General features: G+C 42.6%; 7 protein-coding genes across 13 annotated transcripts in view; 3 read left to right on the top strand and 4 right to left on the bottom strand.

Moving 5' to 3' along the window:
- The window catches only part of LOC121294836 (potassium voltage-gated channel subfamily C member 1-like), a 33,403-nt gene extending 22,280 nt beyond the window's left edge, over positions 1-11,123 (top strand). Inside the window, exons 2-4 of one of the 4 annotated variants that reach the window (XM_041218959.1) lie at positions 1,692-2,625; positions 6,948-7,130; positions 10,673-11,123. In XM_041218959.1, the coding sequence (XP_041074893.1) occupies positions 1,692-2,625; positions 6,948-7,130; positions 10,673-10,722 (1,167 nt within the window). In that variant the 3' untranslated portion in view covers positions 10,723-11,123. The other 3 variants (XM_041218957.1, XM_041218958.1, XM_041218960.1) reach the window with 3 other exon arrangements.
- A 35,463-nt stretch (positions 11,124-46,586) lies between these two features.
- LOC121294421 (tryptophan 5-hydroxylase 1-like) lies at positions 46,587-57,951 on the bottom strand. Of its 2 annotated transcripts, none has more exons than XM_041218094.1 (11): positions 57,662-57,951; positions 53,857-53,994; positions 53,365-53,548; positions 53,111-53,211; positions 52,803-52,870; positions 52,413-52,609; positions 51,236-51,371; positions 50,658-50,784; positions 48,201-48,296; positions 47,450-47,583; positions 46,587-47,007 (listed from the first exon to the last, which is right to left on the bottom strand). In XM_041218094.1, exons 1-11 carry the CDS (start codon positions 57,746-57,748, stop codon positions 46,833-46,835), a joined length of 1,443 nt encoding a protein of 480 aa, XP_041074028.1. In that variant the 5' UTR covers positions 57,749-57,951; the 3' UTR covers positions 46,587-46,832. The 2 variants fall into 2 exon arrangements, with proteins under 2 accessions (XP_041074028.1, XP_041074029.1); XM_041218095.1 differs by lacking the exon at positions 46,587-47,007 and adding an exon at positions 47,015-47,104.
- Positions 57,952-73,800: 15,849 nt separating this feature from the next.
- On the top strand, positions 73,801-76,586 carry saa (serum amyloid A). 2 transcript variants are annotated; one of them, XM_041218117.1, is made up of 5 exons: positions 73,801-73,896; positions 75,440-75,535; positions 75,777-75,915; positions 76,053-76,255; positions 76,346-76,586. In XM_041218117.1, exons 2-4 carry the CDS (start codon positions 75,448-75,450, stop codon positions 76,189-76,191), a joined length of 366 nt encoding a protein of 121 aa, XP_041074051.1. In that variant the 5' UTR covers positions 73,801-73,896; positions 75,440-75,447; the 3' UTR covers positions 76,192-76,255; positions 76,346-76,586. The 2 variants fall into 2 exon arrangements, with proteins under 2 accessions (XP_041074051.1, XP_041074052.1); XM_041218118.1 differs by lacking the exon at positions 75,440-75,535 and having other exon boundaries at positions 73,830-73,896.
- Positions 76,587-80,908: 4,322 nt separating this feature from the next.
- gtf2h1 (general transcription factor IIH, polypeptide 1) lies at positions 80,909-91,279 on the bottom strand. Of its 2 annotated transcripts, none has more exons than XM_041218980.1 (15): positions 90,680-91,279; positions 89,629-89,804; positions 89,248-89,440; positions 88,019-88,181; positions 87,583-87,676; positions 87,224-87,373; positions 86,681-86,760; positions 86,092-86,222; positions 85,184-85,271; positions 84,778-84,866; positions 84,573-84,690; positions 83,963-84,053; positions 83,718-83,833; positions 83,420-83,512; positions 80,909-82,875 (listed from the first exon to the last, which is right to left on the bottom strand). In XM_041218980.1, exons 2-15 carry the CDS (start codon positions 89,780-89,782, stop codon positions 82,789-82,791), a joined length of 1,647 nt encoding a protein of 548 aa, XP_041074914.1. In that variant the 5' UTR covers positions 89,783-89,804; positions 90,680-91,279; the 3' UTR covers positions 80,909-82,788. The 2 variants fall into 2 exon arrangements, with proteins under 2 accessions (XP_041074914.1, XP_041074915.1); XM_041218981.1 differs by having other exon boundaries at positions 90,990-91,279.
- Positions 91,280-91,525: 246 nt separating this feature from the next.
- LOC121294599 (toll-interacting protein-like) lies at positions 91,526-100,507 on the top strand. The gene is made up of 6 exons (XM_041218469.1): positions 91,526-91,858; positions 95,601-95,750; positions 95,924-96,106; positions 96,789-96,941; positions 97,147-97,237; positions 98,358-100,507. Exons 1-6 carry the CDS (start codon positions 91,826-91,828, stop codon positions 98,570-98,572), a joined length of 825 nt encoding a protein of 274 aa, XP_041074403.1. The 5' UTR covers positions 91,526-91,825; the 3' UTR covers positions 98,573-100,507.
- Positions 100,508-100,948: 441 nt separating this feature from the next.
- Positions 100,949-133,947, bottom strand: LOC121294982 (mucin-2-like). Its single transcript, XM_041219245.1, has 49 exons — positions 133,838-133,947; positions 133,398-133,475; positions 132,899-133,160; positions 132,433-132,547; positions 132,127-132,217; positions 131,651-131,757; positions 131,056-131,272; positions 130,707-130,832; positions 130,401-130,518; positions 129,901-130,039; positions 129,663-129,773; positions 129,466-129,535; positions 128,979-129,116; positions 128,597-128,761; positions 128,309-128,403; positions 127,969-128,095; positions 127,456-127,711; positions 127,043-127,092; positions 126,744-126,844; positions 125,351-125,502; positions 125,031-125,169; positions 124,727-124,837; positions 124,366-124,545; positions 123,363-123,602; positions 123,015-123,171; positions 122,583-122,711; positions 122,016-122,166; positions 120,872-120,915; positions 120,283-120,528; positions 118,354-119,847; positions 111,748-115,683; positions 111,131-111,363; positions 110,818-110,992; positions 110,485-110,735; positions 108,719-108,902; positions 108,186-108,498; positions 107,754-107,932; positions 107,113-107,182; positions 106,716-106,837; positions 106,433-106,464; positions 105,890-106,061; positions 105,266-105,370; positions 104,915-104,955; positions 104,610-104,732; positions 103,406-103,504; positions 103,047-103,175; positions 102,580-102,619; positions 102,154-102,280; positions 100,949-101,796 (listed from the first exon to the last, which is right to left on the bottom strand). The coding sequence occupies exons 1-49, from the start codon at positions 133,911-133,913 to the stop codon at positions 101,553-101,555; spliced, it is 12,060 nt and encodes a 4,019-aa protein (XP_041075179.1). The 5' UTR covers positions 133,914-133,947; the 3' UTR covers positions 100,949-101,552.
- Positions 133,948-143,045: 9,098 nt separating this feature from the next.
- The window catches only part of LOC121294981 (mucin-2-like), a 32,313-nt gene continuing 31,726 nt past the window's right edge, over positions 143,046-143,632 (bottom strand). Inside the window, exon 45 of the mRNA XM_041219244.1 lies at positions 143,046-143,564. Within this exon, the coding sequence (XP_041075178.1) occupies positions 143,336-143,564 (229 nt within the window). The 3' untranslated portion in view covers positions 143,046-143,335. The remainder of the gene's footprint in view (positions 143,565-143,632) is intronic.

The raw sequence follows: 143,632 nt of genomic DNA, 5'->3' as shown, positions 1-143,632 counted from the left end.
CCCCCGCTGGTCTTATCCGCTCAAAGCTACAGCGCAGTAGACAAATGCAGAGATTAACTGCAGATGGATAGATGGCAATAATGTATCTGCACTAATGGCGCTGCTTCGGGTGGTTTAAAGATGTCCTGTTCCTGCCTCGTTTTGTGCAGATGGATTGCTGTCATTTATTTCAGAATCCCAGGACATAGTAGAGTCTGTATGTGCCAGGTGTGTTTGAGGAGGTGACGTCAACCCCACCAACACTGAGCATGACCTGCAGACTTGCATGACTGAGGTCATGGATAGCGCTTGTCACAGTGCACAAGATCCACTGGAAGTGTGTTGGCAGTGTACTGTATATTCCAGATTCCTGTGTGGCCTGACATGATTTACGTCAGTCCAGGGAATCCAGAGTTCAATCTGGAGACAGTAATCCAGCCTTGACAGGTCAAGCGCACACTGCTGATCCAGGACTAGACATTGACAGGCACATACTGTGTTTGACAGGACAGGAGTCTTGTGAAGAAAAGCAATGAGACCAGAGTCTGCATTCTGAGTAACAGCCACCAACAAAGATAGCATGTATACATAGTGTAACAGATAAGGCACGTATGCAAATAATTTACACCAAAAAAAGCTTGTTTTGAGTATGGTTTGTTTTCTGCAGGGAGTATGCTGTACATCTGCAAAGCCATGTAAATCCATGTGCATTTAAGTGTATGCTACCCTCACTCCATTACTTGATGTGGACTGTAGAGTACAGTATTTGGTTGAACATTTCGACATCTCTGTTGGCTGAGTTTCAACCCTTTGACTTGTATGTGGATCTGGCACAATATAATGTTCATTGACTGTTTTATTTTTCAGTTGGAAGCTGTGTTTACCGGACATTAGAAAGTGAGCTACAGTAGGAAAAAATCACTTTCAATAGTAACCTGTCATCAACTAGAATTAAAAACATACTGCATATGTGTACAATGTGAATATTGCATACGTATTGGGTATACTAATAAACAGTTCTAACTGATTAAAGTTAGGCGTGTGTACAAGGCCAAAGCTTGAATCCTTGAACCTACCGAATTTGGGGTTGTATATCACAGATGCCTTAGTTAATAAAGCATTAACACATAGCCCCGTGCATGAACCTGCATGTTATTGCTTGATGTATGTATGACCCTAAATCTTAAAAACAGCTACTGGCTTAGAAGACATCTACCATGGGTTCCACATTTGTCATTGTTACTCTGCAAGCTCCTGATCTGCAGACCTGAACAGAAATAGACACAGAGTCTGCCCATCAGAAAAGCATATGAATTGCAGAAACTGTCGAATCACATTAACGTGTCGACCAGCATGGCCTGACTTTCACAGCATTCTCACTACAGGCTTATGAAATTGCTCTGATACAGGGTTTGAATTCACATGTCATGTTTTGCATGACTACAATGGAAAAAAATTGTTCTTTAAGGAGTCTGGGAATTACTATTCCTTCAGATGAGTATTTGTTGAAGATTTGCATGTATTTGCTATAAATACAGTGCTATATAAAGGAAGGAGCATTTTGGTTCCTGCATGAGCTAGTCTTGGGTAGAGGTGACAAATGATGTAATAATGTAGCTTGTTGTTTTCTCACAACATCTGATTTCTCTTTTCTCTTTCCCTACCCCATTCTCTCTCTTTCTCTATCTCTAACACACACACCCCCCATGCAGTGGGTGGCTTTTGCTTCCCTGTTCTTCATCCTGGTGTCCATCTCGACGTTCTGTCTGGAAACTCACGAGGCCTTCAACCCCATCATCAACCGGACAGAGGAGGTGTTCATGAACAACGTGACCAAGGAGAACATCTACCAGGAGACCGAGACGGTGGCCTTCCTGACCTACATCGAGGGCGTCTGCGTGGTCTGGTTCACCTTCGAGTTCCTCATGCGCATCACCTTCTGCCCGGACAAAGTGGAGTTCATTCGCAACTCGCTCAACATCATTGACTTTGTGGCCATCCTGCCTTTCTACCTGGAGGTGGGGTTGAGCGGCCTGTCTTCCAAAGCAGCCAAGGACGTGCTGGGCTTCCTGAGGGTGGTCCGTTTCGTGAGGATCCTGAGGATCTTCAAGCTGACCCGCCACTTTGTGGGGCTACGTGTCCTGGGCCACACGCTGAGGGCCAGCACCAACGAGTTCCTGCTCCTGATCATCTTCCTGGCGCTGGGGGTCCTCATCTTTGCCACCATGATCTACTACGCCGAGCGCATCGGTGCTAATCCCAACGACCCAAGAGCCAGTCAACACACACACTTCAAAAACATCCCCATCGGGTTCTGGTGGGCCGTGGTGACCATGACCACCCTGGGCTACGGAGACATGTACCCTCAGACCTGGTCTGGCATGCTGGTGGGTGCGCTCTGCGCTCTCTCTGGGGTGCTGACCATCGCCATGCCTGTGCCGGTCATAGTCAACAATTTCGGAATGTACTACTCCTTGGCAATGGCTAAGCAGAAGCTACCAAAGAAAAAAAACAGACATATCCCCCGGCCCCCACAGCTGGGCTCTCCCAATTACTGTAAGTTGGGCGTTAACTCGCCTCACCACAGCACACAGAGCGACACCTGCCCCCTGGCCCAGGAAGAAATTTTAGAAATAAACAGAGCAGGTAGGAAACCTCTGAGAGGAATGTCAATCTGACCTTTTGAAAACTAAATAATAATAATACTCAATTCAAATAAAATAATAACTAACACCCCGCACCTAACTCCCTATCTCTCACTCACCCTGCCCTATCCACCACAATCACCCATTACGCACAAATCTCTCTCCCCCCACCACCAACACCACTACCACCGTTCACGTCCACAACCCCCCTTTCTCTCACCACCGTCACTTTCACTGTCACCACCACGCTCACTCTCCAACCACCCGTCACCCCTTCCTTTCCCTTCTCCCCAGCCCGCCATCCACCTTCCCTGGTGGGGCCTGCATACTCCAGCCAGATCTCAGCTGCAAGGAACAAAGTAGCACATTCATCCAAAAGGAGACGGCTTTTCCCTCCTGTAAAGTACGCACTGTTTCCTTTTTAGATGGTGTTTTGAACAATCGTGCCACGCTGTTTACCTCTGCGCAGCAGCGCTGTGACGTCAACGATTTCCTCCCCCCGGTAACTTGGAAACCAGTTCAGCTCCCTTGCTTTCATTCAGGTGCAATTCAAATGAATGGTGCTGCATGGCATACCCTAGGATTCATTTCTAATTTAGGACGCCACTGCTTTTTTAAAATATAACATTCTAAGTAACAAAAGTGATCAGCGACTGTGATAAATGCAACGGATGGATTTGACATTTTATGCAGGATTAGCATAACATAAAAAAAAAAATCGCAATAAGGATGAATACGTAGTCCTGCCCATGGCATCTAAAAACGTATCTGCAGTGCTGTGACGAATCATTACCAGGGCACGTGTTAGAACAGAAATCCTCAAAAAGAAACAGCTTGCCTTTTTTTCCCATCTCATTAGGAACAACTTATGCCCTTGTCTTAAGGTTAATTACCTATTTTTAACACATAGCTCAATATTTCAATAGGGATAATTATTCTGCATTTTTTAAGTATAAGAGTTACCCTGACACTGTATAATAGAGCCCCTGGCCGTGGACGCAGACTTTTCTTGGCACAATGTTGTTTTCTTTTTTTAACCCAGCTGGAAATTCCTGTGATTTTTCTGGGAACCAGTAATGGTAAACCCAGTTACTGACTGCCGTTTTCAGCTGGTTTGCAGAGATAACCAGTGCATTTTCTAAGAGGGCAAGCTTTGACAAATGGTACCAGAACTGGACAAACATTGAGAAACATAGTGACTAATAATGTACAGACAGTACACTTTCATTTTTAATAGGCTCTACCAGAGCAGAGCCTCGAATCTAAGATAAAGCAGATTGCATGCTCAGATTGCATTTAGCAATTTTGTATGGTTTTGGTTTTTTGAACTTAAAAAAAAAACCTGCTTTGGGTGATTACAGGATCTCTCTTACCAAGAACATTCCAGATCTCTCTCTCTCTCTCTCTCTCTCTCTCTCTCTCGCTCTCTAGCTCTCGCTCTCGCTCTCGCTCTCTCTCGCTCTCGCTTTCTCTCGCTCTCTCGCTCTCTCTTTGACAAACATGAAATATGAATTTATTTATTTAGGGCTTCGATTCATCACTGTGAAACCGCTCCATTGTATCTTTCAAAGTGTTTATTATTGTCTAGCCGAGTCTGGGCTTGTTTCCATGGAAACTATGTTAGAGTTAAGGTGAGAACAGAATCCGTTACAGGCAAGGTCCCTGTGGTTTTCATGGGGTTAATTAACATGATATTTAAAAGGATTCGCAGCAATGTGATAGCCCAGGCTCTGTTAACAAAGGGAGAGTGACCTTGGCTCAATACATCTGAGAGGGATTTGATACATAAATTACAAGCAGCACTGGAATTAAAAAAGGAAAGATACAGGTACTTCAAATAACAATGGTATTTCAAAATCATCCAATCAAATTAGCTATCTCAATTAGCAGGTAAATGGTCTTACTTATTTGCATACCTAACCCATTGGCTTCAATGGAAATTCTCCTTAATTACCCAGTCTCGGGCGCTCCGGCTCTTGTTCTATTCATCAGTTATAATTAGAGTTATTTGCTCCGTCTTTGAAGATCGTTAAACATTATACTTGTATCTGTGTTAATGCTCCGTTCCACAGGCGTAGAGAACAACATCGCTGACCTCTTGTAAAGGAATGAGAAGCGACACGGGCACATTGGAGTTCAGCATAGAGTACTTTCTATCGCTGTTCTGCAGGGGGCCAGTTGTATGTTTATATTTATACGCTGTAATAAGTGGATGGGGGTAATTGACCCCCCCCTCCCAAATCCTCTCCCCCCTAATACTGGATAAGTAAAAAAAAACATCTCGCTTGTTGTAGCATTTGCTCAGCAGTGTTGAGCCCCATTAAACTGCCCAAGGCTTGTTTGTGAAAGGCATTATATAGAGATATATGGTATGACAGGGTAGGCTGTGGTACGGTTATTTGTCTTGAGCATGCAGTGTTGTTGAAGCACGGCCTCGGAAGCCATTCTAAGTTACATAATGCTAAACATTGTTCTTCAGCGAGGGCACGCCGCAGGAGATCTTCTGTTTAAGAGACCGGAGTGGTGGGTTGTTGTGTTTGTACAGAGGCTTTGTTCAGCCTAAAAATAACCAAACCTAAGTAGGCCAGCGCCATTAAGACTCTCTTAAATGTCTCCTCGTTTTGCTGGTGTCTCATTAGATCTGTCTTTCCTCTGAAGCGCACGAGTGAGAATCCTGTCTCTTGCATCTCACCCAAAACACAGTCTGTGAATTCTAACACTGTATGTGTTATACAGGCAGCAACAGGTGGCTGGGTAGGGCACTGTAACACTACAAAGCAGTCAAAGGGATTCGTACAGAAAACGGTATTGTTATTTCAATGAGACCTTTAACTATGGATATCAAACTATTGTTTATTTTATATTTCATTTGAAAGTCATTATTAATTCAGGCACTTTCATATCTTGAATCTACACATTAATAGCCACCAGTACTTATCTTATCTATCTGACTACGATATTCATTTTTCCAATTGTATCTGATTGCAGTAATTAGGCAGTCTATATCAGCAAAGAATAACGCATTGGCATGCAAGACAGTAAACTAATCAATGTTAGCCAGTCTATAAAAACTTAGCATAGCTACAAGTCGTATCTGCAACGAGCATTAACAGGGAAACAAGTGCAGTCATCTATATTGCACCTAAATCTAAACGCATGTGTGCAATAGGAGCCTGCCTCCACACAGGTGTCTTTTCTGTCAGACCTCATCTGCTACATACTACACATGGCCCGGGGCATTGATTCCCTGAGCACTGCTTTATCTGGAGGCAGTCTTACTGAGTTCCTGAAGGAGCACCAGAGCTGAGGGAATAGTGATGCTGTTATGATGGGGCAGATCTCCAAAACCTAGCCTGCCGTTTGAGAGATAAGCTGCAACAGCGTGGCTGTCAAACCCCCCAGTGCTTTCTTAATGCCCTGTTTGAAGGACGCACAGTGCTGGGATCGTGATGGTGAATTGGGATCAAACCTGTTTAACCTTACTTATATATCCATACATTCAGAGAGAGAGAGAGAGAGAGAGAGAGAGAGAGAGAAAGATATTAAGTGCAGCATTTATTCCTTTTTCCAAAGTGACTCAATCATTGCAGAATCATGTGATTCAATATGCTATTTGTGGCCCACATATGTTCACCTACTGAAAAACATTTACATTACAGTGTAATAGGCTATACCCTACAGAGAATGGTGAGGGCATGGAATGGGTTACCAAGCCCTAATCAGCTACTATGCACCGGACGAGCATTGATGGGCCGGATGGCCTCATCTTATTCAGAAATGTTTGTTGTTATGGTCTTTTTATGTATAGGTTGCCATTGTCGTGTTTATAACAGTTTTGACACAGAAAGCCTATTGCATTGATTTGCATAGACCTTACAAAGTCACATTTGCTCTGGTAAGACCTATGTCCTGTGAGGAGCTTTTTGGGTCAGTATGCATAAAGCTTCTCACTGCCATGGTGTCAATACCCTGTGTGCCCTACAGTGCATTTTCTGGTCCCTCGGAACTTAGCTGTTCAAGTGGCATCCATAGCGGTAATGCCAGTGTCTCATTTACACAGTGTCAGCATAATGAACAAAGTATGTGCCCCCTTTCATTTTCGCGTGCCGTCGAACGAACGAACAAACGAATGAATGTGCTTCCGGTTCCTTGCTCAAATTCTCACAACCTCTACCTGCAGCAACTTCAGCCATCTTCTCTGCTTCCACTCTTCTGTAGCTTAAAACGCAAGTGAAAAAAAACAACAAAAAAAACAATTATTAAAACAAAATAAGAAGGTTGATGCCGGTGCTTAGTGTTTCACTTGTGCTTATATGTTTGAAGATTCCAAAGGGAATGGCGAGGCAGCTAAGGCGGCGTTGGCTAACGAAGATTGTCCCCATATAGACCAGGCCATATCCCCTGAGGAAGGCCAGCTCTTTAGCCCAGACGAGAGACAGGAACGCCCCTGCCTGCTCTTAACAACCGGGGAGCTGAAATGCCCGTCTGAGGAAAGAGTAAGGAAGGGTATGTAAAAGACAAGGCCACTGCCAAAGCAACTACTGTACCGCCATTGCAAACAAGCTCTCTGACCTCCAGGTGGTACCACAGCGACGAGCAATCAAATGTAGACCATGATCAACCGGCCCGCCGCCCAAAAGCACCACAACAACCTCCCTCAATCCCACTCTCCTCCACCCCAAATCCCCTTCCACCGTTCCCATGCTGGATATCGAAACACTAGGCACTTCCACGCACAGGTATATTTACTGTAGAGATCTGCATTCTGGTTTGATGTTTGACACGGCATGGCACTCTCTTGTAGGTAACAGACTACCCAGTCTTGTTTGCTTGTTTAATGCTTCGAGTCTCTTGCATGCACAGAACTCTTCACCTGTCCATGTTCCCAACACAAAAAAAATAAATAAATATATATATATATATAATTTGAAAAAATCAGTAGTGTTATTTTTGTTCACGTGGACTCTTTAACCTTAAAAATAAATAAATAAATAAACTGAAATTTCGTCTTTAGGGTGATTTTTTTTCCCCCATCTCTCTCCCTCTCCAAAAATATATTTTACAAAATCCTTGGCATACATTTCTTATATTAGTACACGTGTTAACTATGCATGTATTTATTTATTTAACTGCTCTATTTATTTAATTTCATCTATTTATGTTACAATGAAAAATTAAAGAAAGAAAACAAGGTCTGGCCACTGACTGTGGTGCAGGCTCACCCCTAACCTCCCCTTTCTTTCCTTTGTTGTCGTGTGTTTTGTTCTCCTTTGTTTTTTGAAGCCGCTCGTGGCCCTGGAAGCCCCAGCCGAGATGTTGCCTCCTCCCAGGAGCTGGGCTCCAGTTTGTACCCGCTCCTGCAGCTAAGCTGGATTGAGGCACAAGGAGGACACGCGAGGGGCACACAGTAAGCCAACGGCTGGGATTCCGAAACAGGACGTCCTGTAGCTGTTTTCCCTTTTTTTCAAGGGAAATAAAATGTCTTAAAAACTAAAAAAACAATGAGAGTGCCTGAAAAAAAAAAGCTTTAAAAGCAACACAAAACCAGTAATGCAGATTTAAAAAAAAATAAAAAATAAAAAAATCCATTATCTACAGCATATCTATTCACTGCAACACTGAATACACAGCAGACAGTATTAGCATAACATACTTTAACACAATCCTAAGCAAGACATTTACACACCAGACAGATGTAGTCAGAACCAGTTACTGGTGTACTGTATGTAATATATATTTAACAAACTAAACTAACCGGAACATGCAAAGAGCATAGAATACAAATACAAAGGCTATGCCCCACCAGATGTGGTTTATAAGATTTAGGTGCAACACTTGTGATGGCCAGTGTTCTATACAGCAGGGATAATTTCTGTGTAAATATCAGCTGTCAGATTAACATGAAAGAAGAGAGACTCTATTTGGACAATGCTATCTTTTGGAAGTATCCTCACAAACCTTTTTAACTTTGGAGCAAAAGAGTGGAAAGTGATCCAATAGTTCGATGAGCGTGGGCATTTACATTCTGAGCATGCTGTGAACCTGGTCTCACCACCCCTACCCGAACCCGAACCCCGAACCCCGAACCCTGAATCCCAAAACCCAGCTCTGTACCACACCCCCTCCCAGTGCATCATGGGGCCCTTTACGTCAATAGGGTACAAGGCCTTGCCGAGTCTCCCATGATGCATTGTTCCTACTGAGAATGCTCTGCTCCCCAAAGGAAAGATCAAGTTCGGGTAAGCTACAAAGAGTTTGTTTAAATAAATGAGAAACAAATCAAGAAAAATTATCATTTAACTGAAAATAAAGTGTCAGCATATTGCTGGCTCATTGCTGTGTGAAGGTAACACGCTTCTCAAAGTGTTGTCTTGGTTGAAAAACCCATGCTGTTTTTCTGCATCTGTGTCTGTGTGTGTTGATTGATTTAATTCTGTATAGCTGCCTTTATGTTCACTGTTGTGTGCATGTGTTGAAGCAGGTTTAAGAACTGCATGGATCCTACTACAGAGACAATGCGGGGTAGTATCACCAAGCTAACGTAGCTGCAGCTAAACTCGAGCACAAGACCTGCAGCCAAGGACAATCAAATAGAGAAACTGTTATGCATTTTAAATATGTTTGAATTTTCTTCTGTAATCTCCAAATTTAAAGTAATGCAGTGGATTGCATTTTTTTCTTCTTCCTGAACTCTGTGCCTACTGCAAAATAATGGGTTTTGCACATCGGATCTGTAAATAAAGCCACGTTTTATTCAACCAGTGCTAAAACAGAAACCAGCTTGTGCTACTACCCCGTCCGCATGCAAACTAACCAAACCTGCACGGACAAGGCTGTTAAAGGGGCTTAAATGTTGTCAACCCCACTGAAAGCCCATTCTGTTGATCCAAGCCTGTACTCAAATGCATTTCTCTTCAAATGAAGGTTACGAAAAGTCAACATAGCTGGCATGAGTGGAAATGCACCAGGGCCACCTTCAGTGTCTGCTGCTCCCTACAGCCCTCCTTGTGCGTCTCCTTTCCCATCTCTTCTGTAGCACTGAGAATGGTCTGTGTACATCTTCACTGTCTCATAACCAGTATGCTCTGTTGCACTGTCCTCTCTCTCGTTTGTTTGTTTGTTTGGGTTTTTTTGTTTTGTTTCGTGCCTTTCCCAAAATTAAACCTGGCAACTAAGTCTGAAGGGCACATGTCTCACTGCAGCACAAAAAAAAAGGGTGCCGCTGATTTGGCAAGATCCGAAACAAAATCCAAAACCCAATGAGTATCTGCCAAGCCGATCACTACTCTGCAGGAGATACGGCCGTGCACCAACTCGTTTCCCTTGCAGCCTGCTTAGCTATCAGCGCTTACTTACTTAAAAACAAAACAAAAAAAAGTAATTGAATTTGTTCCCCCTTAGCTATTAATTGTGGATACACTGGCTCTTACACAATGGGCTTAGCACCGAGTCTGGAGGCTGCAACAACTGGCCAGCATTTGTTTTTTTTTCCTCGAAGATCTTTTTTTTTTCTTCTCAGGATCTTCTTTTTGAGTCATAGGATGCCCCCCCCCCTCCCCATACCCTTAGATCTCCCTCATATCCCCCAATCCTATTCTACTCTCCATCTTAAAGGACTGTCAAAGTGTGCCGGGTAAGAGTGATTTTGCATGGAGCACCTCTTCCATGGGTTGAATCATCAAAAAAAAAAAAAAAAAAAAAAAAAAAGTTGTTTCTTTCTGCTTTGGCTTTTTCTGTTGCCTCTTTTTCTATCTACCTTACCCATCTTTATACACAAGACCGCGTCCGACACAGATAGACAGCCTGGCTGACTGACTGCATGGATACCACCCTGCTCAGAAGATTCTGGCTGCCTCTCTGCATGAAACATCTCTCTGTATCACTTTGTCCTACTTAATGTTTCTTTATCTCGTGCTGTTTTTTTTTTTATTTTTCTTTTCTTTTTTTGGATTATAGACACATTAAAATGAAATACATTTTTTAAAATTTTATTTTCTAAACAATGGGGCACTGATTGATGCTCAGGTAGTCTGTATTGTTTACTGCAGATCACGTCCTTGCTCAGTGTATGCACGCAGAGGTAGTCAAAGTGACCTGACCCAGGTGGAGTACATCCTTAAGCTGGACAATGCTAATGTATCCTTTTGATCGCCTGTGTGTGGTTGGGAGAAGGACGATAGCGGGGGGAGGGGGGGAAATCAGCAGAAGGACGAGATTCATGTAAATGAGACAAAGAAATCCTACTGTTCTTTTAAATGGATTTTGGACGAGGCTCCATGCAAGATTAAGAACACGATTGTGCTTTGTTTCATCGAAAGGGAACACAGCCAGGAAGATGAGGACTTGGAACTATTTCCATGGCTAAAAAAATAAATACAAAATGATCTCTATATATATACATGTATGTATATGTATATTTTCATCTGACTGTAGAAGACTCCTAGCTGTTCACTTAGCATGAGTTGCATGATGTATTATTTGAAAAAGCTGTACTTGTAATGAATATCTTTTGCGTATCTTATAAATTGAATATCTATTTAAGAACATATAAATATATATGTATATAATATATATATAACTCTAAACTGCGTTTGTGCTATTATATATATATCTATATATATATATATATATATATATATATATTCTTTCTAAAAAAAGCTCGTTACTTTTACATACATTTGATGTAGCCAAAATTTACATTATACGGCATATATATATATATATATATATATATATATATATATATATATATATATATATATAATATATAACTATAATACTGTACATTTTTTTTCTTTTGCAACCAGTTGCTTTGTCTATCTCTTTCTCTTTTTTTATTTCCAAGATAGGAAGTAACAAGTTTAAGGACAAATGTGCAATCAGGCACTGGTCATATTGACCACAGCCTTCATAACGCTTACTACTTATGTGAAGAAAAAAAAATCTTTAGCAAGTTATTATATCAGTGTAGTTGTAAACGGTCGATTTAGATCTGTTTCTGTTGGCATGCTTGTGACAATTTGGAAAATACCAGCTGGGCCAACCTTTAATATTTTGGCTCTGGTAATGTTGTAACTTATCGGTGTATAGATCCAATGTGGAGACCCTACTACCACAAGACGTAGTTCAGATCGTCTATTAAGTATGGACTTTTAACAGTGTTATTTTTAATCAAAATCTACAAAGAAAATGAAGAACAAAGCCCAATTTGGACTCAGTGCAAAACCCTGGAGAGACTCTGAGATTTAACTGTACATGTCTGTCTCTCTCTCTCTCTCTCTCTCTCTCTCTCTCTCTCTCTCTCTCTCTCTCTCTCTCTCTCAAACCTGCAATCAAGACTTAAGAGCATTGTATGCAATTTAGTACTTCGGATAAGCAAACGCATGAACAATGTTATGCAAAATAATAATAAAGAAAGAAAGAAATAAACACAATTCTAGCATGAAATACATTTTGTATGAAACCTGTGTTGGGGGTCAGTTTTTTTTTCCTCAGGGTCTTGTCTGGGGTCTTCCATGGTAAGTATGAAAAGCCACTCCACGTTGCCTGTGATATTTTGGGTCATCACAGCCAGTGGCCAGTTCTACGTTGCCTTAAATGGCAGGGTGATTAAGCACCCTATATGAATTAGCTCCAGGTACTGAATGTGTGCAACTGAGAGTCCCACCCCCTTCCCTACAAGCATTTTGCTTTCAAATTATTATTATTACACCATTTTTAAACAGACTTTCAACTGCATACTACTGCTGTAAGTTGCCATGGAAACCAGCCTTACAGTTGAGGACACTGAAATAAAAAACTATTAAAAAAACATCACTCCATGAGCAGCTCGTTAACCGTTTCAATACCAGAAACATCACTCCATGAGCAGCTCGTTAACCGTTTCAATACCAGAAACATCACTCCATGCGCAGCTCGTTAACCGTTTCAATACCAGAAACATCACTCCATGCGCAGCTCGTTAACCGTTTCAATACCAGAAACATCACTCCATGCGCAGCTCGTTAACCGTTTCAATACCAGAAACATCACTCCATGCGCAGCTCGTTAACCGTTTCAATACCAGAAACATCACTCCATGAGCAGCTCGTTAACCGTTTCAATACCAGAAACATCACTCCATGAGCAGCTCGTTAACCGTTTCAATACCAGAAACATCACTCCATGCGCAGCTCGTTAACCGTTTCAATACCAGAAACATCACTCCATGAGCAGCTCGTTAACCGTTTCAATACCAGAAACATCACTCCATGCGCAGCTCGTTAACCGTTTCAATACCAGAAACATCACTCCATGGGCAGCTCGTTAACCGTTTCAATACCAGAAACATCACTCCATGAGCAGCTCGTTAACCGTTTCAATACCAGAAACATCACTCCATGAGCAGCTCGTTAACCGTTTCAATACCAGAAACATCACTCCATGAGCAGCTCGTTAACCGTTTCAATACCAGAAACATCACTCCATGAGCAGCTCGTTAACCGTTTCAATACCAGAAACATCACTCCATGCGCAGCTCGTTAACCGTTTCAATACCAGAAACATCACTCCATGCGCAGCTCGTTAACCGTTTCAATACCAGAAACATCACTCCATGCGCAGCTCGTTAACCGTTTCAATACCAGAAACATCACTCCATGCGCAGCTCGTTAACCGTTTCAATACCAGAAACATCACTCCATGCGCAGCTCGTTAACCGTTTCAATACCAGAAACATCACTCCATGAGCAGCTCGTTAACCGTTTCAATACCAGAAACATCACTCCATGAGCAGCTCGTTAACCGTTTCAATACCAGAAACATCACTCCATGCGCAGCTCGTTAACCGTTTCAATACCAGAAACATCACTCCATGAGCAGCTCGTTAACCGTTTCAATACCAGAAACATCACTCCATGAGCAGCTCGTTAACCGTTTCAATACCAGAAACATCACTCCATGAGCAGCTCGTTAACCGTTTCAATACCAGAAACATCACTCCATGGGCAGCTCGTTAACCGTTTCAATACCAGAAACATCACTCCATGCGCAGCTCGTTAACCGTTTCAATACCAGAAACATCACTCCATGCGCAGCTCGTTAACCGTTTCAATACCAGAAACATCACTCCATGCGCAGCTCGTTAACCGTTTCAATACCAGAAACATCACTCCATGCGCAGCTCGTTAACCGTTTCAATACCAGAAACATCACTCCATGAGCAGCTCGTTAACCGTTTCAATACCAGAAACATCACTCCATGAGCAGCTCGTTAACCGTTTCAATACCAGAAACATCACTCCATGCGCAGCTCGTTAACCGTTTCAATACCAGAAACATCACTCCATGAGCAGCTCGTTAACCGTTTCAATACCAGAAACATCACTCCATGCGCAGCTCGTTAACCGTTTCAATACCAGAAACATCACTCCATGAGCAGCTCGTTAACCGTTTCAATACCAGAAACATCACTCCATGCGCAGCTCGTTAACCGTTTCAATACCAGAAACATCACTCCATGCGCAGCTCGTTAACCGTTTCAATACCAGAAACATCACTCCATGAGCAGCTCGTTAACCGTTTCAATACCAGAAACATCACTCCATGAGCAGCTCGTTAACCGTTTCAATACCAGAAACATCACTCCATGCGCAGCTCGTTAACCGTTTCAATACCAGAAACATCACTCCATGAGCAGCTCGTTAACCGTTTCAATACCAGAAACATCACTCCATGAGCAGCTCGTTAACCGTTTCAATACCAGAAATTTCACTCCATGCGCAGCTCGTTAACCGTTTCAATACCAGAAACATCACTCCATGGGCAGCTCGTTAACCGTTTCAATACCAGAAACATCACTCCATGGGCAGCTCGTTAACCGTTTCAATACCAGAAACATCACTCCATGAGCAGCTCGTTAACCGTTTCAATACCAGAAACATCACTCCATGGGCAGCTCGTTAACCGTTTCAATACCAGAAACATCACTCCATGGGCAGCTCGTTAACCGTTTCAATACCAGAAACATCACTCCATGAGCAGCTCGTTAACCGTTTCAATACCAGAAACATCACTCCATGAGCAGCTCGTTAACCGTTTCAATACCAGAAACATCACTCCATGAGCAGCTCGTTAACCGTTTCAATACCAGAAACATCACTCCATGAGCAGCTCGTTAACCGTTTCAATACCAGAAACATCACTCCATGAGCAGCTCGTTAACCGTTTCAATACCAGAAACATCACTCCATGAGCAGCTCGTTAACCGTTTCAATACCAGAAACATCACTCCATGAGCAGCTCGTTAACCGTTTCAATACCAGAAACATCACTCCATGCGCAGCTCGTTAACCGTTTCAATACCAGAAACATCACTCCATGAGCAGCTCGTTAACCGTTTCAATACCAGAAACATCACTCCATGAGCAGCTCGTTAACCGTTTCAATACCAGAAACATCACTCCATGAGCAGCTCGTTAACCGTTTCAATACCAGAAACATCACTCCATGCGCAGCTCGTTAACCGTTTCAATACCAGAAACATCACTCCATGCGCAGCTCGTTAACCGTTTCAATACCAGAAACATCACTCCATGAGCAGCTCGTTAACCGTTTCAATACCAGAAACATCACTCCATGCGCAGCTCGTTAACCGTTTCAATACCAGAAACATCACTCCATGAGCAGCTCGTTAACCGTTTCAATACCAGAAACATCACTCCATGAGCAGCTCGTTAACCGTTTCAATACCAGAAACATCACTCCATGAGCAGCTCGTTAACCGTTTCAATACCAGAAACATCACTCCATGCGCAGCTCGTTAACCGTTTCAATACCAGAAACATCACTCCATGAGCAGCTCGTTAACCGTTTCAATACCAGAAACATCACTCCATGGGCAGCTCGTTAACCGTTTCAATACCAGAAACATCACTCCATGCGCAGCTCGTTAACCGTTTCAATACCAGAAACATCACTCCATGAGCAGCTCGTTAACCGTTTCAATACCAGAAACATCACTCCATGAGCAGCTCGTTAACCGTTTCAATACCAGAAACATCACTCCATGGGCAGCTCGTTAACCGTTTCAATACCAGAAACATCACTCCATGGGCAGCTCGTTAACCGTTTCAATACCAGAAACATCACTCCATGCGCAGCTCGTTAACCGTTTCAATACCAGAAACATCACTCCATGAGCAGCTCGTTAACCGTTTCAATACCAGAAACATCACTCCATGAGCAGCTCGTTAACCGTTTCAATACCAGAAACATCACTCCATGCGCAGCTCGTTAACCGTTTCAATACCAGAAACATCACTCCATGAGCAGCTCGTTAACCGTTTCAATACCAGAAACATCACTCCATGAGCAGCTCGTTAACCGTTTCAATACCAGAAACATCACTCCATGAGCAGCTCGTTAACCGTTTCAATACCAGAAACATCACTCCATGAGCAGCTCGTTAACCGTTTCAATACCAGAAACATCACTCCATGAGCAGCTCGTTAACCGTTTCAATACCAGAAACATCACTCCATGAGCAGCTCGTTAACCGTTTCAATACCAGAAACATCACTCCATGAGCAGCTCGTTAACCGTTTCAATACCAGAAACATCACTCCATGAGCAGCTCGTTAACCGTTTCAATACCAGAAACATCACTCCATGAGCAGCTCGTTAACCGTTTCAATACCAGAAACATCACTCCATGCGCAGCTCGTTAACCGTTTCAATACCAGAAACATCACTCCATGCGCAGCTCGTTAACCGTTTCAATACCAGAAACATCACTCCATGAGCAGCTCGTTAACCGTTTCAATACCAGAAACATCACTCCATGCGCAGCTCGTTAACCGTTTCAATACCAGAAACATCACTCCATGAGCAGCTCGTTAACCGTTTCAATACCAGAAACATCACTCCATGAGCAGCTCGTTAACCGTTTCAATACCAGAAACATCACTCCATGCGCAGCTCGTTAACCGTTTCAATACCAGAAACATCACTCCATGAGCAGCTCGTTAACCGTTTCAATACCAGAAACATCACTCCATGCGCAGCTCGTTAACCGTTTCAATACCAGAAACATCACTCCATGCGCAGCTCGTTAACCGTTTCAATACCAGAAACATCACTCCATGAGCAGCTCGTTAACCGTTTCAATACCAGAAACATCACTCCATGCGCAGCTCGTTAACCGTTTCAATACCAGAAACATCACTCCATGCGCAGCTCGTTAACCGTTTCAATACCAGAAACATCACTCCATGAGCAGCTCGTTAACCGTTTCAATACCAGAAACATCACTCCATGCGCAGCTCGTTAACCGTTTCAATACCAGAAACATCACTCCATGAGCAGCTCGTTAACCGTTTCAATACCAGAAATTTCACTCCATGCGCAGCTCGTTAACCGTTTCAATACCAGAAATTTTTGTGACATAACCGATTTTTTCAGTGAATGCACTTTTAAAAATCTGGTTCAAACAACATATCCAACAGCATAAAGCTGAAGGAACACCGAACCCCTTTGCAGCTTGGAACTGCGCGGCACACCAGGGGAGGTTTGATACAGCAAAATTGCCTCAAACTAGGTCTCCTGGAACCAGGTTTCAAACCACTGTTCCTGAAAAAGTGGCTTTGTGTTCCTTCAACCTAAGCCCTCCCCTACTCACATTTTGCCTTGAATATTTCCTCTGCCCTCACCATAACCATGAAACCAAAGGATGTAACACGAGATCAGAGGGTCACGCCACTAGCCCAACGTCAGCGTACATACTAAAGCACCCAATATATCAAACTATTTATTTAACAAGGAAGAAGCAGCAGATAACAGGTGCTCTAAAACCTAGGGAGCCGGAGAGGGGAAACAAACACTTCGTCTGAGCCCAAGATTCAGCTCTGCTGAGTGAACGCTCTCACCCCTGTGCTGTAGTATTGCCACATGTCCTGCACAGCCCCTCTGTGGGACACCCCGGAAAACGAGATCCCGAGGTCTAATCGCCGGCAAGTGGGGGACACAGGATGAAATATAACTAAGCAGGAGATGGAGTGGGGGGGAGGGGTGGGGGCGACAGCTGCAATGTTACAAAAAAATTGTCGCTGTGTAAGCTGTGATTTAGGAGGCTCTGGAGTATTCAATCTTCCAGAGGTTCCCATTTATATCCCTTCGTGTTGCCTGCTGAATTATGACTTAATTATCATGAAAATGTAATTGGAAGTGTTATACATATAGGGATTTCACAACAGCAGGGTTCCCTAAAGAGGTGTCAGGATATTCCTGCACTCAGGAGATAGGAGAAGCAGAAATCCATTGGCTAGCAGAGGTCTAACACAGCATACAGTTACTGTATTCTAAATGTCTTTCGTTTCAGTGGGCTTTTAAGCTAGACATTATCAATAAATGTCACTCGTTTCCAATATTTTTAAATGCATTATTTAATTGGAAATCGTTAAGAGCTCACGTCAAGGTAGATAAATGGCATGGTGTTGGTATTCCGGAATGCATACATGTTATTTCTATGAGCCAATCAGAACAGAGCTGGTGTTTTGGAGGGTGGAGAGAGGCTGAGGCACTGAGAGGTTAGTCTCATTTCCATCCCCACAGCGTCCACCTGGAGAAACAAGGAGAGACACCTTTCTGAGTAGAGGCAGGGCACCACCCTGCTGATCTAAAATCCAGGTAATCTTTGGAAATGTGCATGTCCAGCGAGGTTATTCTGGACAATCCCTGCTAGTTCTGCACTGCCAGTAAAGCTCTCAGTGACCATCCCCAGGGTAGCCACTGCACTGATATCCAAATGAAAAGAGGGATATTTTTATCTTTGCTTTCTTCCGTCTCCGAAGGGAAAAATCAATTCATGAAACTCAAACCGTACATAGCAGAGTGACAGATTCCGATCTGGGAGTCCCTGGCCACAGTGTACCGTGGAACCGGATTGTTATTCACACAGATCCCCTTAGAAACATTCCTCAAGTAAAAGCACAGCAAAGTGTAATAAAGTACACTTATTACAGCACATTTAACAGATTTTGCACCATCTTTTTTCGCAGTAACAGGCCTGCAGCAAACCTACAAAGTCGTTTAATTTATTTATTTGTTTTTAAAGCTGTAAAGTTTGTTTTCAGTTAAAAGGGCAAGCATTTCCATCGGCAGCCTCTGGGAGTTGAATGCTATGGCGACGTTTCAACGTTCTGTCAGAGCTGAATCTGAAGGACAAACCTTCCTGCTAGCACTCTGCCAGGGAGGAATACTGAGGACTGTGAGTGGTGAGTCAGAGCAGGTCTACAGAGCTGAACAGCAGGTATGCACACTGACGGTCAATGTGGAAGCTGTGCATGTGTGTGCTAGTGTCACTGCCAGCTTTGGAACTCTTAGTATCGGATTGGAATATTGAAATGCAATGTTGTACCTTAAATGGTTTTGAAAGCCACTCATTCTTAAGGTACAGTTTAGTATATCCAAGGACAATAAAAATGAATGGATTGCTGATCTCCTCCAAGGTTTGAGCATTTCCACAGCCTATGAGTGTGTGCGTGAGAGGGAGTGTGGCATTATAACCCCCCACCCCCCACCTAATCCCCTCTGATTTTACTGTATGACAGCCGCCACGGCAACTGGAAGCGCCACTCAGGCCCCCAGGCAAACAATTAATTCCAATCAATAGCACAGCAATTATCCAGCCTGCCTGCCAATTAGTGGAAGGATTAGTGCAGGGCTAGTGATATTAATTGGTACCCTGTAGTCGTTCTCCAACAATGGAATGGAGACCTTGTGCCGGGCTTGGAACTGAACTGGGTCTATCCAGGTGATCAAACAAGCCTAACCCGAACCTACTGAGGCAAACAGGCAGAGAATTCAATACAGAGGGAGCCCAGGACTCCACTGTCCCAGTACAGGGGAGGATCTTACAGCTAGCTCAATAACAGGGTCTATTGGGAAACGTCCATAAAGACAACCTGGACAAAGCAAGACTCAATGCTGTGAAATGTGCAGCACCTTGAGGGTGTGTGGTTATCAGATATTACAGCAGGATGGGAGCAATGAAGAATTCACACATGAAGCTACTGTAAGCTCACCTCTCAGTAGGTGTCGCACTGCTGGATAATGAGTAGCAGGGATTGGATTATAAAAATAAAAAGGCTATTCACTCTGTAGCTTTGAAAACAAAAAAGTTATTTCACTGTAGATCTTTCAACACCTGTTGTGTAAATGTGCAGATGTATGTGTATAATATATATATATATATATATATATATATATATATATATATATAGTATATATATATATATATTCTCCCTATCTCTCTCTCTATATATACTCCCCCCTATCTCTCTCTCTATATATACTCCCCCCTATCTCTCTCTGAGTAGGACGATCATCTTTTTCTATTAGAAGAGCTGCTCAGGGTTTGAACAGGCCTGCTCACTTGGGGAAACGTGCACCATAGAAACCTGCTTACCTCAGAGTGCGATCGCCATGGCAACATTACAGCTCCTCGCTGCAGCTGTGCTGGAAAGCGTGAGAGACTGAAGTGAAACCAATTTGAGCTGCCCTATTTTGATTTTTTTTCCTCTTCCTCTCCCATCATCCTAATTTTTCGCTCCCACGATAAAATAAGCCGCAGTGCCACTGTAGCTCTCCCACTCTAGCTAATCTAAACAGCAGACAGACCTGGATAACTGTAGTCATTACAGGAACAGAGACTGGTATAAATTCAGTGGTTTCTGGTGCTAATCTCTTAAATCCAGTGGTTTTACAGCTGGTCCTTTAGCCTATAGGGGTCCAAAGAGATATATATTGTGTTTCAAAACACTAAACTCTATTTCAATATTTAGTTTGCATTGAATAAAAAAAGATCTTCCTAATCTTTGTATCCAGATAAAGGCACAAATCTGATACTTAAAACTGGAACTCAGTGACACAATAAAGCACCCCTGCAGTCCGGTTCTGTGTTTGTTCTCCTCGGTTTTCAAAAACAGGAAAGTGCCTGCCATTGTTTCCTTCCTACTGCAAAATCATCATGACACAGCATCTCTGCATGTTCACGCAACTGCACACACACACACACACACACACACACACACACACGAGAACTGTCTCTCTCATACATATGTGTAAAGCTGGGGGTGTGCTAGCTCTTAAACAGGCAGGCATGCTGCACAGCCTCGTGTGGTTTCACAGCTCAGCTCTCAACTGTGGCACAACACAATCCCCGCCTATCCCTCCTCTGCTCTCGACCAAAAACGTCAAGATTTAAGAGGCAAGCTTCTTGTGGAAAGCAAGCAAAAAAAAAATGTCAAGAATCACCACCCTGTTCTGAGCTTCACATCAGGGGGCCTGGGGTTCTGAATGAGGCTTGTGCCAATCGTGGAATGAGTTTAGTGGTCTAGTTGCCCCCCAGCAGTCTCTCATAAACACCTGTCCCTTTCAGGGGCACTACACTCACACAAGCACGTTAATTCAAAGTCAGAAGAAGGACATGCAGCTCCACACACACACAGATCGAGAGAGAGAGAGAGAGACAGGAAGAGGGAGAGAGGAGAGAGAGAGGAGAGAGATGGAAAGAGTAGAGAGAGTGAGAGGGGGCTTAGTAGTAAGAGAGGCAGAAGGCTAATTATATGTAAGTTGGTTTCTATGGTTTCCGTCCCGTCCCCAAACTCCCCCCCCCTCCGCCCACAACCACCACCCCCATCCCCTGGAGCTTGGTCAGACTGCCCCCCCTCTAAAGATTTGAGGATGCAATTAATACATCTAAAAGAATGGTAAAGGAGAGGTTTGAGTGCTATGTGAGAAACACCACCCGTTTCATCAGTGATAAGAAATCTCTTTCATGTGGAAGGCTTTTCATATCACCTCGTCTCCCAAGGGCACTGGAGAGATATTTAGGGCTTCGACGCTCATGTGATAAATATGAGATCTCTCCCAGTGCCAGCTCATGAGGCAGTGATACAGATAATGAACGGAATGGGGGGGGGCCACATCTCAGAACCACCATTCACAAAAATCATTCAAAAAAGAAAGCTAGGGCCCTATGAAATCCGGTTTATTATTTTGCATTTTCTGATTTATTACAAATTGGCAAAATGTAATAGAACCAAACTAGGAACATTGTACATTTAAAAAAAAAAAATCAAAATGTAGGCGCTTTTTTAGTATTTCTTTTGAACACAAGCTGAGCTATAACATTTCAAAATAGATTTTTATAGAGTTTTTTCATTAATAATGAATGACAAACAATGTAAATAAAAGCCTAACTATATTTTTTTTATTTATTCTAATTTAATAAAACGTCACTTATTAATGTCTCCCTGAGAACTTTGGAGAAAAAATGCAGCAACTAATCCCTACATTCTGCAGCAGTCATTACAGTAGTGTCTGCTCAGAATAACGTGCAGGTAGTCGCTTCCACACAAGCGATTACGGTAAGTGAAGCGGCGAGAGAGAGCGTTTTTTTACAGTTAAAATCCCGGTTTGTATGGTGGCTGAGGGGTGCAAAAATATTTTTCATGTGTTCCCATGACGTGTGTTTTTTGAAGCCTTTTGTCATACAAACACTGTGCTATTTCAATGTCATTTTTTTAAAATATATGCATGTATATTTTGTCTGTTTAAACTGATTTTGTGGTAATGTCCTCGGGTGCCTAATTCTGTTTTTGTTTTTTTCCTCTTAATTCCATGATTCAGTCCCTGTTATCCGCAATGCTGATTTCATAGGGCCATAGAAAGCCAAAAAACAAAAGCACAAGCAAGCTAATTTGCTTTCTTTCTTTCTATTGCAACATTTTTAAAAATCACTTTTCGTTGATTTGAATCACGCTCATGTTAGGATATGCGCCAGTTTAGTTCAATTTAATGGACTCGACTATCTTAAACCACTGGATTCGTGTTGCATAAAAGAAAGCTTCCCATTTACATCCATGTGGTTAATACTGGGAGATTATGTACGGACCAGTTCCTTAAGCATGCATAAATTTAAAATTTCTATGTATACAAGTCATTATCAGGAAAAGTAAACCTCACGTTGGCCCAGCTATCAAAGGGCGCATCACATTATTATCCGCTGCGATACACCATTACAGACGCTCACACGAAGCATTATGTAAAGGGACAGCTGTGAGTAGTTCCTGATAACACGTTACTTTTTAAGTCCTCCTGTTTTTGACAGCCTCATCTCGCCTGCTTCTCTGCCTGACGCTCGCTTTTGCCATGCGATAATTCTCACACGGTTTGCATGGAATGGAATGAGACAGGATGGAATGAAACGGTGCACAGTTGAAAGGAATAGAATTGACGGTTCACTAGTAAATACGGGGTTGCCCTATGTTTTAGGGTCCCTGGGAGGGTGTGTTCTGGGGCGGCTGGTGCTGGCTCTTCCCCCTGACCTATTTCAGGACTATATATAGCAGCACTCAGGCCCCGCCTACAAATTGAATTCTGCTGCTTCATCGCCCCCTGCCACCTCGTTGCGACTGCACAGATGGAAATGCCCCCTGAGGGTGGATCTTAACTCCTGGAGGGACCAGGACAAGGGGGGAAAAACAAAACCTCTGCACTGCTCAAAACAAAGGGGATCTCTATTGAGCAAATGGGTTATAAAACTGATATACTGTATGTGCATATGTGTGCATGTATGTGCATGAGTGTATATGTATGTATGGATGTAGGTATGTATGTAAGAATTAGACCACACTCCTTCTATTCATTCAAGTATAGAGTGTTCAGGTACTGAGCAGATGAAACTGACCTTTTGGGAAGAATGCCAAAAACTGTCCCCCAGGCTTGTGCAAAGAGCTTGTGCATCTCCTTACAGTAAGTTGGGATCCACCCACAGGATACACACTGCATATTCAGACAGTGAAATGACTGATTGAATTTATAACAGGCTTGCTTACAAATCTAAACTCCTGTATCAAATCTATCTACTAACAGTTGGTTTCAAAGACCCAGTATAGCACTAATCTTAAAATGAGTTTATAAAAACAAATCAGTCCACTTTGGATTCTCCAAACAGCAATGTGTCAATGAACAGGCTGTGTAACACAGCAGTGCTGGTGAGATGGCATTTACCCAAGCAGTACAAAGCTGGGCTTGGGATACCCTGAGTCTGTTCATGATGGTGGAAACACACACACCCACGCATGCACACACACACTCGTCACACTCACACACACACACTCGCCCGCAATCACACACACACTCACACACACATGCACTCACATATAGACACACACACACCCACACGCACTCGCGCACTCACACACATATGCACTCACACACACACATCCACACGCACGCACACAAGCGCACGCACACATACACACTCGCACACTCACACACACCCACTCGCGCACACACACACACATGCTCTCACTGGACTGTGGAGATGGCAACGACAACAAAGAGCAGCTGAGACAAGAGGAATTCCCCTTCCTAGCAGGAGGGAGCTGAGCCAAGCACGTCCGCAAGCACGTCCACAAGCACATCCACACTCAGCAGCTAGCAGCCAGCCAGCACAACTCCCCACCTGCCTGCCTGCGCCACACTGCACAGACTCATCCTGCCTGCCTGCGCCACACTGCACAGACCCAGCCTGCCTGCCTGCGCCACACTGCACAGACCCAGCCTGCCTGCCTGCGCCACACTGCACAGACCCAGCCTGCCTGCCTGCGCCACACTGCACAGACCCAGCCTGCCTGCCTGCGCCACACTGCACAGACCCAGCCTGCCTGCCTGCGCCACACTGCACAGACCCAGCCTGCCTGCCTGCGCCACACTGCACAGACCCAGCCTGCCTGCCTGCGCCACACTGCACAGACCCAGCCTGCCTGCCTGCGCCACACTGCACAGACCCAGCCTGCCTGCCTGCGCCACACTGCACAGACCCAGCCTGCCTGCCTGCGCCACACTGCACAGACCCAGCCTGCCTGCCTGCGCCACACTGCACAGACCCAGCCTGCCTGCCTGCGCCACACTGCACAGACCCAGCCTGCCTGCCTGCGCCACACTGCACAGACCCAGCCTGCCTGCCTGCGCCACACTGCACAGACCCAGCCTGCCTGCCTGCGCCACACTGCACAGACCCAGCCTGCCTGCCTGCGCCACACTGCACAGACCCAGCCTGCCTGCCTGCGCCACACTGCACAGACCCAGCCTGCCTGCCTGCGCCACACTGCACAGACCCAGCCTGCCAGCCTGCGCCACACTGCACAGACCCAGCCTGCCTGCCTGCGCCACACTGCACAGACCCAGCCTGCCTGCCTGCGCCACACTGCACAGACCCAGCCTGCCTGCCTGCGCCACACTGCACAGACCCAGCCTGCCTGCCTGCGCCACACTGCACAGACCCAGCCTGCCTGCCTGCGCCACACTGCACAGACCCAGCCTGCCTGCCTGTGCCACACTGCACAGACCCAGCCTGCCTGCCTGCGCCACACTGCACAGACCCAGCCTGCCTGCCTGCGCCACACTGCACAGACCCAGCCTGCCTGCCTGCGCCACACTGCACAGACCCAGCCTGCCTGCCTGCGCCACACTGCACAGACCCAGCCTGCCTGCCTGCGCCACACTGCACAGACCCAGCCTGCCTGCCTGCGCCACACTGCACAGACCCAGCCTGCCTGCCTGCGCCACACTGCACAGACCCAGCCTGCCTGCCTGCGCCACACTGCACAGACCCAGCCTGCCTTCCTGCGCCACACTGCACAGACCCAGCCTGCCTGCCTGCGCCACACTGCACAGACCCAGCCTGCCTGCCTGCGCCACACTGCACAGACCCAGCCTGCCTGCCTGCGCCACACTGCACAGACCCAGCCTGTCTGCCTGCGCCACACTGCACAGACCCAGCCTGTCTGCCTGCGCCACACTGCACAGACCCAGCCTGCCTCACCTTTAGTAAAGTTTACCACGGTGACCATCATTACTGGTGAATGAACACAAAGCCTGTAGAAAGAGACAAACGTAAATCTTGTTGCAGAAACTGTTTCCCTGTTAAAGTGTTATTGTTTACCTTTAATTTCACACAGCGCATGACAGATGAACACTGTAACATTGTAATTGCATTATTATTATTATCATTATTATTATCTACTGTAGCAACTAAGACCTCATGCATGAATAATAACAACGACAACAATAATAATACAAAACAATGAAGTCCAATGAAACAGGAGTGCATTAGTGGAGCTCCTTGAAGTGTGTGATCCGATCTGCAGGGATTCAGCATGACACTGGGCACTGAAGCAGAATGAAACTGCTCTCCCAGGCAGAAATGATCCTGAGAAGAGCTGAAGGGCTTCTGAACAATGGGAAGCAACGTCCACAACCAGCGCCTCTTGTATGCACAGCAAAGCGGAATGCATGCACCGTGCGCTCTGTGCAGGTGGCTCTAAACTCAATGGACGTTTCTTCCCTGGGCCGTATTCAAAGCAACCTTTCATTAACGTCAACATTACAGAACGGGGGAGAGCGGCTTGTTTATAAAAAGCCCTCGGACTACATTGCTTACGCTTGATTTCCAGTTAATATACAGGAGGAGTAAGCGATCTGACAATGCCCCTTCGTCTTCATCATCTCCTGTTTATTTACACTTGTCCAGATTGAATGGCACGTGCATCATGTCTAATGAAGACATGTGACCCCCCCAACCCGCCCATTCTAAATGCCAAAGCTTTCGTGTCAATTAATTTTACTTAAGTGACCTTTTAACAAATAAAAAGAAATGCCACTCAATTAGAGGTATTAATGCAAGTCGCTTTAGACGCTACAACCTTAAACTGTCATTCTGATTTGACTCTCTGTCGCGCCAAGGGCTGGAATGTGAAAGGAGCCATGCCTTTGCAGGGCTCTCTTCCTGGGGTGTGCATGAGGACTCCCGGCAAAATGGCATTAAAAGACAACTGAAGCCATCAGTGCCTTCATGTAAGCGGCAGAGCACAGAACCTTCACGTGTCAAGCATCATCTGAGCTGTACAGTATTTACAGGACCTATGCAGAGAAAGGAACCAGTTAGCTTTTACTGAACGAAGGTGGGGGGTGGCTTCTTACCACTTCTTGTGTTGAGTGCCACGACGGCACACAGTGGTGATATGATCTGCCCCACAGATGGGTTACAGAACAATCACAACTGAGCACTGACCAGCTAATTCACTTCGGCATCTTCCCATGTGGGGTAGGATACATTCGTCTCATTCTCAATACAAAATGCTGTCTTGCCAGATGAGCAAAAGATTAGAAACAATTAAACTCTCACTGAAACATCTGTATAATACACATACAAAAAAATACATAAATAACAACCCAACAGAGTGATCGAGCAGGAAGCAGGAACAGCAAATTATATTTATAATGACACTTCTAAAGTTTACTCTTTTGAGTTGAGTTCTGTGTGATCTTACTTAACATGTGATTCTAATATTAGAGCAACCGGTCGTTCCAAGTCCTGGAGGCTGCTTTTGGGTGAGAAGAAAAAAGACAACCTCAAGCAAACGGAATGGAAAATGGAAGGAGTGGCACGTTAACTGAACAAGTAAATTGTGAGTCTGGGCCGAGCGAGCGAAGCTGCCATGCTGTCTTTTGTTTGGATGCCACTGTCAGATAAATAATGTTTATTTTTTACGAGCTCCCGAAGTGAAGGAAACGCAATGAATGGGAAAGAAAGTGCGTTTGAAACTGAAACAGGACTATATCGGGGAAAGGCGCTGTCACTTGAAAACAGGTCAATTAATAATGATCTGGGGCTTCCATGCTGTATCTATCGTCTGACTTGTATCCTGTATAGAACCAAGGGGATTAAACCCATGGCAATGGCAGGATGTGCAAGATACATGTCCTAAGTGTTAATGTACTATTACTAGCGCTACAGCCATATGTGTTGTGACACCCAGGAGGCACCGCATCCTTCCACAGCCCAACTGCGCAGCAACAAGTTCATCTGAATTATGAGGAAGTTGATAAACGGTGCATCCTTTCAGGACCTTGGACAAGGGCAAGTCGTTGTGAGACTGGTAATGAAATACCATAAATAGCCGTTTATATATTTCTCCCAGTGGAGCTCTGCACTCATCAGAAGGGACATCAGACAAGGGCTCATATTTCAGCAGGCTGGCGACACAGCCCATTAACCCTGTGGATCACATTCACACACTCACACTGTCCTCCAAAATGAGTCACTCTGCAGGCCAGCCTTGTGGCCAACCCAGAGCTACAGCATCGGAGGACAATGCAGCTCTGGGCAGCTTACAGGCAAGCCCGCAGGTGACTGGCCAGTCTACAGGGGTCGCTGGTAGACCCACAGTGAGCTGAGGACACCCTGGCTGACCTAGGCCCTCCCCCTCTGGGTGGGGCTCCGCCAATTGTGCACCGCTCCCTGCGAGCTCCCGTCCATGGCCGGCAGTGGAATAGCCTGGACTTGAACCGGCGAGCAGGCTATAGGGCGCATCCTGTATTCCACGCGGAGCGCCTTTACCGGATGCGCCACTCGGGAGCCCACTTATAGTCAACCTTTAGGAATTTCTAGTGGCATATGTGCGCCTAAATTAAAATTTACGTTCCCACAAGCAGATGTCGAATATGTGACCAAATCAGTGGCACTGTAGAGCCCTGCTGTTATGGTGATTTAGTTCCTGAGTAGAATACTCCCCGCAGTATCTAACCCTGCTGTAACTATCAACACTGTTCACTGCTCTTGAACTGCCCAGATATCAGATTGTAATGTGTTCTGTATTTACTCTTGTTAGGACTGAAGTCACTGTATTTTGTATCTTGCTCTTAATTGTACTGTAATTCTTGATATGGATTTTTTATTTATTTTTGTATACAACTGTAACTCGCCCTGGGTATAATAATAATAATAATAATAATAATAATAATAATAATAATAATAATAATAATAATAATAATAATAAAATCACTGCAAACAGATGTCGATTATCCATTTCATTAAGCGGACCGCGGCCTCAAGCCTGGGCTTTCTGAATCCCCAGTAGAATGATAACTTGCTTGCCTGCAGTGCTCTCTCCCTCTTCCCCGTACACGATTAGCACCGCACTGGGAATAGAGCAGGCAGAGCCATTCATCTGATCATACAGCCTGGGAAAAGACAGATTTGAAAAGGAAAACCTCAATTAGCTATTTATATTTCCACATCCAAATGCATTAAGTGAATGAAGAATTAAGAAAAATGGACACTGTACACTTTGAGACTGCTAGTGGCTACATCAGGGGGATTGGCCAATCAATGGGATTTTAAAAATATGATTTATTTTTATTGCATCCATCTGCAATAGCGAAGGCTGTGTGAAATGTGTGCAACTCCTTAACTTGTGCACCAGTAATTATCCTCCTTGTAGTCAACAGCTATCCATCAATGGGACCGCATCTACCTGTAGATTAGCTGCACTGTAACCTCAATTATAATCTAGTCTTTTTTTTATTACATCAACAACTAAATGTTTCTGAGATTATAAATAAATGCTTTGCTCTCTGTTTAGCCTATAAAAACACCTTGTGTTAATTCACTCACACTCTGCGACGTTTCGATTCCAATTGTCTCATCGAAGCAGGTGAAACTCTTTGACTGCCTTCCGAACGGTTTACGGAAACGAAATTAGCTTGCATCGGAAACAAAGATCCGAATCCACAGGGGAAGCATCACTGCTTCACCCAGTCACAGATCAGCTCCCATGGAATAAATGCAGGCAGTGTTTACAACTCTCCTGATTAAGATAAAGCAGGGATGGCAATAATAATCCCATTGCATAGCAGTTTGATCCATGCCTAGTTTTACTATGAGTTTAATACGGTGCACCGGACATTGTCACCTATACACTGTGGCTAAATCAAGCTTGTGTTAACACCTGGAATGGGTGAAAGTGCTATGCAATGGGAGTCTGATTCCCACCCCTGTAAATGAATGCAGCGCACTTCCCCGGCCCAGAGAACTATAATAATAATAATAATAATAATAATAATACATGGATGAAGGCCATATTTGCATCCTGAGCCATTAGAAAAAAAAAGCATAATATCACAGTAGTGATGTCAAAAAGTGATAATTCCTTTAGAGGAAAATATACTTGAACTCTGACCCATTCGACTCTTCCAGAGCATTGCTTTCAATTCAAACACATAATGTCTCGTTTTCAGTCACTCAACAACACCCACAGTACAGAAATGTTCATTAATGAGTAACAAAATGAGAATATGTTAAAAAATGTTAATCTGGTTCATTCTTATCTGAGGGAAGGGGAATTTAAAACAAGGTAAAAGCAATCTTCCAAATAATTATTCCAAATAACGGATAACGACACAAACGAACGTCTGTACAGCACTGAAACACTACATTTAAAAATAAAAACAAGCGTGCTGCTGAACCTCGACTTCTTTAATATCAGCATCACAAAGGTATCCATGTATTATAAAAAATAATAGATGGGCCTCTTCAGTGATTTACAGGAAAACAATTCCATCTTGGGCTTCTGTGACAGTTTAGAAACTCCACCTTCAGTCTCATAATTTATGACGTCACAGAAACCCTAGATGAAATTATTTTCCTGTAAATCACTGAAGCCCATCTATTATATATATATATATATATATATATATATATATATATATATATATATATATATATATATAAACACACACACACACAAGGGGGACAACAAGTCATATATACAGCAGCAGTATAGTGGTAAGTAGTAAGGTGAAATAGGGAAGAAGTTTTTTTTTTTTTTTTTGTTTTGTTTTTTTATTACCTTGCTCTACAGAGAATATTCTGCCTCTAATTCCCCATCTGGCACCAGAACCAGCAATGCCTAGGGAAGAGTTGCCTGATGGAGCGCAACGTGGGGATCCGTCCTATTGCACATCACTTCCAATTCAGAGAGACAATGCTAACCGCTCAAATCGCTCTACATGTCCTGACATTGAAAGAGAGACAGAGAGGGGGCTAGTGTAGTCCCCAGTGCTTCCACCCATCTCCCTACAACCACCACAAGCCCCCCCCCAGGTAAGCTGTCACGCTGGGAGGCCGGCAGTAAGGAAGTAGGGAAGTCAGTGCTGCACCGCTGCCTCCGTCCCTCTGCTAGCGTGCACGTCTCTGCTCTTTATCTGTGTTTTGTTTCCTCAGGCCTTGTGGTCGTTTGCAAATCGCCACCTCCCTAGCGCGCCCCCCTGTTAGACTGAGAAGACCAAGGGCGAGAGGCAAGTGCCATGGCAACAGCAGCTGTGTTAGCAGCTGCACCTCCTTCTGATGCCTGCCTGCACGAGACCGGAGAAGACAATCCACTATAATCATTATAATTAACATCTGCAGTTTGGGGCATCCAATCCACTAGTGACTGTTAGCAAAGGCATACAGGCACTGTTTATGATATAATGTAATTTATAATATTTATAATGATAAATGTCAGTTTCTTATAAATAATCTAGTATATGACAGTCATTTTTAGATGCATTTATAAGTAATTATTTATAAAAAATATATTGTTTATTTAAAAGACAGCACTGGCATGAATAATTCAGAATATCACACTCTATTGAAAAAAAAAAAAAACACATGCAAACTCTCAAACTAAATCCGCCTAGGAAGATGGGCATTTTTTTTTTTTTTTTTTTTTTTTCAATTGTAAAGTGAGGCTATCAGAGGCAAGCCGTTGAAGGAGTTGGAAGTAATTAGAAATGAGGAACAGCTAATCCCTCTGCTCTCCCGACACGGATCTCCTGAGGAAGGCAAAGCAGCCAAAGTGTCATTTAGAATCTACTTTGAATTCTTTTGTACTGCAGTGCAGGCTGAAGCCTGGGTCAATGCGGGGGGGCTGTGATCAGAAATCCTAGTGCAATTATTACTAATAACATCCCATATTATTATTATTTAGTATTATTATTATTATTATTATTATTATTAGAAAGTAATATCCGTGCAAGCTTTTACTCTTAAAATTTAAAACAGAACAACCCCAGTTAAAAAAACAGTTTGTAGCAGTATTGTTTTTTTCAGCCCCGTATTTCCATCTCAAATTAACTTTAAAAGCCTGGCCGAAGCCTGGGGATGGATATTCTAGATGGCTGAGTGGATTTTTGCTTGTTTCGTTTTTCTGCTACCATGAAAGTGACATCAGCGTGCCCTTCAGTCTCACTCCTGACTGCACAGCGTCACTCCTCTTTACTATATACAGGAAGCCAGTATCCCCGAGAGTACACGAGGGAACAGCACGGTCGCAATGGGGTTCCTGAGAATCCCTACCTATCGTGGATCACATCATCCATCACAAAACGCCTCATTGGATCCATGAAATAAAAACCACAGTATGTATTTATTTCAATACTTGGGGGATACACAAATAAACATATGAAGGGTTTAAAGGGGTGTGATTGTATCATCACACAGCACCACTCAGTGGCCAATAAGAATAATTACATTTTACTACACTCAGATTTGGGGCGCTGCCATCTTTAACAGCAGCTTTGGAAAAATGTCAATAAGGAAGTAAACACAGAACACCAGTGATATTACTTGCAGGTCAAATTTAACAATATCAATTTTAGAATACAAATCCCACTGCTCTAAATCAATTCTGCTTGTGTTCTCTCCTCTCTCTTAATCCTGGGTAATTGATTAAGACCCTTATCAAAAACACTGAAGACATGGAAAAATGCAAGAGGTGCGCGACATGGTTTCAAGTTTTAGCACGGTGGTATTAAGATCGCTAAAACAGGCTCTTTGCTTTTCTTCTCCTGGGGATGTGATCCAAAGCTGTCATCGCTCTAGTCACTCCACAATGCACCGTCTCCCCAATCTGAATCCCTCCCTCCTTGCTCTGCTTGTGACCCAGTTTCTCGTCTCCAATCCCTTCCTCAGCCAAGCAGCAGAGATGCTCCTGGCATAACAATGAGGTACTGCAGCAGCACCAGCTCACTCACTCACTCACTCACTCACTCACTCACTCACTCACTCACATTCACACAGGGACTAAGGCTTTACCCCAAAATGGGTACCCCAGGCCACCAGATACTGAGCCCAGGAGAGGGTAGTGGAAACGGGGGCAAAAGCAAGACAAACCTCAGCTCTGGAGCACTCAGATCTACAATCAGCCACAGTCTGGGTGTTTGAGACCTGCCTCCAGGCAGCAGGCAGACAGCACAGACGCAAAAACAAACACAGCGCAGTGTTCACATGGTCTCCCAATGGGATGCAGGATCATTGTGACCTTGTCGGTAAATAAACGTATTCATGTGATCTGATCACACACATTGTTTTGCTGCTGTATTTTATCATATTTCTTAGCACGCCTTCTATGTACACAGAGATGTCGTGTTTGTTTTGGCAACACACTGATCACAAAGCAGAATGCAGAGGCAGAACTTTTTAATAACGCGCATCCCTCTCCGAGACTGTCGTCCGGACACCAATGCTGGATCTGGTGATTCATTGCAGTGTGAATCACCGTGCCTTCCTGGAGCCTGTGGGCTTGCTGAACTTATAAATCTACCGCTTGCTGGAACTGGAAAAAGCTAATTACAAGCCATAAATTGCCTCAAACTAATCATAAGCGCGCAATATTTACAGGAACTAATTAGAGTCTGATGCTTGCAATGCTGTGCGGGGAGAAGTTCAGAGGCCAGCGCTCAGACAACCCAACTGGATGGGCAGGAATGGGTCTTCTCGGCCAGGCTGCAGAGGAACGAGGTCCAGTTTTACCTAAATGGAGCATCTTGTTGTTTTGCTGTTGGCTCCATTCTATTAATAGAAAAAACTGACCCATGACTAGCCAAGGTCGAGCCTGTCTTTGACCTGTGCAGGGCCTGGGGTAACGAACACTGTCCTGCACACAATCCAGGCACAATGAAACTGCACAGTCGGGCAGTAAGCAAGGGTACAGACCGCCACGGGGTCAGAATTAAGCAGGCACACTACGAAGCCCTATAATGCAAGGTGCTGACCTACTGGGGTACTGTGAGATCCAATGTGCTGAATTGAAGATCCGGTGCAGTTTTGTTCCTTATAGTTACTATGCCGTTTTGGAGCATGTAGCAGAGCTTTACCAGCGAATAGGGGAGCTTGTTAAAGAATTAGATGCACACAATCAAGGTCCCACAAGTTTAGTAGGTTATTAAATTCTGTCTCTGAATACAGATGGTCTCAATTAAGTTACAAAGTGATATGGACATGGGTATTGCTCAAGCGACTGGGCAGCACATGCCACAACTAGTGCTTCATTTCCTTATGTCAAAGTGGTGCCTGCCACGAAACAGGCGATGACATCAGAGCCACGCCAACAGCGACAGGATTCCCAGCATTCCAAACGCGTCCTGGGGATTGAAATGATTCCAAATGTGAAGAAGCGTGAAACGCCTGCATCTGTGTAACTCTCAGTTACAAGAACGCTGCAAACGGCTGTACCAGCGAAGGGTGTCTCATTGCATTGCTGCAGCCAAGACAAAGTGAGGGTGAACATGAACGGCAGTGCTCTCTTTCTTGAATAAACACGCCACACAACGTGCTCCGTCTACAGCATCTTCAGCCTCAGACTGCTGGCGCCCTCTAGTGTGCAGCATTGGTAGTGCCTCCACCCACTTGCTTTGGGCTTCATTAGCAAACTTTGTACAGGTCTTGGTGTTCAGTGTGCCTGGATAGAATTTAATTTTCACTGTGGGATACATGCCAGGCGCCCAGAGAACTGAAATGCCCTTGGGGCCGCTGCTCTGTGCGTGGGAGAGGAGAGGCTTTCAATATTAGCGCTGGACACACAGAGCTCCTGCCGCACTGATCCATAGGAAAGTCTCTTCTGGTGGGAATGGGTTGACCTTTCCAGCATGGGAACGCTTCTCCTTCAAGTATAGCTTCCCATTTTCACCTCTGTATCTGGGCAATCCATTAATAGACAAAGGAAAATATTTGTCTCTTGCCACTATTAGTTTTTGCTCTATCAAATTATTTCTAGTAACTAAATAACTGAGGGAAAGGCATTCACAGCCCCCTCTCTCTCTCCCTCTCAATGAAACGGACAGTCCTGGCTGTGACAGCGTTTCACGGTGCGTTATCGTTGGCCCTGGGAAGGGCTTCGGTGTGCGAGAGTGAGCCTCCTGAGCGAGACGCACTCACTTCGAGTCCCCTTCCACTCTAGGCTGCCCCGGAACGCACAGTGGGTCCCGACAGACAGACTGCCCTCGCTGCTGCTGACACGACCAGGCAGGAGAGAGCACAGCTAGGGAGCCACAGCAGGCCCTGGGCCATACCGCTTCAGTTATTAAACACCTGCTTTTGATTCATTAATTACAGAAGAACAGATTCATGCAGACAATGTTTTATTAAATCCTTAATAACAGGTTTAAATACCGACTTGACATGATGAATAAGATAAAGCTTTGTGAAATCGCTAGAAAGTCTGCAGTAAACGTATTACATGGGCAAGAGAGTGACAGTAAGAGAGCAACACACATCTTTCAGAACGAGTCTGCTTTGTAGGTGAAGGGGATTCTCATAATGGATGGGTAGACTGTTGATATATGTTCATTCATATATTATTCATCATAACTAAGGGATTCATATGCATCAGTGTATCTGATGCAGATTAGAGAAATGTACAGTAAAATAAATCATGGACGCTGTCGATTAGTTAGACAGCTATGTTATAGATCTCAGTGTCAGCTGATCTGTCTCAGCAGATCGGTTTCGCATCGTGCTCCTCATAGAAGCCAGCCTGTGATGCTTCTAAGAGATCCCCATACAGCTTGTTTTTCTAATTACAGGTGAATAACTACCTGCAAACAATTTCTCTCTTTATTTGTCTTGTTTCTGAGCTGTGTAAAATGAATTCTCTGTACTGATCATGCGTCTCAATAAGCGATCCAGTCTCCTGAGTCTACGATTCTTGTAGTGGGTGCATGGTCTTTTAAGCCTGTAATACTGTGCATTGTTGAAAAATACAATTCATTCATTATTTTCCACCTTGCTCGGATTTTGTGTGCACTGTCTGTCTGTTCTCCGCTCCCTGCACACGTTCACAAGCATGTCTCAGCTTTCCTCAGGATCAGCTCCCTGAAAGCAGGCTATTAAAAATGCATTGCTCAGCCACTTCATCAGACCTGAATTATTCATTCTAAAAATTTTGGAGAACCTTCCAAAACTACTCTTTTAAAGAAGAAAAATACCCCCCCCCCCCACTTCACACAGAGAAGCGCCGTCCATAACTCACTGTGCTGAAGATGAGGAATGGGAAAGAGGGAGAGGGAGAGGGAGAGGGAGAGGGAGAGGGAGAGGGAGAGGGAGAGGGAGAGGGAGAGGGAGAGGGAGAGGGAGGGAGACGGAGACGGAGAGGGAGAGGAGACGGAGGGAGAGGGAGAGGGAGAGGGAGAGGGAGAGGGAGAGGGAGAGGGAGAGGGAGAGGGAGGGAGAGGAGACGGAGAGGGAGAGGAAGACGGAGGGAGAGGAAGACGGAGGGAGAGGGAGACAGAGACGGAGAGGGGAGAGAGGGAGAGGGAGAGGGAGAGGGAGAGGGGAGGGAGAGGGAGGGAGGGAGGGAGAGGGAGAGGGAGGGAGACGAAGACGGAGAGGGAGAGGGAGAGGGAGAGAGGAGAGGGAGAGGGAGAGGGAGAGGGAGAGGGAGATTGAGAGGGAGAGGGAGAGGGAGACGGAGACGGAGAGGGAGAGAGAGACGGAGAGGGAGAGGGAGATGGAGACAGAGAGGGAGCACACAGGAAAATCCACACAGAGTCAACAGTCTGACCTCCGTCAGCTTGCAGTAGGCAGACGGTCTCCACAGGACACAGGTGAACAACATGTTACCGTCCATGTGTCACCACACAGCAGAGGTTTTATACAGTAAAGCTTCCTTCCCTACTCAACAGGCCTCAGAGGAAATGCAAAGGTTTCTCTCTCTCTGTCTGTCTGCAAAATCGTCTCTCCTCGACAAGCTGATTTCACACATCATTCCAAACACCTTCCCTGCGAAGGTAATTAGCACGCAGTGCGGGGTCTGAAGGCTTTCAAAGCACAGCAGGAACAGCTCCGGCAGCCACACACCTTCGTGAGATAGCGAGAAGCACTCAGCTGTTTTAATCTTTTTTTTTTGCTTTTCTGTAACTTTGCCTAACCTCTCGATGCAACAGCCCCCCCCCCCCCCCAATGCACTCATTCCTTTCTTCATGTCCTTTTTCAATATTACCCTCTAGGTCTAGTTACAGCACACCGGTATGTTATCTAGAGAAGGGCACAAATCATTTTGCAATGTGACTCTTAAGACCAAGGGCGCAAATCAATTCAGCTTTTTTTCAGGGGGAAACAAATTTTGGGAAAACAAATCAGGCAGGGATATTTACCTGGATCTAAGCAACATGCCGATTATTAACGATAGAAGTGAACAACCGATACAACTGTCTGAGCTGATCTTTTCACTCTTCCCCAGAAAAATAACTCATTCATTTATTCATGAAACTCCAGCAGCCCTCTGTCTTATCGCAACGAATATAGAAATCCAGATGCTATCCTACTGAGCCCAGACTACCGATTACAAGGTAAAGAGCTTTTCAATACACTGAATACTGAATTCTGTACGACGCGAGGAGCTGCATGTCCACAAGGCGGCAGCCTAGAGCTGGCAACAGTTCTCCGAGCAAGAATGGATCTGGCTGCCTGTGCTCATCAGTTAATGCTGTACCACCGTTCAAAGGTGCTGAACTTTAGCAATGGCTATAAATTCCTAAAGAAGTTTAAAAACCTTCACACTTAAGGTGTTATAAAAGAAACTGGGGAATGACTATTTTTTTCAACTCTGGAATGTTCGCCACGAGAAAGTGATTTTTATCTGCTAAACATCGCAGTGCATCCAGTTCATGGTCCCTGCTGCAACAATGCTGCTGCTGTGATTCAAATGAGTGGCATGTTGTAGAAACAGAAAAGCAGCATGTCGCAGGAGGGGGGAGAGTGATCTGGATACACTGCGATCCTTAGAAGACATCATAGTGTGCCAGTTATTTTCCAGAAAATACTGGATCAATTTTAAGCCCCGCTATACTTGGGAGGCTAACCACAAAATTAAAAAGTGGGAAGACAGTGCTTCTGGAGACACTTCCTCCTCTCTTCCCCTTGCCTGCGTGCTAGCCACCCTCATTAGGCATGTACAATTAAGATGTGGGAGCTCATCAGGCCAGCGATGGCACGGCATCAGATCTGTAGATCAGATTTTTAATGCTGACCCACAGTGCCCCCTGTATCAAATGCCCTTCCTCCCTTTTTGGGGCTGTAAATTGATAGCATTTCTTCCGCATCTGCTTATTGATTTCCCTTCCTCTCTCTTTCTGCCCCTATTAACGGAACAGTCCTCTCCCTCTCCCTCTCTCCCTCTCTCTCTCTCTCTCTCTCTCTCTGCAGTGACCGGCAGGTTCAGTCCTCAGCTAATGCATTAAGGATTTCAGAAGCTTCCTTCTTTTAAAGGAGACTGTTACTGAGCAATACTTTGATCTGGCTACAAGAGTAAATAACTTCAACCGTTTTAAATGTTGTTGTTGCAGTGTGGATTTCCTCTTTAGCAGAAAACAAAAACCTCTCTTTTAGTCTTTAAATGGAAGATTCAAATGCATGATAGCCTCATGTCAGAGTCCAGGTTTATCCCCATATAAAGCAGTGGATAAATGAGCTGCCCCAGCTCCTGAAGCGCTACGTTATTTAGTTATCTTAAACCTGGAATGGAATGGAATAGCACTCTAGGAATGGAGTTTCAACCCCCTGTATTATACTACAGTAGCAGTTTGATCCATTCCTGGTTTTATTAGGAGTCTAATAAAACACACCTGACCTTGTTAACTATACACTGTGACTAAACAAGCTTCTATTCAAATCTGAAATGGAAGGAAACTGCTATGCAATATGAGTCTTTTTTTCCATCCCTGCACTACACAATACTGAAATAGAAATTATAAGCTGTCATGCAAATGAATGACATTGCAGTTCCGGTATCAGTCAGTTATATGCACGCTGCAAATGCAATCACAGTTCCCATTCTACAGCTCATGGTGCACATTATTATAAATACAAATCAAAAAACCAGCAAGCATATTTGTGAGGAGTTGTCAGTGCAGCCGAGCGTGCTGTGAGGAGCCACGCAGCCTCCAGCCAGCGCCGGTCGAGAGCTCCACTGCTCCAACGCTGTGGAGCTGCAAATCATTTTTCACCTGGCTGCTCTAATTTGCCTTTTCATTAGCTGGTCACTGGGAGACTGTGGAGCAGAGAGCCTGGAACAGCCGCAATCTCACAGAGTCATTGTTAACGAGATTAGAAGCGTGATGGAAGGGCTGCTCCAGCGATATGAGAGGCGCGTTTCATATGAACCAGTAACTAGAGCAAAGGAAGAGGCTACCATTACACTTTAACTGAGTTTCCAAAACACTGAAAATATGAAGTCTGTATCTCACATGGTTCATGTGTAAAAAGTGACCTGATTCTTACAACTACTGCAACACTCAGACTTGTCTTCCTTACCTGGGCAGCTCCTGCTAGATCCAGCACTGTCAGAGGGACGCGAGCTGCCGATTGGGTCGAACTTCCATCAGTCAAGTCACGTGCCTCTGTGCTCCCACTCCCATTGGCTGTGGCTTTCCTCCCTAGCTGCCCATAGTCGGCTCTTCCCCAAGTGAACATGTCCCCGCTCTCTGAAATACAAGAGGAATTGCCCTCTTTTCATTTGGAATGGAAGGTGTTTTCACACTTAGTCACTCCACCTCCAAACCCTTCAGCTCTGATGACTATGAAGCACTTTCTCCCTGGCCCTTCAGTTCTATACTGAATCCCAGCCCCTCAGCTCTAATGACTAAGCCCCACTGCCTCCCAGTCCATGCTATTTTTTATATTATCCAGAGGCTGCTGTCTGGACAATTCCAGCAGCCCATAGCCCCGTTCTATTTAGGAGCCAGGAGTAAGGGCGCTAAAGGGAATACACAGGAGCCCTTGTTATCCTGGAAATCGCAGTCATTAGAACATTGCGAGTTTCTTTTATTATGTTTCAGACAGCTCCTGTTCCCAACTTGTTCTCGGGGATGATGGCAGCTTCACACATCCTGAAATAAAGCTATGTGTTTACACAGGTGCGAAAGCGTCATCCCATCATGTGAGGAATAGGTGGGAATTGCGACTGTGCTATAACTGGAGCAAGAACAGATAGCCCACTAGAGATACAAGGGGTACAAACTGGAACCAGCTGTCTATATTCTCTTCCTAACAAACAGACAAAAGACAATAAATTCCAGCTGGAGTGACTCTTCTTAAGGGCAGTGCTTAGTTCAAGCAAGCGGATAGTTTTTCTTTCTGCTAATAACTTCTTCAAATCCTGCAGCTACTCAGGTGGCACCTCTCCTGTCCTGCTCTCTTCTGTCTTGTCCTGTCCTGTCCTGGCCACATGTTACCAAACTGTCCCCAGTAGAGAAGCAAGCCCTAGAAGCTCTGTGTAAAGCTTGGCTCTCCTAGCTGTGAAATGCCCCAGATCAGGACTCTGCATACCACACTGAGTTTGCCGCTCAGCACTGCTTCTGCAGCTGCTGTGGATAAAACCATTGACTGCAGAGATGCAGTAGAGAGAAGACGATGTACAAAAAAAAAGGAAGAAACATTATCCTTACTGAGGTGAAGTTTTCTGAATTGAACGAAGCCCCACCACAGCCCAGGCTTTGCCAATGCCCTTTTTCAAACAGCATACAAGCCTAGCAGCAGCTAAAGTCAGACCCTGTTTGCAATACAAAACAAATGAACTGCGTGCTACGCCTTTTAAACAGAGGCTTACTTGCTGATGGTGGGCTTTATTTCTGCCTGCATGCTCCATTTTTACCATGAGCAAGACATGAAAGGTGACTTTGGGCTGTGGGTTTGTCCATGCACACACACACGATGTGGGGAAGGAAAGGGCCAGCTCAGCACAAGCTGGTGTGCGGAGGGGAGCAGGCTTGCTGTCTCTAGGCAGTGTGATCCTGTTAGGCTCCCCGCTCTGTTCACTGCCAGAGAGATACGCTGCCAGCACACTGTGGGTCATCTTTCAAATGCCCTTCACTGATACCACCATCAGCACAGCGCAGGGCACAGCAGCTAAAAAAAAAAATACAAAATGTGCAACCGCTTCTCTTTTTCTTTTTTCATCTTGTTCTTTTTATTAATGATGCACAAACTGGTGAATTAGATATTAGCATAAAAGGTGTCAGATTCATATCTTTATAGCTGGGGAGTGCTGTGGAACATGGGGGGAGTCTCCCAAGGTCACAAAGCACCTTTTCCAGATATCATTATCTTCATCATCATAATAATAATAATAATAATAATAATAATAATAACAAAAGAATAAGTGAAGGTATTGTATTGTCCTCATGCATACAACGCTACACAGATAAATACCTTGTGTCATACTGATCCGAGTCATTATATTTGTACACAAGTTCAGTTCTAAAAAACTGCAGAGTACGCATGAGCCTGGATTTATCGTAATGGGACTTTTCAATTTCCAAAGTATAGATGCTTCTGAATGTAAAGTGTACAGTATATACTGCAGCTGGAGTATTTCAGGGACCCAGGGGGGTGGAAGGGAAACATAAATATTTAATTAAAACACAGAAGGCGCAAAATACAAAGAAGTCAGAAATCAGCAACTCTCGTTCCCGAAAACAACTGGCACTCTGGAAATATCAGTGCAGGAGAAAGACTAAACGCCTGGGGAGTCAGGCTTTCAAACGCTCAGTAAAACCACATGAAAGTCAGCTAGACGGATGCTTTAAAATGTTTCTAAACGCTTTCAACACAGAAATCATTATCCAATACACGCCTAATCAAATCACTTTCTATCGCTGGTTGTTATCGTTTGTGCCTCTCCAAAGCAAGGGTGTGCTTCTAAACTATGGACCTGTTATGGTACACATCACACTATGATGGCTGTAACCACACCTTGCTCTGTGCATCCCAGTACACATGATGGTCCTCACTGTGTGTTATCTGGAACAAGACAAAACAATCATTAGTGACTGATTACTTAGTTAAAATGACCAACCTTAAAGGGCATGCCTTCATCATTGAAAAGCATGTGATAGATTGCAAGCAGCCATGCACTGCTTTCTCTGTGCACAATACACACCCCTATTTCTAAACTGCGGTGGGGGCACAATTCCAGTCTTCAAACTCCAGAACCTTCCTGGTTCTTATTCCGCTTGTACCCAAAATTACTGACTGATTTGACCTCCTTAATCACTTCATTATTTATTGATTCCTATAAAACCTGGAGGATTGCAGACCTCAAGGAGCGGATTCTTGCACCTCTGATATGCGATATAGATCATGTAAAGAAAGTATTAAGAATCACCAATACGCACGACCACGTGCATCCACCCACTCCAGACCTCGCTGAGCGCCTCCCCTTTGAAGAGACACAGGTGGTTGCAGAGAGCTTGGCACAGGAAGGCTCGGAGCTAGCTGTGCTTGTTACAGCTCCACATGAACACCGCTCCATCCTCTGCAAGTCAGGGCTAGAATGCATCCGTGAAACATCTGGGCACCCCAAAGCATCTCACTTCAGACCAGTCAAAAAGTGGTACTGGGACAGATCTGCAGGAATGTCACTTTTCATTGGAGTTGGGGAAAGCACTGGGGATGCATTACCTGTAATGAAGTCTGTAAAAGGTTTACCGTGTAAAAAACAATATCTAATTAGAATATTGAAAAGCTGAACTCAACAATGACAGGACAGTGAAAAGGGTATTGATAATTTAGGGTAGGGTATTAGATTAAAAACCTGGAGGTACTACACCTGAATGATAATAGTTATAATCATTTTTTTAAAAGGCAGCAAGAATCTGCTAATGAAATGCGTTACTCCCGGTCACAGGCAGGTGGCAGCAGAGACCTGAGAAAGTCATTAGATTTTTCCTCCAAGATGAAGCTACACGAGAGCAAAAGCATTTGAAAATGCAGCAGTGTGTCTCTCGACCCAATGATCCGTGAGGCAGACAGAACGGCAAGCACCTGCAGTGACCTTCACATTCTCCATCCCTGCAAAGCAAACAACAGCACACGGGACAATGGAAATAAAACGTGTTATTATTAAATGCACTGTCACCGTTCACAATGCGGTAACAAAGAACAAGACCAGTAGGTTTGAAAGGAAATCTGAGCTCTGAAGATGCAACTGAAAGCAAGTGAAGTGCCTTTACTGCCACTCTTATCGTGAAAACGGGCACGTGGACTTACATTGTTAAAAGCTGTTTTCTCTCAAAATGCACTTTAAAAAAACAGCAACAAGAAAACGTTCATGCGATTAATTATCTACCTGGAACAACTGCCCATCTGATATTGAAAACACTGAACACCTCTGTAACTTCAAACAAGTCTTTCTAAATGATTTCTAGCATTATTTGCCCTTGTAACAAAGCGTATCTCACGCTGCACATTCCCAGCAAGAAAGGAGGGTCACTATACACCCTGGTCATTGCTTACCTTTGAAGCAAGGAATGCTGGGACAGGGCTAGGCAGCAAGCTCCATTTAGCCTGAGAGGTCATGCCTGTGCCCCACTGATACACCCGGCCAGCTCCTGCAGCCACAAGCTGTCAGCCTCGTGAAAACCGCCAGAGGGCGCCAGAGGAGCAGAGAGACAGAACCCACCTGTGTAACAGCCAGTAGCGTGCCTGAGTCCAGCAGCTACCCCCACTACCTTCTCACTGAAGGACTGGGGGAAACAAAAGCATGCTATAAGTAAAGCTGGTTTTGAAACCATCCTTTCACACCTACCCACCATGGCCCTGTAGCCCCGCGATGCCCAAGCGTTTCTGAAACGAGAAGGCTATCTCATTTATGTAACTAGATACTGTTTCCTGTAAAGAACACACTATCCTTTTTCCTGTCTGGCCTGTGAGGCTGGGTTTAAAAAATACTAATACTAATCACAGGTGATATAGAGATGGGCATTGCAGGGTTAAATCAGGGTGTCTCACACCTTGATGGGCAGTAGGATCGAGCTGCCAGCTGGGTGATGAGGAACTCCAAGCTGCCTGAATGCATCGGTACCCCAGTCACACCAATCACAATGCAGGCTTGTTGTAGGAGGCAGTTCATTGGCCAAGGGGAGGAAATTAAGGTTCTAATTCAGTCAGGACACTGGGGTGTGCCGCATGGACATGTGCAGCTTGGCAGTACCAGATGTCCACGATTGAAAACGAGCATATCCACAGCAGCAATTCAAAACAAGGCTTTCTTTTGCCAGCTGCTTCATCATGATGGCCAGGCACCACAAAGGCTTCTGCAATGCATGATGTATGGAAGCTGGAGTGCTTACTTACTGTACTCTGGAACACCTGAACGGGACCGATCCTCAGCCCCAGCACTCAGAGGCATTTAGGTTAATCTTTTAATCTGGCTGCCTCTCAGTGAAAGGATCCTCAGCATGAACTGTGTTATTAATTCCCAGGCTGTCCCCAGAGCTCGGAGCTTTTGTGTTTACTAGTGCTGGTTTTCATAATCAACGTGTGCACTAGGGTTGTTATTTTCTGTTTAATTTCCTAATCATTTAAACACATCTAAACCTCAGTGACTGGTTTTGCAAACTCCCTGCCCCCCACCCCCTCCGACTACCTTATCTAAGGTAACATAGGCAGTCCAAGATAAGTGCTAATCGGGGTCTGTAAAACCAGCCCTTAAATTTTGACACATCCGGAATGCTTGTAACCAGAAAAGCCATCTTGCATCACTGTTTTATAAATGTTTTAGAACTGAACTGTGTATGGAAGACTGTGAAACTGTCTTGAACTCCACACCTCGTATGTAAACTATGTTTGCATACTCATATACGCATGGGCTCTAATTTAACCTGCAAATAAAAAGCGCCTCCAAAGCAAGGGCTCAGTGATTATTCCCTGGGATTCTGGCTTGTCTCCGAGTCAACTAGAGGTCTCTTTAGAGCGTCCCTCCAGTCCAGACACAGCAATAGATCCCGGGACAGGTCCACAGGACAGGTCCAGGTGGATTCGTCAAGGTAAGACTCGAACAACTGAATGTTTAACGCTGGGCTTGTTTAAATTCCAAACCCTACGTTTTCAGTACAATAAATCTTCTAACTGAATGCATTGTATCCATCAGCGCCAGTACTTGCCAAGTGCAACTTTCTGAAACTCAGAAAAGCGCACGTCACGATCCAGACCTTCTATGTTTGTACTATGAGTTCACAGGTTCCTGCTTTTACGTACAGTAGGTACTGGAAGAATATAAGCCACATATTTTGCAGAAAATTCAAAATGACTGTGGGATGATGCAGCTTTAAATTACTGGCTGTTATAAAGAAAATGCTGCAGCACTGGACCTGTCGGTGAGTTTGCATTGGGTGGTGATGAGTAATCTGTTTGTTGTTTTGAAGGACCTATAGAGGACAGTAATTATCAAAGCAAGACGGTTCCTGGACAGTGATAATGGGGTTGGGAACCTTAATAAACTGTCTGTGTGTATGTGTACGTGCATGGCTGTGTGTGTTTGTACATGCATGTGTGTGTGTGTGTGTGTGTGTGTACATGCATGTGTGTGTGTGTACATGCATGGCTGTGTGTATGCGTACATGCATGTCTGTGTGTGTGTCTGCATGACCATGTTTTTCTATGCTTGTCTTTGCCTTTTCCGTGTCAAAGTAAACAAGAGTAAAGCTTAAGGTTAAGCTCAAGGCCATTTATAAATCCCTTTCTTATAAGATTTAACTTAGTGAGACAAAGCTCCCTAAACATGTCCTCAGACAAACTGGCTTAGCAGCACCTTGCAATGTGCAGTCTGAGCGTGAGGCTCTGTATCTGCCCTCTGCATCATGACAGAGGTGTGTACATGGTACACCACTAAGCACCAAGCAGCCACTTTTAATAAAAACGTTATTTAATAGTGAGGCTGATTGAGTGTTGATTCCAATGCGTGCTGCCCCTATGTCAGTCTGTCATTAATGATCCTTTTGTTTTTTCACACTTATTACAAAGTGCCTGGTCTGCTTTCCATACCCTCTGCTGGATGTGTGATATGTGTTATACATTCATAGTATCATTTTTCAGCATGTTGACCAACTGTGACCAATGAAAAACAGTTTCCAGTGTTTTCTTTATTTGTATTTTTGTATTTATTTCTAAGTCATCATGAAAGAGCAGAAAAAGCAGAACATTGTCAATCTATACAGTACTTGCTGAAGCTCTTATTTACATAGAAAAATACAATATATTATTCTGTTAAACTTAAACAAACCACTACTGTCATGTCACTTGTATGTAATAGAAGACAGCCCCCCGTCTTTACCCATATGGAAAGAAAATGCACTTTCCATATATTGCTTAAAATATACCAAAAATAGTGGTCACAGTTTGCCTAAAGCGAGTTACTGAGACGCCTGCAATGAGCACAGCGCTATCGTCTCTGACAACTGTTTGATTTTCTGTCACAAGACAGGCATGCTAAATGATGATTTATTATCTAACCCTAAACATTAGGCAGCTCTCTGACACACAGGGTTCCAAGGGGTGGCAGTGATTGATAGTCACTCACACCTGCATCATTACTGAACCTGCAAACAGTTGTTATTGGGTCTTCCCAATTCAAAAGGTGCAACATGCAAGCCAATTCAAAAGGTGCAACATGCAAGCCAATTCAAAAGGTGCAACATGCAAGCCAATTCAAAAGGTGCAACATGCAAGCTGTTGGTTATCCTTGCTACATCAATGCATACTTGGGGAAACTATCGTCAATAATCATTGACCACAGATGATCATTACTGGCTAAGCGTATCCTTCACCCTTGACGTATACAAGCTTTTCTTATTAAATACTTATAGATGGTATTATCAAAGTGAGAACGATCGTCAGTTCCCATTTGTCCACATCATTTATTATACATATTCATGGCTTTTAAGGAGTTGAATATCTACACTCACACACACACACACACACACACACACACACACACACACACACACACACACACACGTATATATACAGTTTATAAATTATATTAAATATGTATATCTGCATGCTAATATACTGGCCTATAAAAACTTTACGGGTATTCAAAAAATAAAGATTGGGGCTGAACTGCACCCCCTTTTTAAGGTGCCCATCAGCAACAGCTGTGTATGCTATGAAGATAGAGGAAGGGAAAAGAAGAGATTCCGATTACAGTGCCAGAGCCGGAAGAGGGGCAGGGATGTTACAGGAGGAGGGGCAGGGAGGAGGGAGGAGAGAGAGGGATGGGGTCAGACCCCCAGCTGCTTGTTCATCCTGATGAGGGCATCGTTGACGATGTCCAGTTCGTGCCGCAGATCCTTCACCACGGCGGTGATGCTCTCGGTGTCCTTCAGGATCTCCACGCTCTGTGTGTAGGGGTTGTAGCGCACACTGAACGGCCGCTTGATGGTCTTTGCAAACTCTCTGCATGCACAGAACAAAACACGTTTGCACGTTTGGCACGGCTGGCACGGCTGAGTTTCATGTTGTTTGCGGTGGTGTTGTGAGTTGTTTGCTGTCACTGTTGTAAATGAGAATTTGTTCTCAATTGACTCATCTGAATAAATAAAGGTTGATTTACACTGACAGATCCACGCAAAGGCCACATACGATTAACAGATGAGTGAATGGACCGAGAGGTGGATAAATAGATTTCTGTATACAAAACAAATCAGTTGGTTTACTATACTTTTTATAAATAAATACAATTCTGTCATTCGTAGCATGTATGTGGGTAGGAGCTTATGCAGAAGGAGTTCCCCTAGATGCCTATTCTGTATGGTGGGGATGGGGAGTAAATAAGTGCTGTAGACCCGTTCATTATAGTCAGACCTCCCCTTCAGCGTAGGTGCAAAGCCGTCCTCACCTCATTTTCTCCTTGGCTTCCTCAAAGCTTTCTGACACAAAGTAGACATCCTGGAAGGTGGTGATGATGCACTCTTGTTTGCAGGTGACCCTGGGGTCGAACAGCTTCACTTTGGACTTCCCGGAGAGAGCGTGCTGCACAGCAACAAGGGCAAAGGAATATTAATGGCACGTCAGTGTGTGGGTTCATTGGACTCTCTAGCGAAGCATGGTCAACGTGCAGGAATACATTGGCAAGCAAAGTAAAAGTACTGAAATCGAAGGTATATGCATGTGAACTGCATGTCTAATTACTGTGATATTTGTTACTTTAACAGTATTATTTTGCATCGTTGCACATATTTCCAGCTTCATATTACTCCCTGACTCCTGACTAAGTGTAATCCGCATTCCTCCTCACCAAGTTCATGCTACACTGGGACTCAAAAGCAAGGCTAATAAGACAGTCCTTATATCCCTCTGAGTTCAGTATGTGATTCCAAAGGAGAGGATAATGCTCTGTTAGTGCAGTCGTTCACAGCGCACTGAGCTGTATTTATAAGACCCACTAATAATTTATCAATACGTCCACTGAACCTGCTTTTTAAATCTGTTTTTTGCTCCAGACGTTCTCTCCAAAAACAAATATTTAGAAAAACAAGCATTGCGAGGAGTCCTTCAAAAGAACCTTTTTGTAATATACAGCTAGGGGGTTACTAAGTAATAACATTGTTATAAACTAACTAAGGTGTTTGCAATCCTGCTGTACTCACTTTGAGTTCACTGATTGAGGACAGCAGCCCGGCCCCATAGGCTCTGAGCTGCCCCTCCTGCTTGCACAGGCCGAACTCCACTGTGAAGAAGTAGCACTGAAGACAAAAAACACATTGAAGAGTCAGGTATATAGAGAGAGCGTCACTGAAAACAACAAACACACACAGCATTGAAGAGTCAGGTATATAGAGAGAGCGTCACTGAAAACAACAAACACACACAGCATTGAAGAGTCAGGTATATAGAGAGAGCGTCACTGAAAACAACAAACACACACAGCATTGAAGAGTCAGGTATATAGAGAGCAATCTGAAAACAACAAACACACACAGCATTGAAGAGTCAGGTATATAGAGAGAGCGTCACTGAAAACAACAAACACACACAGCATTGAAGAGTCAGGTATATAGAGAGCAATCTGAAAACAACAAACACACACAGCATTGAAGAGTCAGGTATATAGAGAGAGCATCACTGAAAACAACAAACACACACAGCATTGAAGAGTCAGGTATATAGAGAGAGCGTCACTGAAAACAACAAACACACACAGCATTGAAGAGTCAGGTATATAGAGAGAGCATCACTGAAAACAACAAACACACACAGCATTGAAGAGTCAGGTATATAGAGAGAGCGTCACTGAAAACAACAAACACACACAGCATTGAAGAGTCAGGTATATAGAGAGAGCATCACTGAAAACAACAAACACACACAGCATTGAAGAGTCAGGTATATAGAGAGAGCACACTGAAAACAACAAACACACACAGCATTGAAGAGTCAGGTATATAGAGAGAGCAGTCACTGAAAACAACAAACACACACAGCATTGAAGAGTCAGGTATATAGAGAGAGCAGTCACTGAAAACAACAAACACACACAGCATTGAAGAGTCAGGTATATAGAGAGAGCATCACTGAAAACAACAAACACACACAGCATTGAAGAGTCAGGTATATAGAGAGAGCGTCACTGAAAACAACAAACACACACAGCATTGAAGAGTCAGGTATATAGAGAGCAATCACTGAAAACAACAAACACACACAGCATTGAAGAGTCAGGTATATAGAGAGAGCATCACTGAAAACAACAAACACACACAGCATTGAAGAGTCAGGTATATAGAGAGAGCGTCACTGAAAACAACAAACACACACAGCATTGAAGAGTCAGGTATATAGAGAGAGCATCACTGAAAACAACAAACACACACAGCATTGAAGAGTCAGGTATATAGAGAGCAGTCACTGAAAACAACAAACACACACAGCATTGAAGAGTCAGGTATATAGAGAGAGCGTCACTGAAAACAACAAACACACACAGCATTGAAGAGTCAGGTATATAGAGAGAGCAGTCACTGAAAACAACAAACACACACAGCATTGAAGAATTGAAGAGTCAGGTATATAGAGAGAGCAGTCACTGAAAACAACAAACACACACAGCATTGAAGAGTCAGGTATATAGAGAGAGCATCACTGAAAACAACAAACACACACAGCATTGAAGAGTCAGGTATATATATGAAAACAACAAACACACACAGCATTGAAGAGTCAGGTATATAGAGAGAGCGTCACTGAAAACAACAAACACACACAGCATTGAAGAGTCAGGTATATAGAGAGAGCGTCACTGAAAACAACAAACACACACAGAATTGAAGAGTCAGGTATATAGAGAGAGCGTCACTGAAAACAACAAACACACACAGCATTGAAGAGTCAGGTATATAGAGAGAGCGTCACTGAAAACAACAAACACACACAGCATTGAAGAGTCAGGTATATAGAGAGAGCGTCACTGAAAACAACAAACACACACAGCATTGAAGAGTCAGGTATATAGAGAGAGAGTCACTGAAAACAACAAACACACACAGCATTGAAGAGTCAGGTATATAGAGAGAGCGTCACTGAAAACAACAAACACACACAGCATTGAAGAGTCAGGTATATAGAGAGAGCATCACTGAAAACAACAAACACACACAGCATTGAAGAGTCAGGTATATAGAGAGAGCGTCACTGAAAACAACAAACACACACAGCATTGAAGAGTCAGGTATATAGAGAGAGCAATCTGAAAACAACAAACACACACAGCATTGAAGAGTCAGGTATATAGAGAGAGCATCACTGAAAACAACAAACACACACAGCATTGAAGAGTCAGGTATATAGAGAGAGCGTCACTGAAAACAACAAACACACACAGCATTGAAGAGTCAGGTATATAGAGAGCAATCTGAAAACAACAAACACACACAGCATTGAAGAGTCAGGTATATAGAGAGAGCGTCAATCTGAAAACAACAAACACACACAGCATTGAAGAGTCAGGTATATAGAGAGAGCGTCACTGAAAACAACACACACACACATAATAATAATAGCAACAACAAGGAAAGTAGTGTGTTTGCAGTGTTTTGAAACTAACTCACCGTTGCCAGTTTCTGCACAGCCTCATCCGAGGCCCCGAGAGAAGCCAGTCCAATCTCCTGGGAGAACTGGGCGAAGCTCGGCTCGGCCAGCAGGGGAACGTGACCCAGCAGTTCGTGACAGGTGTCCCTGAAACAGCAAGACAACACTTCAGCACACGCGCCCCAACAAGGGCCTGATCTAAACACTGACCGACCTGAATACCACTGTCGTTTACATCACGGTGTCACAAGAACATGAGAAACCGAGAGGAGGCCATTCTGCCATCAGTGATCGTCCTGTACTTAGTAGGTGGCTGCTCTCAAAACTTTGTCAAGTAAGGTCTTAAAAGATCCCTATGATTCAGCCTCGGTTAGGTAACCCATGTTACACCAAAGGGCAATAGCCTCCACTTCTCTGCCTGTACTTGTTTTACGATGCATTGCTATTGTTTTGCTACATCTGCAGTAGCAAGGAATAGACATGCAATACAAGTCTGAGAGCAATAACATGCTGGATTATAATCCCACTCTTGTAATCCTAAATAAGAAGGAATGCAACCCTCTTAAAGCTGTATAGCAATGCAGAAAGAAGCACTCACGGCTCGGGTGTGTAGAGCGGGTCGGAGCTGTGCCGCACGTACTGAGTGCAGTGGAAAACTCGGAACGCCAACCCTGCCAGGAAATCTCGAGGAGACAGGTACCCCGCCACGGGCCGGATAGTAAAACCAGTGTGTTCTGCAACACACAAAGCAACTGCCCTCACACACTGCGTCTGAACTCATATGAATGCTGTTTTGTTCATTAATTAGTGCATTACTATAGTTAAGTATTAAACAGGAGAAATACATTTTATTTAAAAATGGTTTATTTGGGAAAGCCATATGAGCCACATTTATATCTTTTACAACAGCGTCCTGATGAGAACAGCACCAGGTTACAGTTTTCAAGAAAGAAAAAAAAAAGAAAATATATAAACACACAATACACTGTGTATATTAAAATGATGCAATACATACACAAGGCTTTGTCAAGTACTAAAACACGCGTTTCATTGTGAGGTCTCTGAGTTAAGTGCAGCAAGTAAACAGATCCAGACTGAAACAGCAGCAAAAGCAAAAACCTGCAACTCTTTTTGCAGTAGGTGTTATAAAATATTTTGTGTCACAGACATCGCGCAAGCTGTAGTCACAAGTGAACTCCTGAAACAGCCTGTTTAAGTAAACAGGTCATGTGTTTATATGCCCCTTTAAAAAGAATCAGGTTCCAATGATAGTTCCTTCTATTAGCAGGTGATAAATTTAATCTAAGGTACAATGATGTGCACTGATGAACAAATCTACAGATCCTATTGTACATTGTACCAATCTTCTTCAGTGACTCCTTACTAGCATTTCTATAAATCACACCATTGTCGTCTAGAATAGGGAATAAAAGTTGTTGAGCTCATTTAAACCATGCTATAAAGTTTAAACAATGTCGCTGACATCTTTAATATGTTTTTCAAATTTAAGAGATGTGTTTAGAGAGGTCAATTAACATTTCAATCCAATTAACAAGAAAAAAAGACAAGAACAAAGACAAGAAAAAACAACCAAACAGGAACTCCACTTCCACTCTGTCCTCATAGGGAATCGGGGTGATGCTGTGCTCTCCACATTCAAAAGACAATAGATAAATAGACATCATACTGATAGACAGTGAGGGAAGACTGGCAGTTGGAAACATGACATCGGGACGATTGAAGAATCGTGAGATGTCCTCTCAACAGCTCCTTACCCTTGAGGAAGCGCGAGACGTCCTCAAGCTGCGGGATGTTGTCCTCGCGGAAGCCGCAGTGCTTGGAGAGCAGCGGCAGGTTCTTCAGGTACTCCTGGCAGGCGTGGTTGGGGTAGAGCTTGTGGAGCTCCTGAAAGACCGTCCTCCACGTCTGCACCTCCTCCTCTGTGAACTCAATCCGAGGAATGGGATCGCCGCTGGGCAAGTAGGTAGAGAGAGGAGAGGTTTAACATCTGCGACCGATCTCTCTACTCAACAGGGGCCGCACAATATTCAATGATTCAGTGTTTCTGGATCTCTGCATTTCATTATAGCTGCTTTTAAGATTCTAGATTCTAGACGTTTGAAACATTGTTCTGTGTGTATAACACGTGTTAAAAAACAACTTACCATTTGTAGCTCATTGCCAGGTCTGCAAAATACTTCCTCCTCTTTCGGTAGACATTATCTTTAAAACCCTAAATATCAAAAGCAATTATTAGATCAGCTGTCATTCATATTTACAACAATAGTAAATGCCACTAATTACTTAATCTAACCCTTCATTGAATCATTAACCAATTGAATTGGGAAATGGCTCTGGGCTGCACAATTCAGTAATGAAAGGGACTGGACTGCAAATATTGAACGAGCCATAAGTGAGTTCCTCTGTAGGAGATACAGAACTTCATAGAGCCAGAGGAAGAAGATATACTTACAGGGTGATCTGCATCCAGATCAGATCCATACATCAGCACCCGATTCGCAGATTTATCTAAATCAGAGATCCTCTTGGGAAACCACGGCACACCCTCCATAACTATAGAAACACATAAATGAACATCATCACGTCTCAAAGATTCAGCTCCATGGTGACTCTCTTCAGTGTGAGTTGAATGTTCAGCCTCTCTAAGATTCGGGATGCATGGTATGACTTTGTGTCATGGGAAGCAGCAGAGACAGGATCTCTCACCATCGTCAGGGAAGCTGGAGTTGTCCGGCGGGTCCATGGACACGATGTTGACGTGAGAGCAGAGGAGCTGGATGATCTCGTTCAGCTGCTCCCGGTTGCTGTCGCAGTCCACGAAGATCTCAAACTCTGAGCTCCGTCGTTTGGACTTACGGGACTCAATGTGCACCAGGTTTACATGTTTCTCCTGCAGAAAAAGCAAAAAGCAGCAAACCTCTCAGAACAGGACTGGGTGGGATGACCTAAAATCTAATCCAGACACTACATCTGTGGACCAATGCTCTTTTAGAGAGCTCTGCAGAACACCCGGCTATTAAGAGCTTAGCACCTAAAGGTGTTAAAGTATCATACCACTACTCATCTATCCAACAAGAAAGAGGATAGTGGACATAGGTATAGGACAGCTTGTAGGAGGTGTGAGGTGGGGGGGGCAGTCTAATATTTTGTAAATGTGGGTGAACTTGAAATATCAAACACCTTTTGAACACTGATTACCTGAAAGAGCTTTAAAGCCTTCACCAGTCTGCCAACCTCATTCTTCAGTGAGAAAACTACCGCTGCCCTCCCCCGGTCCAAGGAGGTGATCTTATTCTCTTTATTCTCTTCGATTTTGCAGAAGTTGGACTTGTTTATCTACACCAAAGGGGCACAAACAAAAACAAGACAGTGAGTGGCTTGTGGTCAGAGCAGCTCGTGAGCCCTGTATGCTCCAGCAGGTGAAACGAGGAGCAGAGACGATCTCTTTCAAGAAACCTTCACTTCCAGCACAAGATTCTTTTTCAACCAGATCCTGCTGGGTTTCAATTGAACTATTGGCTGTGGCATCATCACCCTAATTTTGGTTTAATCAAGGACCTGGTTAGTTGGTTGGTTGGTTGGATCTAGGTGCTGTAGTGGAGGTGTTGGTGGGGGGGGGATAATTGTTATTAAAGAATAAACAGAGATCAAATAGTCACCATAGAGTATTGTGCTATAGGGTTCAAGTCTAAATAAAAGGTGGCAACAGACAGGAATAACCACAAGCAGTCTTTAGTGGAAAAGCATGTTTATGTTTGGGAGGGGGGTATTTACATGGAACACAGATCAAAGAATCACTGTTAGATGCTTGGTTATATGCTTCAAGCTTTTTGGTCTTAAAAAAAGCAAAAGAATTAAGAACCAGAGTTAGCTGGAAGAAGAATGGCAACGAAGATTGAGCTGGAAGAGAACGTGATCCCACCACTGCCTGATCAATAACCCAATCAGCTGTAATCAGATCAATGCTCTTACAATTGAATACAAGGGTGGGCTTGTATTCGAACGTGGTGTTCATGGCACTGTTGACTCCACGTGAGGTAAGACAGCATGTTCACTTCATGGCTGCACGTAGAAACTTTCCATTTCCTTCAAGTGCAGGGCGGATTTAAGACTCACATGGCCATACTCACAAAGCACTTCAGTTTTAACTAGCTTGTAAAACGAAAAAAAAGCGAATTGATGTAAAGCCCTTTAACATTAACATTGTGTTTTCATTTTAAAAAAGAAAGTGGTGGTAACTGAATATGCCACAGAGCCTAGAAATGCGCATTCTACCCGTATAACCACACGCAGCTGAGAGGCGTGGATACAAGACACTCGTAACATTTTCGCTCTATTCTATTTATTATGGCTGCGTTCAAATGGGCAGGCTGTTATGTCTAAATCATTTGCACAGGGGCAATAAACTGGTAAATTCAATTTTAAAAAAGTGCCTACTTTAAACAAACCCAAGCAGTTATTGTGGCAATAGGTTGATGTTTTAATTAGTGGCTTGCCAGTTGAAGAAGGCTTGGTTGTGTAAATTAAAATCGCTCTGTTTGCGTGCATCGTGATATGCTGTGTGTTTTATTACGATATACAGCGCTATAACAGTGCATACGGTTCGTGTTAGCCTTTCCACGTTTCTCCAAAGGGACTGAATCACTTTGTTAAACAATGCTGTTTATCCACGTAGCCTGTCAATGCCTTGGTACCAGCCGCTCAGAAATAAATTCGAGGGATTTCAATAGGCTCTGAATTTTAATAATCCATGAAGAGTAAACTTCCACCTTCCGAGTGAAAAGTAATCGAATGGGTTACTTGTTTAAAACAACACTTACTGGGTTGATAAAAACCAATAACAAAATAATCAAGAAGAATGCAAAGATCAAGGGCATGTACATTAATTGTACGTTTTAATAAAATACATTTTTACGAATTAGCAAAAAATTAGACCTGAAATATTCCTCCTGATTGTTACAGTTTTTCTGGGCTGCTTGTTCATTGAGAAGCTAAAAGAGTTCAAATGCGTAGCCACGTTGTATCCCGTTCATATTATTATAATTGGATACCTCTAAGTGTAAAGTTGTATTATTATTATTATTATTATTATTATTATTATTAGTAGTAGTAGTGTTATTATTATTATTATTGTTGTTGTTGTAATAATAATAATAATAATAATAATAATAATAATAATAATAATAATAATAATAATAATAAAAACGACTATCCTATTCAAAAAGTCCTAGGGTTTCTTTTTTTTTTTTAATGAATACATTCAGCGGCCCGCTAACCAATCTCCTGCAATGTATATTTAACACAGAGTTGTGTCTCCGTGGCAAATCTCACTATTGAAGTCTTTGAATTAGTTTGCCTTTAACAGGTAGCATCCTGCCTATTCAGTAAAGCCGTGGTGTTTTAGGACTAGCCTATCCCATTGGACGTGGTTCCTTTGTAGGACTGAAACTCAACTGGAACACGGCGCGCTGTTTATCAAGCCAGAACGGCCACAGCTCCCTTTTGCGTGGTAATACTTTTCGTCCTGGCTTGCTAGAAGTCTTTGTAAACATCGCCATTGAGGGAGCCAGTTCTATTCTCGCCTACGCAAACCCGAGAGCACTAACAATTCCATACTTACACAGACATCCTCTGTAGTTATCATATTTGATAATGGTTCAAAAGTCATACCGAAGCACATGGCTATAGAACCCTCAGCAGCATATAGGTTGGATGTGGCCACCCTGTTAACCAGACCGAGCACTTCTAGTTCTTTACTTTGCGCGCCTCTCTCCTTTACGCAGGGGTTCGTCGGGGTGCGCACAATTGCCTGCGTGTCCCTGTGTTTCCTTGCTTCTTGGCAAATGGCAAAGATACCTCCCTTCGCCTTGCTACCCAAAGCATGCCACGGTTTATTTAATTTAATTAAGGCGAGGTTATGCGTCTGGCTGTTGGAACCTGCTTAATGCGATCTCATTCCAAGCACAGGCAAGCCTATTATTAGCCCCTGCTTACCGAAATCTGACACACACGAGATTAAGAACCTTATCCCCTGGCCGAACTGTAATTAATCAGACGAGTAAAGTTACTGACTTGGGTTTAATGAGCTCGTTTCATGCAATGCTGTAGTCTATGCAATGATTGTTCATAACATGTTGCACTGACTGACTGCAGCGCCCGTCAGGTTTTCTTTTGTGTTATATCGTGTAGAGCAGCAGTGTGTGTTAATCACTGTAATATTACACGGACATCCCAATTTCATCAGTATCTGTAAAGGCAGTGCAACGCACAACACTGCCCAGTACATCATCAATATTATTATTATTATTATTATTATTATTATTTATTATTATTATTATTATTATTTCTAGACATGCATTTATAAAACTAATATGTTTTGTAACTCAACAGAATCCCTAATACTCGTCCGGGAAACACGATTTCAGAAGAGTCGCATCTATCTGTCTGACTTCTTATTAATGAGAAACCTGACAAACTTAATCAAACTCATAACAGCCGCCTGGCAAACCCGAGAGTCTCTTCAAATTCAAAGACCTGGTTTCTATCTTTGTTATTATTATTGAAAAGTTTTGTTTTTTTAAGTCTGCAAATAGACATGTATTAAGGGTGGGGTGAAATGAAATGTGGCTACGGTATTAAAAAGGTACCAAAAACCTCCATTTGATCATGCAGATAAATCCAGATTAATTAGCTATTGCAAAGCTGTTTAACAACTGCGATATGTGTGCAATACGATAATTAAATTAGCGATATACAGGTAATAATAATGAGACCATCATACGCATTCCAGTGTTGGTTAATACCAATTGCACAGCTATAGGCGCTGTCAAAATTTGTTGGAACGCATAATTTTGTTAGATTTAGTTATATATATATATATATATATACTCGATATTATATATAGATATATATAGATATAGTATATCTATATATAAACGCGACGGTGACCACGGCATAATAAACAACACGCGGTATTAAAGTTGAAGCAGGAAGCGCTATTTACCTCATTGCTGAGTTGCTTTTCTTCGAAGGCTGTGTTCATAGAGTCGAAAGACCTTCCTCTCCTCGTTCCATCAATCCTGGAGTACATACCGCGGTGTGGTTTCAGTGACGGGTGAGTGTGTGAAAGCAATCGTGTTAATAGCTGAGCTGTGGTTTCAGTGACGGGTGAGTGTGTGAAAGCAATCGTGTTAATAGCTGAGCTGTGGTTTCAGTGACGGGTGAGTGTGTGAAAGCAATCGTGTTAATAGCTGAGCTGCGGCTCGCTGTGGTCTGTGCTCTGCGCGCACTGCGTTGCGGTATTTATGGAGAGGGACGCTTAGCGCACAAAGCTTTAATCCCCCCCGCACCCCAAAGCTAATGGAAAAAATGCAACACGCCACGTCATGCCAGCATTAACAATGTACCCACATCAAAACACGAAGAAGAAAAGACGTAACAGCACGGTGACAAAACATATGCAAATCGTTGATTTTTTTAACCATGTCTTTCGTTTTTAGACCCCTTGCAGCCCTTAATATTGACGATTTGGGAAGCAGCGAAAAAGGTTGACGCATTAGCGTGTGTTGTGCGAGTTTGTGTTCATCGGTGATTTTTTTTCAATTGTTCAATTTCAATAAATAGCCCGTGCTTGAGCGGTAGAAAAAATTGCCTGGACGCGAATGCGTTTCAGGTATGAGGAATGAGGTCGTATTGTTCTGAGTAGGTATTGCTATGATGTTTTGGCGTTTAATGATATCCATGTATTGCATGTCTTACACAGTTAAACGCACATTAGACAATTATCGTTTAATGTACCTCGTTCAATCCCAGACCAATAAGTAAACGTCTGTATAGATTAATTAAAAAAAAAAAGTTTTACTCTCCAAAACATAGGCCACTATATGGTGTATGTCTACTTTTCATATTTAAGTATTCCATGCGAAGAGATATGGCTACTCTGCCACACCTATGGACACAGGGCTCAACCCCTGGACAGATATTTTAACACAGACCCTTTTAATACAGACCCTTTTAATACATGCCCTTGTAATACAGAACCTTTTAATACAGACCCTTTTAATACATGCCCTTGTAATACAGAACCTTTTAATACAGACCATTTTAATACAGACCCTTTTAATACAGAACCTTTTAATACAGACCCTTTTAATACAGACCCTTTTAATACAGACCCTTTTAATTCCCTGTATTAATGAACGTGGTTGTTTAGCGCAATCCTGCCCTACTCTTAGCTGATAAAGACCTCAATCAATAGGATGACCGAGTAATTAATTATCTATGGGAATTCGGCATTGCAATATGAAGGTGGTAGTCGAACCTCCCCATGGATCAAATTGGAACAGACTCTATTTTAGGAACTTGTGGGTCAATTGCTATGGAGCGAGCTTTTGGGCGCTATTCTTGAAAATGTAACTTTGTTTGAAATCTGTTTGGATCCTCTGGAACCTGTTTGATGTACCAGTTCGATGTCAAACATGTCAAAATGGAGTTGGGTGTTTTTTGGGGGAAAAAAATGCAATTTTGAATATACGTGTAACAAATGAAATGTAAGGAACATGAACGCTTTCCTTACCAAAAAACGTGAAAGCATTTTGAATACATTACATTATTATTATTATTATTATTATTATTATTATTATTATTATTATTATTGAAGGATACAAGCTATACTATATCGGATATTACTACCTTAGTACTAGTTATTTATAGCAGTTTCCATATCTTTTGTAAATGATGTATGTTTTAGATTCTTGTTTTTCTTCATAACCCTAATAGAAAATATAGTATTCTGCAACTTGAATTCGGTATTAAAAGAACCAAGCCCTCACCCGAACCAACCAGAACATCAATGTAGCAAACTGTCACCGGCTCCCCACGGATCGGACCTCGTGCAGACTGCCAGTGATATACACAAGTAAACGTGGAAACACAGCCCGTGAGATAATGAATAGAGCATTGATTATAGCGAGGCTCGATTGTAATACTTTACATACAGCGTGCAACTTTGAACCCCTGGATATTGTGCAGTGGTCTTTGTCTCTACACCAGTGTTTATGATTCGCTTGCTTCCCCTTTTTAAAAATATATATATATATATATATATATATATATATATATATATATATATATATATATATATATACATAATGTTTTCCGTATAAAAATATAGCAATCGTGAGCACGAATAATCGTGCTGTTATTATTATTATTATTATTATTATTATTATTTTATTATTTTAATAATAATAATAATAATAATAAACCCTTTTATCCGTCTCAAGGAAGAAGTCGATTTGCCTCAGGTTCCCCTGTTTTTAAGAGCGTTGTGAAAGAGCGAGGCAGAGGAAATGAGTATTTTAATGCACTTTTCCGGTGTGTTGCTCTTGAGGAAGTTTTCCTATTTGCTTCCCTGGCGATAACTCTTAATTAAACACATAGCGCCTGTTTGTTTTGACGCGTGTTATCAGTTCACTGACACATGCATAAGCCCGGTTGCGCATTTCTTGAACTGTTATTCATTGCTGCTTCCTTATGCAAATCCTGGATGAAGCGCGTTTGCAGTTTTCCCGGCATCTCTATCAATGGATGCAGTTTGTCGACGGTGTAACAGTGTTAGTATAACTCCGTGTTTATAAGCCGGCATGTTTGCTCTTTTCATTATTAATATGCATGGATAACACTATTAGCGCTGCGGAATAAAGCACACGGAAGTTGAGGGAATTGGGGGGGTCTGTTTGAGGTAACGCAATAAAGGGAAATTAAAATATTTGCATTTTTTCATTAACCTGTAATAAACACAGAGCCTTGTCCAAGGGAGTCAGTGCCAAGGGATTCATTACTGTTTACTGTAAATGAGCTGTTTGATTCCGATTCCAGATCCTAATAAGGCTGGGTGATTCGTTTTGTGTTAAATGAACCATTTTGTCAAGTCGTCCTCTCTTGCACAAATATTTAGTGTAGCTATGTAAAAAAAAAAATCTACATACTGTGGAAATTACCTTAAAACTCCATATATTTTCATTGTGTTTATGTTTATTAAAACACAGGTCCTGTTTGCGCTTTTGTTTGGAGTTTCTGTTTTGTTTCAAACCAATATACTAGTCTTAATTTTGACGCTATGGTACTGGTGTTCAATCAGTCAGAGTACTAATCGATAAACTCCATGACTGTTTCGTGGGATCCAACAACCAACTACCCCCCTCTCTCTCTCTCTCTCTCTCTCTCTCTCTCTCTCTCTCTCTCTCTCTCTCTCTCTCTCTCTCTCTCTCTCTCTCTCTCTATCAACAGGCTTATTCAACGTGAATAGAACTCTGACAGACATTTGAACTCATTCTTCCAAACGGAAAAATAAGACAAAAAAAAATGAAAAACAAGTTGTAGAAAGACAGCTCAGTTTTTGAAGTCGCTTTGTGTAATTTCTTAAATCCCATGGCCAGTATCAGAGCTCTCCATTCCCGGCCTCAAGTATACCAAACCAGAATCTTCTTAATGGTTTCAAATTGTAAATGTTTATTTATTTATTACCATGAGCTTAACAGCACTAATAAAAATACAAATACAAATTCTTTGATTGTTCTTTGTATCCGTTGTTATCCCAGTGTTAATGCCTTCAGCTTGCATCTGGTCATGTTGTGTGATTGAAAAAAATGAATATTCCCTAAATGCCATGATTACCCTAGAGAGAGTAGGAAACCACTCCTTTATTTTTACATTGTGGGTTTATTGTAGTGCTGTATTTGAACAGTCATCTGTCTGCTTCAGACATTTCAAACATCTGCCAGCTTGACTTCATTTCTTAAACCGAAATATTGGCTCAGTGAAGTGTTGTTCTATTGACTGCTTGTGTATAAATACCCTGAAAATAGTTAGTCTCTTTCCAGACTGGGGTGGGTGATTCCTGGGCAAAGGTCAGGATCTCCACCTGTCAAAACAGCATGGACAACAAAAAAGCAATCATCTGCCAGAAGCAAATCATCACACATCCATGAATCTGAAAGCATTCATGGGGAATATTGTCGGGGAACAGCACAGTCAGCTGTTCCAGTCTACCAAACAACAAAAGCCTGTAGCAACACCACCTTGGATTGTAATCCAGCTAGACTTGAAGGTTAGTACTATAGGTTCAGGGCCTGGGCATTACGTTAATGGGGAACCTCTATTGTACCACGTCACCTGGTCCTCCGTGCATGAAAAGGAGATGTATGGTTTTATCATTGATTCTTATTAAATTAGATTAGAAATTGAGAAATGTTTGTTTTGTGATTGTATATATTTTTCAAAGGACAGCATGCACCTTGAGGAGCACCCTGTGTGCTCAAATCTCTAAAGCCTATGGTTGACCCTGTTTCAAATCTTCACTGTTGAAAAACAGATTGGGATCTTAATGTACGGTCGGCAATGAAATAGCCTGGACTTGAACCAGTGACCTCCAGTCTGTAAGGTGCATTTGGCAGTCCATGCAGAGTGCCTTTACCGAATGTGCCACTGAGGAGCCCTTATCCTGGTTCTTTTAACAATGCAGATAAACAGGTACATGATGATCAGTAATTGGTTGGGATTATGTGTGTAAAAAACAAACAAACAAACAAACAAAAAACTTCTTGCTTTTTAAAAAAAAAACATTCTTATAACATTTCACTGACTGCAGAGGCTCAGCTGAATTACCTTGCCACCTGAAGGTCATTTACCATGAATTCAGATCCTGTTCCTACGTCCCCTTCTCTTCGATATTACCAGTGAAATCCCAGCTCCGCTGTACAGGTGTCTAAAGCTTAAAGACATTACAGTAAAAGGAATAAGCATCTTTAAACCCTATACAGATGGGATTATCTGACTGACTAATGCTGCCCTTGCTGGGGCTTGTTCATTGATCTGATGGATGCAAAGTCCTCACCATGCACCCAATGAATTGCTTTCCAAGTGCAAGGGTATGGCACAAAGACTTCAGGCTGTCACATCTCTCTACATCTGATTTAACTGCACCGATCCAGACATGTAATAAGCAGGGAGGGGAGCCAAACAATACATTCAGAGGTTATTATACAGAAATTGTTTGGTGCATGTCTTAAGAAGGTTCGGGTTACATTGTCAAAGCATTTACTATCGTCTTTAATTAACCCCCAAACCCTTCCTTTTAATTTTACAAAACTGCTAAACAAACCTGAGAGTGCTAGTAATACTAGTTATATTCATTACTAATATTTAAATCAGAGCATCCTGCAAACAGGTCTTCTCTGTGTTTGTATGACTTGAAATTGTTAATCCAGTAACACTATGCTGATTTAAGAAAATGAACCGGAAAATCCTTACAATGTATCTTGTGTGCAACCAGACTGCAACCACACTGACTTTGTGATGATTGTTTGACCTAAAACAAAAAAAAAGTTTTAAACTTCAAAATAATTTGATTTCCTTTAATGGAGTTGTTTTTGTTCTAGAAAAGTTTGTCCAGTCTCTGTTTAATGCTTTAGTCTGATTTATTTTTACAACATTAATCATAAGCGAATCAAAAGCCTGTTTGCCCCTATTTCTTGTTTCCCTTTTTTGGCAGCTTATTCAGCGGGATGTCGTTCCACTTGAAAGGACTGGAGGTGCAGGATTTTCCAGTGCATGGTGTTTTGGTGAATCAGAATTCATCAGACCTCATCTGTAGACCTGATGAGGTTTGACAAGTAAACACAACATCTAAGGCAGGGTTTATCCAGGTCACTGATGCACTACTGTCAATACAGCACAGAACAGCAGAGCAGAGACTCACAGTCTGAATCAGAATATATACTGCTGTCATAGGAATAACAGCAGGTCAATCAGGGGGATGTCACAGCTGGACTAAAACCCTTGCTCTTTTTAACACTTGTTACAAGTCCTTTAGAGATTAGCTACTAAATATGATATACTTGTTTAGTAAAATGGTTTCCAGCAGTTTGACCCATGCTTAAGCTCCACTTATTATCCCAACTCCAACCCAAGCCTAAACTCTAACCCTTACCCTGGACCTAGACCAAGCCTTAACCCAGCTCTAATTCTAATCCTAAACTCTCAACCTAACCATACCCCGAACATAACGTCCCAGTCTCACCTCACCCTATGGTTTTTTGGTAAGGTACTATATTAAAGACCCACACTCAGGTGAGACATATTACTGGTGGGATCAGTCTTATCACCTCAAATTGCCTTGAGGGTCTCATTCCTCTGATTGCCGAGACCTGATGAAATCAAGTTGGTTGTCCGGCCAGCTTTGAACATGAACAGAAGGTCACATATTCATATCTGTTCACCATTATCTTCTGGCAAAATTGAGTTGTTTTTACTTCCTTTCCTGTAACATAAAACGATGCAAGCACTAAAGCTGCTTTATGCATCGAGGTTCAGTTTGCACCATTGGGAGTGCATGACTATTAACCCATTCAGTGCTTCTTCTAACGTCTCTCAGCAAGCCCCTAAATTAGGTGTCCATACCAAAGCCAGTTCCTCATTGTACTCTGCTGTTTGCAGAATAAATCCCAGGCCAACAGTATTTGCTCTAGCTCTGTTTGACAAACGTATATTATATTACCTCTTTTATGCCGGTGTACACTGTTATGTTTTTTACGAAGGTCAATTGCAATCTCCTGCTGATGAAGGACCTGTGTCACATGAAAGCCAATATGAAGCAACTTGTTTAATCTGTCCCTGTGGAGCAGTGCACCAGGCAGCTGGTCACTGCTTAGCCTCCCAGCTGGGCAGCCCAGGTTCATGGGGTGTGGACAGGAGGGCTGAAGAACAGCTGCATTGCAAGTCTAAACAGTTCAAACCCCAAACATTTGCTGCCGTCTATGATGTTTCAAACTCTTCTGAGCGCGAATTTCTATCTGCACTGTCCTTCAAATCCGATGTTACTGCATGTTATTACTGAACTTTTTATTTGGCACATGGCAACCCGACCACAAGGAACCAAATCCCCCAGGAAAATCTCTTAAACTCTTTTAAATGTTTTTAATCAACATTTAAGCAGTAACTATTTTCAGGAATTGCAACAAACAAACAAACGAGAAGAATAGATGAAAATGCAAACTGTCCATACAAATACACTCAATTTACTCTTTTTTTAAATGGAAGACAGAGTACGATATTCAGTGAAGTACTGATGCACGCACATACATGCTTTTTAAGCTCTTCTGAATATTCAGTTAAGAATAGGACCAATAGCAAGCGTTTGTGAGTTAGTATGCTTGGGTTAAAGAAGAGGACCCTGTGTTTTCAGAACCTGAAGAGCTGTCAGCTGTGTGCCCAAGAGCAGCTTCCAGCTCTCACTGCTCAATTAGCAGCCTTGCTTACCCATATCATTACAGCACAAAAGCACGGCCTCTTTTATGTTCCTTATTGGAAAAACAAATACGCTGTGGCTGCACCTACTCCTATATTTACACATACAATTAATTGTTCATTGCCCACCAACACAAGCCCTTTTTAAATCTGGGATTCATGACTTCAAACAATCTTTCATACGGTCTAAACAACACTGATTAATGCAAATCCAGCCTTTGCTCATCCAGCTGTATTGTAAAACACAATAATAGCTTATAGATATATATATATATGATATATATATATATATATATATATATATATATATATATATATATATATATATATATATATATATATATATATATAGCTCCAGGGGTAAAAGGTTATTGTACCAGCCCTCAGTGTCACCAAGATCCCGGTATTTAACAGACACACACTCACAATACACTGCTACTCATTACTGGACCCTGGGTCTGCTTTTATGTGGCAAAAAGGGAAAGTTAATTTTGCCTATGGGGTTGTTCACCAAAAAAAAAAAAAGAAAGAAAAACAAGGCTGTCTTATTGAACCCTCCCTGCTCCAGCACTGCCATTGTTTGAGTTGCTAAGGCAGAAGGCAGCCCTGTTCTTAACTGTCTAGGTGGCAGCTTAATGGACCGTGTCTCTTTTCTCTGTAGACCTTTGTTAGGCGAACCGACACAAAGGTGGCTGTTTTCCTAGATCAGGAAGAAAGAGCAGCAGTCACTGTATCCTTAATATCAGCAGCTCTAGTCTCTGCTACATCAAGCTGAACAGAGGGAAAAGGGATTGCAGTCACAAACATTACCAGGGCCTTTTATTTGCCAGCTTGTATCTTACAAACAGCATCCTATACATTATCCTTTAACATCCCTTTAAAAGTTTAAGTTTATTATTTTGACTCTAACTTTCTCAACCATGTCTTTTTTTAAAAGCCTTGGCTAGAACCCCTATTCGAACTGCAGCTGTGATGTAGTTACAGGAACTGACTAAACACACCTTCACTGGAGCCGCGCTGCAGACCCGTTGTTCGTCCTGGAACAAACAAAGCACTTCTTTAAATTAGAATGGCGTCTTTATAATAGAGCCCAGAATAAACCAGCATTTAAAATAAGAAACAGCCAATGACGCACACCGAGGCATCAACTTCAGGGACTTGAGTTCTCCACAGAAACCCCAGCTGGCATTAGGGACTCTGCCAGGTAGGGCCGGATCCTGAGTGCAGTGCGTAGTGCACATGCTTAACACCTGTCTGTCGATCAGTCAGTCAGTTGATTGACAGATAGAGTTCTAGTTGCTCTTGCAGAATGAATCCCTCTCTGTGTCCCGTGTGTGTGTGTGTGATTGGATTTCAGTGACACTCATATCCTGAATCCTCATATTTGCACAAGTCCTGTCACGTCCGTGATTAGCTCTGTCCATTGGTTGCCCATGAGCTTGGCAGGAGGCTATCAAGGGTTTTGCGTGAAGATCACAATAGTAAATAGTAAAGGAAGGACCATTTCAAAATATTGTAACATTACCAATGATTTCAAATGTACTTTGAGCAACTGCTAAAAAGGTTAGGTGTGCAGCGTTTTCATCCACTAGCCCTTCAAGCATGGGCTTTCGTCCACTAAGAAAAAAAAATTGGCACAACTACCAAAATGCCAGGACAATGCCAGGATTGATGTGCTCTCGCTCTCTCACTCGGCGAGCCCAGCCAGTGCCTTTATAGCTTACTTTTCATGAAAACTAAACGTTTTGTGAGCCCGCTCCCCTTACGATCATTTTACTATGGGATTTGACAAGTGTTCCCCACACGCCACCTCATATTAACCTGGGGGTACGTTTCCGGTTTTTGGACCCGACAGAGGAAGATGTTGTTGTTGCTGGAGGCTGGAGGCAGCTGGATATTGAGGTTTAAGGGCAGCTGGATTCTGAGTTGCTCTAATTGCTTGGCACTGACAACTAAACAAAAGTCCCTTTTCCTGTTGTTCAGTGGACGCTTTGAGCTGCTTCGTGTTTGTGCACATGTCAGGGGAGGACAGGGCGATCGCTAACCACCCCTCCTTCAAGCCTGAGTAAAGCCTGAACTGAGAGAGTTGGAGCTGACTGGATTACAAGGAATGTTTATCAGCGGCTCGAACAGCTTGCCTCCGAGTTGCTTAGGTGTTAAAGATGAGCAGGAGGGTGTTTGAAGAAGCTTGGAAATCCACCCTGACCGTTGACGTTGCTGACGTCCCCGTTACAAAACGTGCTTCACCAAAAGTAGGTTTAGAGAAGTTCCTGTTTGAAAACAAATAACCTCTTAGAAAGTCTGGGACACTCGATTCACCAAAAATAATACAGAACTGTGGATTTGTCTAAGAAACCCCAGTTTCGGAATCTCTTTTTCCCTCGATTCACCACTGACTTAGTATATGACAAAGCAAATAAGATCACCCCCAAGTTTGTACTACAGACAGTTCTGCCACTAAGGGATAACACTGGCAGGTAGCTTAAGGGGTTAATTATGTAGACATGTTGTAAAATCTGCTAAGCAAAGTTTGGTTAGCACTTGGATGGGAGACCACCTGGCAACACTAAGTCATGTAGGTTTTAAAATGACATTTTACCGTTTAAAAAAAAATAACAGATCTGTTACACAAAATGGGCATCGCTGCATGGCAAGTGCTTTAAACGAATTACGCTGTGACCTCTTTATCATGACTCATCGGCTGTCAGGAGCAGGAGCGTTACTCTCATGTTGGATATGAAGTGTTGCCAACACTCTGCACAAGGATTGCATTCATGCTTCTGTCTGTCACGACTCACAGAGAACCATTACACTGTAAAACGGAAACATTCTCTATATGTGCCAGAACCGCATGCTAACAATTACAATAACAAGCGAGATACTAGCAAGATAAAATAGTGAGACTTTGTAAACAAGTAGGTGATGTTGTTAATAGTTCTGACGTCACGGGGGTATTTGTGAATTATTTATTGTGAAACGAAAGGTGTCAGATTAAAAATATAACTGCAGGCATTGTTTCTGTAAATTGCAATATCTTCCTAGTGACATTAGATAGAGGTGTTCCAGCTCAGGAAATGACCAACATGATTTGATTGCGACAGGTTAAACAATAGTGCTTCCTACCTGAGCCCAGGGGCTGGGGGGGTGAGAGCAGCAGATAGTCTTCTTTGTGGGTAGATGTGAAAGAGCAGGGCAATGCGTGTGTGTGTGTGTGTGTGTGTGTTTATTTTCTAAATTAGGGCCCATATTTTCAAAGTCATACTGTTCTTTAATTACCTCCAAAAAAGTTTACCTATGACACCCTTTTTTTTGTTGCTTCTTGATATCAGCTGGCTTCAGACATTCCTGCACGTGCATGTGCAGATCCTGCACCTTCCGATCCTGCTCCTACCGATCCTGCTCCTTCTGATCCTGCACCTTCCGATCCTGCACCTTCCGATCCTGCTCCTTCTGATCCTGCACCTTCCGATCCTGCACCTTCCGATCCTGCTCCTTCTGATCCTGCTCCTTCTGATCCTGCACCTTCCGATCCTGATCCTGCTCCTTCCGATCCTGCTCCTTCTGATCCTGCACCTTCCGATCCTGCTCCTTCTGATCCTGCTCCTTCTGATCCTGCACCTTCCGATCCTGCTCCTTCTGATCCTGCACCTTCCGATCCTGCTCCTACCGATCCTGCTCCTTCTGATCTTACTCCTTCTGATCCCTCTCCTTCTGATCCTACACCTTCCGATCCTGCTCCTTCTGATCCTGCTCCTTCTGATCCTGCACCTTCCGATCCTGCTCCTTCTGATCCTGCACCTTCTGCTCCTACCGATCCTGCTCCTTCTGATCTTACTCCTTCTGATCCCTCTCCTTCTGATCCTGCTCCTTCTGATCCTGCTCCTTCTGATCCTGCTCCTTCCGATCCTGCTCCTTCTGATCCTTCCGATCCTGCTCCTTCTGATCCTGCTCCTTCTGATCCTGCTCCTTCTGATCCTGCTCCTTCTGATCCTGCTCCTTCTGATCCTGCTCCTTCTGATCCTGCTCCTTCTGATCCTGCTCCTTCTGATCCTGCTCCTTCCTGCTCCTTCTGATCCCTGCTCCCTTCCGATCCTGCTCCTTCTGATCCTGCTCCTTCTGATCCTGCTCCTTCTGATCCTGCTCCCTGATCCTGCTCCTTCTGATCCTGCTCCTTCTGATCCTGCTCCTTCTGATCCTTCTGCTCCTTCTGATCCTGCTCCTTCTGATCCTTCCTTGATCCTGCTCCTTCTGATCCTGCTCCTTCTGATCCTGCTCCTTCTGATCCTGCTGATCCCTTCCGATCCTGCTCCTTCTGATCCTGCTCCTTCCGATCCTACACCCTGATCCTGCTCCTTCTGATCCTGCTCCTTCTGATCCTGCTCCTTCTGATCCTGCTCCTTCCGATCCTGCTCCTTCTCCTTCTGATCCTGCACCTTCTGATCCTGCTCCTTCTGATCCTGCACCTTCCGATCCTGCTCCTTCTGATCCTGCACCTTCCGATCCTGCTCCTTCTGATCCTGCACCTTCCGATCCTGCTCCTTCTGATCCTGCTCCTTCTGATCCTGCTCCTTCCGATCCTGCTCCTTCTGATCCCTCTGCTCCTTCTGATCCTGCTCCTTCTGATCCTGCTCCTTCTGATCCTGCTCCTTCTGATCCTGCTCCTTCTGATCCTGCTCCTTCCGATCCCTCCTTCTGATCCTGCACCTTCCGATCCTGCTCCTTCTGCACCTTCCGATCCTGCTCCTGCTCCTTCTGATCCTGCTCCTTCTGCTCCTTCTGATCCTGCACCTTCCGATCCTGCTCCTTCTGATCCTGCTCCTTCTGATCCTGCACCTTCCGATCCTGCTCCTGATCCTGCTCCTTCTGATCCTGCACCTTCCGATCCTGCTCCTTCTGATCCTGCTCCTTCTGATCCTGCTCCTTCTGATCCTGCTCCTTCTGATCCTGCTCCTTCTGATCCTGCACCTTCCGATCCTGCTCCTTCTGATCCTGCACCTTCCGATCCTGCTCCTTCTGATCCCTCTCCTTCTGATCCTGCTCCTTCTGATCCTGCACCTGATGCTGACTAGGGACCCCTCTCCTTCTGATCCCGACTAGGACGAGGAAGACTAGTGACGAGGAAGACTAGGACGAGGAAGGCTAGGATAGGGCGGGCTAGACCCCCCAGGGCTGATGTTTACACGTGGAAGCCGACCACGTGGAAGCTGAGCCCTACGTCCGGTGAAAGGTGTGGGTTACTCGTGAAGCGGTGAGTTTGACAGCTCAATCCCAAGAGCTCGTTCGCTCAGTGCTCAAGGAGACAGACTCCAGCCCGCCTCCTCTTCCCCCAGCAAAGAGGTGACCCACTGAAGCTTCACGAATGGAAGAATAAACTGCAGCTCTCTCATACTTTTCAAAGCTTTCATTTCTATTTGCTTTAAGCAAAACAGCTTTTTTCACGCTCCCCTTCGCTCCTGGGTCATGCATTACACCAGGTGTGTACAGCTATGGTGCTCAAGGTACGAAGCGCTCCTGATGTGTATTCCGCCTGAACCCTAAATTACTGGAGCCTGATTCGCACAGAACAAAATGGATTCATGCATCTCCCCATTACACATTAGACTTTTTCTTTTCACATTTTGTGGCCTCTGAAGGCAATCCAGTACCCTACCTTCTTTCGAATCTTTTCAACCTGCATTTCATTCCCTCTCCACTCCCTCCCTCCCTCCCTCCAGCCTGCATTTCATTCCCTCTCCACTCCCTCCCTCCCTCCCTCCATTCTGCCATTTCATTCCCCCTCCACTCCCCCCCCCTCCCTCCCTCCCTCCCTCCCTCCCTCCAGTCTGCTTCTATTGAGCGGTGCAGATTTCCATTACAAAGTGCAGAGTGCATATCAATGCAATCTTTAATTAAACAACCTCTTCATGTTCCAGGCTTCGAATAGCTCCCAGTATCATCTGAAAATGTCCTAACCTTTTAAAAAAAGGCTGTCCTTGCTATACAGCAAGCGGATCCACAGCCAGACATGCAGGCAACTGCTTTTCAATTAGCTTTTAAATGACAGCTCCTTTTTAAAATCGCTACACAATGTCTGATATCACAAAGGAGCCATCCCTCATAGATGCAGTTTGCCCACCTAAATGCATTGAAGAAGCTTCAATAGCAAGTGCTGGCAGAAAGAGAGAGAAAGAACAACAACAGATATGGTTCTCTCCATTTCATCTTTTTGGGTAGAAAAAAAAGAAGCAATCTATGTTGAAATCATGCTATTTTTGTACCACGGTAGTTTTATTAATTTTATTCATATATATATATATATATATATATATATATATATATATATATATATATATATATATATATATATATATATATATATATAGGTATGTTACATGTTTTGGCGAACGCTAACTTATATGAAGTGAAAAACAAAAGCATACGCTAATTATCTGTTTGAGTTTTTAAAATGAAAAAAAGGCACTTTTATTTGTTTCATACAAAACATGTACATTTATCTACTGGCGACGCTAACTTATATGAATCGAGAGGTCTTCATTGAAATGCATGGGGTGCCACGAAAGAGAATTCTCCTCTTCCTAGCTTTGCGGGGCATCGTGTCAGTCTGGACAGTAACATTTCATTTAGTTTTCGTCCTTCATTATTCCAAACAACGAAACAATAAGTCTGGTTCCTGTGTCCATGTGCCACAAAAGGTGATGCCAACAGGACTAAAATACTAATAAACTCCACTCAATATAGAAGTGATTTTGACAGTTTATAGTTAGCAAAGGGGCAGGATCCTCTCTGTCTGTCTGTCTGTTTGCCTGCCTCTGATCTCTCTTCAACACAGGCTTGCTGTCCTGGGATCAGGCAGGCAGTTTCATCTAGATCCCACCCGACCCAGTCCTAGCCCAGACCCAAGAATTACTTAAATGTGAGTTAGCTAGCAGGCCATTTCCCTTGGAGCAAAACCAATGAGAGAACATGCAGTGCAATGAAAATAAATCTTACATGCTTATTTCCAGCAGGGGGATCCAAGTCTCCCAGGAGTAGCAACAGCACCTCCCTGTGGAAAGCAAGCATCATGGCAGGTCAGCAGTGAAACGACACCAGTTTATGTGTAAAATAAAACAAGCAAAGACCCACAGGAATCCCAATCAAAGCACAATGAAAGACTGGAATAAGGAATAAAGAGGGAACTACAGGGTTTTCCTTGTTTTGTTTTTAAAGCGCTGTCTTACGTTCACTTCACAAAATATACAATTTTAAAAGGGCACAAAGCGATCTAAGTCAAGGCTGGCCAGGTTAATCCCAGCAATTGTTTCTGAGCCAGGCACAAACACCCTCCTAATCTCACCCCACCCGCTGATGTCCCTGGCTATCAGTACACAGCAGGTCAGGACTTGGAGGGAGGAGGGAGGAAGGAGGGGTTGAGGGATGACTCGCTGTCAGGCACAGGCATTTGGATTTGCTGATGACCCCCAGCAGGATGGCCACAGAAGGAAATGTGCAAATTCCTAAAAACAAACCAAAGGAGAGAGAAATCTATATTTATATTTAGAATATTTAACCTCAGGGACTCAGGATACCTTGCATTACTTAATAGAACCTACTGGCAGAACCTCTGACATCAGGTTCGAAAGCACATCGTTGTTACAGTATAATGATCACAGCTGTCTACTCGATGCTCGACAGAGCTCACCCTCATCTGTGGGTCCAGTTTGAAATGGCTTCATTGAAGCAGTTAAGAAGTGCAGATTAACACACGTGCACCTCACTGACACTTCCTAGATGATGCCCATTATAGTTAGATGACATGCACTTCACTGGGACAGACCAGAAAATCTCCTTTAGGCTCGAATTCTCTTCACTATTGCACGCACTGTAGCTCAGCAACCGTCTGGCTTTATTTAAACAGCACTGGATGCTGGGAACGAAGCTTGAAATTCAAATTGCTCAATGTTGTCTTGTGATTTCAGGAACTTGCACTGTTAGGCTGGAGTAAATAAGACTTTGGACATTACTGGCAGGTCTTTGGCCAGGTTTTGTGTGTGTTCCAGTTACGGGAGGTCATGTGACCGCACCAGTACAGCTCGTGTAACGAACCCTGTGACTTGAATCTGCAATGTGTAATGTATATTTAAAAAAAAAAAAAAAAAAAAAACCGTTTTTTTTTTGTTTTGTTTGGTTTTGTTTTTTAGCACACATTTATACATTTACAAAAAGATCTACAAACCAAACTCCCTAACAAATGATTTCCAAAACCAATGCCTGCATTCATACTGAAAATATTACCGATATATGTTAATAATATGTACTGCAAGTAAATTTAAAAGTAAACTATTCTTACCCTTATCTTATCTCCTTTACACAAGAGGTTAAACTGATATTCTTTGATTCTGTTTATTATTATTATTATTATTATTATTATTATTATTATTATTATTATTATTATTATTGTCCCGGTACACAATCCTATGCGTGTCCGGGAAGTGCCAAAACAGTCTGAGCAATCAATGGACCCCATTGCTAATATATATATACAAATTATTTTAAACTACCTTTCAACTCATGAGTATTTTTATATATTTAACACATCATATATGTCACTTGTCAACTCGGTCTGTCTGGAATATTTTGCCATTTCAAATGCATGGTTTTTAAAAGGTGTTATAGTACTTAGATTTGATGTTTGTCCATTGAGATTCCTTCAGAGCAAGGCAGCCATGCCCTCAATGTACCTGGACAGTTGAGACATACTGGAAATTCCAGGATTACAAAACGCTCCCAATCCCTGCTTGCATAACCTTCCCAGAGGTCACCCGACTCTGTGGATATCTGAATGGGAATGAACCTCCTATAAATACAAGCCCAGTCCCTCACAGCTACACCAGGCAGAGAGCAAAGACAAAGAAGACACAGCTTTAGCGACTGCGCGCACTGCTGATCTGAGTGAGTACCGGAGGGGAATAGGGACTGTACTGTCATCCTTTACAGGGTTTCTTTTAAAGAAAGACAGAGGAGTGAAAATAACATCCTAAACCAGGAAGAGGTAGCTTATAATAATAATGACAACGTTCACCTTTACGTTTACAATGCGCTTCTTCAGAATTAAGATTCTGAAAGCAGTCGTCAAAGCCAGGAGCAGGAACTGCTGGAGGTACAGATAGACCCCACTGACAAAGCTAGAAAGAGCAGAGAAGAGTGAGTAGATAGACCCCATTGACAAAGTTAGAAAGAGCAGGGAAGAGTGAGCAGATAGACCCCATTGACAAAGCTAGAAAGAGCAGAGAAGAGTGAGCAGATAGACCCCATTGACAAAGCTAGAAAGAGCAGAGAAGAGTGAGCAGATAGACCCCATTGACAAAGCTAGAAAGGGCAGAGAAGAGTGAGCAGATAGACCCCATTGACAAAGCTAGAAAGAGCAGAGAAGAGTGAGCAGATAGACCCCATTGACAAAGCTAGAAAGAGCACAGAAGAGTGAGCAGATAGACCCCATTGACAAAGCTAGAAAGGGCAGAGAAGAGTGAGCAGATAGACCCCATTGACAAAGCTAGAAAGGGCAGAGAAGAGTGAGCAGATAGACCCCATTGACAAAGCTAGAAAGAGCAGAGAAGAGTGAGCAGATATACCCCATTGACAAAGCTAGAAAGAGCAGAGAAGAGTGAGCAGATAGACCCCATTGACAAAGCTAGAAAGAGCAGAGAAGAGTGAGCAGATAGACCCCATTGACAAAGCTAGAAAGAGCAGAGAAGAGTGAGCAGATAGACCCCATTGACAAAGCTAGAAAGAGCAGAGAAGAGTGAGCAGATAGACCCCATTGACAAAGCTAGAAAGAGCAGAGAAGAGTGAGCAGATAGACCCCATTGACAAAGCTAGAAAGAGCAGAGAAGAGGGAGCAGATAGACCCCATTGACAAAGCTAGAAAGAGCAGAGAAGAGTGAGCAGATAGACCCCATTGACAAAGCTAGAAAGAGCACAGAAGAGTGAGCAGATAGACCCCACTGACAAAGCTAGAAAGGGCAGAGAAGAGTGAGCAGATAGACCCCACTGACAAAGCTAGAAAGGGCAGAGAAGAGTGAGCAGATAGACCCCATTGACAAAGCTAGAAAGAGCACAGAAGAGGGAGCAGATAGACCCCATTGACAAAGCTAGAAAGAGCAGAGAAGAGTGAGCAGATAGACCCCACTGACAAAGCTAGAAAGAGCAGAGAAGAGTGAGCAGATAGACCCCATTCACAAAGCTAGAAAGAGCAGAGAAGAGGGAGCAGCCTCTGAAACTGGACGATGAAGCTAAAGGTTTTTTTTTTATTATTATAGATTCATAGTTTAATCATTTATTACTGTCGGGATGGGTATGGCAGCCTGTGTTCTTGTAGGGTTAAAGTTCTAAATTCAGTACCAGTTAAAGTCGATAGAGCGGGAGATACAGCCAGGCTCCGGGGTCACCAGCTACAGGCACGTTTCTCTAAACTCTGTTTCTGTCTCGTCAGCAGCTGTGAGAATGAAGCTGTATATGTGTGCGATCATGCTATGCCTTGTTCTTGGGGCCCAGGCTCAGTGGTATAAGTTCCCAGGCCAAGCACTGGGAGGTGAGTAACCCAGAACAATACTGAAAACATACATACTGTCCAGGAAGCAGTGCACAGGGAGGAAGCCTGTGGTGTTGATCTTCTTTAGGTATACAAGGGGAGTTTATTAAAGATTGGAGTATAGACTTTGAAAATGTGGACCACCGTACACTAACTGAAATGGGCTAGGTGCTGCTGGTGGAAAGCAAAAGTCGTTCAGTTTGGAGAGTGACATTTATTTATTTATTTTTATTTGCAACAGGGGCTTATGACATGGGGCGAGCCTACCTGCACATGGTAGATGCCAATTATATTGGTGCAGACAAGTACTTTCACGCCCGCGGGAACTTCGAAGCAGCTCAGAGAGGCCCTGGAGGGAAATGGGCAGCTGAAGTGATCAGGTATGAAAAAACAGTGAACCAGTTGGACGCAAGACGAAGAGCACAGCTTATGTTTAAGAAGCAGGCAGTCAGTCATTTTTTTTTGTTGAGTGTTGTATGCACACATCCTATATAGTAACTGGCACTGCCTCTTCCAGCGATGCCCGTGAAGCCTGGCAGAGCTTCCAAGGCAGGGGGCATAAGGATACTGCAGCTGACCAAGAGGCCAATCGCCACGGACGAAACGGAGGGGACCCCAACCACTACAGACCAGCTGGCCTCCCCGAGAAATACTGAGTGGCTTCAGCCTCAGCCACAGCGGGATGTGTTCAAAAGCACATGTACAATCTCATACTGCGCGGTACAAGTCTCAAATAAATTCTTACAAAAAATTCTCATTGCTTTCTGTGGGTTTTTTTTTTTAACACATTTGTTTTTCTCTTAAATTCAGAATACAATTTCGGGGATGGATATAAGATGCCTATTGCATAGCAGTTTGATCCATTCCAATCAAGCTGGCTAACTATACATTGCATCTGCACCACAGGAGTAAACAGGCACCTGGGAGACGGGCCATTTAAACAAAACTGGGTTCAGCACACCTGCATTACTGAAACTGATAAAATGTTGTCGTTTTTCTGGATGCAGTTGTGCAACATAGACAATACCCTCCAATAAAGCAAAGAATTCTTCCTAGTGTTTAAATGCCTCATTCATTTATTGAACAGCAACTTTCTTCTGTACATTACACAGTGTTTGAGCAATTTATTTACCAGCCATTATTTAAAAAATAATAATAATACAACCATCTCTCCGCAGTTTGAGCTACACTGAGTGTACAAAACATTAGGAACACCTGCTCTTTCCATGAAATAGACTGACGAGATGAATCCAGGTGAAAGCTAGGATCCCTTATTGATGTAACCTGTTAAATCCACTTCAATCAGTGTAGATGAAGGGGAGACAGGTTAAAGAAGGATTTTTAAGCCTTGACACAATTGAGACATGGATTGTGTATGTGTGCCAGTCAGAGGATAAATGAGCAAGACAAAAGATTTAAGTGCCTTTGAACGGGGTATGATAGTAGGTGCCAGGCCACCCAGTTTGAGTGTGTCAAGAACTGCAACGCTGCTGGGTTTTTTACGCTCAACAGTTTCCCGTGTGTATCAAGGATGGTCCACCACCCAAAGGACATCCAGCCAACGGCAGGCCAGTGGTCGAAAACAGCTCATTGATGAAAGAGGCCAAAGGAGGCTGACACGAATTGTGCAGAGCAACAGACAGGCTATAGTTAGTCAACTGACAGTCCAGTACAACATTGGTGCCAAAAGACCCATAAAAGAATGCACAATTCGTCATACCTTGACACGAATGGGGTATGGCAGCCGATGACCTAACAGAGTTCCACTTCTTTCAGCAAAAACACAAGAAACTGCGGTTGCAGTGGACTAAGGAACAAAAACACTGGACACTGGAGGAAAGAAGAGCAAGAGTCACCTTCAGCCTGCTGGTTGAGCTGCAGAGCAGTGGGTCCAGGGAATCACCCTCTGCCAGGACGTGGCTACAGGCCTCTGGGATCACTGGCACAGGAGGCATGGTGGCTATACTGCGGGAGCTTGACTCTCACTCCTCTCTCCCACCGCATCCTAAATCCTTACCTCTGAATACGACAGAGGGAAAGACAAAAGAAAGCATTTCAGTGGCACTTTCAAGCCATGCCGTACTGCACCGCATAGTGGTCACCCAGGGATGAAAATAAGACTCCTATTGCACAGCAGTTTCACCCATTCCAGGTTTTGATCCAGTTTGATCAGCACCAGTGTACAGGTAACAAGCTCAGGTGTGTCTGATTAAACTCAAAGTAAAACCAGGAATGGATCAAACTGCTGAGATCTCCAGAGTTTAGTAGATTTTACTTACAGTTGCTCTGCCAGCTAGTCAGGCATTATTCAATGGGGATCTTGGCTCTATGCAAGCAATGTAGCTTTTAAAGTCTAGACTTGAGACCTTTGAATGCTCCTTACCTGTGATTCCTTTTATAAGTCACTGCTCTGCCTGATAAGCACAATCTGATTGCTGGAATGTATTAGAGATTCCTATTGGGCACAGAGCGTGTGCAAAAACTACACACGTCCATCAAATTGATAAACACGTCTAGCATGCAGGCAAGGATATGTACAAAACAAACGTATTTAACTATAGCCTTGTCTCTTACACCAGGGAGGCCTTGTACATAACAAGCAGTTCTTTCTTTCTTATTTATTTTTTATTCTTCATTAAATTAGGTTCTTGTGATTTCATTATACACGTGCTTTCTGCGTGACTTTCATTCCTGGTCAATTAGGATGCAGTGCAGTGCGCTTCAGAGTAAATTGCTGGCTGTTTAAATGACAAGCATGGCTTGATTTTACGAGCAGCAAATTGCTATTAATCTGCTGTGTAGAAGATATGTGCAAGGCTCTTGTTTAACCAGATCAGCTGGACACTTCATTCAATTGCAGCGTTTCATTATAATCCAGTACAGTGCAGTAGAGGTGAGTGAACCAATCCCTGATGCGTCATGTTGCACAGTGCACGCCTCCAAGGCTATTGCACGACTCTCTCAAATCCACCTATAGTTTCAGCTGTGGATTGAAATACTGCAAGTTACTTCAAGGCATATGCACGGCCCCCTCCCCTGGTAATTTTAATAATTTTACAACATTCGTATTTATTTTCCTTTCTTGAAGACAACCGGAGGCACAGCACGTCTTTTAGCAAGTGTCTCCAATGATCAGCAATGAGATTTTCGACTCTTTCTCTCACCCTTCTGTCTGTGGGCGTTTGTAGAATGCTGCTGGCCAGAGCCAGCTCCGTGCAACTCACTTAAACACGAATCAGGGACGTATCTGTCAGTTTGAGCGCATTAGTGCTAAATCCATTAGCACAGTACTGTGCGCTACTTAGAACATATAATAATAATAATAATAATAATAATAATAATAATAATAATAATAATAATAATAACATTAAGTTTAAGAACAGCTGTACCCCTATTACTAGTCAACCTCAAACAATGGCACTGTCTTTTGTGATCAGGACACAAAAGCATGACACTGTTCTTCTCGCTCAGTGAACTCACCAGACATTATAAATATCTGTGCATGAATACAGTGAGAACAAAACGAAGCGATTGACCTCAGACAGCAATACAGCCAGGTGTCGTGAACAGCATGTCCTAAAAAAACAACGCAACACGTACTGCAAAATCACGACGACAGCCGAGTACCTCAGTGAAGCGCCTATCCACGACGACATAACGCCTGCTGTCCTGAATGCAGTAAAGCCACTCTTACCCCTCACGTAAAATCACCACACACCTGCTGTCCTGTCCTGATTTTCGCTTAATTTAAGCTTTGCATTCAGCATTAATCACCCACATTAAATGCATCACCCTCGCAATCCCAACAGTATTGAGAAAGCACGCTGTTAGGATCACATTCCAAGGGAGAAATGCAGTTCAGGTCAGGAATTCTCACCTAAATAAAATGAGACACGAGCAATAGAGTCCTCTAGTGGCAAAAAGAGGTACTGCACACGAACTGGGAAAACGTTTACTTAAAAAATGTTGTTGATTGGTTTTGTAACAGCATACACTTAAGTGTCTAATATCAAACTTTTCTTATTTATTATTAGTTTTACTAAACCTCCATGTATTTGCACAGTCTACCATTTATCTTTGTAAGTTGAGTGTATAGATTTAATTTCATATTGGTTTGAGATGTGCGCTACTGGGTAACCAAAACAGTACTGCAATCATCCTGCAATGTAATGAAGAGTCAGTGGTTGTCTGAAATGATTTTTTTTTTTTTCACTACATGCCTCTGTAAGTATGTGGTCTAAATACTCATTTAATAATGCATTTAGAAAGACACACACAAGACTGCTCAGCTGACAATGAAGGGGTGTGTCTGACAAAGTGTGTTTTGATGTGAGAGAGTGCATTTGTAAAGCAGCTCAAAGTTCACTAGCAGATGTGGAATGTTGTACACAGAACAGCAGAGAGCAGCGGCCCCATCTCTGTGAATAGGGCTGTCTCATTACCCCATCCACACTGCTGTGAGTTAGATGAACCTGAGCTTATTGTGTCTTCATAGCAGCTTGATCCATTGCTGGTTTTATTATGAATGTAATAAGACACAACTGTTAACTTTACACTGTGGTTGATCAAACTAGTAGTAAAACCTGGAATGGGTGAAACGTCTATGCAACAGGAGTCTTATTCTCAACCCTGATTTATATGTGATTCATTAATCTTAACATTGAACTGAAATGAAACTGAACACAATCGCCTAGCTGTGTGATCCACTCCAGACTAATTAACCACAACAGCTAGGCAGGTATCTCATTGGATAGGGATAGCACTCCTCAGCCATGCAGGTATCCCATTGGATAGGGATAGCAGTCCTCAGCCATACAGGTATCTCATTGGATAGGGATAGCATGCCTCAGCCATGCAGGTATCTCATTGGATAGGGTCAGCACGCCTCAGCCATGCCATGTAGGTATCTCATTGGATAGGGATAGCACGCCTCAGCCATGCAGGTATCTCATTGGATAGGGATAGCACGCCTCAGCCATGCAGGTATCTCATTGGATAGGGATAGCATGCCTCAGCCATGCAGATATCTCATTGGATAGGGTCAGCACGCCTCAGCCATGCAAGTATCTCTTTGGATAGGGATAGCACGCCTCAGCCATGCAGGTATCTCATTGGATAGGGATAGCACACCTCAGCCATGCAGGTATCTCATTGGATAGGGATAGCGCGCCTCAGCCATGCAGGTATCTCATTGGATAGGGATAGCACGCCTCAGCCATGCACGTATCTCATTGGATAGGGATAGCACTCCTCAAGCTTGAAATGGGTGTTTATAAGCAACCCCCCAAGCCACAAAAATAGAAACAAAAACTGCATTAAATAAGCTGAGACGTTTTATTATACAATTAAAACTAAACATTTTTATTATTATTTTCAAACATACTCCATTGTAATAAAGTTGAATTTTCATTTTATTTAAAAAGATATTTTTGTTCCCCATTTCAACAATGCAGTAATCCTTCTTCACATATCACCCACCTCCCCAAAAAATAAATGAAAAATAAAACTCACTTTGTCTTTCTCATTTTCAATGGGAAACATGCAGTACAAAATCAATAGGAGAAAAGCAAATCTATCTACCTATAAATAAATCAACCCAGCCCCTCCATTCCACTAAATCATCCTTCCGTGAAAAATTCCTTATGAAACAAACACACACACACACACACACACATAGAAAAAAAAAAAAAAAAAAAGCTTGGCAAATATGACTAGTTTGACCCAAGTTCAAATGTACATTGCTGCCACACCAAAAAAAAAATGATTACCATTAAAAAAGCCCACCTGATGCACTGGCACGGGCATGAGGAGTATGTGCCCTGAAAGCAGGCAGTGTACTCCTAGCACGGGCAGTGCAGCTTTCATTACCACAGCTTGCATGTTGAACAAACAAAACAACAAAAAAAAAACACACCACAATGGGGAAAATCTACAGAAAGAACATATCTTCTTAAATAGATTGTTCCTTTAAAAAAAAAAAAAAAATTACAGAAAAGTTTTTTGTTTATTTTTATTCCACAGTTTTCACACAAAGAAAATATATTAAAATATATATAAAAAAAAGAAAAGGAAAAAAAAACTCAAAATGTTGGGTCAGTTTGCAGCTGTTGTCAGGGGTCGTACTAAAACGACATAACCAGCAAGCCACGACAGTCTAGCGCTGCGACCACAGAGAATTTCAGAGCCACACAGAGTAGACAGATGCCTGCATACACCCCCAGATTCTAATGCCTGTACCTTCGACTGTATCCTTGAGTGAGAATATTATCTTAGTGTAACGTGACAGATATTAAGCAGAAAGGTATCATTTTAGCTTCTCAGCAAACACAAGTGCTTGCCAGTTAAATCATCGTCATCCCCGTCGCTGTTTTGATCTGCTGTGCATGCAGTCATAAATCTTTATCCAGGGATGGAAATAAGAATCCCATTGCATAGCAGCTTGAGCCATTCCTGGTTTTACTATGTTTAAGAGGTCTCCTCTGACCTGGGGCTAATCAAGCTTGTATTAACACCTGGAATGGACGAACTGCTGCTCTGCAATAGGAGTCTTATTTCCACCTCTGATATATCTATATACACCCATAGAGAAAGGGCGTGAGGCAGTGAACCCAAAACTAGTTTCATGTCTTTCCTGAGCCTTTCAAACTCAATAAACAAGCTGAGTTTTTTTTTTTCTTTTAACATGCTCTTAATAAAAATGGGGCAACAACCATATCCTAGTGCTCCAACCCTGCTCCTCCCAGCAGGTGAATCCCAACGCTGTCAGCCAACGCAACATGCTAAGAATCAACATTAAGCCTATGTGAAACCCTGTAGTCACCCAAGCACATTTTATTGTACATATTTTTTTGTTTTTTATTATAACAATAACGACAAAATTATTATTATTATTATAGCAGCACTCTAACGGTGCAAACGCTTTGCAGTTCCTGAGTCCCTGCGGTAAGAACACTGCTCCTCGATTCCAGGTTCTCAGTTTGGTCATCTTGTTGTCTGCCGTCTTCAGAACTCCTCGAAGAGCTTCTAAACAATGCCCCTCCCCTCCCCCCCACTTTTTATTTATTTATTTTTGTTTAAATTCCACTTCGTTGTTCAAACCACAGGAGAAAACTTCTTCCTGTTTCCAAAGCGGACCCTAGCAAGATTCAATTTCCCAAATCCATTCCCTCAGGAGTCTCCACAGCTTTCAGCTGCCAAGCTCCAGCCTCTTTTCTCCTGCTCTTGTTCTCCTCCTCCCCCCGGCTGGCACCCCTTCATGTTTTCCTCAGCATGCGTCTCGTCTGCCACGTGTGGAATTTGTTGTATGCTATCTGTAGCATTTCCTCCAAGTGGCCGGTTAGCTGCGAGAAGAGAATCGGGATGGCGAAGTTAACTGGGGAGGGTATATGGGTATGTTATAATCGTCTGTGTGTCTTTCCCATACCAGGGGGGAGTGCAGTTTGTCTGCAATGTATTTTGCTTCTGTTGTTCTGTAAGGGTTTTGCAGATATTTTGTTTAAGTATTGCATGTAATGCGTGTGTCTATATCTGGGGCTGATGCATATTTCTATAACAACACAAGATTTAACTCACAGTACTAGAACATAATGATCTGGTACCATGCTGCCACAATCTAAACACAGTTAAACAATAACACATATATAAAGTAAAGCACTGGTACCCGAAAAACCCGAAATTACCCGACACTACCCAGGTGTCCAATTTCACTGCTTTATCAGTGCGATGGCTACTCGTTTCCACAGAGTTAGAACTCTTGTCAAACCAAGACAGGGAAAATGACAAATTATTTGACTGTGATTGGATAAGTTTCAAAAGAAACCCACAATTCAGATATGTCGGCGTCTTTACAAGAAATGAACAACGAAGGCATTTATTAAGACTTACATTTGTACTTAAGTACTGTCGTTGCATTTTTTCTTGGAATGGACACAACTTAGTAACCTGAAACCGCTCCAGGTTGCTCCTCATTTTCACCACCTGAAAAGACCCAACAAGTCTGTTAGCAAGACCAGAAACCAGTTACAGAATGTGTAAATGTTTCTGTCCCCAGTGACTGCGTTTCTGCAAGACAGCTGTTACCATGTGCTCTGAGATCCACAGGAGATGTGACAATGTTAAATCAAACTCATTTTACTTAAACAAGCACAATGCCACTGTGGTCGGACTGCAGGCAGGGTCTCACCTTCTCCTCCAGGAAAGGGGTGTTGACAGGGAAGCAGGACCAGAAGTGTCTAAGCAGCTCCCCCGCTGCCACGTACAGGTGCTTTAGCTCACACTGCACGTCGTTTGGCACCATCTCTGAAACGAGACACACACACAGAGCTGGAATAAAACTGCAATACATAGAAGCCATTCGAGAACGTAAACAGCAGCACGTTTCATTGCTACTGGGGCAGCACTGGGAAGGCTAGCCAATGGCACACTCACGGTTTATGGCTTGTTGTGTTCCTCCTTGCATGAGCACTCCTCCCGGAGACAGGGCTGCAATGGCTGTGCTCGCTGTGCTGCTGGAGAGGACCTGCCAACGTCAAAGAAGGAAACGAGAACAGGGCCATCAGCTGGCAGGATAACTCACACACAAAGCAATCCGTGTGTAGTGGCATGCAGGCAGAAACATATTAGCAAAATGTATTTCTGTACTGTCTTACAACATGAGACCAACTCCAGAACCATGCATTTCAAAATCAGTGCATGCATTTCTTGTCAAACTGGAAGAGTTCTTGCAGAGCTCCACACACCACTAATCTGGACAGAGCGCGTTCTGCTCGGAGATACAGTTTCTTGAAGACCCTTTTTTGGTGCACCAGGACATTATATCAGAGGGGAAAAAACAAGTGCTGCTTAGTGCAAAGTTTGTTATGCCTGGTAAAGAACACTGAGGTGTTTGGATACAAGGGAGGGAGATAATGGGATAATGATTTGAATGTTCAAACAGCAAGAGATCAACACTACGACTGAGAAGAGGTGAAACGTGCGCAAAACAGACGTACACTTTCCTACCTCTCCACGTTTCCTTTAAGAGCATCAACACATTTACCTGAGTGAGTCTTGGCGTGTAGTTGGCCATTTCGTGCCTAATACAGTTGACAGAGTTAATAATGTCCTGGCTGGTTGCGTATTGCTGGCACTGTACCAGGGTGGGACCGTGAGAATACCTGTGCAGAGAAAGGCTGGTTCAACTACACAGATCAACAGGCTGGAATAGAGTTGTGTAGAGATGAGAGGACCACTATCTTACCCACCTATCAGACTTCTTGAGGTTCAGTGTGACAGCTTTCCTTCCATTCTCTTGCTCCAAGTCTGTATATTCTATAGATTCTTTTAACTTCACCTAAGGAGACAGTATCCAAGAGCAGTCTTACTTCTATCACTGAAACACACACACCACATCCAGCGATGGGAATAAGACTCCTATTACGTAGCAGTTTCACCCACTACAGGGTTTACTACAAGCTTGACTAGTCCCTGTGTACAGGTAACAAGCTCAGGTGTGTTTTATTAAAACTCATAGTATAATCAATCCAATGGCTCAAACTGCAACGCAACTGGAGTCCTGTTTCCATCTCTGACATCTTTTGCACAGGTCACATATAATTACCGGTCACAGGGTGCAGTGGAATTGATGTAACACACAGTGATCCAGTTTACCTTTTTCATCGACGGCTGGAAGAAGTCTGAATCCTTGGAGTTTCCATCCGTGCTGCTCGTCTCTCCGTTCTGCTCGTTCTGTGCATCCCTCAATTACACACAAGCAAGCAAGCAAGAGTCAAAGAAACACAGCAAAGGTGGTACAGAAAACAGTGCTGGGTAACTCTGTAATGGCCATTTCTCTATCACATGTGATACAATGCTTCGCCAACCCTCTATAATATTATTTTGTGAAATCCAGCCTCCCAAGAAGAATTTGTCATATGCAGAACATTGTGTGTTACCAGACAGGGAGGGGGGAGACAAACAAAGTGTTTTGTACAAGAAATTGAACATAAATTCCCTTTTCTCATTTCAAAAATGCTCGGGCATCACAGGGTTGAGTAATTCTTTTTAATTAACTTCACACCCAACTAGTGCCGTAGAGAAAAGTTTTCGACACTTTTCTCCTTCCCTTGTGATGCTCTTAGTATCCCCAGGTGATCTTGCTGAGTTTTCTTTTTCCTTCATCTCCTATACTTGGCTTGCAACTAAATTCACGCCCTTCATTGAATATCAAGTGGCCAGCAAGTGGATTCCTCATTTCAGAAGGTAGCAGAGACCCTTTCACCTCCACCTGCTTCGTTCTCCAGTGGAACAAACACAAGTTAACCAGGGACAGGAATAAGACTCCTATTGCATAGCACTTTCACCCATTCCAGATTTTAATACAAGCTTGATTAGCCACAGTAACAAGCTCAGGTGTGTCACATTAAACTCCAGGAATGGATCAAAACCCTATGCAAAAGGGAGTCTTAATTTCATGCCTGTTAACTAACATTGTACTACTGCTTTACATCTACAGGCTGAAGGTGTAACAGCAGTAGATACAGCAGGTGCAGTCACTTCCCTTCCCGGCTGGAGCTTACTGTCTGCACAGTCCGGTCGCCAGCACCATGGCGCTGTGGTGGTTGAAGCGTTTGATGATGGCCGCATTGCTGTTCTCTTTCAAAGTCTTGCTGTGACTGGAGGTGGACGGCCCTGACGAGATACCATAACCCTGACAAGGAAGGAAGGAAGCAGAGGGAGGAGATCAGTGGGGAGGTCTCCCTTATAGAAGTTTACCATGGCATTATCTGCAGTTTTACCAAGATAAATAAGATTACATTTCCCCTCATACAAAATAATAATAATAATAATAATAATAATAATAATAATAATAATAATAATAATAATAATAGGGAAGGAAATGCATATTAAAACCCATTCCAGGTTTTAATATGTGCTTGAATAGCCCCGCTGTGTAGGAAACAAGCTCATATGTGTCTGATTAAACTCATAGTAAAACTTGGAATGGATCAAGCTGCTATGCAATAGGAGTCTTATTCCCAACATTGTGTAATAACAAACACAGTGTGAAACACAGATATTCACGGCGCCTCATTCGAGAACCACTGATTCGCTCTCTGCTTGTTCTGTTAAACAGGCCGGTCGTACTGCAATGTCATTTTTTTTTACCTCATCCAGTGACTTGTCCTCAAGTGACGTCAGATCAACCATTGGGTTCCTCACTCCTTGGCCAACCATGGACTTCAACCCTACTCAACAAACACACATCAAGACAAGGTCATTTCAATATGTGTTTTTTAACCTGTTCTTTACCTCTTGTTTTTTTATGTTTGCCTTTGTCCAGATTTCTGTTGCTCCTGTTACTCTCTATAGCCACCTATCTGGCTCAGGTGAGACCACAAACTCTGCTGGCTCTAGTGTACAGTACAGAAGCCATTTCTAAGAGATCAAAGCTATTTTGAGACTTTGACAGGACTGATAATGTTGCAAAAGGTATGGTCAAAGCTCATAATATTTCAAGCTGTACAACCTTTGATTAGCAGCAGTCACACACAACCACACAGCAGGTGTTTTCAAGATTATCAAAACATTACTTCTGGTCTCCCTTATAGCTTTGCATCAAAACCCTCCTCCAGTGAGTGCAGCGGACCTGACAAACCCAATCAGTGTGGACTGGACTGACCAGCACAGCGGTTCTGGGCTGAGTGCTACCTTGCTCATCCAGCTTGCCGCACTCTGCGAAGAGGTCCTGCGAGCCGGTGCTGATCCGGTCTCTGTGGAAATAGTGGGACTGAAAGAACCGGGTCCAAAACTCCTTCTCCGTCAGGTTGTGAGGCACGTTCTCCCCGTACTTCTGTTTCACTGTTCGGAAAACAAGAGGACAGGCAAAATATCTCACCCATTGCAGTGGAACAGAAAGGATGTACCTGTGCAATGTGGGTCTTACTTCCAACTACTCAAAAAACATAACGAGCACGCAGGAGAAAGCCGACTTACTCCACACAAGAGCCGACGTGCACGCACAGATCATTGTGGTTAAGATGCAGCGGTGACAGACAGGGTTAATGTACCTGCAGGATAGGTCCTGAATATGGATTCAATGATATCGGAGGTCAGGTTGTATCTCAGACCGTTGCAGCCATCTGTCTGCGGTCGAACATCCGCCTGCATATGAAGAAATAGTTTAAGTACTTCCTCCACCAGCTTTGCAATAAGAATATTTAGGAATGCACTTAGTAGTATATTTAGTAATACTGAAAGAAATGTTTAACATTCAATGACAAAAGCTTCAACTAGTCCTTCCCATCGCCCTAATTTAGTTTACTAAAGTGCAATCAAGTAGTAGAAAAAATATATTCTTCATGGAAAACAGCACGCAGAAAAGGTTAACGCGAGGTTGAACTGGTATGGCTGTATACACAATTCATCCCATTCTGTATCATTGTGGATATGCAATGAACCGAGAACAGGGAGCCTGTCTGTCCATCTGCCAAGGATACCTCTTACCAGAAAGGCTGCGGAGATGCCCACTTCCTGCTTGCTGTTGGTCAGAGAGTGGTCGACGGAGTTCATGCTGACCCGATTCGCCCAGAACTCCTCGGCGCTGATCACCTGACTGACCACCAGGTCCTTATAGAGCTGGAACAACAAGGGGTCCTCCTGGAGCATTCTGGGAAGAGAAGAGGGGCAGAACACACAGAACAGGGTTGAGTGAGTGAGTGCGCAAATCTATTTATTTCTCTCTCCTTTACTAATATTTTATTAATTTGAGGTGTCATACAACAGTTATTGTATCTGTTCATGAAAGGGACATGGCACAAACATACACAACAGCTGGGGTGCAGATATATTTAAAATATAAAGACAATACAATTAATTACAACAACAAAAAAAAAACGAGAGGTTTCGACAGGTGTCTTTTTCAATATCTGTCTTTGTTAAACATACTTTTATAGTTTAGCTTTTTTTTTTTTTTTTAAATCAACTTTTAACTGTTTTAAAATTTTAATGTATTTTTAACTATATATTGTACCAAAATGTTTGTATTTCTGATCTTGCTTTCTTTTTACTCTCTTTCTCTGTGCAAATGTGTTTTATTCAGACTTTCTTTTGTTTTGTCATGTACAGTGCTGGCTGGCTGTGTGGGTCCTGTTCCAGTACTAGCTAAGCCCTAGCTCGCTGTGTGGGTCCTGTTCCAGTACTAGCTAAGCCCTAGCTCGCTGTGTGGGTCCTGTTCCAGTACTAGCTAAGCCCTGGCTGTGTCAGTCCTGTTCCAGTACTAGCTAAGCCCTGGCTGTGTCAGTCCTGTTCCAGTACTAGCTAAGCCCTGGCTGTGTCAGTCCTGTTCCAGTACTAGCTAAGCCCTGGCTGTGTCAGTCCTGTTCCAGTACTAGCTAAGCCCTGGCTGGCTGTGTGGGTCCTGTTCCAGTACTAGCTAAGCCCTGGCTGTGTCAGTCCCGTTCCAGTACTAGCTAAGCCCTGACTGTGTCAGTCCCATTCCAGTACTAGCTAAGCCCTGGCTGTGTCAGTACTGTTCCAGTACTAGCTAAGCCCTGGCTGGCTGTGTGGGTTCTGTTCCAGTACTAGCTAAGCCCTGGCTGGCTGTGTGGGTCCTGTTTCAGTACTAGCTAAGCCCTGGCTGGCTGTGTGGGTCCTGTTCCAGTACTAGCTAAGCCCTGGCTGGCTGTGTCAGTCCTGTTCCAGTACTAGCTAAACTCTGGCTGGCTGTGGCACACCTGTTCTTCTCCTCCAGCTCCTTGTTGGCTTTCTTCTTGAACTTGGGCAGCAGCTGCTGCAGCAGGTCTTTGGCTGCGTCCCGGTCCTTCACTGCGCTGCTCTCGCTGGTGAAGTGAAAGTTGGTCGTCTCGCCTGTGTGCAGAACCAGCTGCAGCTGGATCTTGGATTTCCCATCAGGGCTGATCTTCTGACCTGCAGATAAATACAGTACAACTGGTCATTAATGATCATTCATGAATATGACTTTGATTAGGTAATGCAACACGCTCAGGTGTGTCTCATTAAAGTCGTAGTTAAAACCAGGAATGGATGAAACTGCGGAGCAGCGGGAGTCTCGTTTCAATGCCTGTACTGTCCAGCCAGGCCGGGGGTGTACTCACAGCGGATGTCTGCGTACAGGTGGCTGACGGAAAAGCGGTCCTTCCCCTCTGGCGCCCAGGCTACCCTCTCCGCCATGAGGTACAGAGCCCCATCCTGCTTCTTCTGTCGAACCCGCTTCACGACGAGCAGAACCTCCTCTGACGAGGTGGCCATGGCGGTGTATGCCCTGATGAGACTGGGAAAGCAAAGTTAGAGGGCTGCAAGGAAGGCACAGATTAAATTTCACGTCCGCAACGTGGGTAGAAACTTCAATAAGGGGTGAGCAATCTCCAATTCCTCCTCTGCTGTCAAACTAATCTTGACTTGCATCAGGGAGATGCACCTTTCAGATCCTCCTCTGTATTTGCATAACAAATTATATCAGTGAAGTGAAGAACATCCCTTCCATTCACACAACAGCGCGTGCTTAAAAGAAATCAAGACCAGACACTGCTGCAGATAGAACAGGCTAGAAAACAACGCATTAGGCTCATGGCTGTGAATGACCATGCATGTGGAATTCACACACTGAACGGTAAAGTCTGAGTTGCTGTAAACGTATGAGCCAAGTGAACACCTTTTGTCGTTCCAGAGATTTCTTTGCATCTGACCCAATTCTGCCTACGCCTCTCAGACAGCCACGAGCAGTTCTGCACCAGTAGCAGCGTGCAGTTATTGGTGTTTTATTCATTACAGTAGTATTAACGCAGTGTACATTATGCCACTTGTAAAAACTCAAACATAACAGCATGTGGCATTGTTCTGTTTTGCATATAAATACATTGCAATGGCACATACATTGTGGGTGCGTGCCAGCACCATACAACACAAACTGTAACCTGCAAATCAGGTTGCATGCCACAGTATATCTACGTGATAGGGTGTATTACCTAGCAATACTGCAACAGTAAAAAATAGCCCAAGTAATGGTAGCATTATAAAACAGATCCTAACACTTTACCAGCGAGTGCCTTTTTCTGTTGTTTACGTTAAGGTACTTGCTGCACACCACCCTTAATATTCCTTACAAAACGAAGTGCATATACACTGGTAGTGCCTAACACTACTTACCGTCCATACACATTAACGTGTCATGATTCAAAGAAATGGGACTGCCAGCAATATACGAGGCAATTCCTTGTGTAGCTTTGTCTCACTAATCTCAACTATTTATTAAATATGATGATATGTTACACTACATTTACGGATTAATACGCAGAATACCCGGTACTGAGACCCCACGGCAGCAAACCGTTGTGACCGGTAACAATAATCGTTTATTTCTCAACTTCCGCTTCTTCTTGCGTTCAACACTGTGCTATTCGTCTTCGTTAGTCTTCCCTGCTCACTAAAACGCTTGTCCTAGTACAATAACAATTACCTCTGTTAATCTGTGGATACCGCACACCACATTTACCGACGCTTACTGTCTCAAGTATTCTTTCAATCTTTAATAATTCCGACACATTTCCAACTTGCCAGTCTCCCCCTCCTGCTCATCCATTAGAACCCAGCCGGCCGGGAAACAAGAGGAGCGGAACAATTAGGCCCTGGAAAGCAAACGGTCCAGCTAACAATTCTGTCTAACTGGGAGAGTTAACTAAATTGTAAACCACACTTAAAATATATGAATGTTTTGCGATTTTTTTTTTTTTCAAATTGTAAATAACTTTATATTGAACAAATACTACACTACATTCAAAAAACATGTACACTATAAAACCGTTTTTTTGTAATATATATATATATATATAAAAAAATATATATATATATATATATATGCCATAAAACAGTTTTTTTTTCTGTAAAATGTATTCAACTGTATATATAGTGTAAATGTATATGTAATAATATGTATACAATTGTGACAGCGAGGCAGGGAATGGCTGTCGTGGTGACGTGCGTGTGTGTTTGTTATGTGAAGGAGGGAGGATTGTCCAACAAGAGTAAGACGGCGTTGAAAAGGGCGACATTTTGGCTCAAAACTCGAGCCAGCGTCCTGCTGTGATCCATAGCGCCAGCGGAGCCAACATGGCGCACTCGACCGCGCAGTTTCTCAACACCTGGCAGCGCCACTTGTGACGTTCGAGCAAATCAGCTGACGAGGAAGGAAAGAGGGTGTAAGGTGAATAAAAAAGAAAGATCTAGACATCTTTCTCATCGTATTATTAAACCGTCAACAGCAACCTATCTCTGAGAGCGAACACAGGCAGCGGCATGGCAACCTCCGTCAGCACGCAGAGGGGTCAGGTAGGTAAAGGCAGATGAAGTGTGTGTGTGTGTGAGTGTGTGTGTGTGTGTGTGTGTGTGTGTGTGTGTGTGTGTGTGTGTGTGTGTGTGTGTGTGTGTGTGTGTGTGTGTGTGTGTGTGTGTGTGTGTGTGTGTGTGTGTGTGTGTGTGTGTGTGTGTGTGTGTGTGTGTGTGTGTGTGTGTGTGTGTGTGTGTGTGTGTGTGTGTGTGTGTGTGTGTGTGTGTGTGTGTGTGTGTGTGTGTGTCAGTGTGTGTGTGTGTGTGTGTGTGTCAGTGTGTGTGTGTGTGTGTGTGTGTGTGTGTGTGTGTGTGTGTGTGTGTGTGTGTGTGTGTGTGTGTGTGTGTGTGTGTGTGTGTGTGTGTGTGTGTGTGTGTGTGTGTGTGTGTGTGTGTGTGTGTGTGTGTGTGTGTGTGTGTGTGTGTGTGTGTGTGTGTGTGTCAGTGTGTCAGTGTGTGTGTGTGTGTGTGTGTGTGTGTGTGTGTGTGTGTGTGTGTGTGTGTGTGTGTGTGTGTGTGTGTGTGTGTGTGTGTGTGTGTGTGTGTGTGTGTGTGTGTGTGTGTGTGTGTGTGTGTGTGTGTGTGTGTGTGTGTGTGTGTGTGTGTGTGTGTGTGTGTGTGTGTGTGTGTGTGTGTGTGTGTGTGTCTGTGTGTGTGTGTCAGTGTGTGTGTGTGTGCGTGTGTGTGTGTGTGCGTGTGTGTGTGCGTGTGCGTGTGGTACCGGTTTAGCTAGCCGTGCCTGCTGCTGTATTAATATTATTAAGAGTGTACCCGTACCTCTAATACATGTCTCTATTTAAAAACAAAGCATTTAGATTTTGTTATAAATTGCTTAACCGTACGCGGGAGCGACTATAGCGAAGTGAAAGCAATATTCATCCAATCTCTCGTCTTACTTATCGAGTATCTCATTTTAATATCTGGTTTATAATTTCGCTTGAGATCTTGTTTTGCCTTGTCACAACATGATTTGACTTAACGTGTAAGGCCAAACACATTTACTGTAGACAGCACTGAGATTTAAATAAATATACAGGATTGTACACCCTTGTAATTCGGTGAGCCGTGGCGAAGAAGGCTTGTTGTAACATATAGCACAGACGAAGTGTTTTGTAAATAATATGTTCCAGGAATGGAAGTTAAGACTCATATTGCATAGCAGTTTGATCCATTCCTGGTTTTATTATCAATTTAATAAGACACGCCTGAGTTTGTTACCTGTACACTGTGCCTCATCTAGCTTGTGGTAAAACCTGGAATGGGTGAAACGGCTATGCTACAGGAGTCTCAATTCCATCCTTGCATGGTTATCTTATTTCCAGCCCTGTCTTTTCTACACCCTCAGTGTGTGTATATATACTAATCATTATTTTTATATAGTGCTTTTCATAGTGGACCACCATCACAAAGCACTTTACAAGATGCAAGACTAGGGTGTGTGAACTATGCATCAGCTGTAGAGTCGCTTACAACAACGTCTCACCCAAAAGACGCAGCACAAGGAGGTTAAATGAGCTGGGATTAGAACCGGGGGCCTTACTGGTTACCAGCACGTCTCCTTAACCACTTGACCACACAGCTTCATATATATTTATTTATTTTTCTCTTAATTGAATTATTACACGACTACAAATAAGATGTTTGTTTAACTAAAAAAAAAAAAAAAAAAAAAGTGTGTGCTGCTTAACAAGGTGTGATGGGTCTTGAAAATCATGTCAGGTCTCCACCTTGATGCATCGTAGCTAATGTACCAATGAGCTGGACTAGCCCTACCTTACCACAAAGTGCATGCTCCTATCACAACAAGACACCACTCCCAGGAAATGCAAGTCTGACTCAGTCTGGGCGTAGTTGTTCAAAATCAAACCTGGCCAGTTTGGGAAGCTAGTTCCTCATTTTCTCTTCAGTCCTGTAAGTGGCTGCACAGAGCCTGTTATACTTTACTTTCTGTATGTTTAACATTGCCACTGCCTGCAGGACCAGAGATCGGAAACATTAACCCAGCTCGTGCAATTACTAGCATTCGCCTTGTCTTAACAGAGTAGGAAATCAAGTGGGAATGCAGCTTTGTGATTGCAGCGTTGACTGGTAAATTGCACTTCATGGTAACTGCTGCTGTGTTTACCTATGTTACTTTGCCTGGAAAGCCAGTGGGCAATTGGGCAAAGTGCAATTTACACACGTTTGTTTTTCAGTACAACAAAGTGTGAAAGAAAAAGGTTACAGGTCTGAAATTGTTCACTCTGGCATGAAAAAACAATTAAAAATAAAATAAGCCTTTGACATGGTCTGTTGTGTCGTCCCTATCACTTTTCTTTGAGTGTTAAATGGACGGACAGTACGGCAGTCATCCATTAACCTCAAGCAGTTGAGATGCACTGTGTTCCTGCCAGCAATTTAAACACATTTGAAAACGCATTTGCCTGGTATATTGCTGTATGCAAATGTAAACAGCGTGCAGTGTTAGTCGTTCCAATTGAGAGAGAGGTGTTGGATTGTGCTCTTCGATTGCACTGCCAATCAGTCAGCCTCTGTGGTGGTACTGTGTGTCTGTGAGTGGCACACACGGCTCATTTTTAAGCACTGTTATTCATAACTAGGACTTGTCTGCTGTCAGTTTGTTTTCATTTTCATGCACACAGCAGTTTTCTGAAAAGCAATTGCAAAGATTTCGTATCTCATTTTTAAAAGTCGTTAATGAATGAATAGTTCCAAGTCACCTAAAAACAGAGAAGTATTGTTTTGTGAATAAACTAGCTGGCATTGGCTAAGCTTTTTGAATTCAAACTCTGTGCTGTGCATATGTCGGGCTGTGTTGTGCTTGTATTAGCTTTTTTAAGAATGGGAAACGGTAGGTAACAAGGGTATAATCAAATACACGTTTCCCTGCAACGTGGTGTTAGCACTTACAATGACTAAAGAAGAGAGCAGAATATTTTAATAGGGGTGAGTCATACTGTAACAAGAGGTAAAAAAAGTAACTCTCAATGCAAATACATCACTGCCTAATGAATTGCATTGTGCAAGATGGAATAGCAGAAAGAGGCCCTAGAGCAGGGCTTGCAGGGTCTGTAGCAGCATGCCTTCACTTTAGTGTCAGCCCTTTCATACTGCAGTACATTGACAGTATTCCATTTTTAATTTCTAAAAGCAGGCTGATAGCTCTTTGCCACCTGCTTGTGTAAATGTATATGCGCTAAAATCAAAACTGATGATTGCGCAACATTGTAAATCAGGTGGGGTTTTTTGTCATACAAGATAATAGAAAAATTGCACAAAGGGTACGGGCTGAGGTGTGGAATGCCGCTGTGCTGTCGTAGTACAAGTCTCGAAAATGGTCTTGTTCTTTAACTGGCTCATAAAAGACCACTGTTTTTGTACAGACCCAAAAAAAAAAAAACATGTTAAAGTACAGTTTCCAATAAGTTCAGCCCACAATATTACCTTGCAGCCTGTACAGCCACCAGGACCCAGTGTTAAGTACCATGGTTTACGGCAGAGATCCTGAAATGTTATTTGGTGGACCCTTTTTTAAAAACTTTGCTGATAGCAAAAAAACAAGAAAGAAGCAGAACTGTGAAAGTAACCATGTTAAATGTATTATATATTGGCCTGTAAGAACCACAAAGTCTGTCCCTCATGTCAGCAGTGAAAGTATTTTCTGGGGGGAGCCCCCTGGGCAGGCTCTTCCCACCCCAGTTTAATAAGCCTGGTGTGTAACCCCCCTCTCCTCTTGCTGGTGCAGGTGTACATCGGAGAGCTGCCCGAGGATTTCCTGCGGGTCACCCCCACGCAGCAGCAGCAACAGATCCAGCTAGATGCACAGGCAGCCCAGCAGCTCCAGTACGGAGCCGCCATGGGAACAGTGGGCAGGCTGAGCATCACCGTGGTGCAGGTAAGCTTTTGAAAGCCTGTTTGGAATACAGCGTCTGAGTTCCGCCTGTACAAAACAGTAAATCCATGTGTGCGTGTCTGCGAGTGTGTGCGTGTCTGCATGTGAGCTGTTTTTGTAGGAATGAGTTTTTCTGTTTTTCAGTCTTGCCCTAATTCTCGCTTCTCTCTCAACAGGGCAAGCTGGCAAAGAACTACGGGATGACGCGGATGGACCCGTACTGCCGAGTCCGGCTGGGCTACGCGGTGTACGAGACACCCACGGCACACAACGGGGCCAAGAACCCACGCTGGAACAAGGTGATCCAGTGCACCGTGCCACCAGGCGTCGACTCCTTCTACCTGGAGATCTTCGATGAGGTGAGCCAGAGGAGGGCGCTGCAGGAAACCAACAGCAATCGTCAAGATCAGTCCAACCTTTTAAATAAATACATAGATAAAGTAAATGAAGTTTAAGAAATAAAAATGATTTTTTCAAGACCTCAGGGCTTTATTGTACATGCAGTGTACCTCATACTGGCAGCAGCAGGGATGTGCCTCTCTATACAGCATGCACTGTACCTCATACTGGCAGCAGCAGGGATGTGCCTCTCTATACAGCATGCACTGTACCTCATACTGGCAGCAGCAGGGATGTGCCTCTCTATACAGCATGCACTGTACCTCATACTGGCAGCAGCAGGGATGTGCCTCTCTATACAGCATGCACTGTACCTCATACTGGCAGCAGCAGGGATGTGCCTCTCTATACAGCATGCACTGTACCTCATACTGGCAGCAGCAGGGATGTGCCTCTCTATACAGCATGCACTGTACCTCATACTGGCAGCAGCAGGGATGTGCCTCTCTATACAGCATGCACTGTACCTCATACTGGCAGCAGCAGGGATGTGCCTCTCTATACAGCATGCACTGTACCTCATACTGGCAGCAGCAGGGATGTGCCTCTCTATACAGCATGCACTGTACCTCATACTGGCAGCAGCAGGGATGTGCCTCTCTATACAGCATGCACTGTACCTCATACTTCCTTCTCCCGCAGAGAGCCTTCTCCATGGACGACAGGATCGCCTGGACGCACATCCCCATTCCGGAGTCGCTGAAGGACGGGAAGGTGGTGGACGAGTGGTACAGTCTGAGCGGCCGCCAGGGAGACGACAAGGAGGGGATGATCAACCTCGTCATGTCATACACAGTGAGTGGGGGGGGGGGTGGTAGGGGAAACCTTGTTTTGGTTATTTGACAATTTGTAACAATTTCTTGCATATATATATATATATATGTATTACATTTTATATTGTTAGAATTGTTATAATAAATGGTAGCCATTTAACTCTTGTGACGCTGTGTTTAAATCCTGTCGATGTTTCATGCTCTCTCTCTCTCCCTCTCCCCTCCAGTCTGTGCCAGCCAGCATGGTGATGCAGCCTCAGCCTGTAGTTCTGATGCCCACCGTGTACCAGCAGGGAGTGGGATATGTTCCTATCGCAGGTATGTTACTCACTCCTTCACTCCCTTACTTTCTGTGCTCGGTCTTACTGTACGGACCCTGGCAGGTAGGTAATGTTCCTATTCCTGCCGCTAGAGAGCAGCAGTGACCTTGTACTGAATGTGTTTCCAGTGATGTAGAAGGGATAGAAGTAAGACTCCTATCGCATAGCAGATTCATCCAAATTTTAATACAAGCTTGATTAGCCAGTGTATAAGTAACAAGCTCAGGTGTGTCATGTAAAACCATGGAATGGTGCAAACTTCTATGCAATGGGGGTCTTCTTTCCATCCCTGTAGGGTGTTAGTACAGCTAAGGCTATTCCTATGGGTAGATGTAGCATACTGCCAGTGTAATGTAATTCAGTACAAACAATACATCTCATACATGTACAGTAAGGAAGCTCTGGGTTCAAGCTCAGTGGATGTCACAGTCTCTCAAGCACTGGTAGTATGAAGTCAGTAATGACGTTTTTTTTAATTTTGAAAATATAACCGCACTAGAAAAAAATGTGCATCACCAAAGGAGTGCAGGTATTGATTTTAATGAGACATTACGGCTGTATATTTTGGCTCTACTGCACCTTGCTCACTGCCTCGCCTTCTCATATACCATACATTCTTTCATGTTTATTTGTTCTTCTCCTCTGAGTAGCTGTAGTTGCTGTTGCATATCAAAGTGCAGCTGGCACAGGAATGCTGTCCCACCTGTTTATAAGGAGTGTTCTTGAGCTATATATATCCAAGCTGTTTATCATGAAGAATGCCATGCCCTTGTTGCTTTTTATTCATGGTTTAGTATGGGATTGTCTAAAGATAACACAGTCGCAGCAAGCCCCAAATCAGTCCCTCTAATCCTGGAAGACGTTTAAAACATAGGATTGGAAAATGAATTGGTCCAATTAGGACTGGAAAATGAATGAGTCTGGTGCCTTTACAGGATGCAGTTTTATAATACTTGATGCATTCCTGTAGCACTACAACAATGAGGCCAGCATTCACTAGGGGCTGCACAAGTTCCCTTTCACTCTGGTCACTTTTGTTCAGTAATCTCAAACACAGTAGACACTGAAAACTCTTTTCAATTTGTTCTCATTCTTTCTGTTTCTCCTCCTTTCTGCAGGAGTGCAAACAATCTACAACCCTGGGATGGTCCCAGCGGGGGTTCCTGCTCCAGTGGCCAATTCACAGCCCCTCTACAACGAAGAGGACCTCAGATCTCTCCAGGACATGTTCCCTAATTTGGATAAAGAAGTGATTCGCTCTGTCATGGAGGCTCAGATTGGCAACAAGGACGCTGCCATTAACTCCTTGCTTCAGATGACCGAAGAATTATAGATCCAGGCGCTGTTTGTTTATGAACTCGTGTGTGTGTGTGTGTGTGTGTGTGTGTGTGTGTGTGTATTTATATATATATATATATATATATATATATATATATATATATATATATATATATATATATATATATGTAAACATATGTATGATGCACATGTGTGTAAGACTTTATGTTGTCCACAGTCCCATGACGGTGGGGGAGGAGGGGCATTGTATGATAATGAGCAGTTTTCTGCAGGTGGAATATTTTATCGATTTATTAGCCATAATTAAATGATATATATTTTTGTGTTTAATCGCTGCATTTCTTTTCATTCGCTTTCAGCATTCTGTGAAGTGTCCAGATGTGTGCATATTCATTGAACTCTCTCACCAGTCGCCCCCAGATTTAATTGGAACTGGATGGGCTTAGAAACAGTTTGATTTGACATGAGCACAGCATTCAGCTAGTATCAGCTATCTCAGTGTCATTGTATCGTTCGGGTTAGTGAAGAAACACAAGCTGCACATGTGGATAGGCAGACAGACATGCATCCCTACAGAGACTCTACATCTTCTCTATATCAGCAGTATTGCCAATTTCAGGGCTTTATCCAGAGCATTGTAAATTCGTATCTCGATGGATTCAGGAAATCTTCTCAGTGATTTGCGTCAATGAATTACCCAGCCTGCACTGTTGTTGTCGTTGTCATTGTCATCCTGAGGGCATCATTGCTATAGTTTTATTGGGGAACCCTGAGCTCCCTAGAGATACGTTCAGTAATACACGCTAGACTGTAAGACATTGTGTATTCTGGAGTCATTCCTGACATGACATGAAACTGCTGAAACCAGTGTTGAAACTTTTAAGTAGTTTGGCTTATAAAAGAGCTGGACTGGCCACTTGCAATATTAAACGAGTCCTGCGTAAAGAATATAGGCTTTGATGCCAGGCTTACGTTTCCAGCTTCTACAGGAAATGGTTGGGGTCATCCCAGACCAAACTCGTTTGCCACTTTATATACTGTAAGAGCCAACACATTACTGTTTTGTTTTTTTTATAAAATTTGACATAAACAGACAAACATCTTTGGGGGTCTTTTAGAGAACACAAAGTTTTATATATAGCTATGTTTTTATTTCTTTTAGGACTGGGAGGAATTCAGTGACAAATGAGATGCCTTCTGTTGACTCAAAGGACAGCACTATGAGGAACACCTGTTGTCATGTCTCTTCGGTGTACTTTATATATAGTCTTGCTTTAGGCAAGTCAAATAGAAATTTCTTTAAAAAAAAAAAAGAAGTTTGGGGATCTGCAAAAAAACAGAGGTGGCGTCTGGAGGACTGTGATTGTAATAAACATGAAAATTCAGAGCTCACCAAGATATAGATTCATTCAGCTGATTTGTTTTTCATCATCTTGAGTATATATTTTAGGAGTTCAGAACACATGTTCCATATTGCACGGTTTATTTTTGAAGTGTCAAATAATAATGTTGCAGGTGAAAGGAAGCGCCCGGTCCTTGTTCAGGAGTTCATGTGTATTCCACTTTCCTGACATTTTACTTGATTTCCCGACTCCCTGCAGTCAATGCTTCAGATCAGTTGTGTTTAGTTTGAAAAGAGAATGTGCTAATGGATGAGGGGCCACCTTCTCAAAGAGTTTAGTCTTTGATCAACTCCTATTTGTTGACCGAGGTAAAACTGCATAGCAGTTCGATTCATTCGTGGTTTCGCTAGTTTAATAATTAATCAAGCTAGTGGTTAAATCTGGAATGGGTGAAACTGTTATGCAATAGGAATTTCCATCTCTGATTTTACAAAGCTAGAACCAAATAGCAAAGTGATATCATTCTACTTCTCGTCTTCACTCTCAATGCCTTTTTGTTTCTCATTTTGTAACGGTAATGTGATTTTTCCTATATAAACAATAGGAGTTAAATAAAGAAATTTTTTGAAATTATATCCCGCGTCTCGTCCTTGTGTGGGTTTCGGCTGGTTTGGTTTGTCAGTAGTTGGTCTATTTAAGTAATATCCTTCCTACTGTCTGATTTATAAACACAACATACAGGGATTGTAGAATCTGTTTATAGAGGGCCACACAACAGGGGCTATGTGGGTGCCAGCTTCCATGCTAACCATTCTTAAAGGACTTTGTTCTTAATGTTGAGCAAGCTGAACATGAATTCTGTATTCATTTAGAATAAAACCACCTGATGCATTGAACAGGTCTTTTTAACTCACACCCCAATGCATTCTGGTAAGTGTAGTCCTGTTTTTATTAAAGAAAAACAAGTGGATGGTACCTGAGACAGGTATGCAAGGCCGAACTGTCCCAGTGAACAATATGGTAACCCTACATGTGGGTGAGAGTAATACATGTGAAGACAAGGAATATGCAAAGTGCTAAAGTTTATTCGAGAAAAGATTTCACAAGAAGACAACTGAATAAGACACATCCAGTAAAAGGCTTTACCCATGAGCACACACGTCAACAAATACACAACAAAATAAAACTACAAATTATGTTTTCGGATCCATATGTTAATTCTTCACATCAGAATTATTTATTAGTTCATTTATTCGTCCTTCATCTTTAATTAAGTGCCCGGAGTCGCAAATATTTTTTCAATGTGGACATTTAAATATATATTTAAACAAAAGGACTTTGTATAGTTTGGTATAAATGTGTTGCAGTGCCGGTGAGCAGCCCTACTGAATGTGCACGAATGCATTGTCAGTGTTGCTTTGGTGCTCGATTTGCATGCTGAGCCCTTTTAAATAGAAGTAGCTTTTCTATTACACCAGAGAGATGGCAGGTGTTGTTACTGAGCTGCTGTAGGAGGCGGAAAAAAAGAGAAAGATCATTAGGAAAGCAATGTGCGCATAGCTGAGGTTTGCAAGCTATCACCTAAATGATTTGAAATGGCGCGCAAAGAGGTAACGGGGGGAAGTTGAATCAGAATGGTCAGGCAGGAGTGCCGGGATGCTCGATGCACGATTACTTCCTCCTGCGGCGAGCTCTCAGGTCAGTTGTTTCCGTACCCTCTTGCCCACTGGGTTTCGCGCTGGTGGTGTTGTTGTCCACGCACTCCGTGTCCTGGCAACCACACTCCTCCACGTAGATGTAGGCGAAGTCGAGGGTGGTGCTGTCAGGGCACGACAGGGTGATCGTCTTCTCGCTGGTCTTCGTCTCCCTGCAGCAGGTGCAGGAGTGCATCATGGAGTGGGACTCCGATGAATACCTGGTGTTTGGACAGAGGGGAGAAACAGGCGTCAGACCCTGATATGAGAGACTGGGCCCTAGAGACCCTGTTAAACTCTGTGTTCAAAACCTTTGCCTCAAATTCCACACAGCTTTATATGTGTACAGTGTATTGTGATCTCACTCTAAAACTGATTGAATAACTAAGCAAGCATGGGAACAAGAAGACAGCCCTATCAACCTGCATCAGTTCTTTTTCATCTACATCACAAAGCTGTGTGCAGATCAGTGATAGAATGCACTCATTACAGACCTTTATTATAATTAATAATAATAATAATAATAATAATAATAATAATAATAATAATAATAATAATAATAATAATCAATGACTTACATGGAATATGTTCCGCATGACCCTCCACATGATGTCAGCTCCACAGCAGCGTTAGACTGGCACCCTTTGCTAACAATTTTAGTTGTTTGTTTCTGAATGTTGCAATTGTTAACAGGCTTCGGTTTACCTGCAGGGGTTAAAAATGATTGGAAATGTTCAAATAACAAAAGGCCATGGTGTTTAATCATGGTGTCGAGCACCGATGTTTAAATCATTGAGCTAAGGAGGCAATCACACAATGTGAGCGAGTTTCTTTAGGGTTGTCTTTAAAAAGTAACTAGTGTCATTTGTTTTATATTAAATTGTGGCAGTACTTAGATCTGACACTCTTAAACTGAACAAAGACCCCAGGAACTAACCCAACAGCATGAATGGAATATTACAGACATGATGCTGTAACAAGCAGAGGTTTCTAGTAATACTTACACTGAAGGCAGCAGCCATCTGGGCCATGTGTCTCAGTGCCCTGAAATATGCATTCAAATAATTAGAAACATATTAACAGAGCATTTTAGAAAATAAAGTACAGTACATGCAAAAAGAGTTACTCCAGAAAAACCTGCATTCTGTCATTACATCTCTCAGCTGTGCTTGTGACAAGTTAATTGAATTGTGAACAGCTGCTGATAATGTAAATACACAAGCTCCAAGACCACAAAGGCATATTCTAATTGGAAACTGAAGGCAGAGAAAGTCCCTCTTACAGGTGAGTTTAGCCTTGGAGAAGTAAACCCAAACTCCTAGTTTACCTTTAACACTCCTCTTCTGAAGAAGAGAACTTTGCAGACTCCAAAGCTAGTCTATTCAGCTGCTCATATTAAAAGGTTTCACAATGCAGACCAGCTTAACCTGTTCAACTGCTGTAGGGTTTTTTTTTTTTAAAGAAAACTTACCGGGATGCAGTCTTTGGGGTTGAATGGAGGACAGAAGATGTTGATCTCAGTTAGTCCTAGTTTGTCTTCATTCTTCACACACTCGTAGCGGGTGCAGTTGTTATCAGGGCTTGACCAGACTTGTCCAGGCTGTGTGGGATGGACAAGGATATCAAAGGCTGATAGAACACCGTGGGGCAAGATTCTCAAATATGCTGACTGTCATGAAAGAGAGAAAAGAGCAGTGTGGACTGCCCCCCCCCCCCCCCCCCCCACAATTTCACCATGTCATGATTAATAAGGTTGTTGAAGGAACTGCTCAAACGATTGAGGGCCTGTACTGGAGGTGCCGAGGCTGCCTGCCCTGCCATCACTCTCACCTGGATCACGTGAGCCGTTTCATCTGGCAGCATGACGACACAATCCTTCTGGACGCACTCTCCACAGCACATACCGGGGATTGCCTCATACCTGAAACCCTGCGAGCAAACAAACAAACATGAGAGGTGGCCATTCAGACCATCAGTGCTCATCCAGTTCCTTACAGCTGGTATTTCTCAAAACAATCGATCTTAAAGGATCCCAGCAGTTCAGCATCAACAGCATGGCTAGGTAACCCATTCCATCCCCTCACCACTCTCTGTGTGAAGAAGAGTCTCCTTCAGCAACATGACTAGGAAACCCATTCCCTCCCCTCACCACTCTCTGTGTGAAGAAGAGTCTCCTTCAGCAACATGACTAGGTAACCTATTCCATCCCCTCACCACTCTTTGTGTGAAGAAGAGTCTCCTTCAGCAACATGACTAGGTAATCCATCCCATCCCCTCACCACTCTCTGTGTGAAGAAGAGTCTCCTTCAGCAACATGACTAGGTAACCCATTCCATCCCCTCACCACTCTCTGTGTGAAGAAGAGTCTCCTTCAGCAACATGACTAGGTAACCCATTCCATCCCCTCACCACTCTCTGTGTGAAGAAGAGTCTCCTTCAGCAACATGACCAGGTAACCCATCCCATCCCCTCACTGCTCTGTGTGAAGAAGAGTCTCCTTCAGCAACATGACTAGGTAACCCATTCCCTCCCCTCACCACTCTCTGTGTGAAGAAGATTCTCCTTCAGCAACATGACTAGGTAACCCATCCCATCCCCTCACTGCTCTGTGTGAAGAAGAGTCTCCTTCAGCAACATGACTAGGTAACCCATTCCATCCCCTCACCACTCTCTGTGTGAAGAAGAGTCTCCTTCAACAACATGACCAGGTAACCCATCCCATCCCCTCACTGCTCTGTGTGAAGAAGAGTCTCCTACCCACTCTTCCTAAGTCTGTCTCCACTTAATTTCCAATTGTGTCCCCTGGTCCTGGTTTCTGATAGACAGTAGCTCGTTTTTTGATAGGTAATGTGACTGGTAAATAAACAGACCCATGTATATTTAGATACTGTAACCCTTTTCTTTCTTCTTTATTTCTATGGAAGCTGCTCCAGCCCTCTGCAGGTAACCATAGTCAGTGAAAGACAATGCAAAATGCATTTAAAATCAAATGGGCCGGTAGGTTCAGGGTTGTAAGTAATGAAGTGGCACGTACAATCTGGCATTCGGTGTCACAGAGTATTGGCACGCAGTCAATGATCTGCAGTTTGGTGGCTGGGTCGATTTGGAATCCGCATTGACATGTTTCACAAGTGTCCTTAGGAACAGTGGATCCAGGCTGTGAAAAAAATGAAATAAAACACAGTGGATCAACACATATGCTTGTGTACAATAAGAAGATGTACTGGGGCCTTCAGTCTCAAACACAGCCCTTAGAAAAGCAGCACAAAGAAAGTGCAAAAATACCATGGTCAGTTTTTATAAAGGCCGGTGTTCATATGATACAAAGCCTGCCCTCACCTGATATTCCGTGTTGTTGAACACACAGACTTCCTTGGGCACTAGAGAGAAACAGACAGCATGTTAAAACAGATTGCTAACTGAAGTATGAATAGCTGGGTGAGCCATTCAAATGAGTCTGTTAAAAACTACCCATGAACCATGAACACCCCATACATTCACCCTGCTGTGCTGCTAGTCTGTACATCTATTTTAGTGTTTATTTGATTCAAGTGTTTGTTTGTTTTTTTTGATGCAGCGATGAAAAAGCAGATTATCCAGGTAGCACAAACCAGCATTATTCACAATGAAGTATCTGGTTGTATCCAAGCTGTGGTGAGATAATTAAACAAAATGTACAGCAATGCTCACCACAGGTATATTCTGGACAGCAGCCATCCTCCGGGGTATTGATCACTGGCCTGAACCCTGGGTCACAGCTCTGCTGTGTTTTCGGGCAGAGGTCGACATTGCATTCTGTGCAGAGAAAGAAAAAGCAAATGGGGCAATAGAAAAATGCAGCATGCAAACGCTAATGTATTAAACGCCTTTTGTTCAACAGCTTTTGGGCCACGGGCACGTACAGCATGTATATTGCTGACTGAGGACGTGATCATTTTTCTTAGCGTTTATTTAAATAAACATGTAAGAATGCACAAAAGCTGAGACTAAGAGCACAGAGTGGTAGAATCTAGTTTCTCAGCTGCTGAATCAGGGTTACAGTGGTAAAGATTATGGACTACATTTTCTCAAAGCTATTTTTTTCTGAATGGAATAAAACATCTGAAACGAACAAGTGAAAGTATTACTTGTTTGTTTCTGGTTTGGTAACTTTACTGGGTGCTCATGATGAACTGGAGTAAAGAGCTTTGAGAATTCAGCCTGATGTGAGCTGGCAGCCTGTGCACAGCACATTGGTTTCTCAGGTACAGTTTTGCCCACGAGCACAGCTTCAAGGACCACTGCTTTAGTCGAACTCTCCAAAGGAATACTGACTGCAGGTGGTCTTGTTGCAGCACTGGCTGTCTATCTCCATCACTTGCTCCTGTCCTTCCTTGGAGCAAGTAACAGGCGACTCTTCTGGGCACACGTGGGGCTTGCATTGGACGCTCATCGAGTCTTTGTCACAGACACAGTCCTGGCAGTTACTCTGCCACGTCTCGTTAGGCTGAGAATAAAGAGAATGCACATCAGGGTTCAAGGGGGGCAGTGCCTGGTGTGAAGGGATCATTCGATTGTAAAGTTTGTCCATTAAGTTCAACTTGATATATATATATAGATATATATATATATATATATATATATATATATATATATATATATATATATATATATATATATATATATGCTGTGTACCACATGGAGAAAAATCAAAAAGAAAAAGGTAATGTAGCTACACAAAAATGTGAAATGATAAAAAATCAATTCTATCAGGATGTTTCGGATTACAAGTCCTTTTCTATCAGCTTGATAGAAAAAGCTGTGTATAAGCATATATAGATACAGATGTATATAGATATATAGATATATATACTGTACCTTTTTGGGCATGCCATCAGCACCAGTGCAACCTGCAGGAGTGAAAAAAAAAGTGATTAATGTCAGTTTAATCATCCTGCTCAAAATTAGATGCAACTGTTTTTTCTGGTAACTGCACTAGTGCAATTTTATGATTTATGGGATGTGATGCGATGGCCACTTCACCAAACTTCCCTGGACCTCCTTGATGTAAAATGTTATCTAAAAGTTATATAACCTGAATAAAGCAGTAAGTAGCTACGGGTTGCATTTGCATTGGATACATTGTGAAGCTGTTGCTCACCACAGGAGGAGACACAGACATCGCTGAAGGAGTTGAACAGGATGGTCCCATTTGGACAGAAGCAGCCTTCCGTGAACCCGCTGCTGCTGGGTGGGTTTTGGTCGATGTGTTTTTCATTGTACCTGTTTAGAAGAAAAGAAAAGACTGGTAGGAGGTATCAAAAACCATTTGAGACGTAGCGCTTAAGAGTACATTTACAACCAGGTAACAACATGGTAAAAGCTGCATTCATAGTTCTAGAGCTTTTAACCTCACCTCATCTCCTCGGCAAACGGACGGGACAGTGCCTACACTGCAATCTAGAGTCAGCTTATTTAATATGACAGCTATGCAGACTTGAGCAACAGCCTGGCATTGCCGTTAGGGTTCTGGGTTCCCCAGAATCCTCTCTACTCACTTGGCGTTGCAAGTAGGCTGCACATCTGGTCCGCATGCTTGGTACTCCTTTGTTGGTGGGCAGGAGTACTCTGCAGGAAAGCAAACAGCAGCACATAGGTTAACATAATAATAATAATAATAATAATAATAATAATAATAATAATAATAATAATAATAATATCTTTATTTTTATGTAGCACCTTTCATAGTGGACCACTATCACAAAGTGCTTTACAGAGGCAGGCTGAGAACTGTGCATTACATGCAGAGTCATTTACAATAAGACATTGATTTAACATCTCATCCACATGATGGAGCACAAGGAGGTTAAGTGACTCGTTCAGGGTCACACAGTGAGACCTGGATTTTAACCACTGGACCACACTGCCTCCTTAAATCACAGAAATCCATACAGAAGATTGTGTTAAAAAAAAAAAAAAAAAAATTAAAAAGGTGAGTGCTAAATATTACATCACTGGTGCTTTCACTGTTCTCAAAATTCCCCTGAATGATTGAACAAGCATGCTTATATAACACTTTTATACAGAGCCCAGCAAGAACAATCATTAATAACGGCAGATATATGTCATACAAATGTCCAGTCTGTCTTGTATCCTATCGATTTGCATATGCGTCTATGTATTTTGGTATTTCACTTACTGCATTTCCCATTAGTAAATTTCCTCCAGTCCACGCAGACTCCTGCCGTCTCGCACATTGAGGCATACACTTCCAAACTGGAGCAGCCAATCCTGGTGCCCGGCATGTGGCAAACATCATAATAACAGGCCTCGTAGAATGGATTGGCGGGGATTATTTCATTGCATGCTTCAAAGACTCTGTAATCAGAAGAGATTTGTAAGTACCCGCTGAATAAAACACTATAATCACAGCACATTTCTAAACATGCTTTATTCAGATGAACATAAACTTATTGCAACCTACTGTACTGACTGTTGGATGTATTTCCTGATTAACACTACGTTCAGTTTCTCATGCATTGTAATTTCAAAGTCAGCCTGGCATTCTTGGGTCAGTATCACTTTCATCACAATGACATTTTCTGAACCCAAACAAAACATGAAGCCTTACTTGCTGTAGATAATCTCGCAAATAGGTGCTTTGCATGCAGTTGTCGGAGGTTGACTGGGTACTGTAGTGGACAGCGGCGTGGACGAGGCAGGGGGTGGAGGCATGGATGAGGCGGGGGGTGGAGGCGTGGATGAGGCAGGGAGTGAAGGTGTGGATGGTGGCTTGGCTGTTGTAGAGGGTCTTACAGTTGGTGGAACAGTTGGTTTACTACAACCCGTTTTGTTGATACGCCAGTCGTGGGCTGAATCGGGGCAGGGTTCAACAACCTGGTTGGGTCCACTGCAATCATTTTTCTTGTTGTTGTCACAGATTCCTAGAAGAAGAGTAACAGTAAGGTGGCATGTTCTGCATGTTAGATCATTGAACTAGAACCCTGCATCAGAAGACTGTTTTGAATTCACCACATTTCTCATCTACATACCCCAAGATGCTGGGATTTAAAGCAGAGCTATAAGAACCAGACAACTCCAACAGGGTATGGGTGAACTCAGAGTAAGACTCCATAGAGAAGCTTTGCATGGGTTCCTTCTTACCACACTGTCCTTCTGTGTTGCCATGGAAGAGTGAGTAGGGCAGCTGGATGACGAACATCAAGCCTCTGAAGGACACTTGAGCGCTGATCTCAGGGATCTCCACACTCATGTCAATTCCTGTGCTTGAGATCTGGATGCCATCTCTTGAAAAGGCTGGGATGATTTCTTTGTTATCGAACTTAATCTGCAGCGGGGGGGGGGACCTGTATTGTTATTATAATAATAATATATTATTATTATTATTATAATAATAATAACAATAATAATAATAATAATAATAATAATAATAATAATAATAATAATAATAATGTATAACATTGTAAAACATTTATATTTAATTTCTAAATATTTCGTTTACAGTGTGAGGAGCAGACTATAAAGAAATGTAGAAGTTTGGGCTTATACCTGTGGATCACTGAACGACTCCCAAAACAATGCATAAAAAAGCTGTATTAGATCCTTCATTTCACAATAGTAAATCGCATGCACATTTGCGCAGATTAATCAAATGCATCGTATTTTAAACACACTCTAGTGCTTCTACTTTACATTGCAGATTACTACTGTTTGTTTGTGTGCCTAAGTGACTTGGTTTGAGATCTCATACAGCCCTTCATTTTAAGTGTAATGCATTTACTGCTTTGCAGAGGAGAAATGGGAAAAACGAAACGCGTGATGTTTTGCTTGTTAGGCTAATTTCCAGTCCAGCATCAGATAGCGCACTTTGAGAGGATCATTGCAAAAGGATTCTGTTTGATATCCTCCGAATAGCATTGCAGCAGTGAAGCCAGCAGGCAAAGCGGTCCATTATTCATGGAAAAAAAAAACTAATATGTTCGAAAAATCATTAAGGCTACGAATAACTGTTAAAAGAAGAAAAACAATCTACTAGACGCAGCGCTGTAATGATACCCGTCTCTAGAACATAGAATATATATATATATATATATATATATATATATATATATATATATATATATATATATATATATATATATATATATATATAATAATCAATCAATCAATCAATAAAAAAGTGATAGCTTACAATAGTACTATAATTAGTGATCCATTACCCACAGATTCAAACAATTGCCACTCATGTGTGAATAATGTTGGTTTTGTTTGACTTGTATTTTCTTCATCAATCAGTCTGTAAGTTATGAGCAGGCAGGTGTGCCTTAACAAGACAAGAGAACAGTCCTTGTTGATGCAGCAGCTACGTTGTTCCCACAGTGAGGCTCAGTGCGCTGGAGTGCTTCGCTTGCTTTAGGTAGCTTTTTCGGATACATTAAAAAGAGCAACCAGTGCCGTGATGTACTGCGCGCCCTGCCTGTCGCAGGTGCAGTTCAGTACAGCCGGCTGGTTGAAGTGCCGAGATTGTAAACTATGCTAATTAGTCATTATGATTCCCGTGGATACGAGGGCAGGCTTTGTCAATGGGCCAGATGCCGTTTCTGTCATTTATTTATTTATTTATTCATTAATTTATTTATTTAAAATACTTTTTTCCAGTATATGATAACTTTGCGCTTTTAAAATGTTTTTTGTTGTAAATGATGTGTCCTTTTACATAATAATAATAATAATAATAATAATAATAATAATAATAATAATAATAATAATAATTGCTTTCATATTGCTCAGTGGTCTGGAATTCTACACCGCTTTCTAATTCAGATTACATTTAATAAAGAAAGGCATTCAAGTTGCAGTGCACCTCACATGTACATGCGACCACATCTAAAGACACAGGCAGACTTTACCATGTTCTTTTTCTTTCCATTGACAAGCTGCTGTGTCAGGAACACCTCGTGCTTCTTGTAATACACAGTGAGGGATCGTGGGCAGGAGACACCATCTGCAGCGCCACACAGGTAGTTTTCTATAATGACGCTAAAATTGTTGTATTTAGGTGTGATCTGCTTCACAAGAACGTATGTGCAGTCTCCTTGGAAGTCATAGGCTGTTCCATCGAAGGTGACATAGTGAGGATCTCCCCATCCGTAACAGGTGCCTAGGAGAAAAACAGAACCAGTTACCTCTGCTGCTTTGAACTGTTTAGCAAAATATACGTCAGCGAAATGGACTATACTTACATTGACATTCATACTGGTAGCAGCATCCAGATTCATCATACACCTTAAGTGGTGGCAGGCCATTTACACATTCAATGGGTTCCACAGCCTTGCATGGCACAGGCTCTACATTAACTGTGGAGCCTCCTTCGCATGTTGCTTTTGTACATTTATCAATCTTCCAAGTCTCGTGGTACTACAGGCAAACAAGAATAGACAAATGGGTTTACACAAATTATCTTTCTGTTTGTAAAAAAAAGGGCCAATTACACAGGAGTGTGGGCTCAGTCTAAAACATATTCCTATTAGGAAAATACATGGAGTCAAACGTTACCTTTCTGGGAGGGTTAAGCTGATTGCAACCTTGAGGTGTGGTTTCTGGCACAGTTGCAGAAGTTGTTTTCTTACTGGTGGGTGGCTTTGTGGGTGGCTTTTTGGTGGTTGGAGCACTGGGTGGCACAGTAGTAGTATGGCATTCCATGACATGTTTCTCAATCTCACATTTGTCACTACAGAAAGCTGTGTAGCACCATCCGGCATTATCCGTGTTGTTGTATATATTGGCACCTAATCATTGCAAAAGAAGAGCTATTAGTTTATGTCAAAAATAAAATTATATAACAATGAAGCTGGGTGTGTTCATCGCCACGTTGGCTTTTAAAGTGAGTTTGGAATCACTGCACAATGCAGTATGAGCAAAACTTTTAGCATTGCTTTCTGAAGAACGCTTTCAGGTTTAAAAATACATTTAAAAAAGCCTTTCCAAATTACACCTGTAATACTCTTTTGATTCTATCTCAATTACACAATTCAAAGCAAGTGTGAAAACATACATTTGTTACACCTGGTCAATGAAAGATAATTGTACTGTGCCTCTCAGGGTGTTTGAATGAAAGGTGCTTTATAGTTCTTGTAACATATTATTAAGGTAACATATGAGTTATGCCTTACCAGGTGGATATCGTCTTCCACTGATATTGCAAGTGCACTCTGTCCAGGATAGGCTGGTAGTAAGTGGTTCTGTGGATGTTGGTGTGGGTCTGGAGGTTTCAGTGGAGGTAGACTCTGTGGTAGTGGGAGAAAGAGGGGTTGTTCCTGGTGTTGTTTCTAGGGTCGTAGGGGATGGTGTTGTTGAAGTCTTGTGTGGTAGAGTTGTTTTTGTTGGGGTTGGTTTTTCTGTTGTTGATTTGTAGGTGCTGCTTTCGGTTGTAGCAGTGCTACTTGTTGTAGAAGCTGTTGTAGTTGTCACTGGAGTGGCAGATGTTGTTGATTCAGTGGTGCTTTCAGAAGTGGAAGTGGTTGTTACAGGACCTGGTGTCGAGGTAGTGGATGGTAGAGTTGATTCAGTGGTTGCAGTTTCTGTTGTTGGAATGGTGCTTTCAGTAATGGGCGAGGTTGTCTTTTCAGTGCTGGTTGTCGTCACTGCTGTGGTTGATGAAGTTTCTGTGGTGGTATGCGGTTTGGGCTCTGGGGTAGATGTTGAAGTCTTGGGTGGTGTGGTTGGTTTTGTTGTGGTTGGCTTTTCTGTAGTTGTTGATTTGTAGGTGCTGCTTTCGGTTGTAGCAGTGCTACTTGTTGTAGAAGGTGTTGTAGTTGTCACTGGAGTGGCAGATGTTGTTGATTCAGTGGTGCTTTCAGAAGTGGAAGTGGTTGTTACAGGACCTGGTGTCGAGGTAGTGGATGGTAGAGTTGATTCAGTGGTTGCAGTTTCTGTTGTTGGAATGGTGCTTTCAGTAGTGGGCGAGGTTGTCTTTTCAGTGCTGGTTGTCGTCACTGCTGTGGTTGATGAAGTTTCTGTGGTGGTATGCGGTTTAGGCTCTGGGGAAGATGTTGAAGTCTTGGGTGGTGTGGTTGGTTTTGTTGGGGTTGGTTTTTCTGTTGTTGATTTGTAGGTGCTGCTTTCGGTTGTAGCAGTGCTACTTGTTGTAGAAGCTGTTGTAGTTGTCACTGGAGTTGTAGATGTTGTTGATTCAGTGGTGCTTTCAGAAGTGGAAGTGGTTGTTACAGGACCTGGTGTCGAGGTAGTGGATGGTAGAGTTGATTCAGTGGTTGCAGTTTCTGTTGTTGGAATGGTGCTTTCAGTAGTGGGCGAGGTTGTCTTTTCAGTGCTGGTTGTCATCACTGCTGTGGTTGATGAAGTTTCTGTGGTGGTATGCGGTTTAGGCTCTGGGGAAGATATTGAAGTCTTGGGTGGTGTGGTTGGTTTTGTTGTGGTTGGCTTTTCTGTAGTTGTTGATTTGTAGGTGCTGCTTTCGGTTGTAGCAGTGCTACTTGTTGTAGAAGCTGTTGTAGTTGTCACTGGAGTTGCAGATGTTGTTGATTCAGTGGTGCTTTCAGAAGTGGAAGTGGTTGTTACAGGACCTGGTGTCGAGGTAGTGGATGGTAGAGTTGATTCAGTGGTTGCAGTTTCTGTTGTTGGAATGGTGCTTTCAGTAGTGGGTGAGGTTGTCTTTTCAGTGCTGGTTGTCGTCACTGCTGTGGTTGATGAAGTTTCTGTGGTGGTATGCGGTTTGGGCTCTGGGGAAGATGTTGAAGTCTTGGGTGGTGTGGTTGGTTTTGTTGTGGTTGGCTTTTCTGTAGTTGTTGATTTGTAGGTGCTGCTTTCGGTTGTAGCAGTGCTACTTGTTGTAGAAGCTGTTGTAGTTGTCACTGGAGTTGCAGATGTTGTTGATTCAGTGGTGCTTTCAGAAGTGGAAGTGGTTGTTACAGGACCTGGTGTCGAGGTAGTGGATGGTAGAGTTGATTCAGTGGTTGCAGTTTCTGTTGTTGGAATGGTGCTTTCAGTAGTGGGCGAGGTTGTCTTTTCAGTGCTGGTTGTCATCACTGCTGTGGTTGATGAAGTTTCTGTGGTGGTATGCGGTTTAGGCTCTGGGGAAGATGTTGAAGTCTTGGGTGGTGTGGTTGGTTTTGTTGTGGTTGGCTTTTCTGTAGTTGTTGATTTGTAGGTGCTGCTTTCGGTTGTAGCAGTGCTACTTGTTGTAGAAGCTGTTGTAGTTGTCACTGGAGTTGTAGATGTTGTTGATTCAGTGGTGCTTTCAGAAGTGGAAGTGGTTGTTACAGGACCTGGTGTCGAGGTAGTGGATGGTAGAGTTGATTCAGTGGTTGCAGTTTCTGTTGTTGGAATGGTGCTTTCAGTAGTGGGCGAGGTTGTCTTTTCAGTGCTGGTTGTCGTCACTGCTGTGGTTGATGAAGTTTCTGTGGTGGTATGCGGTTTAGGCTCTGGGGAAGATGTTGAAGTCTTGGGTGGTGTGGTTGGTTTTGTTGTGGTTGGCTTTTCTGTAGTTGTTGATTTGTAGGTGCTGCTTTCGGTTGTAGCAGTGCTACTTGTTGTAGAAGCTGTTGTAGTTGTCACTGGAGTTGCAGATGTTGTTGATTCAGTGGTGCTTTCAGAAGTGGAAGTGGTTGTTACAGGACCTGGTGTCGAGGTAGTGGATGGTAGAGTTGATTCAGTGGTTGCAGTTTCTGTTGTTGGAATGGTGCTTTCAGTAGTGGGCGAGGTTGTCTTTTCAGTGCTGGTTGTCATCACTGCTGTGGTTGATAAAGTTTCTGTGGTGGTATGCGGTTTGGGCTCTGGGGAAGATGTTGAAGTCTTGGGTGGTGCGGTTGTTTTTGTTGGGGTTGGTTTTTCTGTTGTTGATTTGTAGGTACTGCTTTCGGTTGTAGCAGTGCTACTTGTTGTAGAAGCTGTTGTAGTTGTCACTGGAGTTGTAGATGTTGTTGATTCAGTGGTGCTTTCAGAAGTGGAAGTGGTTGTTACAGGACCTGGTGTCGAGGTAGTGGATGGTAGAGTTGATTCAGTGGTTGCAGTTTCTGTTGTTGGAATGGTGCTTTCAGTAGTGGGCGAGGTTGTCTTTTCAGTGCTGGTTGTCGTCACTGCTGTGGTTGATGAAGTTTCTGTGGTGGTATGCGGTTTAGGCTCTGGGGAAGATGTTGAAGTCTTGGGTGGTGTGGTTGGTTTTGTTGTGGTTGGCTTTTCTGTAGTTGTTGATTTGTAGGTGCTGCTTTCGGTTGTAGCAGTGCTACTTGTTGTAGAAGCTGTTGTAGTTGTCACTGGAGTGGCAGATGTTGTTGATTCAGTGGTGCTTTCAGAAGTGGAAGTGGTTGTTGCTTCTGAAGTTGTTGTAGAGCCTGGTGTCGGGGTTGTGGATTCAGTGGTTGCAGTTTCTGTAACAGTTACTAGTGTTGTGGTGGTGCTGAGATGTGTGGTAGGTTGAGTTACTGGTGTTGAGGTAGTGCTCTGAGATATGATTTTTTCAGTTACTGATGTTGAAGTGGTGGAGGTGATTATAATGGGACTGGTTGTTTCAGTGTTTGGTGTAGATGTTTCTGTTGATGTGCAGCTATTGATGCAGCATTTAACTCTAACCTCATAGTCGAAGCAGACTGGTGGTACCTGATCCTCGTTTTTACAAACAAATCCAACAGAAGGACTGCATTCTACTTTTTGTCCCACGTCTTCTAAACTGTAATCTTTGAACTTTGATGCTCTGCATTCAATATCATCAGGTTTTTCACAAATATTTGGATCAGAGGCTGTGAGATTTTTAATAGTTTCATAGTCCCCTTTGCCTGGTCCAGGTTCAGGATAATCCACATTTTTCCATTCTGACCACTTACATACAATACAAGATGGTATTGTTGAGGTCTTGAGTGATGTGGTTGATGAAGTTTCAGTAGTGGGCGAGGTTGTCTTTTCAGTGCTGGTTGTCATCACTGCTGTGGTTGATGAAGTTTCTGTGGTGGTACGCGGTTTGGGCTCTGGGGTAGATGTTGAAGTCTTGGGTGGTGCGGTTGTTTTTGTTGGGGTTGGTTTTTCTGTCGTTGATTTGTAGGTGCTGCTTTCGGTTGTAGCAGTGCTACTTGTTGTAGAAGGTGTTGTAGTTGTCACTGGAGTGGCAGATGTTGTTGATTCAGTGGTGCTTTCAGAAGTGGAAGTGGTTGTTACAGGACCTGGTGTCGAGGTAGTGGATGGTAGAGTTGATTCAGTGGTTGCAGTTTCTGTTGTTGGAATGGTGCTTTCAGTAGTGGGCAAGGTTGTCTTTTCAGTGCTGGTTGTCGTCACTGCTGTGGTTGATGAAGTTTCTGTGGTGGTATGCGGTTTGGGCTCTGGGGTAGATGTTGAAGTCTTGGGTGGTGCGGTTGTTTTTGTTGGGGTTGGTTTTTCTGTAGTTGTTGATTTGTAGGTACTGCTTTCGGTTGTAGCAGTGCTACTTGTTGTAGAAGCTGTTGTAGTTGTCACTGGAGTTGCAGATGTTGTTGATTCAGTGGTGCTTTCAGAAGTGGAAGTGGTTGTTACAGGACCTGGTGTCGAGGTAGTGGATGGTAGAGTTGATTCAGTGGTTGCAGTTTCTGTTGTTGGAATGGTGCTTTCAGTAGTGGGCGAGGTTGTCTTTTCAGTGCTGGTTGTCGTCACTGCTGTGGTTGATGAAGTTTCTGTGGTGGTATGCGGTTTAGGCTCTGGGGAAGATGTTGAAGTCTTGGGTGGTGTGGTTGGTTTTGTTGTGGTTGGCTTTTCTGTAGTTGTTGATTTGTAGGTGCTGCTTTCGGTTGTAGCAGTGCTACTTGTTGTAGAAGCTGTTGTAGTTGTCACTGGAGTTGCAGATGTTGTTGATTCAGTGGTGCTTTCAGAAGTGGAAGTGGTTGTTACAGGACCTGGTGTCGAGGTAGTGGATGGTAGAGTTGATTCAGTGGTTGCAGTTTCTGTTGTTGGAATGGTGCTTTCAGTAGTGGGCGAGGTTGTCTTTTCAGTGCTGGTTGTCATCACTGCTGTGGTTGATGAAGTTTCTGTGGTGGTATGCGGTTTAGGCTCTGGGGAAGATGTTGAAGTCTTGGGTGGTGTGGTTGGTTTTGTTGTGGTTGGCTTTTCTGTAGTTGTTGATTTGTAGGTGCTGCTTTCGGTTGTAGCAGTGCTACTTGTTGTAGAAGCTGTTGTAGTTGTCACTGGAGTTGCAGATGTTGTTGATTCAGTGGTGCTTTCAGAAGTGGAAGTGGTTGTTACAGGACCTGGTGTCGAGGTAGTGGATGGTAGAGTTGATTCAGTGGTTGCAGTTTCTGTTGTTGGAATGGTGCTTTCAGTAGTGGGCGAGGTTGTCTTTTCAGTGCTGGTTGTCATCACTGCTGTGGTTGATAAAGTTTCTGTGGTGGTATGCGGTTTGGGCTCTGGGGAAGATGTTGAAGTCTTGGGTGGTGCGGTTGTTTTTGTTGGGGTTGGTTTTTCTGTAGTTGTTGATTTGTAGGTGCTGCTTTCGGTTGTAGCAGTGCTACTTGTTGTAGAAGCTGTTGTAGTTGTCACTGGAGTTGCAGATGTTGTTGATTCAGTAGTGCTTTCAGAAGTGGAAGTGGTTGTTACAGGACCTGGTGTCGAGGTAGTGGATGATAGAGTTGATTCAGTGGTTGCAGTTTCTGTTGTTGGAATGGTGCTTTCAGTAGTGGGCGAGGTTGTCTTTTCAGTGCTGGTTGTCGTCACTGCTGTGGTTGATAAAGTTTCTGTGGTGGTATGCGGTTTGGGCTCTGGGGAAGATGTTGAAGTCTTGGGTGGTGCGGTTGTTTTTGTTGGGGTTGGTTTTTCTGTTGTTGATTTGTAGGTACTGCTTTCGGTTGTAGCAGTGCTACTTGTTGTAGAAGCTGTTGTAGTTGTCACTGGAGTTGCAGATGTTGTTGATTCAGTGGTGCTTTCAGAAGTGGAAGTGGTTGTTACAGGACCTGGTGTCGAGGTAGTGGATGGTAGAGTTGATTCAGTGGTTGCAGTTTCTGTTGTTGGAATGGTGCTTTCAGTAGTGGGCGAGGTTGTCTTTTCAGTGCTGGTTGTCGTCACTGCTGTGGTTGATGAAGTTTCTGTGGTGGTATGCGGTTTGGGCTCTGGGGTAGATGTTGAAGTCTTGGGTGGTGTGGTTGGTTTTGTTGTGGTTGGCTTTTCTGTAGTTGTTGATTTGTAGGTGCTGCTTTCGGTTGTAGCAGTGCTACTTGTTGTAGAAGCTGTTGTAGTTGTCACTGGAGTTGCAGATGTTGTTGATTCAGTGGTGCTTTCAGAAGTGGAAGTGGTTGTTGCTTCTGAAGTTGTTGTAGAGCCTGGTGTCGGGGTTGTGGATTCAGTGGTTGCAGTTTCTGTAACAGTTACTAGTGTTGTGGTGGTGCTGAGATGTGTGGTAGGTTGAGTTACTGGTGTTGAGGTAGTGCTCTGAGATATGATTTTTTCAGTTACTGATGTTGAAGTGGTGGAGGTGATTATAATGGGACTGGTTGTTTCAGTGTTTGGTGTAGATGTTTCTGTTGATGTGCAGCTATTGATGCAGCATTTAACTCTAACCTCATAGTCGAAGCAGACTGGTGGTACCTGATCCTCGTTTTTACAAACAAATCCAACAGAAGGACTGCATTCTACTTTTTGTCCCACGTCTTCTAAACTGTAATCTTTGAACTTTGATGCTCTGCATTCAATATCATCAGGTTTTTCACAAATATTTGGATCAGAGGCTGTGAGATTTTTAATAGTTTCATAGTCCCCTTTGCCTGGTCCAGGTTCAGGATAATCCACATTTTTCCATTCTGACCACTTACATACAATACAAGATGGTATTGTTGAGGTCTTGAGTGATGTGGTTGATGAAGTTTCAGTAGTGGGCGAGGTTGTCTTTTCAGTGCTGGTTGTCGTCACTGCTGTGGTTGATGAAGTTTCTGTGGTGGTACGCGGTTTGGGCTCTGGGGTAGATGTTGAAGTCTTGGGTGGTGCGGTTGTTTTTGTTGGGGTTGGTTTTTCTGTCGTTGATTTGTAGGTGCTGCTTTCGGTTGTAGCAGTGCTACTTGTTGTAGAAGGTGTTGTAGTTGTCACTGGAGTGGCAGATGTTGTTGATTCAGTGGTGCTTTCAGAAGTGGAAGTGGTTGTTACAGGACCTGGTGTCGAGGTAGTGGATGGTAGAGTTGATTCAGTGGTTGCAGTTTCTGTTGTTGGAATGGTGCTTTCAGTAGTGGGCGAGGTTGTCTTTTCAGTGCTGGTTGTCGTCACTGCTGTGGTTGATGAAGTTTCTGTGGTGGTATGCGGTTTGGGCTCTGGGGTAGATGGTGAAGTCTTGGGTGGTGTGGTTGGTTTTGTTGTGGTTGACTTTCCTGTAGTTGTTGTTATAGGAGGCGTGGGGGTTGAAAAGGTTGAGGATACTGCTGTTGTAGGTACAGATGTGCTGGTCGGTGGCTCTGTTGTCGTTTCACAATGATAAGCGTCACAACAGAGAAACCTTATCTGATAGTTGTAGCACATTGGAAAAATGCCTGTTTGATCTTCATTTTTACATGTTAATCCTGTAGCGATATCACATGTCACAACTTGACCAATGTCTTCAATTATTTTTTCAGGATACTTCTCTGCCCTGCACTCAATTCTGCTTGGCTTTTCGCATATCCTTCCCCCACCTGCTACAATCTTGTTGTAGGTTTCTGAGTCTCCACCTGCCGCACCAGGAGTTGGGAAATTGGTATCAAACCACTGGGACCATTTACAGGGACGCCTGCAGGTGGTTGTAGGGCTAGTGGTGTGGGGGACTTCAGTTGAAATGGTCGGAGGTGTTGTTTCAGGGGTTGTAGATGTGGTGACTGGAGGAGATGTCGGAGGTGTTTTTTCAGGGGTTGTAGATGTGGTGACTGGAGGAGTGGTTGACTTCTTGCTGGTCACAGGTGGTGCACTTGTCGTGGCCCCGCAATTCACAAGGTTGCAGCAGTATGCACTGATCTCATAGTTTAAGCATGTGGTTGGATTATCTTTGTTGTTGCACTTGAGCCCAAACGAACTGTTACATTGCACTACTTGTCCTAGGTCCCCTAGAGGCGTATTTGGGTATTGCTGGGCTCTGCAATGCACTTTCAGTGGATTTGCGCACACAGAGTGACCTTTCGCCTTGATCTTGTCATATGTTTCATAGTCCCCATCGTTACTGTCAGTTGGGAAGCTTACATCATACCACTCTGACCACTGGCAGATTTCCTCTAGGCAGCTAGTAGTACCACTTGTTGTTGATTCTGAGGTTGCAGTAGGTGACAAGGGTGGAGCTGTTGTAGTTTTGCCTGTGAGATAAAAATACATTTAAAACATTTACATACATTAAAAAGTCAACAGCAGTCTTTCAAAGGCAATCAATAAGTATTTCAGAAAAAGACCTTAATGAGAAAGACTAAACAAATGATAGACGTGAAAAGTCAAAATTACTGGGTTTCTTTTTGCTTGTAAGTCACTAAAGAAGAAGAAGAAGATGAAGAAGAAGAAGAAGAAGAAGAAGACGACGAAGAAGAAGAAGAAGAAGATGAAGAAGAAGAAGAAGAAGAAGAAGAAGAAGAAGAAGAAGAAGAAGAAGAAGAAGAAGAAGAAGAAGAAGAAGAAGAAGAAGAAGAAGAAGAAGAAGAAGAAGAAGAAGAAGCAATATTAATTCTGAGCTGACTGCAATGCAACTCTGCACCTTCTAGCTCACATTATATGTGAAACTATATATCAATATTTCATACCAGTTGGCGTGGTTGGAAGCGAGGTGGTGAAATTGAACACTGTTGGGGTATGCTGTGTAGTTCCTATGGTAGTAGTTGATTGTCCTGTGTTGTGCGGTGTTTTCGTTGTTTTGCAGTTGTAGATGTTTCTGTGAATGGTGCCATTTTCTCCGCAGGTAGCAATTATACAGCTTCCTAAGCCATCAGTGGTGTTGTAGATTGTTGCACCATTTGGATACTTATTCCCTTGGTAGCTACAGTAACATTCTAGTAAGGGAATCAAGACAAAGAATATGATTACAAATACATGCAAAACAGGTTTGCTTATGGGAAGCCTGGTCTGTTGTCCTATAAAGCTTGACTGAAATGTCATCACTGGAAGTTGAGGCTAAGTTTAAGGGAAATGAAAAGCAAAGGGCAATTAAACCGGATTTTAAATACAATCTTAGAGAGCAGAAATAAGGAAACCAGGGAATCATAAAAACATTAAAAAGTAATAGCTAGGATTATATACCTTCTACTGTACATATTTCTTACATGAATATTTTTGCTTACATTTTAACAGTTATCTTATTCAAATACAAAGGAAAACAAATAGTATTCAGCTTACTGTAAATATCATAGCTGCAATACACTTCCACAGATTTACACAAGCTGCAAAAAAAAAAAAAAAAACAGTATTTGATTTAATTAACAGCTTAGTATAGCCATTCTTATACAAATGGACAGTTTCATACAACATTTGATATTATTATTATTATTATTATTATTATTATTATTATTATTATTATTATTATTATTATTAACATTTAGATTAAAGGGCATGCAAAACTATTTTGTAACTCATTCAAAACTGGGTTACTATCAATGGGTCATGCGAGTGAATGGGATCTACTATTCCACCAGTAGTTACCATGACACTGCAGGCCCTTTGTGTGCAATTGCATAGATATGGCGTGTGCAATGCTAGTAAACTGTAATTACACAGTTATTACAATGTCATTGCATTGAGTTCTTGAGTTCCACCACCATGGCAGAGTCAGTAAATCATTCAGTTAAACATTATTTTTGTTGACTAATAATTTCCCCGTTCTTCCCATGTATTTTATTGCAATACTGCATGCACACAACTTCAACAAGTATGGTTGGAGTGGCAGGGTGAGTGCATATCATATATAGGCATGTTGGCATTTGTACACTGTGGATCAAATGTCTTTATTAATAGATTTGAATGCACTGTAGCAAGTCAATGAATACTATATGTTCAGCGTTTACCTTACTTGGTAACACTTTATATTAAGGTGCTGCTTATTAATGTTGTATACATGATTTATATATGCTTAATAACTATGCTATAGAGTGTTACTAAAGCATTATAGATGGTTTATAACCATGCAATAGCCATAGGCAGAACTACGTTTAAACATCCCAAAGTACAATAGGTGGCTAAAAACTGTTCCCTTTATTAAAACGTAATTCTGCCTATTGCATGGTTGAACATCCCACAGTAGAATAGATGGCTAAAAACTGTCCCCTTTATAAAACTGTTATTCCATCTATGGCTATTGCATGATTATAAACCATCTATAATGCTTTATTAACACTCTATAACATAGAAGCATATATTATATATTGATCAATGATGGATCAATGATGTATAAAACATTAATAAGCAGCACCTTAATATAAAGTGTCACTGTTTACTTTTATCGTCATACAGTTGATACATGTATAGATGTATACTGTAATTATACCATGATTGACAGTTCTCTGTGGAGGTAACCTCTTCTCCGTTTTTATAGTGATTTCCTTCATCATCGTAGCAACCACAGTCTTCCTGTTGGACACACTTCATTGACTCCTCATCAAAATAGGGCTGGTTCGGTGGGCATTTTGGATAGCAACCTGTTTAACAACAAAAGCAACATTTGAAAATGTATCTTTTTGACTCACCTTTCACGGTATGTTATTTAAACAGAAGCCGTGAAGGTTAGAGTTAGGGTTAATGAAGTGAAGGTAAGGTATTGGGAACTTTCAAGTTCTCTTTATACTTCTTCAACTGAGGATGCAAGAGAGTAGGATCTTTGAATTTGATGGGGTTTTGGCAATTTGGTATTGTTCAGCAGAAAACACCATGGGGGTTAGAGACCTAACTGTGACGATGGGCTGAAGTGTCCTTCTGTCACTTTGGGATTTTGCGTTGGGCTTTAGAAGCACAGAATTGTCTGGGTTTAGCTTTTGTATGCCTCTGTTTATACTGGACTGGGTTGGGATGTTTTTCAACAATTCTGTTTCTGTAGCCCGCTCTGCACAATACCTACCTTCCAATCCTGGGATCTGGCTGGAGCACGTCCCACTGGGGTTCCGGCAGGTTTTCATACAGGGAGCGCCGCAGGGCTTGTAGTGCCACTCACACTCGCCAGCGGGGTTGTAGTAATCACAGAACAGCGCTGGAAGAGAGAACAGACTGCCTTTCATTCTGAAATCCCAGTACCCAAGACACTTCCTTATCTGTTCTGTCTCTGCATGTAAAGTGCTGCTTGCCAATAATAATAATAATAATAATAATAATAATAATAATAATATAATAATAATAATAATAATAATAATAAACCTGATTTGATCAACACAGTCATTTTCAGGTAACACTGAAAAAGAATAATGAGGTAAAATCTTGACACTGCAAACGGAGAGCTCACTTTTGATTATTCAAAAAAATACATATATATATATATATATATATATATAATTACGGCAAATCTCAGGGCTTCTCCATGCAACGCAAACGCCAGCCTCATTGCAGGCCTCAGCGTAGGAGGCCACAGCTGTGCAGAAACACTCGCAGTCTCCCCCAGAGTCACAGGCACACGAGTCTCTCACGCAGGCATCGTAGTACGGAGTGGGGTCCACCTGTAGAGGAAATCCATTATTCCCAGATCCTTATCAGAGGATGTGTATGAAGTAGAAAAAAGGTAAAAAAGAAATATAGGAATGTAAGAATAGCCCTAACTATATCTTGTGAGGTTTTTCACTGTAAATAGATGCTTGTTATAATGTAATCAGTTAGGGATAGTATCTGGGTTTTCCATCATCCTCGTTACCTGAGAGTGGCAGGCAGTGAACACTTTGCTCTTGATGAGGCTGCACTGCTTCTGAGCCCAGGATTGCCGGTAGGGGTTGGAGACGCAGGGGTCTCGTGTGATTTTCGCGTCCGGGCAGCTGGGAGAGACCTTCCAGCTGTTTCCAAACTCCTGGGCGTTTACAACGACTGCCTGGCTCCTGGTGGTGAAGTCGTTCTGTCCATTCCCATCGTAGTCACCGCACAGGCCGCAGACGTGACCCTTTGAAAATAATCCAAAGCCCATGAATCCTTGGCTTTCTTTTCATATAGAAAGCAAAAAGCAAACTCTGGTTGATCCAGCATTGGCCTCAATTTCCCACTGCATTGTACATTACTTTTTGTTTAATTCATTAAGATCAGCAATGAACTTTATAATAACAGTTCTTTATAATATATTAGAAAAAAGAAACACTTGTGCACATATGAAAGTACATTGTTAAAAACAGAAGTACTACAAATTAAGAGTACAATGCAAAACAAAATGAAACCAGATGCATACCAACTTCAGGAACAAAAGACAATGGAAGAAATTCAGCACTGGAATTGAATTAAAAGCATACAAATTGAAAAAGTACGAGAGAGACACACAAGACTATAATAACGTGACTGTGTACAATTGGAATAATACATTTAAAAGACATTTTCAACACCGTGGAACAAGAATTCTGCTGGATCGCCAATCTAACACAAGTAATAGAGACTCAAGAAATTTGGGACACTTAAGAGACACCTCGTCTCCCAAAAGGGATGTTTTCTGGGGGAAATAGCCACAACACCCACCAACTCGAAGGCAACCAAAGAAGAAGAGGCGGGGGAAGAGGCGACCGACACGACTTTACACAGAGGATGACAACCAGAAGCCAGACAAGGTTGTAATTAACATCTCCAATTACGATCTTACACATGCACAACCTAGAAATGGGAAGGCATATTTCAATACAGCTGAATGATGGCAGTGGTAAATCCATTCCCATGTCCCTTACCTGGAAACTGGGGCTGAGTTTGATGAACATGCTGGTCTTCTTGTCCCACATGAGGATTAATCCGTTCTTGGCTTCGATGACCATGTAGATTCCCATGGTGCTAATCTTGTAGGGAACCTCTTCCCCCGAGTCTCTCTGGACCACCTGGTAGTGTCCTTCAGTTAGTATCAGCTCATTGTTCTAATAAATGAAAAAAAAATAGAGTGTGTTAATTAAGCATAACAAAGCCTAGCCCATCCCTCTCCAACACAAAAGATTGAGGCCTTTACTTTCTCTCTAAGGACGCCACAACTGTTAGTGGAGATACCAGCAGCACTGACTTCCAAATGTGTTAAATGGCATGTGCTGAACTGTGTGTTACCCCGAGGAACAGCTTGATGGCCTTGGAGCAGGTGGTCCCTGTGGTGCCACAGGGAATGTTCTCAGTGATCACTCTGAAGGTGCCATTGGCTGAGTTTCCACTGCAATAGTCCTGCAATGGGAGAAACAAAAAACGAGCAATACTGATATCTGTTGGAACTATAGAGTCAGTCACTGAAATACACCAGGGAAGAAAACTTTCTGATTACCTAGAGACTGAAAATGTCTTTTTCCAAGACTACTTCAAATAAGAAAAAACTAACATTGGCTTTCAGAGATCAAATGTCTAAGCTTGTGGTTTGCACCTGAGTGAGGGTGTATTCACAGTCTCCATTGAAGCTGAACCTCTTCCCATCAAAAGTGATGTAATGCCCGTCTCCGTAGATGGCACAGGTACCCTGGCACTGCTTATCTGTGCATTGCCATTTTCTATCCTTGCAGGTACTTAAAAACAAAGAAACAGATATATTAGAAAAAACATGAGAAGAATTAACAGCATATGCATAGTAAACAAAACCATGCACATCAGGTAGTCTGAACCCAAAGGATCCTTGGTGAATTCCTCATGAACTGGAATGAGATGATGGCCCTGTTTCTGCTGTGAAGGATGCTGGATTTGACATACCAGGTGTTGCAGTCCACTTTGATTGTCTCTCCAGGGTTGTAGGAGGCTCCGTTATGGATGCAAGGACACTCATTCTCAGAGACACAGCCTCCCTTCCCATCTGAAAGCAGACCCTGTGGGCACACGCAGCCAGAGGCACACTCTGTGCTGTACTGTTAAGAGAAGAGAAATCGAAAGGTTATTCCAGACTGCTGTGGTATCCTGGCGTAGTTAAGCTTCTGATGATGTTCTTGAAATTCTTTAACACTAGAATGACCAAAGCAGTCATTTTGACCATTTTTGGAATTTAAATTTAAATTGCTGTGCATGTGTTTAAGATACGGAGCTGTGCTTTCCTGACTTTTCATAAATATATGTACTAATTAACCTGACAAAGAAAGAAAATTAGTTGCAGAAATTAGCCGGATAACATACTGTCATACCTATTCAGACCAGGCGTGGTCAAATTGACCAATACATATCAGCAACTATAACAATTAAATGTTTCAGTATTATTTGTGTTTAGCAGTCATATTGAAGTTTGATTCTATCAGTCTGCATTGCTCAAGTGAGCTGTCTATTGACATTGCTATTGTTTCAATGAGCCTCTGATAGCCCATCAGTCAGTGTTGACATCTCACAGAGCCAGGCTGTCTGTCTGCATTGGTACTATAAGTCACTCGGTCTTCTAAGAAATTCATTGCTACCCCAATACACGTTGCAAAGGGATCACTGGAACACAGCAAAGCTTGTTTGGAATTACTGAAAATTTGACAATGCGGTAAGTGCACTTCATATTTTGAAAAGCGCAGTATCTGTGTGATTTGTGCCAGAACTTAAACATTGTAAAACATTGTAAATGAAGACCATTCTGTCCAAATATTTATTTATTCATGTCATTTCGATTATAGTATCTCTGTGTATAAACGCATATGCGTGTTGTTATATAGGAAATATAAACCCATTTATTAAAAAGAAAAAGATACTTATTTACATAATTTCAGTTCTACAGTTTTGTATGTATAGGATGTATATACTTTGTTTATTTGTATGTATAGGATGTATGTATATACCTGTATATACACACATTTATTTTCAAATATTTGTTTATTTCATTTTGAACCATTTTTTGAGGATGCACGTTAAGTAACATGTTTGTATATACAGCAGACACATTTCTGTGCAAATGTCCATTTATTTACAATGTTTCGGTCGTGTAGATGCTTTATAAGATGTTCCTGAATAAAACTACGCCTTCCATTCAATTGTTTGTCCTTTCATTATAATATTTATGTTGTTTTTAATACGACTGTCAAATTGACTGGTCATGGTTGTTGTAGGAATGCCTATAAACGCAGTCTTTCTAAAGTTAAAGGTTCCCAGGAATATATAAAGAAACATCCCATTCACTTACACACTCCATATCCAGGGTCTGACAGCTCTTCTGACACTCAGATCCCCGAGCCCCTTTTGTAGCATTGCTACAGTCAAAGAAGACCATTGGATCTGCACAGCCTGCAAAGGAGAACTCAGCGGTTAGCTTTGAATACCGCAGCTGAATTTTTTATGCCACAGGCATATCTGTAATAGTGAGCATATCTATATAAAGTACAGCAGTCTCCTGGGGTAACTCGTTGAATCAAAGATGACTCATCCTGAAAGCATATCACTGTCTTTGATAAAGTAAGTAATCTGGTAACTCAAACTGCTTACTTGGTTGTGCAGATTCTCCGATGCAGTTCAGTTTCCCTTGCTTGCAAGTGCTGAAATGAAAATGATCAGATTAGATTAGATTAGATTAGATTAGATTAGATTAGATTAGATTAGATAAACCATTTAATACTGTAGTAGATATTTTCAAATTCCTGACCTCACTTCATCAATCAGCACTAAGGCTGAGATTTTTCTTAGCAAATATTTCACAAGCTGACTGCATCAGGGGTGAAATTATCTGTTCACACCACCAGTGCAGCTCTAGTGGTCATTTCTATACTGGATTGCAGAAATTCCACCTTGTTCAGGCTTGATACATTATCGTTACGCACACACATATAATGAAATAATAAACAGATACAAGCAATAAGGTTGTCAAAAGTTCCTTCAAGAAACTGAACAAATAAACCTACCACATGGCTCCATCCCTGTTGATGACCTCTCCAGCTGTCACAGCTGACCCCTTGTTGTAGCACGGGCAGCTCGCAGGTGGGACGCATATGCCTCCCTCATCCATGTAGGTCCCCTCTGCACACCCACACCCGTCCACAGGTACAAATTTCACCATGCAGGTGTAGTCCGGCTCACTGAGGGAGCGGCAGGTGCGATCACAGCTGGTCATGCTGTAGCTGTAGGTCAGGGTCCTGGGGCAGGAGGTGGAGTACTTGGCTGAAGAAATAAATAGGAATAAATTATTAGACTAGGCTTTTGGGAAGACGCATTTTAAAGTCAATGCTTACCCTAACAGAAGCAGCGTAAGATGAACATTCAGTCTCCTGAATTGAAACCAGATAAGTAAATGACTTTGAAGCAAGAGAGCCTTTGAAGCAAGACAGCCCAGTGTAGTTTTAAATATTAAAGTGGATGCGCTTTAGAAATTAGGTGGTTTAGTTTGGTTGGGTAGCTAAAACTCTCAAGATACTTACTGCAGATGCTGCTTCTCCAGCCGTCCAGGTGGACCCCCTTAGCAGCGCAGGCATGGACGTACGAGGAGATGGCTGCACACATGCAGTCCTCGCTCTTCTCACAGTTACAGCTGTCGTACATGCAGTTCTGCGGACAGTGAGAGACGCATTAGTAAAACGTACTGGGGAGACAGCTGAAAAGCAGGCTAGTATAAAGTTTCAGAACAAAAAAAGCTAAAACAAAGTGTCGTATCACAAGTAACAACTTTGTAAGCTAATTGATTGCCACTAGAACACAAGTCCCAGGTAGATTTTTATTCAATGGTGGTGCAGTAGATCGTTTCAAAGTTTAAAAACATACTGTTTTGTAGGTGGCAGGGCTGATCACTGAATGGCAGGCAGAAAAAGGACCTTGAGGATCTAACAGCATGGAGCACCAGTGCAGGGCGTATTTTTCTGTAAAACGGGAAGAAAAGTCAGCAGAACATTATTTCCAAGGATACTGCGAACTTCATTGATGGCAAAATAATTGATATGCATAGTGCTCTCGATCTGATACAAGAGAATGCATTTATCATCAACTCAACCTAAATATCAACCTAAAACTTAATTTTAAACAGCTGGTGTTATGCAGCAATGGGGCGCATACCATTCTCCACACTCAGACTGCAAGGGTTATCATAGGTGTCCTTCATATCCGGGCAGCTTGCTTGGGTCTTCCAGGTGTTGGCAAAGGCAGAGGCCGTTCCCTCCACCACCCCGCTGTTGGCTTTGAAATCATCAGCCTGGACGTCGTTAAAATTACCGCAGAGACCTGGATAAAAAGAGCAGCAAATGAATTGTGAATGATTTAGTGTAACTATATATATATATATATATATATATATATATATATATATATATATATATATATATATATATATATATATATATATATTCCTTTTTGTTTCTGGAAAAAACACCAGTATGGTTATAATAGAAAATCTATACGTGAAGGGTGATAAGTCTCGTCAAACTCTGAAAACACCTACCACAAGTCTGTCCCTTGTAGGAGGAACCTGCAGTGATGTAGACCTGCATAATGGGAGTGAGCTGGATCTCCAGCACCAGATCAAAGGAGGTTTGAACAATGATGTAGAACGAGGATGGTCTGAAGACGGTTACATTGGCTACAAAATACAAGAGGACATTGTTAGAGCCATGGAAATGTTCTTTAAGAATGTCATCACTGTCCCCTTCAGAACAGTGAACGAAGCTGTGATTATAATGAGAGCATGTGGTCCGTTGTCACCAATCAAACTCTAAGACATGAACAAGCAAGGACAGGACAACAGTGCAAGAGAAACACTGGGGGTGTTCGACTGAATATCCCGAAAGGGAAGAAGTACATGAAAAATAACTTATTGTGAATAATTTACTACATTTTCATGTGAATCATTATTGAAATTATAACAAGGATTCAAACGGTCCATAAAATCATTTGTAAAGAGGAAGGGCAGCTAGTGTATAGAAGTGTACCTGTGTACAATGGCAGCTGAGCGAACATCCCATTCACAAAAACGCTTCCACTTGGATTGATGCTGAAGACCTATTAACAGAACATCAAGAGTCAGAACTTGCACTTCCTAGAATATAGCACATAGACAGTGTTTGTATGGTAATTGGGATATATATATATATATATATATAATATTTTGTATTTTAAGTTGACTTACGTTTTGTCCTCCTGCAATTGCAAGGGTGACAGACTTTAGGCAAGTCTCTGTGTCTGTCAGCCCGCACTTGACAATCTCCCCGAGAATTGTAAATGCATTGTTCTGGCAATTCTAAAGAAAGGGAAGACAAAACAAAAGGTTGATATGCAATCTGGTGAGACATACTGACGTCTCATAAAGGATTCATTCAAAGGCAATGGGGGGACGGGGGTGATTTCTGTAGTGCTTTAGTGCCCACCTTTGAGAGGACATAGGAACAGTCTCCGTGGAAGGTGAAGTCTTGGCCATCGTATGAGGTGATGTGGGACCCTCCCTTAACAGAACAGGATCCAGGGCAGTCCAGGTCATTGCAGCTCCACCTTCCTCCGTTGCAGGTGCTGCAGAGAAGAATCAGATGCTCAGGCAACAGGCAATTGAACCAAATAAGGTGGCTTTTTCATTTTATGCTATTCTTTATTACACTTTGATATGCTTCTCTAAGCCCAGTGAAAGCATGGTAAAACATAGGTAAGCATTGTAAAGAATAGCGGGGCATGGTAAAGCATTTTAACAGACAAGGCAAACCGGGGTAAGCTACAGTCAATGCATTGTGTAACAATTGCAAAAGCACAGGAAAGGGGAAAAAATACCATTAAAAAAATACAGTGATAATGGTGCATTTTAAATCAATTGACTATGTAAAGACACGCGCTACAGGATTCTGCCAATTGCAATGGTAAGAGAATGAATAAGACATACCAACGCCTGCAGTTGCTGCTGTAAGACTCTCCAGGGCTGTATGTTTTTCCATTGTAGCTGCAGGAGCACTTTTGCAGCGGGATACAGCCACTCTGGGTAATGTCATCTAAAACAGTTCCTGTGAAAAAAAAGAAAAGAAAATCGACAATTCAGACAAAACTCCTAGCTTGACCTTGGTACTGCATGGACAATTACTGTGAACTGATTCCGAAAGACATGCGCCTATTGAAAACTACACATGTAATCAAGCAATGATGTTACTCTATATTAATAAAATAACATTTCAAAAAGTGCTGCGTTCATTACCTGCTGGGCAGAAGCAGCCATCAGTGCAGTGGTCCTCACAGAGGTGACCTCGGTCAGGGTTGGAGCAGGTGTCAGTGCAAGGGATCCCACACTCCTGAAACACCATGTTCTTTGAGCATTTCTTACCTGGGAAACAACAGTGATGCCCATGAGACCCCCGGCAACAGGACGGTGTTCTTCATATTGAAATTGCTGGTTTTAATACAGTTTGGTATAGCGTTTTGAAAAATTCAAATTTGAAAAAAAGAACACAGACATAATATGGTTTCTAAAACTTGAAACAGCTTTTCTTTTAGTAAGTTTTAATAAAACAGAAATGAAATGCAGAAATGGAGTACGGTAAGCTTACTGCAGAATTGATCTGTTCTCCAGTTCTGGGGTTTGCCGCCAGCGTGCACACACTGCCGCGAGTATTCAGAGATGGTGTTGCAGAGACAGAAATGCTCAACGGTGTTGTTACACTGGCACATGTCTTTAACACAGGCATCGACAAACGCATCTACAGGTACAAGGTCCTTGCAGGTTGCTAAGGCAGGGCTGGACAGAATCTGCTCACACAATGGTCTCTGTAACAGATATAGAGAACGAAGATGCTCAAACGCAAATCACTGAGAATTAATTTTGTAGGTATTATTGTTATTAAAAAAGCAGAAGATTAATCATCTTTCATCTGCATGATGATATGATGATATACAGTACAAGAAAATAAAACCCTTTGATAATATGAGCACCCCCCCCTTGTAGTGAACCCCTTTATAACAGTTTCCCCCCCTAGTTAAAGCCTAGCAAAGTCTAGTAAAGCACAGTGGGGAAACTATGGTAAATGCATAGTATAACCATGGTAAAAATGCAAAAACACCATTCACAACTACCCTGGTAAACTTTTATAAGGGTTATCTCAGAATATAATGTGTGTTTGCAGGCGTGTGGAAAGCAGGTCTCACCAGATCAGCACACTTGTCCTCAGATGGAGGAGTGAGTTCAATGCATGTTTCCGTTGGGCTGTCCATCTTCCAGAAGTTTGCAAAATCCAGAGGAGATATTTTCATGCCTAGAAAGAATTAAATGTGGTCACACGTTAAACAAACAAGATACAAATGCAATGTTGTATCACCTTAAACTAACACACTAAATGACATGTATTTAAGCTTGTAATAACATACACTGCTTAAAATTCTCAACTGCAAAATTTTAATGTAACCCTCATGCTGACAATGTGTATTTGCAATGTAAATAAACTGTACAGCAAAACCACATGGCAATTGCATTGTAACATATCAGACGATGAGAGAGCTGTGTGTGTAAAATATCAACAGTGTGTTATGACAATATTTCTAAAAGTATTCAGACCCTACCCTATTATATTACGCTTTACTGTAATAGCAGCAGGGTGAGCGGTGAAAAGACTGCACACGTTTACCATTTTGAATCAACTCATCGTAGACCTGGACTCCATTGAAGTCACCACAGAGGCCACACGTCTGGTTCATGTATTTTTCGTCGATTTCCAGCTATAGGGAGAGACAGCTAGCCTTAGTCAAGGGAACTGACACAATCTTTGCAATGCTGTTTATTAAGAAAGTTTCCATAAGTACTGTACAGCATGCATATAACTAGGACTAAAGGAAATGAGGTAAAAAGCAAACATGCTCCTTTTGCATCTGATTTGGAAAAAACCTCGACCACCCCAAAGGAAGGGTTAGAAGTACGTAAATCAGGTTCCTACCACGAGAGAATCGTCCTCGTTCCACATGGCAACCAGCCCGAGTTTAGCTGTGACCTTGATGTAAGAATTGATCTTTTCAATCAGGACACCAGACTGGCTGAAAGGCAGGGTAACCCTGGAAGAAAAGGATATCAGCACTCGTTAGGGCTCAGAGTCAGGTCGGCAGCATTCTAAAAGCTGTTGGAATCTGTTTTAATTCATTTACAGCAGCAACAATAGAATATAATAAACCCTCACCCACATCTAACCCTTTTTGATACAGTTGTGTGCTTACATATATTGTGCAAAAAGATTAGCATGTTATGTACATTGTAAGTACACTTAATAACATTGACGTTGTGTGTAAGCACACGTGTATTTGCTAAGAAACACAGAAATTACAGACGTTTCACATAACGCATTTCCACACTTTCTATGTTTGCTGTAAATTACTACACTGTGTTCAAGGCTGATCACAAGCACTTACTGCTTCCCATTGACTGAGATGGCGTTCTTGGTGAATTGCAGCACTATCCCGTCCAGCTTCATGGTTATAGTGCTGATGGTCGGCAGGTCGTTGACGACAGCTCGTCTCATCTGGATGTTGAAGTCCTCGTAGCTGCTCTTGCACTGCGAGGTGAGGACGTAGTTGCAGCTGGACGGGACATTAAACATGTCTCCATCAAACATTTTGAAGTGGTAGTTACCCCATGTGCTGCACACGCGGCCGTTGTGAGCAGGGTTCACAGCTGAGAAAGGAACAGCAGAAACTTTTTTAATGTTGCTCTTGGATGGGAAACTTATTAGAATAATTCTCTGAAGTGCTGGCTACTTGAACCACTGCTGAAGGCAGCTTTCATGTATATCATGCATACAATAGGTTAACATTATAGATATAATTAATGGCAGAAATTCAAGAACTTTATTGACATGTGGTTGGCAAATTCAAGTAAAATAAATTTCTGAAATCAGATTATTGATCTTACCAGATATAATGGGTTGCATCATTCCTGGGATGATGTTAACTTTTGTTTCGCTCATTTGCTGCACCTCTGGTTGAGACCCTGTTGGGAGACAAGTGGGGATAAGTCCAGTGTCTCGTGATTATTGATGAAAAAAAAAAACACATGGAAAAGACACAAACCATTTTGAAAGAAAACACAACAGTAAAGGTATTAGCCTACAACATATACAGGGTAATAAACATGTGTGTGTATTTTACACAGTGATGCCATCCATATGAGCATCAAAAATAATCTCTCTATTTACATAAATCTAAATAAATTGTACTTATTTCTTTGCAGCTTTAGCTAGCCCGCCAAACTAATCCTGTGAGCATACAATAGACAGATTGATCCACAGATAGAGGTTTCCATGCAATTCCTATACAATGCTAACGTTACATATAAATAAAAACCATTCCTACCACTCATAGTAGAGGCATTAGCAGCAGATATCAGCCATACAAGCGCCCATAGCTCTATCCCATTTCTTAAGCCCATGTTGCCCTGTAGATCTGTAGTTGGAGCTCCACAGGTACAGTGCAGGTACTTTCTGCCTGGTGTTCCTTCCTTTTATACTGAAAGAGCCTGGGGATGGCCCAGGTGCCTAGAGGGGCTCTGATGAGGTGGAACTGTAGTGTAAGGTAAATAGACGCATGAATTCTTAAGACATGGGCACACTGTTTGAAGAAGGGGAGTGGAAGCTCCTGTTGGAACAAAATAAGTCAGAGTCTTGGGGGTAGCTGAGGAAAACTCATTAGGGCTACAGAACCGACCCGTCACTTCAACCCGATACCCTTGATCCAGAACCTCAATTGCGTGTCCACTTCATTTTGTTGAATGTTAATGTCAAAAAAGAGTTTTATAGAAACTTTAATAAAAAATAAAAAAATTAAAAAAGAAGGTTTTCTTAAATCTGTATCCAGTTGGAAATAGGAAGCAAGGATGGGTTATTTAAAGAAATTGAGGGCTATGAAGTTTTCCCAGGTTTAAATCAGTTTACTTCTCCACTATCAGGCTGTGCAGGGTAGAATTTTTTTTTTAAATCAGTAATGAACAATACAGCCATTTATTGTCACTGTTGATGTTTTATAGGGTTTTTTTCCTGTAGATATTAAAAAGTCTTTAAAAAGTCAGCATTTTATTGTTTTTCCACTTAAGCCGCTAGACAGTTGAGCAACAGTTAAAATTAGCGTCTCCACAATTTCAGCCCAAGGTGTAATTTAACAGATCAGTTTAGAACAAATTGCATTCAAACACTCATCTGAGAGAAAATGAAGAGATTTGAGACAGGATGTAAGTATCACAAACCATGCATGCAACTTACATCATCAGAAAGAGGATTTTTGGATGTAAAATGAAGAACAGATATTCCAATTGTCCTTTTATCTAGTTTTGAAGAGTTTTGAAGACAGTAACCTATTCAGGGCTACCAAGATACGTATTAAATGTTATTGTACTGCACACTAGACTAGAAGCATGACATGCATTCTTGATTTTCTGTTAGAGGTTATAAGACTGTTCTGTTCTCTTGTGCTGAGCTGAGGAAGGTGGCTCTAATAATCACTAAGTGCCAATTTGTTAACACGATCCTCATCCCAATGCTCCAATCTCATCCTGAAGGGACTGCAGTACTGATTAGTCTTTTGTTGTGTGGAAAATGCAACTAGGAGCTGAACCGAACGCAGCAAACGTTTTCCATTTGCGACTCTTAATTTGTATTACTTGGTATTGTGTGTAAACAAATTTATTTAAAAGCAGAAGGTAACAGTACTCAAAGGTTTTGAGTGCTATACTTAAGAAGCAGATGCTTCAATGTAAATCTTTAAAAACCGCTTGCTAATAGTGTAAAGGTGAAGGGTATTTAAAGAGAGCAGTCAGTCTCTTTGAGCACGACGGTGTGTTGGAGTCTTGAAAGGTACAGTGTGAAGTCTTTTTCGGATTTGTGTAGACCTGTGTGTGTTGTTTTTCAGCCGGTAAACAGCTTACCTGTCTGCTCATCAGTTTAGATTCCTGATTGTGTTAGTTAGTGCTCAAAAAGAATTAGGTGTTTATTTTCATTTTATTTATTTCTGTAGATATTAAAAGTGCACAAAAAGTGCTAACCCTCCTGTCTGTGTGTGCTGGGTTTGTTTCAAAGAGGTAATGACGGTGAGTGAGTGGTCACTCGATCGTGTATATAAATATATATTGCAGTATATTACAGCATATGGAGATATAGTCTGCGGAAAGCAATTACAGTTCAAAGTTACTAGAATGTAATGCTGATTTAATGTAATGGTGTACCGGTATGTAGGGTACACTTACAATACATTTCATCCAGCCCTTGGAACAATACATAAAAAGTTGTTTACAGGCTAACAAGAATTCTCACATGACACATACCCTACCTGTTTACTTAATTAATCCTAAAACACACACCACCAGGAACTAGAATCCAAGAGGACTATTAGTTCAGAGTTACTGAAATAACTGTTTCAAGTAGATTTTGAATGACCCAGGAACTGGATCCTGGTTTTTGCAACGATGTACATAAAAGAAATGGCTTGATATGTTAGTCACCGTGTGTCACTGCTTCATTCAGGACATGTTTAATGTCCCATTGCTGATGTTTGTGTTTTACAAAAGACTAAAACCATTGATGCAGTTAACTCAGGGTTGTCAATTCCCCTTAAAACAATACAGGTTGTTGATTCATCTATCTCTAAACAGTTCTGTGAGAGAGCACATTTTTTTTGTATGAAAACATTATTTGAGTGGTTTTACTGAGGGACTGAATTGCAATGGATTACACTATGTAACACAATTTTTGTTCCTGGGTAGTAAGTGTTATTTCCTAATTGCTTATGCCTCAAAAGTATAGAAAATGGCTATTATTCCCCACAAACTTTGCTTTTGTGACCAGGACAGTGATATTTCAAAATATCACTATTTCCAATGGGAAAACGGGCAAATGTGTGTCTTTTCGTTCACATAGTCAGAAAACAACACATGAATCCAAATTACATGTATTTATACTAAAGTAATACAAAAATGACTACAAAAGATTTAGAAGTGAGTAGTTTTTCGAGATTTACGATTATACTGTATTTAGAGTGTAATTGTAAATCTCGAAAAACTACTCACTTCTAAATCTTTTGTAGTCATTTTTGTAAATACATTTGGATTCATATGTTGTTTTTTTCTGACTTTATGTGAACGAAAAGACACACATTTGCCCGTTTATGCCGCCTTTAACTGTTATCATAACAGCTCTGCTGGTTCATATTTGTCTACTAATCTTTTGTTTGTGATTATTTTACTTTACCGCAGTTTGTGTTTACATACATTCATTCTTTTTTTTTTTTAAATAACATTTATCCTTGTTGTATTATAATGAAGCTTTACGTTGTTCAGTTGGTTTGGAGCAGCGACCGCCTACAACCCACATGATACAAATTCACTCTTATTAAATCTTGAAGGCGTCTTTACCAGTTTTCCACTTCGAGTTCTCAGAACAGGTGATGTTGCTGTACTCTCTTCCTGCTCCACTACAGGAGTTTCCACAGTTCCTTCTGTGCTGCTGTTAGAGACAGTCTGTTCAAAGTTCCAGTCCTGATGCATTCTCTTCTTGAAGAAAATGACTATCCTGTAGGGAATCTTTTGTATCTCTCTCCTGTTTCTTCTCAGGTGTTGTCATGTAGGTAGTTCCACGATGTATGATCTTGGGGTGTCTGCTTTTCTTATCGCTTTGGCTGGTGCCCAGTATCTTCCTCTCACTCTTTCTCCCTCTGTCAGGGTTGGCATTTCTTTTGCACATTTGTCAAAGTAACACTTTATTGTCTTCCTTTTTGTTTTTTCAGGGTTTGTTGTACTGCCTTGCTGTCTCCAGGTTGTAGTAATCTCTTAGCTGTCACTGTGGGCCATATTGCTTTTTGGTTGTCTGCCCATGAGCAATTTCGCTGGTGATTGTAAATCAGTTCCTGTGCCTGTATTCTCTATGCCAGTAATGCTAAATAAAAATTGATTAGCTGTTTTGGCTTTCGTGCAGAGTTGTAATGACTCGAGTCAGTGACTCAACTCGGAACCAAGTCACAATTTTTCGTGACTCGACTTGAGGCAGTGTCGTTAAATGACTTGACTTGACTCAAGGCCCTGGAAGCAAAGACTCCACTCAACTCGACTCGACTCGAGTCACACAAAAAAGTCTCCATCTGTCTCGAGTCATTGTCTTCATGATAAAATCAATAACAAGCTGATTTCATTTTCAACACATGCAGCCCCTCTCTAACATACACAGTCATTTTGCACATAAACAGGTTCCTGCCATGGTTGTTAAGACCATTGCTAAGGAAATAGAAAACCCTTTTCTAGCCTATAGCATTGCACTGTAATCATAACGTCACAAGCAGCAGGGAGCCCCGGACTCAAAATGTCTAGGGGAAAGCAAAGACAGATTTCTGATCACTGATCACAGAACATCTTGAGGAAAATAGTGATTTTTTTTAGTTTTGTCACAGACACGAAAAAAACAAAGCAACACATGGAGAGTACATGCGGTGGTGGAGTTCGCTTTTAATAATGATACAGTCGACCGAGAGAGAGGTAAGCAGGCTGCATCCTGCCAGCACTGCAAAGTGACAACATGAATAAACTGCATTCAAAACACAGCACTGGTAACTGGCACTCATTTATACTGGCAGGTTTTTAGTTTTATTCAACGGCTGAAATGAGAATCTGAATTAATTAAAAACTCAGGCACAATGCAACAGCTGTATTTTTCCAAAATGAGCAGGTAGTTGATATTCGTTATTTAAAAAAAAAAAAAAAAAAAGGCAGTGCAAATTAAACAACACGGCAGAAAAAGCATTGAGTTATTTTTCAGATTTTGTTAGCACACAAATAAAGGTAATGAATGCATCTAAAATATTTCTGATAAGTAAAATGTTGCCTAGTGAAAGCTCGCTATAGTCTCTTTATTTAGTGTATGTATGATTGTAAGTATTTTATCTGTTATATGTACACCATATCTCTTAAGGGAGTTGGTGCTTTGTAGCTATTTTTAAAATGTCCTTTAATTCCAATTCTAAATAAAACATTGTTTGCATAACACATTTCTTAAGCTAAAGCAAACTAATAAAAACTACAAACATTCGGAAGCTTGCCTAAACTAATATTAGGTAGTCCAAAGTCAGTGCTAGTCAGGGTTTGTGAAACTAGAGGTTTATGTTTAAAGTCTCAGTTAAAGATTTAACTGAGGCGTAAAATGTTTTTTTTTTTGTTTTTTTTTCTGTCATGTCATGTTTTAACGTACACATACATGCAACTTAAACGTCAAGTTTTATGTATATTAAAGTATAAGACGTGACTGGAGAGAAAGTTTAAAAGTGTTTTTGTACTTTTTTTCAGTACAGTATTATGTTTTGTTATGCCATTAGCATAAAAATGACCAGTTGACATTTAATGGAAAAAGACACTTCATAGCTCAGCTTACACTAAGAGGAGAGATATGTAGTATAGATTATATGTTATCTGTGAATTACATAAAACTGAATTATATAACATTTTGCCTCAGTTTCTTTATTTTTCTATTTGTTTCCTATGTGTTAAAACCTTGAAGTAATATCTCAACATGAAATGAAATGCCACCAAATTTCTTTTCAATGTTGAAGTGAGAACATAATTAGATATGTTCTTTGTTTTGTGGTATCATTCATTACTAAACATCCAGCCCAATTGAACACAGAGAAAGGAGTCTTTATACAGTGACAAAATGTGCTTATAAATAGATCAAGGAATCAAATTCACTGAAATGGACAAAAACAAAGCAGAGACCGTGGACTTTTAATGGTGAACAGAAGTGAGGCAAGTACGACCCCATTATTATGCATCCCAATTTTGTATTTTTAACAGATTTTTTATATTTTTTTAATGCATAGATTGCTAATCTCCTGTAAAACTGATCTGATTAAATCAAGATATCTTGAATTGTCTGAAGTAATGACTCAAAGTGACCCAAGATGTGAACTTCAAAGACTCGACTCAACTCAACTCAAGCTTGGCAAGTCAAAGTCTCGACTCGACTAGAGCAGTTTAGTGTCTCGATTCAACTTGTGCAGTTTAGTGACTCGACTCGAGCTTGGTAGAAATGATTCAGAGAGCTCCAAAAGAGCCTTCATGGTTAGATGGGATTCAGAGAACTCTACAGGAGCCTTTGTAGGTTACACGTGATTCAGAGAGCTCTACAGGAGCCTTCATGGTTACACGTGATTCAGAGAGCTCTACAGGAACCTTCGTGGTTACACGTGATTCAGAGAGCTCTACAGGAACCTTCGTGGTTACACGTGATTCAGAGAGCTCTACAGGAGACACAAGGTCGCCTTGAACTTTAGAAATCCACCAGGAAGCGATCGCTGAACATGAAAAGTGAATCGCAGCAAGCAGAGAAATACTCCTATACCAAGTCGTTCTTTAAGCTTGTCCAAAAGCTCCAGAGCATTTTAAAATGGCTACTTTAACCCTTTCACAAGAATAAAAAGACACTGTTTATAAATCTAGTAGTGCACTGTATTGTGGCTGTATAGTGGAATCTTAGGCTTTGAGAGACCTTTTGCGTTTCTGATAAAGGTACAATGGGTGTAATCTGGAATGTTGTGAAAACAAGGCTGCCATTTGGCTGTGACTAACAGATGTTCAATATGCATGTGTGTGTGTCTGTGTGTGTGTTAGGGGTAGTGGGCTACTAATTGTTGTAATGCCTTGTTTATAACTCATACAACTCCCTTTGTATCTTTTTGAAAATGCGAACGAATACACTGAGACAAGAGCTTACTGAACCAGTCCCTGTGCGTGCTGGTGTACTGAAGTAGTGATGGGCAGCTGTATGAACTGAGGGACACTGGGGTGTTTCCAGGGGTTTGATCAATGCAAATGTCCACGCAAACTGCCCCATTTACCAAGCAAATGGGGTTTAATCTGCTACAGAATGCATGGCAAGGACAGCAGAACAGCTGAGACTTTGCAGAGGAGTTCTGGGAAGAGATGATGTTTGCTTAACCTTTCATCTGGTCCATTTCATTGCTAAAGTGCTGCACCCAAAGAGTCAATATAAATGGTGGGAAGATCAACAAACTCAGGCAAAAAGATCAATGACTAAATCAAATAAGTTTGCAGGCAAATCATTTGGGTTTTTATCCTACATTCTTTCTTTTTATCATTTATTAATGTATTTAATTTGTTTCATTTGCATATGTTTGCATATGCTTAGGAATCAACTTTTTTTTTTCTTTTTTTTTACCGCAATTGTTAGTCTCTGCTTGAGAGAGATGCTTATAAAAGTTCACCACAATAAATTTGCACAGTGAATTTGCGGAAAATGGAAAAATCAAACAGAATCAGACAGGTGTAACTTGTCACACATCAACATAAGCTTACTTAATTCTGTACAATCAAAGGTTATGCACATTCACGCTGTAAATCAAGAATGAAGAATCGCTAAATAAATACACACATTCCAAAACACATTATAGCAACATTTTACAATGCAAATACAGGAATTCTTGTTTGTTTTTGTGTAGCTAAAGTGTCATCTAAAGCAAGTGAAATATATACTGAAATGGGTTTAGAATCTGGTTCATAGGATATACATGTCATTTGTTAACAGCTTTGCAGTAAATATCGCTATATTCCAGACCACAGTACATCGTCCATGTTGTATCTCTTCACAGAGAGAAATACCAGCTGGATTACAGGTGCAATTTTCCTCACAGATGTCAGTTAGCACTTAAATATAGGTAAAGATAAAAAACAGTTTAAAAGAAGATTTGAGATCTATTAGATGGGTACAGCTATTTACATACAAAACCAGTGGGGTCACCTTTAAATGAAAATGCAAAAAGACAGGGCTTAGGTTGGCCAGGGTGTCCTCGGTTCACTGTTCACCAATAACCCCTGTGGTCTGGCCGGGCGCCTGCGGGCTTGGCAGTAAGCTGCCCAGAGCTCCGTTGTCCTCCGACGCTGTAGCTCTGAGATGGCTGCATGGTGAGTCTGCAGAGTGAAAAGAAGGGGTTGGCTGTGTTCGTCTTTGCCACTCCCGAGTCAGCGCGGGGGGGGAGGTAGCGGTGAGCTGAGCCTAAAAATAATTAGATATGCCAAATTGGGAGAAAATAATAAAAGAATTGCCAATCACTAAATTTATTTTTTAAAAAATGCAAAAAGGCAAAATAATGCTCAAGGAACTGTAAGGAGGTCTTGCATCCTGTATGAACTAGAGGTGGAGCAGTAACCCTTATCATCTGGTTTAGGTACTTCAGTCCTGGGAAAACACACAATATCAACAGCCCCTTCCCTTTAGACACAGGTGGGTGTGCAGATAAAACATCTAGCAAATACAGTATATCAAATTACATGATTTTTGACCTTCAATCTAATATGAGCCTGTTACTGGTAGAGATGCAGAAAGCTGCAGTTCAGCGCTAAGCGCTCGTTTATTTAACAAAGACAGGACAGACAAAAAAACAACAAAGCATATTATCACAAAACAAATGGCACACAGGCCAAAACAAACATTCTGCAAAACTCACACACATAAACACCACGAACATCCACCTCTGTTAGCAATGTTTATAATATTAACACCTGTGATCACCCTTTCTATACACCTCTGACTGTAGCCTCATTAATCATTAATCATTTATTCATTTTGCAACTCCAGCCACATTCCCATGTATTTTGACAGGGAGGAATTTAGCCACTTCCCTGCCAACCCAATACCCGCCCCCCTCCCCTCACACACACATTTCATACAGGCAGGGCTTTCGCCCTCCACAGAGCCCCTTAAATCTAATATGAGCCCCATAAATCTATGGGGGGGGGGGGCAGTGATGGCAGTGGCAGCATCTTGTCCAATCAGAAAGATGGAGTCTCCATAGCAACAAGCCATGAGCTGTTTATAAGCACACGCGTGCATCTGATCGATTGCACACTACCGTGTCTTCACACGTTGCACTGTCCAGCTCAGAGACCGGCTTTCTCACGCCTCACTGTTTCTCAGAGCCCATCCCTGGCTCTATATCTGTGCAAGAATCAGGGCTTGCTTTAGTAAAGAAAGAGAACCAGAGTAATAGAAATAACTAGGTAAATAAAAAAAAAATGCAGGAATTTACTTTACACCAAACCTTGTTACTGATCTTAAGCACATGCGACGCTAAGATAAGGCAGGACCTTGAAGTCTCTCCAGGGCTGAAAGGGTTAAACACCTTCCGTTAAACGCAGTCCTTTTCAGAAGCAGTAAGGTTAGATGACTGTAAAACTGTTCTCTCTAGCAAACATACAGTAACCCCCCCAACACACACAACTTCACAACAGCTCCTGGGTCTGTTACAGATTTGAATAAGAGTGAATTGTACACAGAAAACAATTCCAGTACCAGGAAGGGTGCTGACCTCTCCAGTCTTAAAACCCCCTTATATATTTGCCTAATAAAAAATAAAAAATAAAGGTATTTGGCATGGCTTGATTTCTTGTAAACACTGAAACAGTGCCCGGAAATAAATAATGTTGATTGTCAAGCACCTGAACCCAGTCACTTGATAACGATACAGTTTGTATTCTAAAATAAACACACTCAACAAGGGAGAGATTCTGCAATTATATTTTATTGGGTTTGGAAGCAAAGCTGCATTGATTTTACAATTTTAAGCAACAAAATAAAAGGTAAAAATAAAGTCAGTTGGGCATTCCTAATATTAACAATAGAACAATAAATAGAAACTACTTATTTCTGCAAAGCAGGAAAAAAAAAATACATAACGCTCATAATTTTGTGCAAGGCTGTGTTTTTCTAAATCTATCTGGATTATGCTGCTGCTGCTGCTGCTGTGCTGGTTTTGAGGGAGGGCGGGTGGTCTGTCTTTCCGGTCTTGCTTGTGGAGCTCTGTTTTGACTCACGGCTTTGGTTCTGATCGACGGCTTCTTTTACTCAGAGGAGCCTGTCTCTCCACGCTGCTCAAGGTCTCACAGGAGGTGGTGATGCAGTCACACTGGTCAGTATGGATGTAGGTGTAAGGCAGGCTCTTCCCTCCAGGACATTCCAGCTCAATGGTCACGTTGTGAGTCTTCAACTCCTGGCAGCAACTGCAACTGTGTTCTATGTTGGCAGCCTTAGCAGAATATCTAGCAGGCCAAGGAAACAGATTAGCATTAGTATCTAAAGCACCCTTTCCTTGAATTGCTTCAGATTC

Source organism: Polyodon spathula, chromosome 19, assembly GCF_017654505.1.
Source record: "Polyodon spathula isolate WHYD16114869_AA chromosome 19, ASM1765450v1, whole genome shotgun sequence".
NCBI lineage: Eukaryota > Metazoa > Chordata > Actinopteri > Acipenseriformes > Polyodontidae > Polyodon > Polyodon spathula.
This window is presented reverse-complemented; position numbering and strand designations above follow the sequence as displayed.

Excerpts from the sequence above, each read along its gene's own strand:
- LOC121294421 (XM_041218094.1), bottom strand. The coding sequence starts at position 57,748 with ATGTACTCCAGGATTGATGGAACGAGGAGAGGAAGGTCTTTCGACTCT. Across the intron at positions 53,212-53,364 it reads CTCCAGCTTCCCTGACGATG|TTATGGAGGGTGTGCCGTGG; the intron begins GTGAGAGATCCT and ends GTGTTTCTATAG. Across the intron at positions 47,008-47,449 it reads GAAGCCAAGGAGAAAATGAG|AGAGTTTGCAAAGACCATCA; the intron begins GTGAGGACGGCT and ends CTGTGCATGCAG.
- gtf2h1 (XM_041218980.1), bottom strand. The coding sequence starts at position 89,782 with ATGGCCACCTCGTCAGAGGAGGTTCTGCTCGTCGTGAAGCGGGTTCGA. Across the intron at positions 87,374-87,582 it reads ATTCAGGACCTATCCTGCAG|TGAAACAGAAGTACGGGGAG; the intron begins GTACATTAACCC and ends TTTTCCGAACAG. Across the intron at positions 86,223-86,680 it reads AGGACAAGTCACTGGATGAG|GGTTATGGTATCTCGTCAGG; the intron begins GTAAAAAAAAAT and ends CTTCCTTGTCAG.
- saa (XM_041218117.1), top strand. The coding sequence starts at position 75,448 with ATGAAGCTGTATATGTGTGCGATCATGCTATGCCTTGTTCTTGGGGCC. Across the intron at positions 75,536-75,776 it reads CCCAGGCCAAGCACTGGGAG|GGGCTTATGACATGGGGCGA; the intron begins GTGAGTAACCCA and ends TATTTGCAACAG. Across the intron at positions 75,916-76,052 it reads TGGGCAGCTGAAGTGATCAG|CGATGCCCGTGAAGCCTGGC; the intron begins GTATGAAAAAAC and ends TGCCTCTTCCAG.
- LOC121294599 (XM_041218469.1), top strand. The coding sequence starts at position 91,826 with ATGGCAACCTCCGTCAGCACGCAGAGGGGTCAG. Across the intron at positions 91,859-95,600 it reads TCAGCACGCAGAGGGGTCAG|GTGTACATCGGAGAGCTGCC; the intron begins GTAGGTAAAGGC and ends TTGCTGGTGCAG. Across the intron at positions 96,942-97,146 it reads ACCTCGTCATGTCATACACA|TCTGTGCCAGCCAGCATGGT; the intron begins GTGAGTGGGGGG and ends TCTCCCCTCCAG.
- LOC121294982 (XM_041219245.1), bottom strand. The coding sequence starts at position 133,913 with ATGGGCTTAAGAAATGGGATAGAGCTATGGGCGCTTGTATGGCTGATA. Across the intron at positions 123,603-124,365 it reads AACTCAGCCCCAGTTTCCAG|GGTCACGTCTGCGGCCTGTG; the intron begins GTAAGGGACATG and ends TTATTTTCAAAG. Across the intron at positions 122,167-122,582 it reads CCAGATCCCAGGATTGGAAG|GTTGCTATCCAAAATGCCCA; the intron begins GTAGGTATTGTG and ends GTTGTTAAACAG.